At 52.2% G+C, this 136,611-nt stretch overlaps 9 protein-coding genes and 2 long non-coding RNA genes across 15 annotated transcripts; 9 read left to right on the top strand and 2 right to left on the bottom strand.

The window, feature by feature from the left end:
* The first annotated feature begins 2,142 nt into the window (after positions 1–2,142).
* Positions 2,143–7,793, top strand: Hoxc13 (homeobox C13). The gene is made up of 2 exons (XM_021643567.2): positions 2,143–2,851; positions 7,537–7,793. The coding sequence occupies exons 1-2, from the start codon at positions 2,143–2,145 to the stop codon at positions 7,791–7,793; spliced, it is 966 nt and encodes a 321-aa protein (XP_021499242.1).
* An 8,778-nt stretch (positions 7,794–16,571) lies between these two features.
* Hoxc12 (homeobox C12) lies at positions 16,572–18,258 on the top strand. The gene is made up of 2 exons (XM_021643492.2): positions 16,572–17,196; positions 17,929–18,258. The coding sequence occupies exons 1-2, from the start codon at positions 16,599–16,601 to the stop codon at positions 18,165–18,167; spliced, it is 837 nt and encodes a 278-aa protein (XP_021499167.1). The 5' UTR covers positions 16,572–16,598; the 3' UTR covers positions 18,168–18,258.
* A 15,295-nt stretch (positions 18,259–33,553) lies between these two features.
* Hoxc11 (homeobox C11) lies at positions 33,554–35,602 on the top strand. The gene is made up of 2 exons (XM_021643487.2): positions 33,554–34,235; positions 35,370–35,602. The coding sequence occupies exons 1-2, from the start codon at positions 33,554–33,556 to the stop codon at positions 35,600–35,602; spliced, it is 915 nt and encodes a 304-aa protein (XP_021499162.1).
* A 9,456-nt stretch (positions 35,603–45,058) lies between these two features.
* On the top strand, positions 45,059–50,020 carry Hoxc10 (homeobox C10). Its single transcript, XM_021643556.2, has 2 exons — positions 45,059–45,871; positions 48,917–50,020. The coding sequence occupies exons 1-2, from the start codon at positions 45,121–45,123 to the stop codon at positions 49,192–49,194; spliced, it is 1,029 nt and encodes a 342-aa protein (XP_021499231.1). The 5' UTR covers positions 45,059–45,120; the 3' UTR covers positions 49,195–50,020.
* A 9,205-nt stretch (positions 50,021–59,225) lies between these two features.
* Hoxc9 (homeobox C9) lies at positions 59,226–61,993 on the top strand. The gene is made up of 2 exons (XM_021643569.2): positions 59,226–59,792; positions 61,469–61,993. Exons 1-2 carry the CDS (start codon positions 59,255–59,257, stop codon positions 61,711–61,713), a joined length of 783 nt encoding a protein of 260 aa, XP_021499244.1. The 5' UTR covers positions 59,226–59,254; the 3' UTR covers positions 61,714–61,993.
* Positions 61,994–67,779: 5,786 nt separating this feature from the next.
* On the top strand, positions 67,780–71,461 carry Hoxc8 (homeobox C8). The gene is made up of 2 exons (XM_021643558.2): positions 67,780–68,549; positions 69,855–71,461. Exons 1-2 carry the CDS (start codon positions 68,114–68,116, stop codon positions 70,145–70,147), a joined length of 729 nt encoding a protein of 242 aa, XP_021499233.1. The 5' UTR covers positions 67,780–68,113; the 3' UTR covers positions 70,148–71,461.
* Positions 71,462–75,191: 3,730 nt separating this feature from the next.
* Hoxc6 (homeobox C6) lies at positions 75,192–88,328 on the top strand. Of its 3 annotated transcripts, XM_060388490.1 has the most exons (4): positions 75,192–75,254; positions 75,606–75,724; positions 86,273–86,498; positions 87,197–88,303. In XM_060388490.1, exons 3-4 carry the CDS (start codon positions 86,345–86,347, stop codon positions 87,502–87,504), a joined length of 462 nt encoding a protein of 153 aa, XP_060244473.1. In that variant the 5' UTR covers positions 75,192–75,254; positions 75,606–75,724; positions 86,273–86,344; the 3' UTR covers positions 87,505–88,303. The 3 variants fall into 3 exon arrangements, with proteins under 3 accessions (XP_060244473.1, XP_060244474.1, XP_021499176.1); XM_060388491.1 differs by lacking the exon at positions 75,192–75,254 and having other exon boundaries at positions 75,268–75,724; XM_021643501.2 differs by lacking the exons at positions 75,192–75,254; positions 75,606–75,724 and having other exon boundaries at positions 82,328–86,498; positions 87,197–88,328.
* Positions 88,329–90,182: 1,854 nt separating this feature from the next.
* Positions 90,183–93,069, top strand: Hoxc5 (homeobox C5). The gene is made up of 2 exons (XM_021643500.2): positions 90,183–90,826; positions 91,510–93,069. The coding sequence occupies exons 1-2, from the start codon at positions 90,376–90,378 to the stop codon at positions 91,722–91,724; spliced, it is 666 nt and encodes a 221-aa protein (XP_021499175.1). The 5' UTR covers positions 90,183–90,375; the 3' UTR covers positions 91,725–93,069.
* A 9,318-nt stretch (positions 93,070–102,387) lies between these two features.
* LOC132655722 (uncharacterized) lies at positions 102,388–107,539 on the bottom strand. Of its 2 annotated transcripts, none has more exons than XR_009593509.1 (3): positions 107,133–107,539; positions 103,733–103,868; positions 102,388–103,260 (listed from the first exon to the last, which is right to left on the bottom strand). It is a non-coding gene; the product is annotated as an uncharacterized LOC132655722 (long non-coding RNA). The 2 variants fall into 2 exon arrangements; XR_009593510.1 differs by having other exon boundaries at positions 103,733–103,834.
* A 1,092-nt stretch (positions 107,540–108,631) lies between these two features.
* Hoxc4 (homeobox C4) lies at positions 108,632–111,544 on the top strand. Its single transcript, XM_060388489.1, has 4 exons — positions 108,632–108,647; positions 108,750–108,867; positions 108,986–109,926; positions 110,394–111,544. Exons 3-4 carry the CDS (start codon positions 109,488–109,490, stop codon positions 110,747–110,749), a joined length of 795 nt encoding a protein of 264 aa, XP_060244472.1. The 5' UTR covers positions 108,632–108,647; positions 108,750–108,867; positions 108,986–109,487; the 3' UTR covers positions 110,750–111,544.
* Positions 111,545–127,755: 16,211 nt separating this feature from the next.
* On the bottom strand, positions 127,756–134,152 carry LOC132655721 (uncharacterized). 2 transcript variants are annotated; one of them, XR_009593507.1, is made up of 3 exons: positions 133,968–134,152; positions 132,969–133,084; positions 127,756–130,446 (listed from the first exon to the last, which is right to left on the bottom strand). It is a non-coding gene; the product is annotated as an uncharacterized LOC132655721 (long non-coding RNA). The 2 variants fall into 2 exon arrangements; XR_009593508.1 differs by lacking the exon at positions 127,756–130,446 and adding an exon at positions 130,483–132,239.
* Positions 134,153–136,611: the final 2,459 nt, after the last annotated feature.

Here is a 136,611-nt window from a genome sequence, read left to right as displayed (position 1 = left end):
TCAAGAGGAAACACAACCTCTCCTCTCCACTGCTAAGAACAACCTCTCCTCTCCACTGCTAAGAAAACCCACAGCCTTCTAGCCACCCACCCCTCAGCCAGCCTTAGGCTGGGGGACAAGTTCACAGGACCCGGTCTAGACTTGGCCAGGCCTTGTTTGTTCTCCTCGTTTTTACCTTGACCTTGGACTCCAGCTGCAGGGTAGCCCAGAGGATCTCAGAGAGATCCCTTGCCTTATTCTTCCCAAGGAACCTTCATTCCCCTCAACACTGGTGACCTGGCCTGCCTGGATTTCAGGCTTCTTTCTTTTGTATTCTTCTTCTTGCTGCCACGCCAGCATGCAGCCTGCTTTCAGAACTCTGAGGAGACACTTCTGAATGGAGAACACGCTGATAAAAATGTCATGTCGTTTCTTGTCCTGACTCACCAAGGCCTGGGGGCGCTCAGCCGGCAGAGACAGACCACCTTCTTCCTCGGGGATCTTGGGGCACACTCCAACATTTGCCTTGGGGTCTAGCGCGTGCTCACTGTTGACAGCCTGCTCAGATATCACCACCCAGCACCCAGCTTTTCAAACTTGTGGCGGAGGCAGGGTAGAGGGAGGCGCTGCGGCCCCTCTCTCCCTCTTTATCATTTTTTTCCTGCTCCCTCGCTCTTTATTACCTCTTCTCCTCAGGGAGGGTTGTGTGAAAGGGAGCTTGGCGCAATTCCATGGAGGTGCCCCTCTGCAAAGGGGCGACGCTACTGAGGCCCTAACCAGAGGGGGGGGGTAGAAGGAAAGCGGGTGCTATTGAAATCAGTAACCTGGTGCTAATTTGTTCTTGAACCAGAAGACAGTTTCAGATCTCCGCACTCTGCCTGACAAGAGTGGTCCTTGAAAACAAACAAAAACTGTGGGAACAAGGACAAGGCAACTTGGACTTGAGCTCTGCCTAGCTCCTTAGGGCTCATCCCCACCAGCCCAAGCTGCTGAGGGTGGAGAGAGCCTGTACTCTTAGGGTGCCCAGAAGTTCACCCATCCCTTTAAAGGGTTCTTCCCCACTCTCCGCGTCTCCTTTTGTGTACCCAGAGCCTGGCTCCTGTGAGCATCCAGAACTTTCCCTTTGCTCAGCTAAAATCCTCTTTTCTGATTCTTTGGCGGCGGCGGCTGGGGTGTGGGGGTGGGGGTGGGGAGAGGAGTGTCTCCCACTCCGGTATTTTTTTTTTTTTTCATGCTGAAATAGCAAACTGTCCCACTGGCCCCTCCGCTTCCCTCCTCAGAGCTGAGCGCACTCCGCCACTTCTCTCCTCCCCACTCGGGGACGAAGTCTGCGTTGGGAGAAGGCGCGTCTCCCAACCGCGTCTGCCGCCGCAGAGAGCCTGTTTCCAGACGAACAGCGGCTCTGGGGAAAGCGGCTGGGGTCGGAGTTTGAAACTCTGGTTTTTGCATCAAAGACTGACTGAACCTGTCTCCCGTGAGCTGGAGTGCAGCCTGCCGCAGCGGGGCCTTCCTGACTGTTTTCTAGATTTTTTGTTGCTCTTGTTGTAACTTAATATTTACTAAAATTCCAGGTTTGCCCCTATGCTCAGCTCCAAGCCCCAGCATAGACTTCGGTAGTCAAGGCCATTGGCTGGAGAACCCGAGGGTGTCTCTCCGGCCAGTACCCCGAGCCGAGGGGGAGGAGCCCAAGAATCCTCTTCTCTCCGGGTCCCTTTGCGTCGGCCAAATTCAGCCTCCTGGGCCCCTCCCCTAACAAGGCCTGCCTAGGGGGCGGTGCCAGGTCCCTTTAAATCTCCCAACTCTCCCCTCCTTTTCCTCTCCAGAGAACCAATCGACAAAGTCCTCATTTCCGTCCGCCCCGCCCCACCTCCGGGGGAGGGAACCCCAGGAGACCCAGGCCTGGCGTCACGTGCGGCGGCTGCGGTCACGTGGGAGCCGGGGGCGTGGGGAGGGGAGGCGGGCGGGAGCCGGCGGATTTCTTAATGAAGTGTGTCCGCATGCGCAGTGGGGGCGCGGCGCGGGAGGGGGCCGCCCCGCGGGGAGGAGGCGGGGAGGGGTGGCGGGCGGAGGGAGGAGGGATGGGGAGGGAAAAGGGAGCGAGGTGTCTCCCCAGCTCGCTGCCTCTGGCAAGTGGAGTTTTTAAAAAGCTGGGCAGATCATGTCATGACGACTTCGCTGCTCCTGCACCCGCGCTGGCCGGAGAGCCTTATGTACGTCTATGAGGACAGCGCGGCGGAGGGCGGCGGCGGCGCGGGCGCGGGCGGCGCGGGGGGCGGCGGCGCGAGCCCCGGCAAGGCGCCGGGCATGGACGGGCTGGGCGGCGGCTGCCCGGCCAGCCACTGCCGCGACCTGCTCCCGCACCCCGTGCTCGGGCGCCCGCCGGCTCCGCTGGGCGCCCCGCAGGGCGCCGTCTACACGGACATCCCGGCCCCCGAGGCCGCGCGCCAGTGCGCCCCGCCGCCGGCGCCCCCCACCTCGTCCAGCGCCACCCTGGGCTACGGCTACCCGTTCGGGGGCAGCTACTACGGCTGCCGCCTGTCGCACAACGTGAACCTGCAGCAGAAGCCCTGCGCCTACCACCCGGGTGACAAATACCCGGAGCCGTCGGGCGCCCTCCCTGGCGACGACCTGTCCTCCAGGGCCAAAGAGTTCGCCTTCTACCCCAGCTTCGCCAGCTCCTACCAGGCGGTGCCCGGCTACCTGGACGTGTCGGTGGTGCCCGGGATCAGCGGGCACCCGGAGCCGCGTCACGACGCGCTCATCCCCGTGGAAGGCTACCAGCACTGGGCGCTCTCCAACGGCTGGGACAGTCAGGTGTACTGCTCCAAGGAGCAGGCTCAGTCCGCCCACCTCTGGAAGTCTCCCTTCCCAGGTAAGGACGGGGCCGCCGGCACCCGGACCCTCCCCGCCCCGCCTGCCCCGCGGCTCCGCGCCCCAGCCACCCCCGCCGTCTGGCCCCGGCGCGCCGGCTCGGCTGGGCTGCGGATGGAGCCGGCCGGGCGAGCTGTGTTGAGGAATGCGTCGGGGATAGAAATCTGCTCCGACACGTTCCCCGGAGCTGCCGACTGGAGAGTGAAGCAATCAGAGGCGCCCGAGCGCCGGCTCCGGTCGGGAGTTCGCCGCCTCCTCCCCAGCCCGCTCCAGCCTCGCGCAGGGATCCCGGACCTTAAACCCGCTTCCGGCCAGGAGTGGGTTGGGGTTGGGCCTCTCGTGCCTTGAAACCGAGTACAGAACCCTCAGCGAAGTGGATAATTGGGGCTGGGGGGGGCTTCACCTTGCCGGGGTTTCAGGAGCTGTCAGCCACCAGGTACTGTAGCGTTAAAATAGGGATCTAATTCGCCAAAGCCTAAGAAATGCACAATCGGTCTCTTTTCTTTTGAATTTGACATGGGTGTTCTTGAAGGGCTCAGGCTCTGTAGAGGGAGTCTAAGAATTGCACCCTCTCCTGGAATGCAAAGGTCTCTTTGCCGCTCTGGTATGCAGTTTTGAGCCTGTGGACCTACTGCCAACCGAGAGTTAGTTGCCCGCACCCCAGACAGAAAAAAGGGGGTCCCAGCGGAGAGCTGGGAGAGGCAGGCCATGGCCGGAATCCCTGGCTCTACCGGCTGTGTGTGCCTGTTCCTCCGAGGCTGTCTCTGACCAGGAAAGGACTCTATAACTCCCCCTCACTCCCCAGAGGAGAAAGACCAGCCCAGACTTCCCCAAACTGTACCGGGACCTTTGGGTTCCACTCTGGTTGAGAGATAGAGTTGGGGTCAAGAGAAGCCAGCCTGTGCTCGCCCATCACTGGGCTCAGTGGGAGAGTCCTCTCTTCCGGTGGCTCCGAAGATCCTTGGGAGTACAGGGAGGCCTAAGATGTCTCCCAGGAGGAGCCCCCCCCCCCCCATGCCAGGCTTTTGATCAGAAAGGATCAACCCAAAGTCGTCTTAAGGTGGGCCTGAAATTCCGCTGTACCTGGGAGCGGGTGCGGAGGTGAAGGGAGAAGAACCATTACTGAATGGTGTTACAGAATGCAGCAGAACATTCTGACACACACTTGGGGGTCAGTACCAGAGCTAGACCAACACAAGGCACCCCATTTCGGCGGCCAGACTGAGGGCATGGTTGTGGTGCAATGGCATCCTACATCGCTTTCTCTGTATCGACCCTAAGACTTTATACAATGCACCTTAGCGATTAATGTGAAGCACAGACCGGCACATTTCTTTAAGATAGGCTTGATATGCAGACATTCTGTAATACATTTGTAAAGAGTGGGCTGCCCTTCCATTCTCTAGCCCAGGAAATGGAAAGCTTCTTGGCTGAGGGTCCTACAGAAATCCTTGTGGTGGTGGAACTGATGGGCCACACCAAGAGGGCCAGTGAGCTGAGAATCTGGTGCCCACCTTGCTCACTTTGTTCCCAACCTAGAGCAAAAAGCAACATTTTCAGAATGAAGAGGTGTACCTCCCTGGGATAGGCATGTGAGCTGCGTAGTGGGTTGGAGGGGCCTCAGAATTATCTTTGAGCAAATAAACATCTTAAAGATTCCCAGGAACAAGAGCAGAAAAAGGCTAAAAACAAATGCTCTTATATCACAGCATCCTAGAGAAAGATATCCTTGAAGTTAAAAGAAAACAAAACAGCACGATTGAGATTTGATACACTTGCAAATTACAATGGGGAAATGGATGTGAAACCCAGTGTGGCTCTGCTCCTCTGAACTCACACTCCACATGTAGAAATAGACGATTCCGGCTGGTGTAGCTCAGTGCCTGGAGAGGTCCAGGAGAGACCAGATGAAAAAGAAATTCTCTTCAGACACCCTCCATCTCCCTACCCACACAGGGCTTTTAGATGTAGTGAGATTTTCAGATAACCCTGTCTATGCAATTGTGGTTCATTCGGCAACATCTAGCCATAAACACCACTGTCTCTCTTCACTGCCTCTGGCTCTGAGAAACCTCACCTATGGTAGTCTGGGCTGGCATGGAAGATGCAGGCAATTGTTCAGAAGGATCTAGCTAATTAGAGCCGAGGAGTTGTGGCTTCTCTCTCCCAATTACACAGACCCTGCTCCACTCTTCCTCCTGCCCCCACACACAAACACACAAACACTGAGGAGTGTAGATACCTATCTTTTTTCATCAAGAAAGGCAGAAATCTCAGGAAAGAATCAGATGGGGGAAAAGAAGAGAGTCCATTTTGAGAGAGAGAGGTAGGTAGATGACAGAACAAAAACAAACAAACAAAAACAGTGGGGGTTTTAGAGCCCATACTAAAAGTCTGTATTGACAAAAATCTTTGGCGTTGGATTGAAAATAGCTGAACAGGACAGTCCTCAAGTCTCAGAGTCTACTGGTGAGGTGGGCAAGCTCAGCTGCTTCCTACACAAAAGCCTCTCAGCCCCCAAACACAACACTGTTTTCATTCTTATTTGCTTCTCATAGGTGCTGATTAGATTCCCAGGTACAAATTGGTTCATCTAGCTGACCAGAGGGACATTAGGGATGGGAACATTGGGACACTAATAGCCAAGTTCCTACCCTAGACAGTGCAGACACATCTCAAAGTCTAAGCTGTAGAGCCCACATCCTTTCTGACCAAACAGCAGACAATGGAAGGCGCTCCCTTGAAAAGGAAAGACAGGAGCTATTTCCCAGGAGGCCAAAACAACCTGTTTTTCAGTTTGACCCAAGAAAAACTTGGTGAAGTCAATCCTTGACATCCAATAGAGAGGAAAAAAATAATAATAACCACTTTAGAGTAGTTATATACCTTTTAATCAGATTTATTTTTTAGGGTTGGTTGATTAAATTTCATCAGAAATTTAGATTTAATGTGTAGGGAGCTACAGTAAGTGGAGTTTTTAAAATATTGGGACCATTAACTGGTCCATTTAAAAACGGAAACCCACCTATATCGTATTTTGCCCAGCGTGTGCACCATTGCTGTCTGATCCTTACTGGGGTTTATGTGAAGAGTCAAGTTAGTCTAGATCCTAGTTTGGTCCCTTAGAGTCATTTTCCCTGCTCTGAGCCTCTGATTTCTGACATTGTAAAGTGTGTTTGATAAAATACAGCTGAGGAATGTTTGAGGTGTGGGGAACTCTCACTACTCATCCTCTTCATTTTTATTCTTGCTCCAGAATCATCAGATGGAATCATCAGGTTCCATCCATAAGAGTAAAACAAATTGAAGAGAAGTTCTTTAAAATTTTGTGCTATACTAAAATTTTGCATTATACCTTTTTTAACTTGACAGATCATATCTGCTAAACTAAAGTTGCTTTTTTTTTTTTTTTTTCCAAATTGAAAAAAGAAAATCTTGCTTACTTACACAGTGGCAGAGAAGCATTGTCACCATGAAAGCGGTCAAAACAGGCCACTGGAACCATTTCCCCATTTTCCTCCTGGCACTTCATTTCTCTCTGCATTCAGTTGTCCCCCCCCCCCACTTTCCCTCCCTGTATAGGACCATGAGTCTCTGAGAGAGAGCCAGGCTCACTAGAAATGGCGGTGCAGGGAGGGCAGATGCTCTCTGCCTTCATGCTGGGGCCCTGTCTAACAATTCCAAAGGAACACCGCAGATACTCAGTCCTTCTCAGAGTCTACCTGAAGTCCCACATGACATAGAAGCAATGAGGGCCAGTCACCTAACCTCCCTCCTCTGTCTTGCCACTGTGGCCTTGCACTGCAGGTGGAGAGTGGGGTTATTCTTGTGAAATGCTCCAAGCCTGAAGAAAATGAACAAGCTATTCTACAGTGAGAGAAGAGCTTAGGGTAGCTGGGATATGGGTTTCCCCCATCCTTGGCCAGAAAAGGGAAGGTTGGAACAGAACTTGCTCCTTTTGGGGAAACCTGGTTACGGAGCTCCTCTTGGGACTGACTCCCTGTGCTGAAGCCCTTCCTCCTCGGATGGTCTTCAAGGACTCACAAGCCATCTAGCTTGTTTCTTCTCTAGATTGGTGAATCAGATCCATAGTGCAAGGCTAGACTTTCAGGCCCGAGGAACCACTTCTGGTCTGTGCCCCTGTAGCCTGGCTATGCACTTCTCAAACAAGTAATGGAAGTCCTTCCCCGACAAAGGGGAGAGAGTGGGGACCCTGCTGTGCGAACTGCAGGATGGGGGAGTTTCTCTAAACACCGGCAGTGCGGCAAGCAGGACGCGGAGCCACCCATCTAAGGTGCCAGGGTTTATAATAAAGGTGTTATGCAGAGCCACGAGACAGGTGAAGGAAACATTAACAATACAGATCTTCTGCTTAATCTTTAGTGGCATTTATCATGAATTGTTTGCATTTGTTTTCTGTTTTTAAACAAATGCCTTATAATATTATCTTGATTGCTGGGTTTTTTAGGTTTTGTTTTGTTTGTTTGTTTGTTTGTTGAGTCCCTTCCCTTAAAGTTTGTGCCCAAAAGGAGCCTGGTACCCTACTGGCCTCACCTTCTTCGGGGCCCTACTAACAACGGTGGTACTTAGAAAGGATTAGCTGCCCAGCCCAGGCCGCCTCCTCGCAGTCCTGCGGCGCTTAGCCGTCCACCTCACACGCTCCTGCCTGCCCTCTCTTTCCCCCAGACGTGGTGCCCCTGCAACCTGAAGTGAGCAGCTACCGGCGCGGGCGCAAGAAGCGCGTGCCCTACACGAAGGTGCAGCTGAAGGAGCTGGAGAAGGAGTACGCAGCCAGCAAGTTCATCACCAAAGAGAAGCGCCGGCGCATCTCAGCCACCACGAACCTCTCGGAGCGCCAGGTCACCATCTGGTTCCAGAACCGGCGGGTGAAAGAGAAGAAAGTGGTCAGCAAATCGAAAGCCCCTCATCTCCACTCCACCTGACCGCCCGCCCGCCCGCCCGTCTATTTATGTCGTCGCTTTGTACCATAACGGAACCGCCCGAAGAACGCTGCGCCAGCGCAGACCACTATTTAATCCTGCGGAGAAAGAGGAACAGCGCGCCGCCGCGCTCTGCCTTACCCTACCCCGCCCGCCCCCAATCTCAACCCCCGCCCGCCGGCACCCGCTCAGCATTGCAGCGGTAGAGGAGGCTTCGGATGGGGTGCAGGAGGAAAACTGTCTGTCGGCCTCTGCACCCCTGGCCTTCGCGGCTTGTCCCACTGGAAAGCTGAGTGGTCGGGAGAGCCGTCATTCCTACCAAAGCAGGACTGGGGGTGCCTCAGCCTGAGCACGGCACAGGATCTGGGGAGCGCTTCCTTTCTTCCTGTCCCCCCTCTCCTGCCACCCCTGCACTGCATAGGCAAGGGTTCCTAGTTATGATTTTCTGTGCATCTTTTAAAAATCGTGTTAATATTGATGATAATCCTTAGGGCCTGGCAGTGTGATTCAAGTTGAAATGATGCTTGGAGCTTGTAGATTTTCTCTTCTTTCTCTCTTTCTTTTTCTGTCTGTCTGTCTGTCTGTCTTTCTGTCTCAACAAAAGCTGGAATTGGTGCAGCCCCTAGCCACATCCTGCCCCAGAAGTGATTTCCTGGGAGGTAATCCCCACTACCTCCCCTGCTTTGCACTCTCAGTCCTGTGGAAATCCAAGAAGGACAAAAACTCCAGACACAGTGCTTCTGTCTCTCTTTCTCTGGTGAGGTTGAGAACTAGACCAGGCTTATAATCAGGACTTTTTGTAAACTCTTTAAAGGAGATGGGGCGGGGCGGTCCCCAGGTCTCCACCATGTCTCCACATAAGCAATAGCAGAGAGTGGAAAGACCACACACTTTCATTCCTACTGATTTCCTCAAGAGTAGCTTGAGAAGCTGATCAAGGAGGCTGAAATCACTGGCCCTGGACGAATCAGCCAAGTGTAGGCGCCGCCTAATTTCTCCCTCCTGAAAAGCCAACTTGGTGCTGTGGGGGCCCTCCCCTCCTCCCTTCCTACTGCTCATTACAAAACAGTGTTCTTTTGAAATGCCCATCTAAAATAGTCTCTTTTTTTAATGTTGTGTACCTGTATATAGTGTTGTGATTCTGAATGACAATGTATTGAATGCAAAGAAAAAAAAATCCGCAAACTTGTTTTTAAAATAAAGTATCTTTTTGGTTTTGGCCTTGATTTTATTGCTCAGATTCCTTCTGAAGCCCTTCTCTCTGGCTCTTCTTGATAGACTACAATGGTGCAACCCAGTCAGACAGGGCCAGGGCAGAATGTAAGCACTACAGTAGATACCCAACTTCTAGTTCTCTTGGTTCTCTCCAGTAAAGTGTTGGAGCCATTTGGACTATTTATTCTATTTAGATAATACCTAACTTAGATGAATTGTCTATTTAGATAATACCCAACTTAGATGGATTTATGTTGGGAGAGGGAAAGATGCTGCTGCTGAAAAAGCCTAGAAGTGGGTAAATGAGAAAAGCTCATTGCCTAATCATTTGTAAGTAGGTTGGTGATAGAGCTCTTACCTAGCATGCTCAAGTCTCTGGGTTTGCTCGCTAACAATTGCAGGGCTGGGGGAGTGGGGGTGTCCTGGTTCTCGGATGTTAGGAGATGACCGGACCAATGATAGAAACTGCACACAGCCAGCCTATAGCCAGGAGGCAGCTCATCTTAGGATACTGGGCTCCTGCTTCCCAGGGGCTCCGCAGCCTCCACAGCCGGTCCAGGCCTGGGCTGGGGCAGTCTGCACACTTTGAGAGAGGCAGCTTGGAGCTCAGCTCACCCAGGCTGTTCTCTTTCCTTTGTCCCATCCATCTAAGCGGAGATATCTGCCAGGATCCCCTGAGCCTCTAGTTTGTCAGGCCAGCTCCATTTTCATTCTCTAGCGTTTCTAAGAACCCATGTCTTCCAGGAGGCCTGGAGCCTGTGTAGATGCTGCCACTAATTTGTTTTCCTTGTCGCGTCTGCGCCTATCTCCCTATCTGGTTGAGTTAATGAGATCGTTAAGTTGTCAGGTTAAGAGACTTTTAAAAAGCAATATAGCCTAAAACAATGTTATCTCAGATTAAATCTTTACTGCAGCAATTTTTATTTATATATGATTTTTTTTCTCTCCTGAGACACAGAAAGACTGGCGGCATCAGGTTGGAAATCAGTTCTCCTGGCTCCATTTTCTTGATAGAGCTGAAGAATTTACATTTTAATGTAAATAAATGGTTTTTTGGGGGGGAATGATGCACACAAAGAACCCGAGGACTTCGCCTTTCATGGAATCCATGCTCCGGAAGCAACTGCCAGTTCTATGCTTTGCTCACCTCTGGGCTGACTACAGAGAGCCCTGGGCAGTGGAGGTTTGAAAGAGAATAGGTGAATCTCTCAGAAAAAAAAGAAAAGTCACTATTAATTTTATTTCCCTATCTCTCTGGCCTCAATTTTGCTTCAAAAGCCCTCAGACCTCTCCTAAAACAAAAAGAGTTGTTTAGATGGAGAAAGGAAGCAATTGGAGAAGAAACTTGAAACTTTTCTAGTATGGGTCCTCGGAGCTCTTTGTCATTTTGGTCATCTGGACCCTCCCCCACCCCCACAAACACCTATAAGACTTTGTAGACACAATGAAAGCCTGGACTTTGTGGTTAAAGATAACTTTAGAGTTCTCCCAGGGAGCCCTCCACTTGTGCACACAAACCCACAAAACTTAGCTGCTGAAGTCTAGCTCTATCTTGGGCTTGAGATGGAAGGACTAATTGAGCTAGGAGTTCAGGGTCCAGCTGGGCAGCATAACCAGAGGACACTTTCCCTTGGAAAAATAAAGTCTTCTCATGAGGAAGGAACCATCCTAAGCTCCCAGAAGCAAATGAAAAGAGGAGAAGCTTGCTGTGGGTTCCTGGGGACACACTAGGGCACTGCAAAGGCGTGCATTCTGTGTGTCTGTGTGGTCAGTGTACCCCCCCCCCGTGTGCCCAGGGTTCTTCATGTTTTCAAGCACTCAACCAAATATAGCAGGTTGACTTTTGAGGATTATAATCCCTGGATTAATTTTGAAGATGCACCTCAAAGTAAATAAATGTATAAAGCTGCGTGACCTTGTGTTCTAGGCATGGGTTGGAAAGCCTGGTTAAACTGCTCTTTCCTTCTTTCAAGAGCTAACACTGTCATTGGGGATCATGAGCAGTGGACTGTCCTGCTTGCATGCATGTGGGTGCTGTTGCCACCCTCATCTCAAGCTGTAGATGAATTTCGTCTTTATTAAGACCTTTCAAAGCAAGTCTTCCTCTTCAAAGACAGTCTCCTAAGATTTGGCTGGAGTAAGGTTGGGGTAGGGCACCAGTGCGTGGCAGCAAAGGGCTGTGAACACAGAGGTTTCCACCTTGGAAAGAGAGACTCCAGTTCTCATAATTCCACAGCACCCTCAGCTTCTCCAAGCCCCAAGGCTCTAGGACTACTGGGGTTTCATGGTGCTCTCCTCTGAGGGTCACTTTGCCACGGGGCCAGGCAAGACTTGGCTTAAGCCTTTTGGTGTTCTCTGCCCACATCATTCCCATCTAGGACTGGAAAGATGGGCCTCCCCTGGCCAAAGTCCCAGAGTCAGGAACCCACCTGAGAGAACAAGGCCAGCAACTCTCTCAGCAGATCCCTCCAGGACAGCTTGGAAGACCATCTTCTCCCGAGTTTGATCCACAGCCCTCTAGGTCAGCAGTGGGGAGGAGGAGGACAACCCACCGAGATGCACAGCACTTCTGTCTCCTTGAAAGGCCCTCACTGGAGCCGGTTGTCCCTGTGGCAGCCCCATCTGCGCATCCATCACGCTCACGTGCGAATTCTCCCACACAGAACCCGCCTGAGTCCACCTTCGAGAAAACTCCAGGAGCAGATGTGTGTCTATGAGCTGTAAGGTGCTGAAGAGTTGAGGGGCCCTGGAGAGAGGGGCTTCTGGGAGGAGGAGGGGGCCAGAGCTTTTCCACAACCAACCAGACTCTTCCTCTCTTAGCCTTGACCGTGACTAGGTCTTTCTGACCTTGACATCACAAGATCACCGGGAAAGGGGTGGGGGTGGGGTGGAAAAGGCCTTGATCTTCCGGTGGCCAGAAAGGGAGGGCCGCTGGCCCCCTAACGCGCCCCCTCTTCCCGCCGGAGCCCTCCGCCTCTGTTTACACACAGAGGAGGTGCGTCTCCAGTCTAGACAGGGCGCTAACAACGCCCATAAAAGGCGGCCTCTCCAGAGCGGCTCCGGCAACCCAGCTCCGCGCCCCGCCCCTCAGATACCTTGGCTGAGCCCGCGGGCAGCCTTGCGGTGGGGGCTGGGGGGCGTTCAGAGGCTTCTAGAGGCTGATAACCCCTATCCCTGGCCCTTCTGAGCCTCTTCAGTCTCCAAAGGTAAGTGGACCCCTGCGCTCCCAGCCAGCGAGTCCGGGGGGGGGGGGGTTAAGAGGGGAGGGGTATCACGGAACAGTCTCTAACCACCCAAAACCTCCCAGGCTCATTCTCCAACCAGAACCCTCCCCGACCCTCAGGACTCTGGGATTTTGGGACAACTGAGTAACTGTGTCTGGCAGAAGCTAAGCATATCTCGGCGCTCTCCAGGGCTGGGCCTAACTGGGGACAGGATGAAGGACAAAGGGCCGGGCTGGGGAAAGAGGGTGCTCGGAGGTGCATCCTCACCCCTTCCCCAGCCCGGCTTTGAGGTGCACCAGACCAGGCCCTAGGCTCGGCGCTGGTTACGGTAGCAGTGGGTGTGGCGTTTCTAAGCGTTTTTTTAAAGCTCAGTCCCCACACCTTTCCTGACAGTCGGTAATTCATTAGTCGAGGAGATCCTCTGCTGGCGGAGGGGGAAAGTGTCAGAGCCGACAGTTCTGTTAGCACTACAGGAAGACCACGGAGAGAAGGGGGCGGCTCCCACAGAGGCGCTCCTGGTGGGGAGCCCCGCCGCGCAGTGAAGAGTGAGCTTGGACATGTTGATGGACAGAGACCCAAAGCAGCTTGAGCCCGACAGCCTGCTCGAGCTTCCAGGGTCAGCCCGAGCCTATTTCAGGCCTTTAGACCCCTAGAAGGCGGCCTGGAGCAGGCAAGCTCCCAGCTTGATGCTTTGGTTTGGGGCACTTGCAGGAATGGTGGAGGCCAGATGGACTCCGTCCCCTAGGGGAACCGGTGAAGAGACCAATTAGGGGAGAAAGAGCCCTCCCTCTACCCTATCCCATAGCCTTGTCTGAATGTGGAAAAGTCCATCCCAAGCCTGAACGGTCCCAAAGGGACCAGACTTGGGGGAGGGGCCGTGTGTAGAGAAAGCCCTCTCCAGCCATCATTTTTTTTTCTCCTAAACAGAGCTCCCGCCTCTGTCCGTACAGGCCCCCCACCCCACCCCGGAGCCCTGCCTCATTTACATATGCACTGAGCCCCCTTCGGGAAAGGAGGCAGTGACCTTGAACTGGGTCTCACGGCCTCAGCTCACCAGAGTGGTCAAAAGCTAGCCAAATAATTCTCAGGTTAGGATTAGCAGGAGAGCACAAATGCAGCCTCATCACCATCGCTTTGCCTGGGCTACCGGAGCCTGCGGAGATTTTATGTGAATTTCCTTTGGCCCGACCGCCGAAGAGGCCCAAGCTGCTGGAGGGATGGAGGCGCAGAGGAGGTTAGGGAGGGAGAGGGGTGTCCTGCTGGCGAGCGAGCCTGAAGGGAAGTAGCTGCCTTTCTTGGGTCTTCAGGGGCAACCTTGCCCTGTACCCTTGCCTTCAGCTTTCATTAACCCCTGAGTTAATGAGCAGCTGTGGGGGAAGCCAGTGGCCTAGCAGACACGCCGCCCCTTTGAGCCTCGGGATTTGATGAATGTGAGAGAGAGTTCCGAAGCATCAATTGCTCGCTGTTGGCCAAAGATGATTGTGCGAGCGGCGGCAGAGTGCCTACGGCGGGCTAGACCAGACTGAACAGCAGCAGCCTAAAGCCTTGGGGTGCCAGAACCCTCAGGTCCCTCCCGTAGCCCCAACCGGCTCTCGGGAAATAGCTCTTGATGAGATGATTTAGAGTTGCAGCTTCGCACCCTAGCCTCCCGCCGGTCCCGGGCATCCAGGTCGGGAGCGGTGTTTTTGCCCGAGCCTGGTTCAAAAACCCAGCGGCCAAGCTGCAGCTGCCAGTTTACCTGTAGGCATACAGGGCCATCCTGACGCTGGACGCTTAGGTGGCCTGGGTCCTCAGAGGGGCCCTCAAAACCCTGGTTTACCCTGAGTCTTGGAGAGAGGGATTTTGCTAAGGGCAGTGGCCATGGGGTGCTGTCCTTGATAGAAATTAGTATGTGTTACGCAGAAGGAAAAGGGGTTTGTGCGTGAGTTTGTGTGCCAAGTGTGGAACTTGGGGGAAATGGTTTTGTCAGGGGCAAACCGGGCTGGAGAAATGCGTGTCCCGTTCTCACTCCTGCCGGCTTTGCCTCCCTGCCACGGCTGCTGAGGGCTCCGTCCGGGGAGGGAGCCAGAGAAGCCCGGCCTGAGATTTTTAAGCCGTGGAGAGGTGGGGGAAGCGAAGGCCTGCCTTGGGGTCTTCTCGTGGATTAGCACTGTCTGAAGGGAAACTGCAATGGGGAGAAGACTCCACTCAACAAAGCCGGCCAAGGCAGCTCACATCCCTCACAGCAACAATAGCGGCGGACTGCCGAGGCCTGGAGAGCTGGGCTAGACCCACCGCCAAGCCTGGTGCTCTGACTGAAATCCATAATAGTGGGGTCACAGCCCCTTTTTCTTTATGATCAAAATGACCCCCAGATAATTTTTTAAACTAGATGTTCTGTGCAATCAATGAGTCTTGAAAACGGAGAAATAAATGAAATTCGGAGATGTAGTGACGCGCTATCTGCAGCTAAGGGTTACTCTGCAGCCTTACAGCCCTGTAATCAATTATGCACACGCACACACCACACAAGCACACACCACAGACGCACACACCACAGACGCGCGCGCACACACACACACACACACACACACACACACACAAAGGCCACCGCAGGCGGGGTCTCTCTCTGGTTCTGAGTGAAGACTGCAGAGGCTGGCATCCCAGCGGCTGTACCTCGGCGGTTCCAGCGTGGGTCAGGCGCTGGGCGAGCTCCTGGGGGCGGGTGGGACTAAGCACGCTGCCAAGAAGCCTGGGGGGGGGGGGGACGCGGCCAACTGGGGCCGGGGCGGGCGCCAGGCTGCGGCGGCTCGCTGCGCGGGGCAGGGCGGCGCCCGCGGGGACACATTTCTGTCAGAGCAAACAGCTATGGTTTGGGATATGAAATCGCTCCGGGAGCGGTGGAATTTGAAGAATCTGTGTATCTTTCGCCGGCCTGTAGAGGAGAGAGGGACGGGAGGGAGAAAAGAGGGAGATGAGAACCTTTAGCGATTGTTTTGTAGCTTGGGCTAGTTCCCATTATTTAACTTCCACCTCCATTCCTTCATATTCTCTCTCTCTCTCTCTCTCTCTGTCTCCAGTTCTCTGAAAATAAAAAAATGGCATGATCTTTTTAACATGTATACATTGTCTAACTATTAATTCATCCTTGCACAATTAAAACTCAAAATAAGCAAGACATGGGAGTGTTTCCTCTGCTACAACCCTAATCAAATGCATCCGAGCTGGTTTTCTCTGGACGAAGGGCTTGGCGCCTCAGCTGAGATCCTGAGGGTCCTGCGGATGTTCATTATCCGGCTCTGGGTTCCCAGCCTGCTCTGGAAGGAGCGCCAGAAATAAAATTTTGAATCCTCAGCAGGATAGTTCTCCGGGGCTTTCCCTCCCGCCTGTCCTGTCTCAGCAGACAATCTATCCCTGGCCTCTGTGATGGCTCCGCAGCCAGCCTGCAGGTTGCGGGCTGACACCCTTTGCTGGAGGAATATGCAGTGTTTCAGGCCAGCCAGTTTCTGCCGGTGGCTGACAAGCTCTGTCACAAAGACCAGTCCCCTAGAAGTCACCGAGGAAGAGCAGTTCAAGCCAGCCCCAGATTCTCAAGAGCAGCGAAGAGGTCCGCCCTGAGCTCAGCACTCTTCGCCTTCGGTCCTTCCTCTAGCGCTGAGTGGAGCTGTTAGGGGACCGGCAGAGACAGCGTTATCAGCCCCCCAAGCCTTCCTGGAGTGAAAGAACCCCAAACACCTTCTCCCGTCCTAAGCAGAAGACGCTGAGAGCGCCAGCAGCGCTGGCGAGGCTGAGAGATAGCTGCTGGAAACCTGTTCTCACCCCCAGCGCCTCTACTGTAAATAAACCCCGAGCCAAAGGGCTCATCCGTCTCCTTAAACAGCCAGTAAACTTTATATGACACAATATCTAATAGTAATTTATTGGGGAGATATTGTAAATTCCAACGGTTTTAGTTAATAAAGGAGCTAATTAAAGAGGGACGGACTGCACTTGGCCAGCTGTTGGTGATAATACGTGGGGGGGAGTGCGGGGTGCAGAGGTGTGTGTGCGCGGGTATTTTGGGTGACACTTTTTTTTGTTGTTGTTTCGCCCCGCGTCGGGCGATCGCTTCCCCGTCTGCGTTAAGGTTTTATATGATTTTTTTTAAAAACCAGAACCCAACGAATAAATCTGTTCCTTCCTTTCGCTTCCCCTGCCCCCTCCCAGGATTGGGGAAGGGGGAAGTTTGAGTTGCTGCGGGGAATGTGCGTGGGGGGGCGGCTGTCCCCACCCCTCCCCCTGGTGGTAGCGCCCACGTGAGCGAGTCGGCCAATGGGTGGCTGGCGCAGGTTTAACTATGTTTAATGTCAGATAGCAATAAAGTAGAAGCTGCCGGCCGGGCCCCGCGGAAATGGGCGAGCATAACCTCCTGAATCCCGGGTTTGTGGGGCCGCTGGTGAACATCCACACGGGAGACACCTTCTACTTCCCCAACTTCCGCGCGTCGGGCGCGCAGCTCCCGGGGCTGCCTTCGCTGTCCTACCCGCGCCGCGACAACGTGTGCTCGCTGCCCTGGCCGTCGGCCGAGCCCTGCAATGGCTACCCGCAGCCCTACCTCGGCAGCCCGGTGTCCCTCAACCCGCCCTTCGGCCGCACGTGCGAGCTGGCCCGCGTGGAGGAGAGCAAGGGCTACTACCGCGAGCCCTGCGCGGAGGGCGGCGGGGCCCTGAAGCGCGAGGAGCGCGGGCGCGAGCCCGGAGCGGGGCCCGGGGCCGCGCTGCTGCAGCTCGAGCCGTCGGGGCCGCCCGCGCTGGGCTTCAAGTACGACTACGCGGCGGGCGGCGGCGGCGACGGCGGCACCGGGCCCCCGCACGACCCGCCCTCGTGCCAGTCGCTGGAATCCGACTCCAGCTCGTCCCTGCTCAACGAGGGCAGCAAGGGCGCGGGCGCGGGCGACCCTGGCGCTCTGGTGTCGCCGCTCAACCCCGGCGGCGGGCTCTCGGCCAGCGGTAAGGACCCCGGCTCCCGCGTGAGGCTCACTGACTGGACGTCTTGCTGGTGTGGGCAGGGGAGGCCGGAGCTGGGGCTGCTGGGGTGACAGAATGTGCGGTGAGCTAGCGCCTCTTTTTAAAGAAGGGGGGGCTCTATAAACATGTAAATATACCCATAAAAGAACTGGAGAGATCTCCTTCTGCGCTCCCGGTGGCTGTAGGGGGCAGGGACTCCGGAGAGCGGGGATCCCGGCCGGGACTTCCCCAAGTCGGGGGAGGGGGGTGGAGAAGGAGGTTTCATTCCTACTTTCCTGGGCGCCCTTACTTCTGCTTAGACACAGGCCTCCGTTACGCACCTTTCTTATTTTAAGAAATACAACAGGATTTCCTTTCCACCGCCCGCCCATGTCTTCTCTAAGTGATGAGATCCGCTGGTCCCAGAAGTTGCGAGGGGATCAGGCCAGGGAATTTTCATGATGACGGTGGTGGTGGCGGTGGAATGGAGAAGAGTTTGGAAGGAGTAAGGAGGTGGAGTACTGACGCCACTGTGGGAGGTAGGATGAGGCACAGAGCTAAAGGGAAATTGGCGAGGTGGCGAGGTGGCAAAGGCTTTCAGGACACCTAGGAATGAGGAGAGAAGGGAATGGTCCGGTCTAGGTGCGGGGCCGGGGGAAGGTCTGGAAAAGGCCGAGGCCACTGAGCTAGCCATCCCTGACCCTCTGGCCAACGCTGCGCTTCGTCTCCACCCAGGCGCGCCCTGGTACCCGATCCACAGCCGCTCCCGAAAGAAGCGCAAGCCCTACTCGAAGCTGCAGCTGGCCGAGCTGGAAGGCGAGTTTCTGGTCAACGAGTTCATCACGCGCCAGCGTCGGAGGGAACTCTCGGACCGCTTGAATCTTAGTGACCAGCAGGTCAAGATCTGGTTCCAGAACCGGAGAATGAAAAAGAAAAGACTTCTGCTGAGGGAGCAAGCTCTCTCCTTCTTCTAGGGGCCAGGACATGCGTGCCAGCCCCAGACTGAGCTTGCCTTGATGGAGCAAGAGGGGCACAGCCCGGGACAGAGTCCCGCTTGCAGCGCCAGGCCTTCTGGCAGGCCCTCCCTGGACGTCTCTTGTCTGTTTTGTTCGTGGTTCCCTCCCACACACCCCCTCAGCAGGTCCTGCGGGTCCCGGAGAGAAGGGAATAAACCTAGCCGGAGGAGGCGGGAGCCCGGGAGAGACAAGGGCAGGCTAGGGCACTGTGCAGGGATGGTTCAGTCGAGGCAGGACTGGAGCTGCTGCGCCTCCCACCGAGGTTGCCGGAAAGCAGAGGCAGCGTAGACAAACCTCCCGCCACTCCCCTTTCCGGTCTTAAGTCTCTACTCTCAAGACGAAGGTTGACCGAGTGGAACCCAGGTGCCCAAACTCAGATCAATAGAGTTGTGAGTTGAGAGGTAGAGGCTGCAACGGAGAGGAACGGTGGTGAGGGCGAGGTTGGAGAGCTGGGGCAGGCGTGGAGGAAGCAGGGAGCAGGAGGCCGTGTGGTCGGGTCTCCTCGCCTAGTCCTCCAGCACCCGCTGGGCTGAAGGGCCTGCCTTTGACAGACTACCCCGCAGGCTGATCAGCTTCGATTCTCCGGGACGGGACGGAGCTAGAAAGTCTTCAGCCGCCGCTAAGCCCCCAGCACGCTCAGCCCACAGGTGTGCCGGCCACTTCACTCACGCAGGGGCAGACTGGAAGCGGCGAGGGGGGCGACTGAGATCCGAACTCACACAAACAGGTTCATCTAGCCCCCCAGGCCCCCACTGGCCCTCGGGGAAGCCCACAGAGGTGGTGGAGGTTGCCGGGAGAGCAGCCTTGATTGGCAGGGAGCGTTTCCGGCACCTACAGCAGCCGACCGGCTGGTTTTCTCTTCCCGCTGGCGTTCACGGTCACGGCCGGCCGGAGGCTGGACCAGCGTAATTTACGAGGCGGGAGGAGAATCTGCCCTTAAAGGGGCTACGGGAAGCAGGGGCCCAGCTCAACCCGTTTCCCAGGCCTGGTGACAATGAAGAAGGGGGCGCTGCAGCTTCCCACTCAGCTCCTTTCTCTCTATTCCCCACCCGCCCCCCAACATCGCCCTTTGTCTCGGGATCTGCTGCCTCCGCCTCCAGGCCACAGAGTGTTGGGGCCTCAGCTGAGGAGGGAGGGGCTCATCCCCAGTTCCAGTTGGAGGCTGAAGAGGAAGGCCCTACGCTTTCAGCCTCCAGTCCCAGGCCCAGGCTGGCCAGCTCTGGAAAGAACGATCCAGACAGCTCCCTAGCCACCCTGCTCCCTGTTTTCACTCTTTGCCACCAGCTTGCCGTCTGCCTCACCGCTGTGGAAACACAGGGTTGAGAAGGGGAGCCTGACAGAGCTTAGTGCAGTCTGGGCGGCGTGAACCTGCCCGCTGAGGTGAGGAGTCTTCTGACCCCTCAAGGGCCAGCCACAGAGTATTGGGTTCTCCCAGTAGCACATGGCTGCAAGTTTGTTTACAGGGTTGTGCGTGGAGACACAAGCAAATGTACATACACATAGCTGAGCCCACCAAACTATTGGTCCAAGCCCGCTTCCTGCCACACTTGCCAGCTTCCTGGTCTCTCCGGTTGGCTCAACAGAGAGGAGATACAATCACTCGCCTTGATCCTCCATTGGGCACCTAACACATACTGTCCCCTCACATGTTCACCCATGTTCAAGTTCCCGGAAAGCACCTTGGCCAGCTTGTCCGCAGTCTCCCGCGGGCTGGTCACGGGAGCTGAGGGCCACCCTCCCCGTTTGTACCCTGGGTGCAGCTCTTCCAGTGACTGGGGGCTCTGGACTCAAGCTCTGCCACTCGGACTTGATCCCTGGTAGAAAAGAGACTACCACACTCCAAAAGGAAGGGGACAAAGTTATGCAATACTCTCTTTCCTTTGCTTTAAGCTTGACTTCTGTGAGCTTCCTTGTCGATACCTGTCTTGTTGATTGTGTCTGTGTCTAGTACCGACTGTAGCTCTGTGGTAGCCAGCACCCTGCCCTCCCTTCCCAGATCTGTGGCGTGTACTCCCCTCTTCAAGCCTCTGTCTTTAGCACGTTTTCTCTTTATATAGTCTTTGTACAGAGCTGCTCCATCGTATTAATATTAGTAATTAAAACATGGATGTATGATGACGTGATGTTTTGAGAACCATTTCTAAAACTGAATCCCCCACCCCATCTGCATATAGTCTCCTCTTTCCAGAAAGAACAGGAGCCCCTGGCCCTTAGCTATATTTTATTTTCTCCAGCAGGTGAATGATAAAAATAATAAATGTATAATAATAAAGAAAGAGCACTTGCATGGGTAACAAAAATATATGGCCAACCAGGATCTGTTGATGATCTGCCATATCTAGTCCCAAGCAATTACTGGCAGAGAGAAAACTGGGGGGTGGTAGAGGGGGAAAGAGAGGGAGCTCTGAAGAGTCACCAGGCTGTAAAAAATAATGTGGGCAGCCTAGAGCAGGGGGAAGTGGCTTGGGAGAGAGGGCTGAATGTGTCGCTGCGTTGCAGGAGCAGAAGGAGGCGGAGCTGGGACAAGGGGGAGCAGAGTGTGGTGGAGGCTGGGTTCTGGAGGCTGCTGTTGGTGGACCTAGAGCAACACTGTGGCCCAAGTGTGGTAGCTTCCCTCTGAGAAGGTTGTTTTGTAAACTTGAAACAACTAGGTAGCGGACAAAAGACCCCTGGAGCTGGTGAACCGTCTCCAGTTCTTGAAGCCAGCAGCCCTCTCAGGCCTCTCCAGAGCCAGGCTCTGGGTGGGACACACTGTTTCCCTGCAGCAGCCTCTACCTTCCTTTCCTCTGCCCAGACACTTGAATCTGCCTCTTGCTCTCCCCTCAATTATCCTTTCTTAGTTGTCTGCTCCAGTCTGGGGAGTCTTCTCCAAGTTCTTCCATCTTCTTCCCAGACCTGGGAGAGCAGGGACTCCCAGTGAAGTCAATGCCTCCAGCCCTGAAATCTCTCCCGTCTCTCCTTACGACCCTCACCAGGGAGAGCAGCACATTTAAACAACTCCCTTTCTCTCTTTACTCCCTCGCACAGCCCTGGTACAGGTGGAGACAGACCTTGGGGTACTGGTACCCCCCCCAGTTCAGGTGGTCAGCTCCTGGCACGCTGGAGCTGGGGGAAGGACTGGGGTTACTTTGGGGTCTGAATAAAGGGGAGTGGATCTGAAGCCCAGTAAAGCCAGGCAAATGACTCTCCATTTCTTTTGATATATCTTATCTACACAGGAAGGGCCAAGAGTGGACGAATTTCTGGCTTAAAATCAGAGGTAGGGGTGCTGAGGAGACAATGTAGTGAGTGGTCTTCCTTGACCTCTTCCCAGATGCCTCCGATATGAAACAGAGGGCACCTTTCTGAACGGTGTCCGTCCCCGATTCAATAAACCGAGAAAGTTAGGGAAGGAAAACACGACAGCCCCCCTCTCAAACTGAGAAGCACTGCCTGAGTGCCCGCAGAGCTGGGCATTGCTAAAGACCAATTCACTCCAGTTTTAAGACAAGGCAACTTGTGCCTGTAACTAGGTCTTTAAAAGCGCAAGAAAACAGAATTACTTGAGCGATCTAGGTAGGAAAATAATTGGTCCACAGTGTGTATGTAATCCCAAATCACGTCTGTATCAGACTTGATTATTCACCAAATCCTGCACTCTGGTACGCACTGCCCAGCCACTTTCTAGCCGGCAGGAGATGAGCTGGGCAGTAGGGCTTCCGCGGATGCTAACGCCGGAAACCCAGCTCTTCAGATCGATGGCTCCAACTCCGAGTTAAGCGGGGACCACCGGCCCGGATCCGCAAACAAAGCAAAACCCCAAGACCAAGTCTTCCGCCACCCCCCTACCCCCGCCCGCCTTCCTTCTGTGTCGGGAAAGCAGAGAAGGGTTTGCGGGGTCCCTGGAGTCGCCGAACCTCTGCTCGGTGGGCGCCTGAGGGCACGGAGGATGGTGCGGGGCCGAGGGCTCGGCCACCCGCCCGAGGCTGCCACTCCATCCCGCCTCGGTCCAGAGCGGGCAGTGGGCGTCCAGAGGGCTACCGACTTTCCGCGCAGAGGCTGTGGCCCGCGCCTCTCCCGCTGGCCCGCTGGGGCGGCTGGGCGCTGCTGGCCAGCTCTGTGGCTGCCTCTCCCGAGGAGGCCTGAGACAAAGGCTCAGAGCCGGGGCTGGAGGACCAGGCGCCCCCGACCCAGGCTTCCTCAGTGGCCTGCGCAGGGCACCGGCCAGCCGGGTGGGGTGCATGTGGGAAGGGGCCCCAACCTTGTTCCGGATCCACTAGTGCGCCCAGAGCACCGGCAGCCCCGCGCCTGACCGGGCCGCAGCCCTCGCCGCAGCCCAGGGCTGCCGGCCCCCGCGAAGGACGGGATGACCCCTGCTGGCCAGAGTGGTGGAGGCCATCTCTCTGGACCTGGGACCGCCCCACCTCCAGGCCCTGGAGTTTGCAGGGGCCGCTGGAGAACAGTCTCTGTCTGCGGTTCTGCCTTGGGCTGCTGAAACTAGGTTCTTAACAAGTTTCCTCTGCCAAGCTCTCTCCTAAGGCCTGTTCCCAAGCGGAAGCCTGGCACGGGAGTCAGCAAACTGGGCCTCAAGGAGGCTCAGCCCTCAGCTGCTGCCAATGTGCATTTCCCCGCTTCACGTCAAAGCCTTCTTGCTGAGGAGTTGGAAACCAGTCTTCACATGCCTGTCTCCATTATCCCGAATGGAGAGCTTCCTTCGAGGACCTGTCTGTGTGGCTGTGGGAGCAGACAGTCCACTGGGGGAGGGGAGCATGGAAAGATGTTCCATACAGTACACGCTTAGCTCTACTGCGGCCGTAACTGATATATGAAAAGAGCCTAAAATGCACAGACAAGAAGTTTCCTTATTCCGTATACACACAGAGGCGTGGCAAAGTGATATACCAGAGGGAAAAAAAAAAGGAATAGCCCTTATATTCATAAGCAAAAATTTATTTGCATATGTAAACAAGACATTCATATATCCTACATAGAGAATGTGCTATTTCTATTCTGAGATCATTTAGTTACATGCTTCTACGTTTTTACAACATGTAGAACTATTGCATGAAAATGCATCCAGATATTAATATAGCAGTAAGAACTCAGTGAAAATTGTATCGTATTCTTACACATACAAAGTGAATACCTACCCAGCATATAAAAATCTGTACGTTATATTGGCACATTCTTTGGACTCATATTTTATTTCCAATATACGTTTCTCCAGAGATTTTAAAAATAAATATTAGAATCAGAGCTAAGGGCCTGGGAAGGCAGGAAGTCCCTCTGCCATGCTGAGTGTAAAGACAGCCAGATTTAGGAGACAAAGGGCAGAAGGAAGCGCTGGCATTGTGAAGACCATCTCCACAGGCCGAACTGTTTTCTCTGTGTGTTTTTGTCTAGTATCTGTGTCTTTGAAAAAGTCATCTATGTCAACCAGCACGCCTCTATAAGGCCCTTATTTCCCTGTTGTGTCTCTTGTCTGAAGCTGGTGTCAGTTGATAATATATTAATTCCTACTTGCAGCAGGATTCAGTGAGGCATTGTGCCTATATAGAATTGTTAGAGCTGTCTAATTATGTCACAAGCTGCTCTCCTCTAGGCCTCACAAGCATGGCATGGCGATACTCTATGGAAAGGGTGATCTAGGGAGCTGTGCGACGGTGCGCATGGGCGTATGTGGTTAAGATTCATAACTTCAAAAATTTATAATCCTGAGCCCAGACAGCACCATGAAGCAAGGCCTGAACTTGGGCCCATTTTCCTGTTCCCAGGCTGGGCAGAGGCTTCAGGCCCTCAGCTGGGCTTTGATTTTGATCCTAACACTTAGTCAGTCAGAAGCCAATCCTTGGGTTTACACCAGCAGGAAAAAAAAAAAAATCTGATCCCAAAACTCAAGCTTTTGCAGAAGCATTTCCCAGCATTGAACTGTGTTGTGGCTTGTGAAAAAGCCATCTTATTTAAATATTTCAAATGTGGCACTCTAATACAAATACCTATAGAAAATTCTTTAAGAGGGGATTCTAATACATACACCTATAGAAACATCCCTTAAGAGTATATATATATATATATATATACTTATAGACAAACTCTTGAAGAGGGGACTCTAATACATACACCTATAGAAACATCCTTTAAGAGTATATATATATATATATATATATACTTATAGAAAAACTCTTGAAGAGGGGACAGTACACTCACACTCAGCAGAGACAGTGTTTATGAGTCCGCAGGTTCCTTGTAGATGCGGCCATATTTTACAGTCCAAAGGAATCAATTAATTAGAGCCTCCCGGTCTCTCCACCGGCCGCTGCTCGGCTGAGCAGGCATGTGGTGGAGATAGATGAGCGTGGCCAGCTCGCTGGTCATGTTAACAAGCCTCGTCATAAAGATGGGGATGGTATGGGGAGCAACGCAGCTCAGGAGGGCTTGAGGGCCCAGCCCCCAGCCTTCCGGACAGCGCCTGCTCTTCCAGAGGTCCTTCCACACTGTGAGATGGAGCCCAGACAACTCTTCTCCCCATCCTCTGGTCTGAATTTTGCCTTTTCTTCATTGAGTTTCAAATCAAAATTTTAAAAACAAAAGCGCAACAACAACAACAAAACATAAACCTTTGTCTGTGCATGTCTTCCGTCCTTCTGTCGCTGTTGGGGGCCTCCTTTTCCTACATCTCTGGGTGGTTCCTTTTGGTCTAAGCCTGGCGTGCTTTCCTCCTTCGCTCTTGCATTCTCTGCTTTAGCAGTTGCTTCTGTGCCGGACTGGTGGTGGCTCAGGCTCCAATGAGCTTGTGAGAAATATAAATGTACAGCCATGCCTGGCTTGTCTTGCACCAAAATGAGCCAGATAAGCCAGACCATGAAAGGAAGGGAAAACACCTTGGGTAATTGCTGGTTTGGGTTGCAGCACTTAATTCTGTTTATTCTCGCTGATGTGCATGCTTAACAGAGAGATAGTGATATTAAAGGGCAAGGGGGAATTAATTTTACTTTTATAGTCATCTATTAAGAGCAGAAGATGATCTGAGTCTCCTTTAAAGGGACCGAAAAAGAGGGGGAGGGAGAGAGAAAGGGAGGGGGAAGGGAGAAATATGACTGAAAGGGAACAAAGATCTTTGCCTGGAGAAACAATGTAACACTAGACAGAACTATAAAGTCTGGGAATGTAAGAACACGGGATGTCTCAGCTCTCCCTCCCCGTGCGGAATCCTGTCCCCTCCACTTCCGGCTGAAACCCCTACCCTGACCACACAGTGGTATTCAAGGAAGAATTCATGCAATTATCTGGATAATTGTAGGGAGAAAGTGGAAGAGAGAGGGAGAGAGGGAAAGAGGGAAAGAGAGAGTATTTCCTAGGTATTGTCTGCACAGAGGAGGAGGAGAGGGCAGGTGGTGTGTGGGCAATAGAGGAAAAGGAGGAGGTAGAGTCTCTCAATATACCCTAAGTCCTGCAATCAAGTTACTCTTAAATCCAGGAGGTCCCACGCAAGGGCTTGCTGATTTGAAACCGCCGTGGAGAGATGCCGATCTCTGTTGAAGTAACTCATTCACTTTCATTTTCATTTTGGATACTAGCTTGGATTCACTTTGTCTGCAAAGGTCTGCCTCCTCTAATATTGTAATCATCACAAGTAAGTAGATAATAGATAATTATAGGGTGTCAATAATATTATTTTATAACCACACAAGATATGATTAAGGTGGATGTTGGAGGCTTTGTTGCATGCTAGAGGCAAGGTAGGGAGGCCCTAGGAACCTTTCTCTTTCCTAGTTTTACATGTGTGAGAATCTCCAGAAATCCGAAGACTTTAAATTCTTGCCTTGGATGTGTTAAGGGAAATCTCTAGGATTTAGGGATATAAAGTCCGAAGACCAAAATGAGGAAAGAATAATTTGATACTCAGCCCCTCTTAGCCTGGGGGCAATGGGTACAACGCTCACTTCGGTAGGAGGCTTAGTTTTTAGAACAAGGCCACTAGGGTTCTGGAGATTGGTTGGAGAAGGCCATGAGAGCAAGACAGGAGCTTATCAAAATCAAGTTCATTGTCAACCCCAAATGGAACTGGGCCCTCTTTTCTCTCCAATCTGTCTTTCCTGGAGTCTACTCCTCAATGCCACTGGAGTCAGGGCAAACACCCAGGTGGAGCTAGGGAGGTTGGTTTAAGGCAGGGATCAGGGGAAAAATCTTATTTTATTATTATCATTGTTGTTTTGGAGAGTTGAGAGAGCTGAAGACTGTGGAAGAGAGGAAGAGGTTACCACAGAAGCAGAGGCAGAGAGTGATATAAAAGAGAGTTGAGGAAAACTGTGAGGCCATGAGCAAGGTAAGTATGAACAAAAGGAGCAACAAAAGGAACCAGGAAATAAAACGCGAGGGAAGAAATAAAAGGAAAAGGTAGAAAATGGAAAGAAAAGGACTGAAAGAGAAAGGAGTAGAGGAAGGCAGAGGAAGGGTCAAGAGTCCGGCGGTGCCTGGCGGGCTTGGGCTTCGGGGTGGGCGGGGGTACCATGACAAAGTGAAGGTCAAGTTAGCATCAGCATCGTACCTTATAAGGAAGGCGTCGGTCCTCCATTTCAGCCTTCTCTCTGGAAGGACTTACAACTGGCATTTCTGGTCTTATAGACACAGAACTGGAAGAAAAATAACGCCCCCTTCTTCCTTTATTGGCGGTGAATTCAGCAGCCCCCCCGGAAGCTGTGCAGGGAAATGAACTCATGAAGACTCCCAGGAAACTTTTCTCTCCTTTCCGCCTCTGGCTCCACTCCCTGCCAGCCTCCACCTCTTTCATCCTCTGTATCCTTCACCATTGTCTCCAGCTCTGGCCTGGATTTCTTTACTCCCCATTTTCCCTGCAGACTTGTAAATCCCTTCCATTCCCCAGCAGTGAAGTGGAGAAGGACTTTAAGAATTGGAGAGAAAATTAAGCATCATAAAGAAAACTTCATTTACAGCTTAACTGTCTGTCTGAGTATTTCGGTTTTCTTCTGAAAACAAAGCGATACATTAGGTAAGGAGGTGTGAGGTCACAGGGGTGGGGAGGGCTGGTTTAGGGTAGGTTTGGATTTATAGATTTTTCAGATCCTGAGAAGGAGAGCGCGAGAAGGAGGGGAGAGAAGCATGTAACCAGGCAGCTACCGAAAAAGGAGGGTGCAGCTGGTGAGCAAGGTTCTAGCTGCAAGGACCTGGTGCTCCCCCCAGTCTGGGCCTTGGGTATGGAGAAGCTAGCGTGTTAGGTCTTTCTTGGTTTCAGAGTTAGGCAGGAGAAATGGAGGAAGGCCAGGCGGGCACAGGCGGAGCTGGAGACAGGCTGTGAGATGCTGAGCAGTAGCCTTCCCATCGGTCACAGCTGGGAGGAAGGAGCCTAGAGCTGGGAGATTAGGAGCACTGTGAAATTAGGAGGGGGCTTCTTGGTGTGGGACCTGTGGAGAACCCACCTCCTCTCCCTCAATCTCACCGCTTCTTTTTGGCTTGTTTTTGGCTCACGGAGCCATCTTAAGGCCTAACCACTTCTTTCAAATTTGGAATTCTATGATAGGGAGAGGGAAGGCAGTTGGATGCTTAAAGAGTGAAATGGGTCATTCTGGCTAAACTAACCCCTATTCTCTAAGCCAGCCACCCGCCATTAATTGTCACCTCTACCTTGCTGACTGGAAAACTTACCTCCAGAAGCCACTCCAACCCACCCTACCTACCTACCTGGTGGGGACTCCAGCCTATTAGGTACCTGAAGTGGGACAGAGGCCTGGTGGCAGCAGCCAGTGATGGAGACAGGGCCAGTTGAGAGAGCAATTGGGCCTCCTATCTTGATGTCTTCCTGCCCAGTGTCCCCTATGAAAAACAAAAGAACTTGGTCTCATTATTTCTGGTGGTGTTAAGGGTCCCTGATTTTTCCACACAGTGTGTGACCCTGGGGTCTGAAGAGACAAGTGTTTTGCCCATAGTGATTTAATCTGGGCAGAGTGCCACTGTGTCTCGAATGCCTGGGTCCTTTGCACAGAACAGCGAGGGGGGAGGGCCGTCAGGAATCCCGTGGAGGGGTGGCAAGCCTTCCTAGAATTCTGCTCAAAATATTCCACATGGTTGAAATGGCCGGAGAAGATCCATTTTGATGGCCCTTCAGCTTGTGAGAGGGGTCCAGGAAGTCAAGGGGAGTTACTAGCCGGCCAGGGTGCTTCCTCCTAGTGTGGGGGACGCAGCCATATTCAGACCTCACCCTTCAGCAGCTAGGCTCCTTGGAGCTCTGGGGGACTGAAAAAAAATGGAGGCAGCAGACACCCCGTGAAGGCCCAGGCTGTGACTGTGTGGGAAGGAGGACCTGAGGGGGAAGGGGATGAGCACCCCAACCAGTTCCCCAGAGAAGCCAAACACCCACAGGCTCGGATACTGAAAAACACCAGATGATCTGCTTGGGAGGGACATAAACCGACCGAGCGGATGCAGGTTAATAAAACCCGAAAAAGCCCAGACAGGAACACTTAAAATGCCCAGAACAAAGCACACCATGACAAATCCTCACCAACACACAAGTACACGCGCCAGAGTATTCCCAGGCAGAGAGAGAAACAATCCTTCCCACCTCGGGCCTCCACCGCGGATACTTAGGTTTACCTGCACAGCTCCAAGAACAAATTTGTCCATGCTTCTAAACTGCCCCAAACAAATCCCCAGTGATCTCCTGCAGGCACCGGCTGCACTGCGCCCACCGCGGAGACAGTCCGTATCCCCTGAGCCTCACTAATGCGAGACCCAGATCCATACCCGGAGATAAAAGTCTAGACAATAGACGGCTGTTTATGACAACGCGGCTCTCCAAGTTTGGGGCCAGGCGATAAATCTCTGGCGAATCTTCCTGTAACTCAACTTCTGTAGTGAAGAAAGAACCACGGAGACGCCGAGGAGAGCAGCAAGAGGGGGCGGCCTAAAGCGCCTGGGAAGGCGGCCTCCTCCTGCAGTCCTAGGCCACTGTAAGGCGAGCCCACGCAAGGCCGCCCACTGTGGAAGCTTCGCAATGGAGTCTCCTAGCACAGACTGGTCAGGGCTCCTCTCTGCCCGCCTTGGCATTAAGGCTCGGAAGTCGGGCTAATGCGTAGGCAGAAGGCCTGGACGCTGGGCAGACCCTGCAACCATTGCTGGGGGCGATCAGGATCTTCTGTGTCACCTTAGTCTCTCCTCTCTCTCCTCTCTCTCTCTCTCTCTCTCTCTCTCTCTCTCTCTCTCTCTCTCTCTCCCCTCTCCCTCTCTCTCTCCTTTTCCATTTTGGAATGACGAGCTGTTCCCTTTTGCATTTTCGACCCGGGCATCTGATTACAAGTAAGGAGCCACTGAGGTTGATCTCATAAAAATGCCGCTAGCTCACTTTGATCAGCGGGGACTGAGTCCGGGGAATGGCGGCACCGGCCAACCGGCTCCGCAGCGAGGTGGGCGACCTCGGTGGCCCAAGGGAACACTCTCCCCCAGAAAAGGTACTTTCTGTGGAGCCGCAGCTAGCTTCGGAAACTAAGGGCCCATGGCAGCGGCTCCATCTCCAGACTGCTCTTAAGACATGTCCTTCATTTTAGAGCGTGTTTTTGGGGGTGGTGAAACTGGCTCATAAAATGGGCTTTTATGGGAGAAAAGGGGTCGCATTGCTAGCCTCCGGGGACAGCCCTCCGCGGAGGAAGCTGGTGGGGCGGCGGGGCGGGGAGGCCCCGGCTCTGCTCTTTGCTCCCCTACCTTGCTCCATAGGCCCTGGGTGGCAGCAGTAGATCCCCCCTTTTCCGTGGCCCAACCTGAAGCCTTGGGCTTGCAGCGCTGATCAGCGCTGAGGCGAAACGGGCGGCCCCACGCATTCCAGATCTCTAAGGACAGGGTGAGGTTTGGACGTCCTCTAGCTTGAAAATCCCAAAGCACGCTGAAGGCTTTCTTCAATGCCTCCACATTGCTGCTAAGGGAAAGATGCGCAGGAAGATTGGCGCTGTTCTAATTGAGAGCCCTTCTTCATCAGGCCAGCCCGGGAACGGGTGTAGGACTTCCTTCTTTTTATTGACTCCAAAAGAGGCTGAATTTAAGGCCTCCTTCTCCCCCCCCCCGTGTTTTCTTCCCAGCTCACAGACTGTGGGGTGCTCTCTTTCTCTTCTCAAGAACTCTCTCTAGAATTGAGGAAAGGATAAGGAGGAAAAGGATCCATAGGGTGCCTGAGCTCTGCAGGAGTCTCTAGGACCGGCCCAGGACAGGGTTCAGTGGACAGTGCCCCCTTCTGAATCCGGCCCTGTCATCCCTGTGTGGGAGGGAAGGCCTCTGGAGTCCGGCCTAGCTCCAGCCAGACCACCGAGGCAGCAGCAGCCCAGACCGAAGAGGCCTGCTACAAGCCAAGCTAGCAAGCAGGGAGTGAGGCCACCAAACCGGCCAGCGGTTGGATGACTATCACAGGAAGTATTTAGGTGAAAGCTGGAACTCTAGGCAGATGGAGAAATGGCACAAACCAGGTGAGGAATATCATAGAATACAACAACAACAACAACAACAATAATAATAATAATAGTGACAGCTGCCTTCAGCAGCCCCTGCGAGGGATGGGACTGGGGGCACAGATGTGTCCTTCTGCACAACTGTGAAAAACGCTGCGACCAGAAGCCGCAGACAGCGACTCCCAGGTGGTCTGAACCCAAAGCCAGTCAGGCCAGCCAGTTCTCCACCCCTTCCTCCCCCAGCATTTTTACTAATCAACAGCTAATGACCTCAGAACCAGGGCTTTCTCTCCGTGACCCCAGCAGCAATTACCAGTTGCTGAGGTGTTTTTTTTTTTTTAAGTTGTTTTTAAAATTTTGAAAGATCAATGCTAGAAAAAAAATTTTTCAAGCTTTGCTTTTATGGAGATTTTATGGAGAATATTCCTTCCTACAAGTTTCTGTTGGAGGGCCCTGACCGTTCCTAGACAGCATGTCCTCTCCTTTGCCTCCCTTCTTTCAGTTTCGAGAAAATCAACTGCTCTCTGCAGCTGCCGGCCTCACTTTTATGGTGGCCCAGGACTAAACTCTGGTGGTCAAATTCAAGTGCTCAGGCCCACAGCTGTCTTCTCACAGGAAGCAGACACCCCCACCCCCACTCCCTCCCAGGCTGTGCAAAGCAGGACTTAGGGGACTGGGCCCCACACTGCTCAGGAGATCAAGAGGAAGAAGGAAGAAGAACCTAATGGGAACTGGGGAAAACGGGAGCTTTGGACCACTCTCATCTCAGCAAGAGATGGGGTACCTCTGGCCTTCCGATTGCTGGCTTCTGTCACTGTTTGGGGAGCATTTTGCCTCCAGTAAATGAACGGTTAATGAGGTCAGTGCAAACCCATAAAGACACAGTCCATAGTTCCCCACTATTATAATTAAAAATGCTGCCCCCAGCTCCTCCTCTAAAAAACAGACTAAAGAAAAGGGAAAGTGCAACAGATTCTTCTGTTTTTGGTTCCTTCTCCACAGAGATGCCCCAATCTGGTTATTTGCCTTCCGTTAAGATCTGACCAGAACTTAGGAGCACAGAAGGAATGCCTCACACTTGTGCACTTGCGTACATAGAGAGGCACTGGAACTCTCCTTTGCAGTATCACACACACACACACACACACACACACACACACACACCACGCCAGAATGCATGGTGGAGGCAGAGTCCACCGAGAAGTGTTGATCTACAGGCTGAGTAGATTTGGACAGGTAGAAGAGTCGGGAGGAATGGCTTTGGGATGCTATATTTGGAGGTAAGCTACCCATTCTGTGCCCTCCGTGTCTGATTGAGGGTTTCAGAGCTTCTCCCTTCAACAAAGAAAATCAAATCAAACAGACTTGAGAGAGGAAAACCATTCTGAAGGCAGCCTGAAGGGTGGGAAGACAGTTTGGGCTGCTGAGTTGTTGGAGGCTTCATTCTTCTCTAACACCTTATGTTCTGACAACTCCTTGGGACCAAGGCTCCTGTTACTTTCTGCTCCTGCCAGTTGTTCTGGCCCCATGGACTCAGCCCAGAACCTTTCCATAAAATTATTTTCAGCTGCCCAGATGTATGCTGTAATGGGCAAAGGGAGCACCCCCTCTGGACCGGCAGCCCGGGAAGGAGGCTCACAGACTTGGAGCAGGGAAGGGCTGGGCTGAGTAGTGGGGGTGCAGGACAGGCAGTGAGGGGGGCGGCAAGCTCGCCCTGCCCACTTGGTGGTGACCACGGTTGCATTCCACCTTCTTCTTGAGTGATGTTAGAGATAAGTGCCTGCCTTCCCTACCCACCTAAGCTCCCCAAATCATTTTTAAAATAGGACCCCCAAATTTAGTTCCCTTAGCATATCCTTCCTGGACTTCCTTTCAGCCTATCAGCTGAAGCTGAGCTCCCAACCCGAAGGGCCCCAGATAGAGAAGACAGATGACTCTCATTCTAATCTTTTTCTTTGGGGTTTGGGGTTTTAAAATCCACAGTGGATGTAGCTTTCTGCACATTGATTGACAATAAAGGCAGGCATGAAATATTCACCCAGGGCCACTCTCTCATACTAAATATTTAACACAACATTAGAGGAGGTTTTTCCCAGACTTCACCAGGCACCGGCTGGGCGGCTGGCGCATTGCTCACCACTGGTTTATGACTAATTGGAGTCCCTAGCCAGCGGCAGCACAGTGAGCCACGCAAAGTTGGGACACTGGCTCAGAGCTGGGCTGCTCACCTTTGGGAAACTTCAGATACTCTTCCTGGGAGCCTGTCTGGTAAAGGCACTCCCGCTCTGGCCAGGAAAATAATGTAAAGTACTTCTTCCAACTCCTGTAAACGAGCTGATTCTTCAGCTAGAGGGGTGAGAGTCCCTGAGACTTGAGGGGAAGGATCCAATATTCCTGGGGAAATCAGGTAGGAAAAAGTCCTTCCTCTTATCCTCAGCCTATCGCTGACCATAAGGAAGAGACCAGACCCCTAAACGGAAAACCGTCTCCTTCCCCCAATCCTAGGGGGAAAAGAGCAGCTAGGAAAAAAATATACAATTACCCCCTCCCAGCCCCCGCCCCCGCCCATCTCACCGCCCACCCCACCCCAAGCTCTCTTCCCTCCTTTGCTCGCTCTGTGGAAGGGAGAGGAGGGGAGTGACGAGAGAAAAACGAATACAAATCTGCAATTGATTTTCATAATGTTTCTGCGGTGTTTGCAAACCAATCGCCTGAACGTCCCCGACCTTACCTAGGAAAGAACCCCTCCTACGTCTGCGAAGTGCTCCGGACTGATATATGACAATATCTACTTTGGATCACGTGCTCGGGGAGAGAGACTAAGACGGATAACGCGTCACCTCGCCTTCCCAAAATTTCCCCCCTCACTAGACCGGGTCTAAAACCTCCAGCCGGAGGAGGCAGGAGCGGAGAACGATGTTTAACTCGGTCAACCTGGGCAACTTCTGCTCGCCTTCCCGCAAGGAGAGGGGCGCTGACTTTGGCGAGCGAGGGAGCTGTGCCTCCAACCTCTATCTGCCCAGTTGCACTTACTACGTGCCCGAGTTCTCCACCGTCTCCTCCTTCCTGCCCCAGGCCCCCTCTCGCCAAATCTCCTACCCCTACTCAGCCCAAGTGCCCCCGGTCCGGGAGGTCTCCTACGGCCTGGAGCCGTCCGGCAAGTGGCACCACCGGAACAGCTACTCCTCCTGCTATGCGGCAGCCGACGAGCTCATGCACCGCGAGTGCCTGCCTCCTTCCACAGTCACTGAGATCCTCATGAAAAACGAAGGCTCCTACGGCGGCCACCACCACCCCAACGCCCCGCACGCGGCCCCCGCCGGCTTCTACTCCTCCGTCAACAAGAACAGCGTCCTGCCCCAAGCCTTCGACCGCTTCTTCGACAACGCCTACTGCGGCGGCGGGGACGCGCCTGCCGAGGCCCCCTGCTCCGGCAAGGGCGAGGCCAAGGGGGAGCCCGAGGCGCCCCCGGCCTCGGGACTCGCGTCCCGGGCAGAGGCCGGCGCCGAGGCCGAGGCCGAGGAGGAGAACACCAACCCCAGCTCGTCTGGCTCGGCGCACTCGGCGGCCAAGGAGCCGGCCAAGGGAGCCGCCCCCAGTAGGTAGCGGCGGCGGGGAACCCGAGGGCAGCGAGGGAGGGCGCGCGGAGGGAGGGCTGCAGTAGGGAGGGAGGCCAGGGGAGCGCGGACAGCCTCGTGTTTTGGGTCAGTCCGATTTTATGTGGAGTTTTATAAGCATTCAAAGGATTTTATTATAACCTACAAAGCCCTCTCTCCCGACGACTCGACTTTTTACGATGGAGAAGGGTGGGAGGGAGGGAAAGGGGCTCTTTGGAAAAGCCGGGCGAGCCCCCCTTCTCCGCTATCTCCCTCGGTCTGTGAAATTTTTAAAAGTGCCACCATTGCGGGCGATATTAACTTTGATCGTGAACTTAGAGGAGCGTTTAAGAAAGGATGGGGAGAAGGGCTGCCGGGGGGTTGGGAGGGAGGGGAGGGGTGGAGGGGGAGGAAGGGGAGGGCGAGGGACAGACCGGGAGAGCTCCAGAGAGGGGGAGAGGTAAGGGGCAGAGGGGCGCGGCGGACTGGGGAGAGGCGCTCCCAGGCCGCCCCACTTCTTTTTAAAACCACTTTGTTGTTGTTGTTGGTTTTTTTAATGTTCAGATTACGCGTCCGCGGGTCTTTGGGGAGAGCTCCGGCCAGCCGGGAGTGGCGGGGCCGGGGGAGTGCGGGACGGTCGGGCCGCCCCCGCTCGCGGCCGGCCGTGCGGCGCCTGCGGCCTCGGGCAGCCGGGCCGGCCGGGGCAGCGCGCGAGGGGGCGCCCCGGGCCGGCCCGCGGGGGCTGGGGAGCCCGGCGCCTCTGACCGGCCCCGCGGTCGCCCGCTCTCACTCCGTCGCGCCGATTCCCCGCGGTCCCTTCCCGGTTCTGGAGGAGAGGGCTGGCGGAGTCGCAGACGCGGGGAGGGCCGGGAGCGCGGAGGGGCCGCGAGCCCCGGGAAGCACGTGGCGCGGCAGGCCTCCCGGCCGGCGGGGCGCCGGGCCCTCGGGGAGCCGGCAGCGGGTCGCAGCTCGGCCCTGCGCAGAGGCCGCGGAAGAGCCGCCGGCCCGGAGGGAGGGCTGCCCGGCGGGGCTGGGAGCTGCGCGGCCGAGCGGCCAGCGGCCGGGCCGGCCAGGGTCGCCCGGGGTCTCACGTGTCTCTCTCCCCTCTCCTCGCACTTGCCCCTTCCCCCCTCCAGACGCCCCCCGCACTCGCAAGAAGCGCTGCCCTTATTCGAAATTCCAGATCCGGGAGCTGGAGCGGGAGTTTTTCTTCAATGTGTACATCAACAAAGAGAAGCGGCTGCAGCTGTCCCGGATGCTGAACCTGACGGACCGACAAGTGAAAATTTGGTTTCAGAACAGAAGGATGAAAGAAAAAAAACTGAGCAGAGACAGGCTGCAGTATTTTTCAGGAAATCCGCTGCTGTAACTGCAGACCCGGCCCTTTGGGTTGCGGGAGAAGGAAAGGGGGAAATTTATTTTATTTTATTTTTTATTTTCTAACTCGTCTTTTTTTCCGCGGGTGGAAAACTGGACTGTGGCCAGGGCTGGCCCCCCACTGCCGTTGCTGGCACCTCCTTCCAGAACCTCCTTTGCCTAGGGTCTAGCTCACTGTAGGCGCAGAGACCCGGACTGGAAAAAGGGGGAAGAGGATGTCTGACCCGTTAGTGGACCCCGTTGGCGCCAAGGCCCCGAGACTGTTTATTTAAAAGAAAATACACCTTGCAACAAAGTCTTGCTGCTCCGATTGGGTGAGGGGAGGGGCGGGCTCAGTGGGCGCCAGAGCTGAACAATCCTTGAACTCAAGCCTTCCCCAGCCCAAGTGAACCGAGCCACTGAGCCACCTGGTCTGCGAGACCTCCCGGTCCCCGCCCCCGGCCCACCTTGCCCCTTGCTTAGGGGGCAGCTAAATGTGATCCTGCCTTGCTGTGAAATCCTGTACCTTTGACCTGGTGTTAGGTGTGCTAAGTCCAGATCCTACCTCCGTCTGCGCCTGGCCCCGCCTGAGCCTCGTTACTGTTCTCACCCTAAACGTGTAGAGCCCTCCTTGGAAAACTCCTAACTGCTGCGTTCAGTTGTCCTGACCTTTCCCAGGCAGTGCCCCACCTCCTCCGCGGAGTCCGCGCTAGTCTGTGCGCCTCTCACCTCTTTAAAAGAAACAGGATTGGGGTGGGGGGCGCGGGAAGGCGGGTGGGCACCTCCCCCAGCTGGGGCTGAAGTTTTGTAAATATGTTTCATAAGCCTCCCTAGCAGGAGAGGAAGCGGGATCCTCATCTCCCACCTCTATCCATGTGAGTGAGAGCGTGCGTGTATGCGCAATTCCCGCCCTGCCCCTGTCTTAGAGGGATTGCTGTGATTTTTTTTTTTTTTTTGTGGCAAATAAAGATATTTCATTCTGTTCGATATTATGATTTTATCTGACCTGTTTATTAACCCTTTAAAACCTCCCGTGCTCCCAAGACAGCAGAGGGGGTGGTGGAGGGACAAGAGGAGGAGGGGGAAGAGGAGGAAGAGGAGGAGGAAGAGGTGGTGGCAGTGGAGGCAACTGTGACATTGGAGAAGCCCACTGTTGAGAAAGGCCTTCCGAGGTGATCCCAGCCCCACTGGCTGGAGCAGGAGGCAGCCGAAGACTGCTTCAGCTTTGGGGCAGGGGACCGTCTATGCTTACTTCTAAGTTGTTTTTTTTTTTTTTTTTTTTTTTTTTTTTTTTTTTTTTTTTCTCACATGCGACTCGAGCTGCGTCCAAATGCCCAGCAACGCTTTCTGTTTAAGTGCACGTTTGTTGTGGAGTTAATTGTAACCATCATCAAATTTAAATTTATAGGAATTTTCTTGGCTCCACCACCCTCCCGCCAGATGTCTGTGTCTGTCACAGTCAAGTATGTGGAGCTGCAGGCTCTCCTCTCTCTCTCCCTCCCTCCCTCTCATTGGAATTTTAATACACAGTTTTAAAGAAGGAGGTGAGAAGAAGACAAACCAGCCCCCTCCATGTCTTCTTCACGGCCTCTAGCGGTGGGAAGATGGGCCCATTTCCTTCCCCTTTAGCCCAAATGGTCAGGCTCCCCCAGACAGAACTAGACACCTAGGCTGGAGACAGCCTGACTTTTATATATTTGATGTCCTAGAATGAAAAGCCTCAGAGATGTGTTTTATAGGGATTAGCGAGGAGAGGGGCACTGGGAAAGGAGGTGGCCTGTGGGGACAGTCTTCACACCAGTCTATAGTTGTGGCTTTTGTCTCTTCCGTGGAAAGTTGACTAACCCTTTCAGTTCTCTCAGGAAGGACACTCACCTGTCTCTTCTAAATTTGTTATTTGAGGTAAGAGGTTCAGAACCGACGATCTCATCTTCTCTCTTTCTGTTTTTATGGATTTCCAAGAAAATGTTTTCACCCGTGCGTCTTTGTTAAATGAAAGGAAGAAGTAGCTGGGTCCCAAATATGGATATTGCTCTGTTTTGATGACAGCTATTCCTGAGGCTTCGTATCTGAAGCTCTAGTTTGAAAGTGTGGCTCTTTGATAGTTGCCAGCTCGGGTGTACGGTGGCTCACAAGCTTTCATGTGCTCACAAACATTTTATTATTCAAGGCAGTGTCCGTATGTGTGCACTTTTGTCTGCGTGGAACAAATGTGACCTGATACACACAGCTGATGTCCTCCTTGGTGTGTGAACACTGTCAGTATTTAATGAACGTAGTAGAGATACAACTGAGGACCTTCTGTTTGTGTACGAGGGGGAGGGGTTTTGAGATATGATGTTTATCCACTATATACAGCTATATCATGGACTGTTATCACGCCAGCCGTATTTTCTACACAACAATAGATAACCACAGGACAACAACCCTACTTAAAAAAAAAAAAAACTGTTAGCCTCCAAAGGACTCCTGATTTTAGAGAAAGATATTTAAAACTTGTGGTTAACACTTTCCCCACAAATATACAGTCCAGAAAATAATCTCTCTTTCAGAAACTATTTCTGAAGGATGAGAAGACAGTTATCACTAAAGAAAAACAAAGGCTGTGTGACCCGAGTTCAAAAACCTGCCAGTCCGTGGTGACCTAGAGAGAGAAAGAGGAAGGAGGGAGGGGTTTCTGGCCCCCAAGCAAACCCACCTTCAAGCTCTGGGGACGTCCCACCCCCCTTGCTAGCAGGAGCACTCTGGGCTCAACTCCTTGGGGTAATCCCCTCCAGCCACAACGCTGCCCTGGAACAAAAGATCGCAGTCTAGACGCCGCCATAAAGCGTCCCGAGCCTCTAAACCCAGTTTCATTTCGCCCTTAACGACCCAGTCTGGCCTGTGTTAGAAAACGCTTCCGTCCTAAACAGTAAACAAACCCACAGTGGATGGCCTCAGCTCCCCCAACACCCCCCAGGCGCCCCCACCTCCTCATCCCTTTGCCCCACATTTTCCCTCTTTTCCTCCAACCTTTCTAAGCTCTCAGCTCCCCACCCCCAAGTAAATAAACCAGAGGCCGAGTTCAAAGTTTCCTGGAGCTAAGGAGGAATGTTGGTTGTAAAAATCCAAGTTTATAGCGCACGTGGGAGTTTACAAGGATATTAAGTGGTGTGGGCTGAGAGAGCTCTCTGGGCCCACCTCCTTTCCACTATGCGCTTTGGGGGTGCAGGGGGAGTCAGGGGCCCTTGAAATGAGAAATTGCCTGGAAATAGCCTTGGATTTCAAGTTTCTTTGTCACTCAGACCCTAGGTGGCTGGGGAGACGCAAAGCCTTGAAGGCGGGCCTGTGGCAGCCACCCTGAGAAAGGCCCTGGGTTCTATGTTTCCCCAATAGAGAGACTGGAAAGCTCTCCTAGGAGGGGGAGGGGGGGAAAGCGGGAAAAGTGCAGCCCAGGTGCCTGAAAGCGGAGAGAGCTGAAGTAACCCACCACCAGTTAACCAGAAGGGAAGGAGCTACCTTGAGCTCATTTCTTGAGAAGAGGGGCCGGTCCTCAAAAAGGCAAAGCAGAACTTTGAACTTCAAGGGAGTCAAGGGCACTGCCCCTTCCTCTCTCACCCGAGCCCTCCCGCCCCTTGTAGGAATCTGTAGAGCAGTATTCCCTGAAGCGAGTAAGGCTGTTTACTAAACTCTTCCTGTTCCGAGAAGCCCAGAGTGGTGTGCACGCGACTGCACTCTTTATTATTCGTATAAACCTCTAGAGAAGGCGACACCCTGGAAGTTTTTATAACTTTGTTTGGCATAAAACTTTTACAAGATTCTCCCTCCCTAAAGAAAAAAAAAAAAAAAAAGCTTAGTTTAGGTCTTGCCACAGGATGGAATTTTAGAGAAGAGAAAGGTGAGCCCCAAGGCTTCCTCATCTGGGTAAGGGGGTGTTTTCCTTTGCTGGAGGAAGAAAGGGGGGCTTGAGAGCCACCAGTCCTTCTTGAGGTCTACCTGGGTTTGGGACTGCCAGCTAACAGAAGCTGCAGGCCTTCAGGAGAGCTATCTACTATGTATTCAAGATGCACTCTGCAGATCCACAGACTTCGTAAAATGCCAGCTGTGTAACAGACCTTCACAACCACACCCTGTTTTCTTGCAGGCTCTATTCTCTCTGGGTGTCTGTCTGTCTGTCTTCTCTCTATCTCTCTCACATGCACACACACCTTCCACCCACGTTTGGAATAGTGAGGTTCTATAATCCTGGATCAAACCCCTAATTTGGGGGTGGGCGCTTCTGCACACACAGCCCTATCCCTGTTGCCTGCAGGGTTTAATTAAAAAAAAAATCCAAATGACAGGAAATTCTTGCATAGCGGTTGAAGTTGCTGCAGAATCAGGGTGGCCTAGGCCAGCCGGGCCACTGTCCTCCTGCTTCCTTTACAGAGAACAAGAGTACTTATGTAGGGACATGGCCTTGAAAAGCCAACTTCCACATGACCCCTTGAACCTGCTTTCTACCTGAAACTTACAAATCCTCAGTCTTTCACTTCTCTACCTCCACTGCTGAGAGCATAAATGAGTTCATCTTTAGTCTATTTAGTGTCCAGTTCCAGAATCAGAACAGGTAGAAGAGAAGTTTTCTCTAATTGTGGCTCTGGTGGACCGAGAGTCTTTAGTAAGATGGAAATGAAGACGTGGGCCTCCTCGAGCCTGGCATTCCAAGGATTTTGGCACAGATGGAGGGGCGCCTTTGAATTCCCTACCCTCCAATGGCGACTCTGAGGCCTGGCCACCTCGGCTGGCCGACTGTGGCTCACTTAGCTTTTCAAGCAGCTGAGCTGAGGCTGAACGCAGAAGGTCACCTCCAAGCCGAGCAACTGGCATAAGGAGGCTTGGAACCAGCTTGCCATTTCCTCCCATAACCCAGCACAACACAGAGGAAAAAAAAAAAAGCCTTGGAAGGGGGAAGGATTAAAAGTCGGTGGGAAGCAAGGAGTTGAAGAAAGCAAGAATAAAGTTTATAATAAAGAAAGAAGAAAGGAGGAAAGGAGGAAACAAAACAATTTAAAGTATTGAGGGAAAGAAAAGAAAATTACAGAGAAAAAAAGAAAGACAGAAGAGAAAGGAAAGAAGAAAAAGAAAAGGGAAGAAAAAACAAAACAATCCTTTAAAAAGAAATTTAGCTAGTGAAGGAGGATCCTGCTTTTTACCCTTAGGAGTGAGGGAGCCCAACCGCAGCCAACACTGACTGGAAATCTGACCTATTGGGGCAACACAAACCATTACAGTGGGGATCAGGGCCTCCCCACCCCCCCCCAAGACAGCCTCGCTTTGGGCTCCTCCTCCCCACGCTTCTTTCTGAGGTGTGTGCCGTCTGGTTTCTATTCCATAGGCAAAGTTAAGTAACTGGTCCTGGTCGGTTTCCAGAGGGCCTGGAAGCAGTCGGACTGACTCCGGATAGCGAACTTTGAAATTCAAGGACCACAGAAAGCGCTTTGGGTAGAAGTGAATATTCAAAGCAGTTAATTAGGTGCAAGCTGGACATGTGGATGGACGCTATCCCACAGCCTCTGGGCGCAAGTGTGGACAGAGTCTAGATGCGAGCAAGTTCGCTGCCCGCCGTCTGCAGAGTCCGAAGCAGAAGCGAAGCCCTTCAGCACCTCTTTACCTGTTTGACCCTCTCGCCCCCGACCTCCGAGCAGTCCACACTTTGCTTGGAGTTTCTCTGCTCTCAATCCAAGTGGGGCCGAGCGTGGTGGTCTGGAAGAAAAAAGAATTGTTCCTTCAAGATTTGAGAAGAGAACGACTAAATCTCGGCCTCCCAAACAAGGAGAAAATCCCGAACCGTCAATGGTGTAATTTTGTTTTCCATTTTTGCTTGAAGAAATCTCAGTATGCACATTTTTAAAACTGTGTTTAATTATTTGTTATTCCACAAGGAGAGACACTCTTCATCTTTCTCCTCATCTTCAGATTTTCCCAGATCATCCTTAACCTCTCAGGGAAACTCCGACAATTTTCAGTGAAGAAAACAGGGTTCTGGGGAGATGTGAGGGCTTCGGCTGGAAAAACCGCACTTTTTTCCTATCCATTCGCGGGAACCCTTAGGGCATCTGCCACTGAAGAGCTGCGGGCCCTTCTGGAGCCAGCCAGGAACCCCTGAACCCTCTTCTGCTCCCTTGCTCACCGGCCCAAAGCCAGCAGGAGGCCCAGGCTGCCCAGTCGGTGTCTGGACACAGGGCGGGAAGAGGGAAGCAGCCGGGGCCTTCTTCTTGGGGGGGAGGGATTCACTCAGACGTGGGCACAGCCCGAGCCCCACTTTGGCCTGCAGCCCCCGGAATTTTCCTTCCTCGAGCTGAGGTAAGAAGGGAGTCCCAGAGTGAGCGCAAGTGCAGAGCTGTTCGCGCTGGGGAAGTTGAGGAGATACTAAAACCGACAAAAAACAAGCAAACAAACAAACCAAAAAAACGAACGGATCGGGTGAGCTTAGAAATATAGACTTCCCCTGAGCCCCAATTTAGTTGCCAAGGGTGCCCTTTGGGTGAGGCCAGTGGGCGCCCAGCCGCGGCGGCAGACGGGGTAGCCGGGCGGCACGGTTGCCTTTGAACGCCAGGCCCGGACAATAGGACGGAAACTGCCTCTGCTCAAGGCCTCGGGAAAGGCGAGCCCAAGGGGGCAGGGCTTGAGACCCTAGCTAAACAGCACTTTCCTCGACCCCCACAAAAGCTCCCTCTCAGGGCCGTCACTTTCACTTCGCTCCTTTTACCTCCGTTAGCACAGAGCCCAAAGTCTTGGAAAAGCTAAGTTATTCGCGTCTTCGTCCTAGCAAGCCGGCGGCTCTTGCTTAACAGCTCTGGGTTTTCGTTTATCTTGAGTAATTAGAGGCAAACATTTGTCCCAACGGGGGTCCCACTTAGGCTGATGAATTTGATTTCTTGTTTCATTAATGGGCCGTGTTTATCATAGTTCTAATTATTTCAACCTTAAACACTATTCGTTCTTGTGAGGTGGGAGTTGAAGCAGGAGGCTTCCCCCTGAGGGTGTTATTTTCACTAATAATGGTAAGAACCCTGAAGCAAGTCTATTCTCTCCCATGACCGAGGCTGGAACTGGGCTAAGCGATGGGAGGCTGTGGGAGAGACAGGCCCGGGTCTGAGTAACTTTGCTCCTCTCCTGATAACTAGCCAGTTTCTCCCCAGGAGCCTGTTGTTGGAGGACTACCCTAGAACGTATTGATTTCACCCCTTTCTTACCCTCACCATCTTCCCTCACACTGGGTTCCAATCCGACTATCCTGCAAATCTCTTCCCTTAAAACCTTCTATCCCGACAGCACGGCGTGGCCCAGATGGAGACACTGTCCCTTCCCTGGCTTCTATGGCTCCTGTCACTGAGATGAAAGCCGGGAAGAGCTGAGGTTGGAGAAAGGGCCCTATTCCACTCCAGAACAGGGGACAAGGGCAGGATTTTGGGAGGACAGACTCCAGGAACAGGCACACTATAGAGAAAAATAAAGAGATATGAAAGAGGGGGGGGGAAGAGATCCCCCAAAAGCCATATAATTCTGAATTGCTTTGGTCTTTAATTTCATCGTCCCATAAATGAGGAAATATCAGTTCCCATACTAAATTTTTATCCCCAGCTGATAAATATGACGGGAAATTTTCTTTGGGTCCTCGTAAAAGGAGCCGGTTTCGATCAAGCTCATGGGGAAAGACTTATGCAGATAATACAAACAGAGTGGTCGTAAAGTCTCGGCTGTTTCCCGAGGGATGGACAAATGGCTCCCTAGATTGACTGCTGCTGGACTGTCCCAAGTCTGGTCTGGGGCCTAACCAACATAACCTTGCCCTGAGTAACCCCCAGGCTGAAGCCAGGGCGACCTCTGCAAATGAAAACACAAAACTATTTCAAATCTCCCCTGCCTGCAAGCCAGCCGCACACGGCAGGACCTTTTGATCCCCCACACCCGGAATTAAGGGACCCCTGGGTCTTCTTCTCCACCCCTGGTTGAGGAAATTGGGGCAATTCTTTCCTTAGTCCTCTTCGGTCCTAGCTGGCTAGGGCCTCCAAGAATCGGTCCAGCTTCTTCGCTCATCCCCGCCAGGGCGCCCGGCCCTGGAGTCCTTTCCCAGACAGGCTCTGGTCCTTCGGAAAATGAAAAGCCCACAGCCTCTGCCTAGAGAAAAATGTGGGGCTACCGGAAAGACAAGTTATTCTTTGGACTCCGTTTCCTGAGGAAGGGGTGGAGAGCTTAGTTCGCTTTGGAAGAAAGGTGCTGTAGAAACCGAACGAACTATTTCAAACACATCCCTGCCCGCTCCGTACTTCCCCTCTTTAGTAAATACACAAAAAATAGACCGCCCCCTCTTCTTTAAAAAATATTCCCAGCCCAGTCGCTTAAAAAGGACCCTTCTCAGATGGAGTTTAATTGCGTCTTGTGCGCCTTTCCGTGTGGATACGCCGCGCCTTCGACCCAATCAAGGCCTGCAAGTTAGGGCTTTCTCTCCAGGAATATTCCTTGTTTTAGTAAGGGCAGGGTCAAGCGAAAACGGGAGCCTCCGGAACATGGAGCAAAGCGGCCTCCCGAACCGGGGCCAGGAGCAAGGCCCGTAGACCGCAGCTGCTCGTCCAGCAGGGCCCGGACTGCAACTCCAGGCTGCGGAGTATGAACCTCTAATCCCCAGCTTCCTGCGGCCACTGGGACGGTCCTTTGCCCAGGGTCCCTGGCCATGACCCATTTCCGGACTCTGAAGGCTCGCAGTTAGTTCCCACATGGAACTTGCAACTCCACCAACCTCCAAAACCAGCCGTCAGGAGCTCCCAGGCCCCAGCACCAAGCCGAAGGAACCAGGAGGCAGGAGAGCGGAAACTTTAGCCTGCTTTTGATTCTTTAACTTTTTCTTCTCCTTAAGCCCACCCTAATCCCTCCCGTCTCTTCCAAAACATTACCCAGCTCCGAACCCAAGGGAAGAAGCGGGAGTGAGTACGGGGTGAGGAAAGCGGAAGGTGAGGCCGGGGGAGAGAGTACCTGAGTCTTGTCTTGACCTTTTAATTTGAGTTTGACTGTTTTGAGCCCAGGTTGCCTTACTCTGCCCCGATTTTCCCCCTCTCCACCCTCCTCTCCCCAGGAGCTACAGGCTGATGCGCTAGTAAACAAGTCCCACTCTTTCCAGAACAGCCCCATATCCCTCCACCCACGCTACCGCCACCCCACCGCCCCTGCAGCCCGGGGGCGCTTCCTTTGTTCGCCAGGAAGGGCTCCGCTGCCCCTACCCCCCGGCAGCTGCTAGGTGGCGCTGTTACTCCACGCTGCGCGCTCCGCCTGCCGACAACTTGACCCCGCTGACGTCACGGCCGTCTGAATCATCAAGGCCATTTTCAAATCCCATTGGTCTAGCCGTCACATGGTGAGGCCCGAATGCGCGGATAATTATGGAGCTGATATTTCCCCCCTCCCCTTCTTTTTCCTCCCGCCCCTCCAGCCGCCCCCCCTTTCCCGGATGGGGGAAAAAGATGTCAGCTCCTCCGCTGTAGTATTGCTCCTTAAAAACCCCTCTCTCCGAAAATGACATGCCCTCGCAATGTAACTCCGAACTCGTACGCGGAGCCCTTGGCCGCGCCGGGAGGAGGAGAGCGCTATAACCGTGGCGCAGGAATGTATATGCAATCTGGGAGTGACTTCAGCTGCGGGGTGATGAGAGGCTGCGGGCTCGCGCCCTCGCTCTCCAAGAGGGACGAGGGAGGCAGCCCCAACCTGGCCCTCAGCACCTACCCGTCCTACCTCTCGCAGCTAGACTCCTGGGGCGACCCCAAGGCCGCCTACCGCCTGGAGCAACCTGTTGGCAGGCCTCTGTCCTCCTGCTCCTACCCACCTAGTGTCAAGGAAGAGAATGTCTGCTGCATGTACAGTGCAGAGAAGCGGGCGAAAAGTGGCCCCGAGGCAGCGCTCTACTCCCACCCCCTGCCGGAGTCCTGCCTCGGGGAGCACGAGGTCCCTGTGCCCAGCTACTACCGCGCCAGCCCAGGCTACGCAGCGCTGGACAAAACGCCCCACTGCGCCGGGGCCAACGAGTTCGAAGCCCCTTTCGAGCAGCGGGCCAATCTCAACCCGCGCGCCGAACATCTGGAGTCGCCTCAGCTCGGGGGCAAAGTGAGTTTTCCTGAGACCCCCAAGTCCGACAGCCAGACCCCGAGTCCTAACGAGATCAAGACGGAGCAGAGCCTGGCGGGCCCGAAAGGCAGCCCCTCGGAGAGCGAGAAGGAAAGGGCCAAGACCGCAGACTCCAGCCCAGACACCTCGGACAACGAAGCTAAAGGTAAGGCCTCCTGGGCCGCGGGCCGGCTGGGGCGCTGGGGCTCCGGGCTTCGCGGTCAGGGTTTGGGGCAGGAAGAGGAGGGAGGGCTGAGCAGAGGCCTGGGGAACTGGAAGGTTCTGCGCTGAGCCGGGCTTGAGGCTCCTGTTTGCTGAGCACCAGGCTGGTGGCATGTCACTCAGCGGGGACGGACGAGGCGACGTGAAGGTGCAGGCCGGCCCTTGGGTGCATAAACGGAGGAGGAGGGCGCGTTACAGGCGGCCTGAGGGCGCCCTGTGCTGCACCGGACCGGTGGCGGTCCGGGCGCGGGATGGTTTTGGTTGGCTTTTTCGGTGAAGATGTCCTGGGGGCTCGTGTCCCCAGCTCAGGTCAAAGCTCTGAAAAGGCTTAAAATGGCGATCCTTAGGCCAGCGACCAGTGGAGGCTTAGAAATGAGTAATTTCTCTTTCGTGCATTTTCCTAGTTGGAAACATGTTTCCTACGAAACCCAATTTGTTGATTGTGGGTCCGTTTTGTGCGTTCAGTTTGTGGCCTGGGAGTTGTGTGTCGGCTGGGCCTTGGGCAGCCAGGCTGAGGCCGGAAGAGGTGGAGGTGAAGGGCTATCCGCCACAGTCCTCCCTCCTCCAGATGCTTGGCTTGAAGGTGGCTTTGGGTCAGGGCTTTGGAAACGTTTCTTTCCTTTCTTTCTTCCCTCCCCCTCTTATTATTATTATTATTATTTTAAGTTAAATTATGTTTTTCCCTCGTTGTTTTTCAAAAGCAGCTTATAAATGAGTGGTTGGAAAATTTCTGTGTGCGTGGCAAGCGGTTTACTTCCAAAAAGGAGTGAGGCATTGGTTGGATTTCTTTGTGATTTTGGTTCAAGAGAGAATGCTCAGCCAGAGCTCAAGCCCAGGGTTCAAGATTCATTTCTTCTGTGCCTGGAAAGCTTTCAGGACCGTTTTCTATTATCTGGAAAAAGAATGCAGAGTTTGAAACAGGAGCAGGATTGGAATGCTCAGAAGAACGACTTTCCCTGAGAAGTTGGAGCAAAAAGCACCTGAAAAGGCCCAATGGAGGGGACTAACCCTGCTCCCCAAGACGCTAGCTTCCAGTGGTGGTGTGTGAGGCCCATTGGTGTAGAGCACACGGAGTAGTGAGGGTGGGTGAGGCGGGGTGGCCTGAACCTTGTGTGTGCGCTCTGTACATGGGTGCAGCTGCACAGTCATGCCTGACGGTGATCTCTCCCTGCACACAGACACATCCTTGTGGTCCCCACACACTCACACATGTACACACACTCTTTTGGCGTGCCCTCTTGAGTCTGCTCTTCAAAGATAGCCTTGGTAAATCAGTCCTCAGAGAGTTTGACCAGCAGATGCAGCGGCTGTGCCTGTGAAGATGAGGGGGTGAGGCACCCACATCACAGTGTTAGGGCACATGTGTGAAGCAAAGGTTTCGTTTATCCCCTCATCGTCAACCCTAGGCTGACCTGGAGGGCTAGGGGAGAAAAAACTTTGTCCTAGCCATACCAAAAAGCAAAGTCAAGGTTAACAAGTCCACCTCTTCAACCTAAACTACAACCACTTTGATAGATTCTCCTTTCTCTCCTTGCTGCCCCCCCCCCAACAATCTGAGCCCTCCTGTCCCGAACTAACACCTAGAAATTGCACTTTGTCTTCTCCTTTTCCTCCGCCCCTTTTTGGTGTTTCTACAGGCCAGAGGCAAAGAGCTTTTGGCTAAGGTCCATTTGTAATTCCTTCCCTCCTCTTAAAACCCAACAACCCCAATAAAAAATAAACAGGATAGAGTTGGATGTAGGGAGCCTGTAAACAGTTTGGCAAGAAGCTGCAGGTGCAGAGATTGGAGGATAATTAAAGATGGTGACGTTTTCTAGACTATAGCCTCAAGTTTTTGTATTTTTTTCATGCTGTTTCCTGGTTGCCCTATAGAGCTTTTTTAAACCACTAATCGAGGACAAAATCTAGGACTCAGAAGGCTAATTTGGCATAAAGAAGAGAGAATGCAGGGTGCACACAGAGCTACCAGCAAAGTTATCTGTTAGGTATCCACTCCCTAGTCTTTGGACTCTAGATTTCCCCCTTTAAAGGGTAGCCATGTTCTCTTCTCTTACCTGAAGAGCAAGGCTGGTCCATTTCAGCAAGAATACATACTAGAAAGGGAATAAGACAATAGAAACACGCATTATGGTGTCTCCTCATATATGTTTATATGTTTACATGTTTAATACCTTCTCGTAGATGTTTATCCAATGATATCCTGTGATATCCTTCCAGATGTGTGTGTGTGTGTGTGTGTGTGTGTGTGCCCGTGCATGTTGGAACGCATTTACATCTACCTACACATTGACTGTAGGGGACAGCAAGACCTCAGGATGTCTCCCTTTTTTGACCTTAAGTCCTCTGGTAAGGGAGAGTTGTCTGAGCATCCCTTGGCATGCCTCAGAGCTGTTGTTCCTGGTCCCTGCTGTCCAGACAGGTTTTTCTGCCTCAGTTATACCTGAAGCAGACAGGCAAGAGAGAAGGAGAAAGCAAGGGTGCTGGGACATGACAGTAATCTGGTGGCAATTCAGGTGGAATAAGAGTTGGGGGGTGTCTAGTGCAGGGACTCCTGAGGTGCAGAGCCAGGGATGGAACCCTTCCACAGAGTTGAAAGGGCTTAAATCTCTCCGGAAAATGACTCTGCATATAAAATGCTTTTTCTGGCTGGCTGGATTTTTCCAGAGCAGAACAGAGTTGAGGGAAAACCTGGAGAGGTTTAAAGCAACCACCAGGAACAGGAAAGGCATTCAGAATTTGTTAGGATAAGGTGGGCTTGACTAATTTAAGCGTACCAAGCACTTTGATTATAAAATCCTCCTTGATTTCTTCCCTGTAAGTCTGGACCCCTAAGAAATTCCAAAAGCCCCAAGAGCACCAGCCCCAGGCCTGTGAGGCTAGAGTTCCCCGTGCCTCTTCAGCTGCTCTCTCCCAAAGTAGGCTTCCAAAAGCTGCGCCAGGGGCTTGCTTCTTCCAGGGATACTTATGTAAATAATGTTATTTTTAACAGAGGAGATAAAGGCAGAAAACACCACAGGAAATTGGCTGACAGCAAAGAGCGGAAGGAAGAAGAGGTGCCCCTATACTAAACACCAGACGCTGGAATTGGAGAAAGAATTTCTGTTCAATATGTATTTGACGCGCGAGCGCCGCCTGGAGATTAGCAAGACCATTAACCTCACAGACAGACAAGTCAAAATCTGGTTTCAAAATCGCAGAATGAAACTCAAGAAAATGAACCGAGAGAATCGGATCCGGGAACTGACCTCCAATTTTAATTTCACCTGAGCCAGCGTCATCTCCTCCCCCTCCCTGTCTCTCCTTTCCCCGCCCCTCCTCCCTTTGTGCCTGGTGATATTTTTTTTCCCTCCCTGAGTATAAATGCAACGCGCCTGCAAGAAAAAAAAAAAAAAGGCAAAGACCTCAGACTCTCCTTCCGAGGGACCTATGGTTCGCGCTTCGAGGACGCTTCCACCTAAAGCATGAAAAATGGGGTGCTGGTTTTCGGGGTGTTGTGTGTGCCCTCACAAATGGGGTGGTAGTGTGGCCGGTGTGTGTGTCAAACCCCTCACTCACCCACGCACTCGAATGCAGCATTCTGTTCTCCGTGCAAAGTTGAGAGCAAATCCACCTGATTCTGGGGGGAAAGGGGGGGATTTGAACAGAGAGGGTCTGTAACCTCGGAGAGCACAGTTAGAACTGCTCTCTCCTTGCTGCATTTGCCCCTTAGAAAAATAGACAGTCTTGAAAGTTCAGCTAGTATTTGTGTGTTTGTCATAGCAGCGTCTAGTCCAAGCCTTCCCATGTCTTTCCCTCCCAGTGGCTCTAAGAATCTGCTTGAAGTATTTGTGCTGCTTTCTGCTTTTCTTCCACCCTCCCCAGCACCCTGTATCTCCCATCCACTAACGTCTCAGAAATTCCATCCAGAAGAAAAAAAAAATTAAAAATAGAACATAGCAAAGTAAAAACTAAAATCCACCCCCCCCCCGACTGTCTTGCCCCTGTCTGGGAGTTGTGTTATTTAAAGACATTCTGTATGTTGTATCTTTTGCATGTAGCTTCCTTAATGGAGAAAAAAATATCCTAATAAATTTCCGGAATCTTAATCCTCAAATGGTTGGTTTTTTGTTTGTTTGTTTTTGTTTTTAGTAGCTTTTTTTTTAGACACTCCCTCCCCAAAACACTGAGTGTGTGGATTTGTGTGTGTGTGTTGTGTCTGACTCATCTCCTACAGCCTTTGCAGAATGTCTCTTGGCGGGTTTAATGTAAGTGAGAGACCATAACGTTGATTTAAATATTATCCAGGTGACCACAATAAGTCAAGGTCATAAAACAGTAATGTCAGGACGGTCTTGGTGCGCGCGAGAGGTGGATTTTATGATCTGCAAATATAATGTGGTACTGCAGTAAAAGATGCATTTAAAGGTGACTGGAGGAGGGAAAGAGGCAGAGAGCAAACTGCAATCTTCAAGAGCAGACGGATCTGGTTGCCTTCGGCACTGGGGCTGGGTGCACCCCACCACCGCTGGGGGTACTTCAGGAACCCCCACCCATCTAAACAGAGGAATAAACTTAACCGGAGGCGCAGGAGGAGCCACCCCCACCCCTCCACAGCAGCTAACAGAAGCGCCAGCGGCAGCGAGAAGAGAAGGCGGCGACAAGGTAAGAGAATCGGTTTCTTGTTCTTCTCTTGGCGGTGGGCTGAGGACTAGCAGCGTCTCCAGGTGCCTGGCGAGCGGCGGGCAGTGCACCGAGGAAGGTGTTTCTGGCGTCTGTGTTTGCTGAGAGCCCTGGGTTTGCCTTGTGGCCGCCGGCAGTGGAGGGCAGAGGCTATGAGCTTTCTCTCTTCCCCTCCCTGGCCCACTGCCGCCCTGGGGTTCGGTGGTTAAAGGGGTAAATTGGTGGTTTTGGCTTCTTTATCTTGGAAGGCATTTAGGAGCACCGGGAGATCCACCCATCAGTTTAGGTGTCTCTGGCTGTCTGTTGAGGAAGGTGGAGGGGTTGGAGCTTGAAGCTTAGGTTTTCTTGTGTTTTGCTGGTGTGGGTGTGAGCCTTGTCCATGTTCTTGGTCCTAGCGTTCCTTGGCTGCAGGGACAAGTGGCCTGCCTGAGAGTGGCTCCAGAGCACAGACACTGTGGTCCAGACACCAGTGTTTGTTGAGAAGCCTGAGACAGAGAGAGTCTGGGAGGAGAGTACAGGAGAGCCAGATGGACAAGACAGGGGACCCAGCTCAAGAGTGGAAGAACACCCGTGCACACCCCCCAGGGCCAGGGCCAGGGCCAGATGCAGAGGGCAGCTCTGCTGCAGTACTGGGGGGGGGATTTGGTGGCTAGAGGTCCCATTTCACCAGCTTTTCCTAATGCAGTTTGCCTATACCAGAAACCAATGGAGGCAATCAAACCTTCAATCCCCCCAGCTACCCAAGGTCCACTCTCTAGTCCTTAGGGAGGCTGTAGGGTGGAAAGGGGATGGGGCTGAATTTCTTCCTTCCCCAAGCCCCTTCTCTTCTCCTTTTTGAATAGATGCAAAGCCTAAACTCCGGCCCTGCTTGCTCAGCTGATCTGTGGCTTAGGTAGTTTCATGTTGTTGGGATTGAGTTTTGAACTCGGCAACAAGAAACTGCCTGAGTTACATCAGTCGGTTTTCGTCGAGGGCCCCAGTCCCCCTTCCCTACCCTTCCCTCCCTTGTGGGACTGCCCCACCACCCCATCCCAGACAGGGCAAAGTGGGTGCAGACCGAGGGGGTCAGGCTTTACAGCCTCTCCTCAGCCTGTCCCAATCTCTGTAACTGAGGGAGATCTCCCCACACCCCACCCCTATTGTCTCCTGAGCCCAGCTGATGGAGACAGACAAAGAAGGTCCAGCCAATTCCAAGGAAATGCAGGAGTTTGAGTTTGGCCTGGTGGGCCAGTTCGGTTGGGCATCAGGGTGGGGCAGAGTCACTGAGGAAAGGCTCCCAGAAAGATGAGAGTGTCTGAAACAGTGAGCTCCCTCCCTGCCACCTCCAGAGAGAGGGAGCAGTGCTCCTCTGGAAAGTGGAGGTGTTGCAGGAGTCGGGGACCCTGAGGACAGTGGCCTCTACCCTCCCTAGCTCCAGGGAAAGGACTCACGGGGGAAGGAAGTAGCTTAGTGAAGAAACACCAAGTCCAAGTGGAAACCTTCCTAAACACCCTGTTAAGGGCCAAAACTCAGCTGTGGTCTGTCTGGCTGTTGCCGGTAGGTGCTGTCTGTTACCGGTAGGTGCTGTGGGCCGGCTAGTCTGTGGCTGCTGGGCGGTTGCCCGTCCTTACATTCTGTGAAGATATCTGGGTAAACAGAAGCCACCAGCACTCTGCTACACATTGTTGAGAAGGCTGTTGGCTGAGGCTAGGGGCAGAGGGGAGAAGAAAGGGGCAGAGGGAGATCCGAGCCATGAGAAACTTTGCAGACCTCCTTTCCTTCACTCTGTTGCCTTTGGCTTTCTCAATTCTGGACTTGGTTTCTACAGACAAGGATCTCAAAAAAGGTCTCTTGGTCTTCAGAAGAAAAAAAAATGGGTTATATTGGATGAGGAGATCTGGGGGGAAAGTGAGCCAAGCGCCTCTGGTCTCAGAGATATTGGAAAGGACCAAAGAAGGCCAGGTTCTTGGGGCTCTTTTCGTAATTGTGATTCTAAAAGCAGGAAATACAGTCATGTCTCTAACAAACTCTCATGGAGAATTATGTATTCTCAACCTGGTGTCGTGGGAGAAGAGGATGGGACTTTAGGTTGAACTGTGCTTGTGGGTCTCTGTGTGTCCCCCACAGGCTTTCTGCCCTCTCTCTCTCTCTCTCTGTGTGTGTGTGTGTCTGTGTGAAATTTATTTTGACTTCTGTGGATATTGGAGGGCAAGCCAGGAAGAGACTCTTCCCTTTTCCAGCTGAATTGTCGGCTTGTGTGTTCTCCATTCCTTTGTGGGAGGAAAAGTGTTCAAATGTCTGTGGCGCCCAGGGAAATGCGGAGGTTTCCAGAAAGCCCAGTTAGTGGTGGGAGACCAGGGAATTCCCTAGTTTGGGAGTCTATTCAGTCTCTAACTTCAGAGCCCCCCTCCCCAGAGGCACACAGCCAGCCCGGGCATGAGAGAGCCTCAGGCTGGACAAGGTGTTTAAAAGCTCTTGGCTTAAAGAAATCTCCCCGTGGGCTGGAGTTTATCAATGTAGGACTCCTGTGCCTTGAGTTCCTCTGCCCCTATTTCCATTTCAAAGATGATGGGCTTAAAGGAGGTGGCCACAGAGTCAGGGGTCAGGGCAGTCTCCTCCCTAGACCTGGAGAAACGGAGTGAGGTCTCCTAGGGCCAAGGTGAGGGCCAGTCTGATGGTCAGAGTCCGCCCCGGGGCCCTGGGACTCTGGCTCATGGCTAAGGCGATTGTAATTATTTATTCGCTTCGCTGGAAGGGAGTCTTCAGAAGGAACAGCGTGAAGAGGAGGGAAAAATTATCTCTCTCGTCTGAGGATATTAAGATGGATTTTTATTTCTTAAAGGACCCTCCCCGCCGAGAGCACATAGCGTAAACTTAATATATGCTCGGCAGCCCAACTCTAGAAACCGCAATAAAAGTTAAAACCTCCCCTACTGGTTTTTTTTAATTATGATATGGGAAAGGGGAGCAGGATTTATAGAGCTGAACTCTCGGCGTGTGTTTGAGACTTGAGGGAGAAGGAGAAAAAGGCGAGAGCTCGCCTCGCCGAGAGGTCTCGCCGGCAGCAGGGGCTCAGGCTCGGCCCGGCTCATCCCCCGCGGCCTCCCGAGGACCTGGCCCGGCGGTCGGCCTGGCCTCGGCCCCCTCGCTGGAAGATGCAGCTCTTCTTGGGAACAGGTGACGGGGAGTGTGACTGGGAAGCCGAGCTTCGTGTGGGTCCCTGGCCGGGGCTGAGGTTTGCCCCGGTGTGGCCCCGCAGACGGCTGGGTTCGGAGAGGTGTTCCGCAGGGCGGGGAGCAGGGACAAGGTGGGCCGGTGTGGACCTGTGACTGGGCAGAGCGGACTGGTGGGCTGCGGTCAGCGGCGGGCCGCCACCCGGATGTTGAGTCTGGAGGAAGGACCTTGAGGTCTGCTGGACGTGTGGGGCGCACCGGGGCGCGGCGGGGGCGCGGGGCGCGGCGGGCGGTGGGCCCGCTCACCTCTGCGGCGGCCGGGCCGGGCCCCGTGGCTGCACGGAGGTCGGGCCGTGACCAGGCGTGGAGAAAGGTGCGGCTGCGGGTCTCCCCTCTCCGTGGGAGCGGGCCCGTCCTTTTCTTCCGGAGCTACCTGGACCTGGTCCAGAGCAGGTTGCCCGCGGGAGGGCCCCGCGAGCGGCAGCGTGCAGGGAGGGAGGGAGGCAGGAGGGAGGGAGGGCCGAGGGCGGCGGCGGGGCTCCCCTCCCCGGGCGGGAGGCGGCGGCCCCGGCTCCGGGGAAGCCGCGGAGCAGGTAGCCAAGGCTCCGAGGCCGAGCTGGACCGAGCCCCGCGCCCCGAGTCTTCCGGCCCTGCCCAGCCCTGGCGGGAGAGAAGGTAGGGAGAGGCGCCCGCCGGGCCTGGCACGGAGGCCCGGGACCCGCGCGTGGCCTCAGCTCGCGCTTGTGCTCTGCCCTGGCCACGCCGCGTGCCGCCTGGACGCCCCGACCCGAGCGCCTGCCAGAGGCCCGTGAAAGTCGTGGTCGGGACGTGCGCTTTCGTTCCCTGCGGCTCGGTGGCCGAGCCCGGGGTGGAGGGCGCAGAGTCTTCTGCACGCGGGGTCCTCTGGCGTCCTCGCCACGCGCCGTTCGCCGGTTCTAGGCTCGCGAGCCGCCTGAGGGTTGGGCTAGACCGCTCGGGTCTAGCCTAAGGAGGGCGGGGAGTCCGCGCCTGCCCCGGAACTGCGCTTCGAGCCCGTATTGTCTCTCCCTTCGCCACCTCCGTTTCCTCAGTCTGGGCTCCAAAGTCACTGCAAATTTCCTTGCGGTGCGTACACCACACAAAAGATCAGGTAACAAGGCGTCAGGGGCAGTGAGAGCCAGAGCGGGGCAGCCCTCTTCTGGGACGCCCCCACCCCGCCCAGCCTGGAAACCCGGGCTGCGCTGGGGGAGCCGGAAATAACCCCGTTTGCTTCGGCTGGGCGGGGGCGCCCGCGAAGGCAGGCCGGCAGGCCGTGGCGTTGAGGGGGCCACGTTCACAGGCCCGGGGCTCTGGTGCTTGCTGAGCTGGGGGGCCTGCTCCTGGCGTGGTGGCGGGGACCCCGGATACCCACCTCGGGTGGGGGTAGCACGCGGGCCTCCTCGCGGCAGGCAGGGGAGCTCAGTTTCTGCTTCCAGCTCAGGCCTTAGCTAGGAGGAGTTGTGTGTGGGTGTGTTTTTCCCAACAAAGAGGGATTAGGAGAGATGGGGGGGAAAGTAGAAGAGAACCAGGGAGGGGGTGGGGAAGGAGAGAGGGCAGCGGAGGGTCGGAATGAGCCCATTTCAGGGGAAGGAGGAAAATGAAAGCAAGCGGAGCGGGTCTGCTGGTTCAGGGCGTGTGCTGGGGCGCAGAGGGCCAGCTCCCGGCCCGCAGCGGCCCGGATGGCCCGCTGGGGGCTCCGGGGAAAGCCTGTTTTAAATTTAATCCGAACTTGACGGTGTGGATTGAACCGGAGGGAATTTAAATCATGAAAAGGGAGACACCCGGCGGGGGGAGGGGGTGGTGACTCTAACCTATCCGTTTGTCTGTCCTTCCCACGGTGCTAGCTTGATTGTGGTCTCGATGGCCCAGATTTGAGGTGATAGAGGAAGTGCGCCCCTCCCCCTCCAGGGGGCTCCTCTCCCGTGCCCACCGAGATCTGCTGGGGTATAGGGTGAAGGCTAAGAACAGGACAGTCAGCAAGGACCGGGCTTTCCCCTCTACCCCCAGCAGTGACCCCCAGCCTCCTCGGGACTCTCGGTTTGCCCCAGGGGTGCTAAGAAAAATTGAAAGAAGAGGTGTAGCTGAGAGGAGTCTTAGAACAGAACAGGCATTTCAGCAAGAGTAACTGAACTCCAAGATGAGACGCTTCTCCTTGGCATCCCTACCTCTCTGCCCCCCACATCTACCTGCCAGATTTAGGGGGACCCTCAGAGCCCACTTCCCAACCCTGACCTGCTGGCTTCTAAATATAAGCATGGGAGTCACAACCCTCATGCAAGACCTGGGCCTAGGGGCTCTGGACCCCAGGCTCCAGCAGACCCTTCCTTAAGGCTACCAGAGTGGGACACTGGTGTGCAGGGCCTGTGGGCGAGGCCTCTTCCGATTGGGGAGGGTCTGGAGTTCTTGCTCCCAAAAGCAAAGGCAACAGTCTCTCTTCTGCTTCCTGGGGGATTTGACAGGCAGCAGGGATCCCTGGCCGGTACCCTGACTGCCCAGCCGCAGCAGCCGCTGCAGGGGAGGCAGGCTGGGTGTGCAGGCTGCTCAGTTGAAAAGAAGGCGGTGTTCAAAGGGAGCAGGAGAGAAGGGAGGTCTCGTTACAGACAAGACGTCTGTAAGAGGGGCTCTTCCAAATAGAAGAGGGCGATGGAAAAGGTTCTTAGGCACTACTGTTTAGGAATGCTGAGGTAGAGACAGACCAGCCCTGTGCCCCGGGAAGATGCAGAGGGAGAGCAGGCATGCTGTCTCTTTCCTCTTCTGTTTCTCCCTCTTTATTAGAACGTAGCTCAGCCCTCAGCACCTAGAGTGACTGACTGCAGGGCTACCACCAGATTCTGTCCCCGAGGCCTAGCATACCCACCAGAGCAGGTCTCCCAGAGGAGCAGGAAAGGAGGCCTCTTACTCCTTTGTGTCCAGACAGAAGTGGCCGACGCGCCCCGAGCAGTCCCGCGGCAAAGCCCCAGCAAGCAAGAGAACTGCACAATGCCACGGCTGCTGGCTGCTCCGCCAGCCTGAGCCCTGCCCCATCCTGCCTGCGCCTCATTGCCCTTCCCTCCCTTGCTTTTTGAAAGCCTTCCTCTCCTTGCTTTTAGGTCTCTTTATCTTACCTTCTTTCCCTTATTCTTATTTTTTTTTCTCCCTCTTATCGTAACCCTCCTTTTCTATTTTTCCTCCCTTCTGCCTGGTGACCTATTAAATTGGTCTGTCTCAGGCTCTGACTCTCTTAGGCTCTGTCCCTTGATGTCCTGTTGGTCGAATTCTGGCCAGGGCCCCACTGAAGACTAACGTGTCTGTGCTCAAAGCAGCCAGCAGCCGACCAAGAGCCAGGCAGCCCTAGTCAGCCATGGCTGGGGGGCGTGGGCTGTGCTGGGGATGTGGAGGAAGCCTCTGCACAGGGACTGGAACCTCCTGTCTCTTCCTTGAAATAACTAGTGAAAGAGATTTTTTGATTGACACCCAACATGGCTACATCAGGGCCAAAGAGATACTCTGTTTCTTACTGTAATTTGGATTTCCAGCCACTCCACCCCCAAAGAGAAGACAGACAGAGCTGAGGCTCTGAGTACCTCTCCCCAACTAGACACACATACCCATGCCTCAAACAACCCAGCCCTGATATACCGAAAGTGAAGGCCAGAGGCTGGGGCTCACAGGGACTGGGGAGGGCCCCTGTGGTTCTTGAGTCTCTCTCCCCAAATTTCTTGCCCCCAAACATACATACCATCCTCTCTAGCACTTCCTCACCTTGGAGGAGATAGAGGAAGAGAAAACCAGCCTCCATTTCCACACTTAGAGCTTGGTCTGGCCCTGAGGACTGGAGAGAGGAGGAAAGGCAGATGTGGCTGGGTCTGGGAAGCCCCCCCAGAGCTTGCATCTCAGCCTCAGCTCCTTCTGATTTCCCCCTCACAGACTCTTCCCTTTGACTCCGAGACTGTACCCTTCCTTTAGGTTCTCTCTGCTCTGCCTGGGTGTTTGTGTCTGAAGGTATCACCTGTCCCTCCATCCCCACAACCAACCTCTTTTCCCCCTGTCCTGCACCCATACCGAGGACTTTTCTGCCTGCCTAAAGCCCACCATGGGAGATACTGAAAGCCTGTGTGTGCAACTGACCCCAGATTGTGGGGGGGAGGAGCAGTCAACTTATTAGGAGGTGACATCCAAGTTGTCTGATATTTCCTTGAATCACACTACCACCTCCTGAATTCTTCCATCCGACCCCAAAGAAATTGCCTTCTTCCATCCCTCCGTTGCCTTTTTCCGTTCCAAAAACAGCCTACAATTTTATTTAATGAAAGACACATTTATGAACAATCAAATGATCCTCATAAAAATTTTATTGAAGGACGTAAAAACAAGCTACTTGCCCACGACCGAGGTCGCTCTCTTGATTTGCCCGTTCTCACCCTGGCTCTCTGCAGACAGAACCTCTGAGTGACTTCTTTTTTGGGGAGTGGGGGACGTGTCGCAGAGATGAAGCTGGGGGGATAGGAAAGCGAGCAGGCGAGATGGGAATGCTTCACTTAAGTTGTGGGGTTCTCTCCTCCACTTCAAGCTGGCAAAGACACAGAGACAATAAATTTTAAATAAAGGCTTGTATATCTGTGCCAAAGCAAGAGAAGACTTGAGGGGCTCACGTTGAAGGTGTGAGGCTCCCAAGCTCTCCTCCCCCCCCCAGAGCACGCCACCTTTCCCAAGCTTCCTACACCCCAGATTTGGGGAGCTGAGCTGGCCAGTGGCAGGACTCTCTCCCCTTTCCCTCTGTCCCTCCCTCCATCCCAGCTAGTTCAGTCCCCTCCCACCCTCCCTCCCTCGTTGCTGTTCTGAAAGAAATACATACATACACAGTATTTAAAAACGCATTTTTAAAAGCCACGTTCCCAACTGACAATCGCTGATCTCCGCTCACTCAGAGACCGCAGGAGCGTCCGGGCCGACAGAGACAGATTACGTCAAGAAATAGTTCCTCCACCTACCTCGTCCGGCCTCCCCGCCCCGTGGGGCTGCAGAGCCTGCTCGGCCCTGGGGGTCCAGGAACCCTGGCTTCTGGGACTGGCATTTTCACCTTGTTTTGTTTTTTGGTTTTTTTGGTTTTTTTTTTTTTTTTTTTTTAATCCTCATGTAGGGGGAGCCATCTGCTTTTGGCTGCACATGTCAAGGGGTGTGGGTTCCCTGAAGAGCTATGATTCGTCCTGGTGTGTGCTGAGGGAGGGGGGCTGTCCGGCTCCCTGGGTCCAGAGTTGCAGATCGTCAGGAAAACGCAGGTCGCTGGGATCAGCAGAGAGAAGCGGGTGGTAAAGGGGGGAAAAGCAAGGGGAAAAAAGCCCCTGCGCATTGATCCGCGCCGTATTTTTGGGTAAATACGATCACGTGGGGGCTGGGGAGCCAATGGGCTGCCGGGAAAAGGCTGGAAAAATAATTACCTGCCTTGATTGTTCTGTGAGCAGATAAAAAGTACATATACAGTTCATACAATAATCTTATGTATGTAAAACCCTGTTACGATGTCGGCGACGGGGCCCATCAGTAACTATTACGTGGACTCGCTCATCTCTCACGACAATGAAGACCTCCTAGCGTCCAGGTTTCCGGCCACCGGGGCTCACCCGGCCGCCGCCAGACCCAGCGGCTTGGTGCCGGACTGTAGCGACTTTCCGTCCTGTAGCTTCGCGCCCAAGCCGGCCGTGTTCAGCACGTCGTGGGCGCCCGTGCCCTCCCAGTCGTCCGTGGTCTATCACCCCTACGGCCCCCAGCCCCACCTCGGCGCCGACGCGCGCTACATGCGGACTTGGCTCGAGCCGCTGTCCGGCGCCGTCTCCTTCCCCAGCTTCCCGGCCGGGGGCCGGCACTACGCCCTCAAGCCCGACGCCTACCCCGGGCGCCGCGCCGACTGCGGCCCGGGTGACGGCCGCAGCTACCCGGACTACATGTACGGCTCGCCCGGGGAGCTGCGCGACCGCGCCCCGCAGGCGCTGCCCTCGCCCGAGGCGGACGCGCTGGCCGGCAGCAAGCACAAAGAGGAGAAGGCCGACCTGGACCCTAGTAAGTTGAGAGCAATTTTCCTTTACAACCGGCGTGGGAGGGGAGGGGAGGCCAGGCGGGGCGGCCGGATCACAGCCCCTCCGAGCGGCACAGGCAGAGCGGAGAGGGTGAGGGGGCGAGACTCAATAAAAGCGAATTACCTTGGGGAGCTCTCAGGGCAGGAAGGTCTGAGAAGGGGGCCCGGGTTAGGAGAGAGCCGGTTAGAAGGGCTTCTCCCCTAGAGGCTGCCTCTGAAGGAAGACCCCTGGGTGTCCCTCTTAACTCAGGTTTTTTTGGCTCAGTGGTCACTTTCTGGGAAAAAAAAAATGCAAACAGACACAGGGGCTGGCCTGAGGGGCTGGGGTTCATTTTGTGGTTTGAGAAAGGACAAGGCAGAGGTGAGGAGGGCGCTTGGAGCAAAGGGAGAGAAATTACCTCCAAGCCTGCCTGTGGGTCTTCATCCCAGCAGGGGTTTCTACCACAGAAGGTCCACCGACTTCTCCCCAGGGGAAGAATCTGGGGGGCACTCCCTAGGAACTTAGGTTAGGACTTTCAGTCATAAGTGGAGAAGTAAGGTCCTAGTTTTCTTAAACTTGAAAACCCACTTTTAAGTGTCCACTGGAGAAAGAGTTGTGAATAGGGATTAGGACTATGGAACAGGGAAGGAATCTTCAGATTAAAGAAACACAGACTCACAGAGAGAGAGAGACAGAGAGAAACAGAGAGACTCACACACACACACACAGAGAAACAGAGAGACAGAGACAGAAAGGGGGTGACTGAGACTCCAATTAGGGAGATAGGAGCATTCTGAGTATTGCACAGAAGGTGAAGAGGCGTGGGGCAGGTGTAAGCTGTAGGCTCAGAGAAAGGGGGAGGGAATAAGGAGAAACAGCAGGGGAGGGTGCAGCCCCCTGGGTGTGAGGAAGTGTCTGGGGGAACCCTCAGGAGGAAACTTCAGGAAATCTTTTCCTCTAGCTCCATAAGGGGCCAGGGCCTAATTACACCCCTCTGAGGCTTCACTCCCTGCCCTCACTAGTCCCATAAACCTGAAATTGGAGGATTGTCTTCTGCAGAGCCTGTCCTGGGCTGGCCTGGGGGGGGGACACTAGAGGGGAACAGATATGGGGGAGCCTTTCTCCAAGGCCAGCAGCTCTCTGAGGAGAGAATGCTCCCCATTCTAACATCACCCTGATAATTCGCCTCAGCAGGGCTGAATTCTGAGCCGGAGATAGGTTCTGGAAAGAGGTGAGGGTTTAGGGACTCTCAGGGTCAGGAAACAGAACAACAACATTTCAGGACTTGGTTGTGGGCTGCGAGGATGGGAGGGACAGAGGAAGAGGGAGGTGGGGAGGAGAGGGATCCTTGCTATAAAAATAAAAAACAAGAGAGAGAAGTGTTTATGGGCCTATGAAGCGGTTGGGAATTTGGACTTTTTATGAGGATGTTCTCAAATCACTGCTCTTGAAGGGGGGGGTAGCTTTGGGGGCTTCACATTTACTACAGTTTTAGGTGCCGGAAACTGAGCAGGGAGGGGGCAGAATGCAAAAGAGAAAGGAGAAAATGCCTAAAGGAAACGTGTCCAAATTCAGGTTCAGTTGTTGAATTTGGGGAGCTTGGCGAATCCCAGGGGTGGGATGACAGAGGCCCTAGGCTGGAAGGACCCTACTGACCCTTGCCTGTGTTTGGCCTTCCAGGCAACCCCGTGGCCAACTGGATCCACGCCCGCTCCACAAGGAAGAAACGCTGCCCCTACACCAAGTACCAGACGCTGGAACTGGAGAAGGAATTTCTCTTCAATATGTATTTAACCAGGGACCGTCGGTACGAGGTGGCCCGTGTTCTCAATCTCACTGAGCGGCAGGTCAAAATCTGGTTTCAGAACCGGAGGATGAAGATGAAAAAGATGAATAAAGAGAAAACCGACAAGGAGCAATCCTAAGCCCTGCCCCAGCCTCCTGCCTCCGCACAGCCAAGGAAAACACAAAAACCCCTCAAAAATGTCCCAACCCAGGTGGGAGAGAGCACGAAAAGAAAAGGAAAGAGCAAGATAGAGAAAAGCCCACCGTCTTAAAAAAGAAAAACAGAGAGGGGAAAATGCAAACTCTGGCAATGTGGGAGGGTTAAGTGTTGAGAAATTGGTGTTTAGAGTTAGTTCTATCCAGCGAGGAGGAGGCAGGAGAGAAACGGCGTCTCTTCCCCCAGCGAAACTGAAATAAATGACACACACAAATGTGATTATTTTCCTTCTTTCTTCAGAGAAGCCAGTATTTAAATTGCTCTCTCTCTCTCTCTCTCTCTCTCTCTCTCTCTCCCTCTCCCTCTCTCTCCCTCCCTCCTCTCAATCGTTTGGCCTGGGCCATTCCTTCATGGGCCTTGGGTGCTCTGCGGGCAGATTTCTTACAAAAAGACACACACAATGATGATTCCCAGCCCAGAGCTGAGGGCCGAGGGCTGAGGGCCGGAGTGCACTGCACAGGCAGGCTGGTGCCTGAGGCGCGTCCAGAGCAAAGCCGTCACCCGTGTCTGTCCTGTACCGGTGCTTCTGTTTGTTACAGCACAACAACTCTGTTAATATAGCAGAGTCACTTAAAGAGCCAGAGACCCAACTGCACCTAGCTCTCACCAGCTTTCTTCCCCTGGTTCTGTCGAAGAGGCAAGTGCTTAAATTCTCTAAGGGAAACTGGAGCCAGAGCAGGGACTCCCTCCACCTCAGAAGGGCAAATGCCTATAGCTTCTCTCTAGACAGGACAGAATGGGGGTGGGTGTTCCAGGGGAGGGGTAGAGGCCTAGCCTGCGCCTGCTCTGGCTGGCTGGCTGTGAGTTTCCAGTGGCTTGATGGAGCGTGTGGGGAGCACTGCTTGAATGGTTTTGCTGGCTGTAATTAATTGTAATAATTTATGAGTACATGAGATTGAAGAGAACAGATAGGTGAAGATAAAAGTGGGGTGCTGGGTGAAGGCCCAGACCAGCTCCTTGCCTGGTTGTTTTGGTGCTGTGGTGCTTTCAGGTTGGCTGAGAAAGAAGGGGAGTGGATGGTCAGCCATCAGGAGAGGCCGCGCAGGCCTCAAGGAACGCTGGGGGGCAGGCGCTGAGTATTAAATGAGAAGAGTGGCGAATGAGGAAGAGGAAGGGAGAAATGAAAATACAAGAAAAAAAGAGAGAAGGGGAAGAAGGGGGGACGACGGCAGAGGAAAGAACGAAGAGGAAAGGGAAGTGAACAGTAAAGTCAGAATAAACAAGATTAGTTTCTGCTCAAAGAGTTTATCCTTAGCTCTCCCCTTCCATTTCTCCCTTTCTTCTCTCCTCCCTCCCTCTCCCTTTCTCCCCCCTCTGAAGTCCGAATGTTGATCAGGGTGAGTAAGGTCAGCTAGGCTGTACTCCTAGGGGTGGTGAGACTCCAAGGAGCTGGCAATAGCCAGGAGTGGGGTGCTGTCTGGTGCATGACCCCAAGCAAAGAGGTGTTGATCTGTATCTACCAGCCTAGCCAGGCGGGGTGACTGCTGCACCCTCTCTAGAACCCTTCCTCTCTGGAGCAGTTTTCAGGGGCTAATCAGAAGCAGACAGAGCTGCTGGGTCTGCCTCAGCTCAGCGCCCCTTTTCTCGGAAATCCCCCAATCTGGAAACCATTAAATTAGAATGTTTGAAATATAGCCCTTTAATATCTTCGGCTGTCCACTCTGCCAAGGACACAGGGTGTCGCTCTGAATGCTCGGAGGACACCACCTAAGAGAATTGGGAGGTCCCCTGGCTAACTCCCCCCACATCACCCGGTCAGGACTGCTGGGCCCTTGTGGGGATAGCCCTTGCCCTGTTGTTTGAATCTCCTACTCTCTTCTTCCCATTTGGAGGACTGGAGGAGGATGAGAAGGGTTGAAATGTTGTTTCTTTCGTATTGGGAGTCGACAATCAAGTGGCAGCGGGTGATTTAGCTGTCTGTGGTGCGTTCACTCTTTCCTGGTTGGTAGAAGCATTGGTTCCTTGGTCTTTGGAAATGTACTGGATTTTCTCACTACTTCATTCTTCCCTTTTTGGCCTTTTCGCTCTTCTGTAACCCTGATCTCAGTTTGCATTTGATGGGAACCAAGATCCCCTCCTCTCCCTTAGTCTGGACCAGCAGGGTCCGGCTTTGGGCGTCTTTCTCTGCCTGAGCTCAGCGCTGTTTCCCGGCTTCAGTCTCGCCCCTGCTCCAAGGCCCTGAAGCCTTCTCTCTGCCTGCATCCCTCAGCGTGGCCTGCTTCCTGAAGCCTGCCCTCTGGAGTAGGCCTGGCTGCCGGCAGAAAAGAGAGCCCCAGAGCTTGTAGGACCCCAGGAAATGGTGGGATTTAGAGTAGGTCCACTCTTTAATCTGACCTCGAGGATTTCCAGCCCCAGGTCAGAATTAGAGTCGATCTTATTCATTACCGTTTATTAATTAAAACAACACGACACACATCTGGGCAGAGAAATGAAAGCAGGCTTGAAGCGAGGGGCTAGCAAACAGCCTCCTCCCTTCATCTTCCCTCCCACCTCTCCTCTGCTCCTTTGTAGAATCACAAAACCCTAAAGGTTGTCCCACTTGGGAAGGCAGCAGATAGGTACATTTCCGTAGCCCAGAAACGCCACTTTTATGGCCCTGTTTGTCTCCCTGCTCTGGGTTCTGAATGGGGCTGAACAAAACAGCAGTGCGGAGCTGGCTAGACGTCTGGCCTTAATTGTTTTATGGTTTAAAGAAGGTGGACACTCTTTCCTTTGAAATCGGATTATAGGAATGTTTTGTCTATGGCCCACGGAGATCAGGATCTCTCTGGCTGAGAGGGAGAGGTGAAGAGCGGGTGCGCGTTCAAGGGAGGACAAACCAGGGGGTGGGGGTGGCCTGGAGCACAGTCCTGCAGCCTACGCGGCAGGGCAAGAGGGGCTGGAGGTTAGGGTGCATGCTGGGAGCAGAAGGCCGGGGAGCTTCAGACAGAGTGGTGCATTGCCTGCGCAGAGGGCTTTCTAGACTGGAAAACGCCCGAGTGGAGGGGGTTCCAGCCGCTCTTTTGCGTTGTCTCTTTATTCCAGAAGAGAGGGTAACAAGAAGACAGTGTGGAACCTTTCATAAGGTTTATTTCAAGAATTTAGAAAACCAAAGAACAGAGACAAACACCTGCCTGGGAATTCCTCTCCTTCGCACCGGTTAGAGAGGCTTTTTCCTCCTAACTTGCCACCTTTCAGCTCGAGCTGGGACCTTTGCTGGTTTTCCCTTAGCCAGATTGCATTGGAGCAAGTGGACGCGAGGTGGCGCTGTTGCTCAATGTTAGAGATGGAGGTCCGGTGTTCCCCCCCCCCCCCAACTGGCTTGGCCTGCTGACATTTCAGGCCAGGCTGGAAGCTTCAGCCAGAAAGCCCCTGCTTCTGCTAGCTTAGGTCCCACTGCCTCTGAACAAATAAACCCTCTCACCTGCGAGGAGTAAATAACTCGTGAGTGGCAGCGGGAGATGAGCCCTCGCTCTACCAGAGAACTCAGGAGGCGAAAGAGGGCAGGCATCAAAAATAATCGCTGGTGGAGATAAGTGGGGAGCAAGTAATTAACACAAAAAGGAGGAATGACCCGAACAAACGAACATAAGAACATAAATCCATGTACCTAAGAGGGCGGTGCCGTCCTCGGGCAGAGGGAGAGAGCGGCCGGCGAGAAAGGCTGCCTGCAGTTCCTTTATTTCCAGACTCAGAGAGCAAAATAAACCAGATACACGTGAAAGAAAATAATCATACAAATAAATCCACAAAGGCTGGGAGAATCCTCCAAAGGGGAAACCGAGTCTGACCAACGCTTACAGGACTCATGAGATCCCAGACAGGCAGAGGTTCGGACGACTCAGGATGGTCGCATTCCAAGACACAAAGGCCCAGAAGAATAGCTCTGTAGCAGGGGGTTTTGCTGGACCATAAAATCTGGAAATAGATCCCCACCCCCTAAAAGATAAGGCACAGGCCGCAGAGAGGATCCGGACGCTCCGAGCCTCCTCTTTCCAGTCAAAGAGGACAAAGTATTTATGACAGCCCCGGGTGCTAGAAACTCGGATCCACCCTGCTCGGCTCTGTATGGAGCAGACTGCTCAGATCGACAAGGCTGGCGCAGCAGGCTCTGGTCGGGCAAGCTGCTCTGCGATGCCCCCCACTGTTCTGGACCCTGGGGAGACTTGCAGCCCTGACCTGGACGCTGCTGCTGCAAAGCTAGAGTTCTGTGTCCAAGAGTTTGGGCAGTTGCTAAGTTCAATAGTGGTGAGTTCCCTAAATGCAAAAGACCCGATGGGCTCTCCTGCCAGGACATCAGGGAGTCTCCTTTAGGAATCTGACTGAGAGTCCCATTTCCCCAACAATTATTTAAATAAAGAGGACCGGGAGAGCTGCTCTTTCATCCTGTCTTGCCCTGCTAGTCTTATGCCCAGGGTTGGCTCGGTATGGGCTGGGAAAGGAAAGGGTCTGTTTTTCTAACCACTTCCTTCCTCGCCCAACTCAGAAACCCCAGGGTGTGGAAGAAAAAAAAGTCCTTGATGCAAAAACCTACAAATGTATATGTTCATCAAGCATTATGTGGCTGGTGAGCACACGGGTGTGCAGAGCTGTGAGTCGGGGCGTGTGTGGCCAGTGTGAAATAAACACACGTACTTGATGTATTTCTGGACAAGAGGGTAGTGCAGTACCTGCAGGGTGTGAGTGTGTGTGTGTGTGTGTGTGTGTGTGTGTGTGTGTCTTCTGAGTGTGCTCCAGGGTGGCTCACACACTGTACAGGAAGAAGACAGGAAAAATCATTCTTATTCATCTTCATTCATGAGCACAATAGCACACAGGCACACAGCACACACACTGCCCTCGCGCTTTCTTCTTTTCCTCCCTGAATTAAGCCCACATAACTGTAGACACTATGGCCAGGAAGGCTGTTGATAGACCAAGGTTATTTTTTTTCCATTAGAATTATCTTGAATTTGTCTGGTCTTGGGCATGGGGATGCTCCCCCCCATGCCCAAGAGTGTGGGTAAATATTTAGAGAGTGTCTGTTGACAGTTCCCATCCACATCCCGGCCTGGGCAGGCTGCCTGGAGAAGTCTGAGGGCCCCTCCAGGCTGAGCCAGCATTTCCTATGGGGTGGTGCTTTATGAGAGGCACCAGAGGACCACACTCACCCTTCAGCCCCCACTGAGAGAGAGGACCACGCTCACCCTTCAGCCCCCACTGAGAGAGAGGACCAGGCACACCCTTCAGCCCCCACTGAGAGAGAGGACCACACTCACCCTTCAGCCCCCACTGAGAGGACCACGCTCACCCTTCAGCCCAGTGACAGTCTCTAAAAAAAGAAATCTCTTGAGTTAGGCTAGGCAGAAGCCTGGGCACACAAGCTATTCCTTTCAGTCCCCCCAAACAGCTTTGCTCTCAGATTCTCCAGGGCAGCTTGGGTTTCCTGCTCCTTGAAGGGGCTGCTTTCTGAAGGGCAGTGTGGGCCTTCTTGGGGTGTGTGGAGACTACTCCCTCCCCAGAGTGGCCAAGGGACAAGAGTCTCCAGGATGTAAAGAAGACAGGGCAGCTTCAGACCCTGGAGGGGCCAGAGGCTGGAGATTCTGCAGGCTGAAAGGCCTGGGGTACATAATCAGCATGCTGGGTTTCTGCTCAGAGTACCCAGACTTTAGGAACCCCAGGGAGCTCATCTTTTGGGTTAAAGGCTCAGCTCTGACTTACTGATGTCACCCGCTGGGGTCTTCTACCTGTTGAGGTAACCTGAGGTGACCTGATGCTCAGGTATCTCTCAGAAAGGAAAAGGGGGGGCACCTTCAAATTGTAGTGCACACCTTAGAAAAGCTGGCCTTGGCCATTAGCTGGGCTGGCTCGCCACCCCCTTCACACACCACACCCCCGGCTCTCCCATCTCCTCCTCCCTCCTCTACTCCAGGTCCCCCCAGCCCTGAACCCCTCAACCCTCCCCTACTCTCTCTCTCTCTCTCTCTCTCTCTCTCTCTCTCTCTCTCTCTCTCTCCCTCTCTCCCTCTCTCCCTCTCCCTCGCTCGCTCGCCTGTCTTCATGTCGTGGATTGATGAACGCGAATCGCGTGTAAGCGCCGCCACCGCCGGGAGTCTGAGGAATTCGCTGGGCTGTTAGAGGAAAGCTAAGTGAGAGCGCGCTCTACCTACCGACAGTGAGCAGAGCCGCCGCCGCCGAGCCGCAGCCGGCACCGCGCCCCCACCTGCCCAGCCCCCAGCCCAGCAGTCCAGCCCGGGGGAGCCGGCCAGCTTGGGGTTCGGTCCCGGGGGGAGGGGAGTTTCGGGGATACCGGGCGGGGGAGCGTGAACCAAGGGGAGGGGGCCGCGGGTTTTCATGTACCCAGCATGAGCTCCTACTTCGTCAACCCCCTGTTCTCCAAATACAAAGGCGGCGAGTCCCTGGAACCGGCCTATTACGACTGCCGGTTCCCTCAGAGCGTGGGCAGGAGCCATGCGCTGGTGTACGGGCCAGGCGGCTCCGCGCCCGGCTTCCAGCACGCCTCGCACCACGTCCAAGACTTCTTCCACCATGGCACCTCCGGCATCTCCAACTCGGGCTACCAGCAGAACCCCTGCTCGCTGAGCTGCCACGGAGACGCCTCCAAATTCTATGGCTACGAGGCGCTCCCCAGACAGTCCCTTTATGGGGCTCAGCAAGAGGCGAGCGTGGTGCAATATCCCGACTGTAAATCCTCCGCCAACACTAACAGTAGCGAAGGACAAGGCCACTTAAATCAGAACTCGTCTCCCAGCCTCATGTTTCCATGGATGAGACCCCACGGTGAGAAGCCTTTTCTTTTTCCCCCTTGGTCTCCCGCGCTTCGGGGTCTCCCCCTCCCTTGCCTCCTTTTTGTCTGCCCTCGCTCTCCCTCCTGGCTTTGGGGACCTCTCCCCCTCCACGCCCGTGCCTGGGTGGGTTCCTGGAGTTTGAAAGGCTTGGCTGGGGCCGGGGGAGGGGGGGCGGTGCTGAGACATTGTGAGTGTTGGGGTGAAGGTGGAAGAAAGGTGGTGTGTGGGTGCAAAGGGTTAAAAATTGTCTTCTTCTTCCTTCTGTCTCTCCTTCTCCCCATCTCTAAAGTCAAAGTGGGGAGATGGCTGGCAAGGGCACCCGGAGTAAACTGAGGTTATCTGTCTTTGGGGCTGGTAGCCAGTTTTCCCAAAGCCAGCCAGCCATTCCAAGACAGTGGCCAGACTTCTGGGTCTCCCCTAGCTAGAGAGACGGGAAAGACCCAAGGAAGAGCAGTCTGGCTGTCTGAGGTCTCTTCCTCTTCCTCTCAGAGAAGCAGCTTGAAGGCCACCACCCAACTTTTCTGTACTTCCTCCAGTTGGAGGGAAGGCTGAAAGCCTGAGACGAGGAAAACCAGTGCTCAGGAAGAGACAGGGGGCAATACAGAGTAGGGGCCTCTGAGGTCCGGGGGCCTCTGTCAGGCCACCCTCCAGTCAAGAACCATGGGTCCCGGAGAGCGCTCGGGTCACGAGCCCCAGGACGGCCTCACACAGCCCGGTTTCGAAGCACAGGGGAAGCGCTGACGACAAGTTCCGGCAGGGATGGCCCGTGATTTATTTGTTAGTCTCCAGTTAGCACTCAGGCAGAGCTGTGATACATTCCAGGAGATCAATTATTTTTCTTATTGGAAAAGCATTAGGCAAAGATCGGCAAGGAGGGGACAGCGGACGAGCCCCCTCCCGCTCTCCTTTAACCCCAGCCCTTTCCCTTTCTTTTGGAAACAGATTGTATCCCCAGGCCGGCTCACCACTCTGCACTTGTAAACAAAGCTGTAAGCGCCAGGTTGTAGGCCTGACGGACCCTGCCAGGCTTCCCTATCCCTCCTCAAGCCCTCACTTTTTAGACAGCCACATTCCTGCCCCCCTCCCACCTCCCAAGGTGAAGGGAGTCAAACCAAAACATCTATGGAAACTTTTCCTGCCCTTGCTTGTCTTCTGCTGTTGGCCTTATCGGCAGGAGGGAGGGAGAGCTGGGAAGAGCGGAGGGAGCGGAGGGGGCACCTTGTGGAGGCAGAGTAGCTGTGCCGGGTGGACAGAGCCCCCACCAAACGTAACCAGCCTGGGGTTCTGTTCTGTCCAGCTCCTGGGAGGCGCAGCGGACGACAAACTTACAGCCGGTACCAGACCTTGGAATTAGAGAAGGAGTTTCTCTTTAATCCTTATTTGACACGAAAGCGCCGGATTGAAGTCTCTCACGCCCTGGGACTGACCGAAAGACAAGTGAAGATTTGGTTCCAGAATCGAAGGATGAAGTGGAAAAAGGAGAACAACAAGGATAAACTGCCTGGGGCCCGAGACGAAGAGAAGGTGGAGGAAGAAGGGAATGAGGAAGAGGAGAAAGAAGAAGAGGAAAAGGAAGAAAATAAGGACTAGGAAAAGAGAAAATCCCCCCCCCTTAGCAACTCCCTTGAAGTTTCGTTTTATGGTAGCAGATAAATTGAGAAGTTTACGACTGTCATTTGCTTTTATAGAGAATAGAATGACACTCACAACTCTAACTACCTGTCAGATAGTTGCAGCTCCGTTTTTATTACCTTTGGACTTCCCCCGCTCTTTATGTGTCTGGGGTGGGGGGGCCTGAGACACAGGGAAAAGTTCTGTTCCACTCCACGCTCAGCCCACACTCAGTCCCTGCTGCACTTCTGAGCCCTTCCTGCATTTCAAGGTCTGCATCTCCTCACACACCCCCACTGCACTGCTTCTCTGACATTTATCTTCCCCTGAAGATGTAGAAGATGATTCCTGGCTTTGCTTGCATGCTAGGAATTAGAGTACTGGATTAAAAAAAATTAATGAAAGGAAAGAAGAAAAAAAAAACAGGAAAAGGGGGAAATGAAAGAAAAAAAGGAATAAAAGACAGCAAAGAAGATGCCCTCCCCCACCCCCAGGCTTCTTTCTTAGAAAACCCCCTTGACTTTCTCCAGGAACCTGATGAAAATGAAGGAGATGTGGGGTTCTCTATCCACCCCCTTCCTGAGGGGTCAACAGGGGCCGGCAATGGTCTCTAAAATCCTATCCACCCATCCCACGGTCACTTGGGCCCATGCCTTCCTTGCCTTGCCTTTGCTGTTTGATTTCTGTTCTTCTGGGCCCAGTTTCATCTGAGCTGTGTTAGTGTTTGTGCTCAGAAATCACCATAATCATGAAAATAATATACTGATAATAAATCTTAAACATACTACCTAAAGGGAACCTGCAATAATCTTGGGGAAAAAGAGAGAGAAAAAAAATCCTAATACAGGAAAAAAAAAAAAAGAAAGAAAGAAAGAAAAAAGAAAAAAAAGAAAGAAACCTCCAATGTATTTTATCACTACCTATAGAGAGAAATTCTGCTTTGAGAGCATTTGTAATGCGGTTTTGTTGTCGTTTGTTGCTGCTTATTTCACTAAGGAAAAACCCCAACAACTGAGACTGCCTAGCCCGCCCGTCTCGTGGCTTTTCTTGTGCTTCTAACCCAGTAGAGTAGGAGTGAGCTGCACTGAATGTATAGTTACTCTGTCTTGAATTCTCTGTTTATGCAATGTGCTCGAAAGGAAACAAATGTTAAAATATATCTATAATAATAATTTTTGGTCATTTGTCTTTATGTCCAGCTATGAATGTAGATTTTGTGTCTTGAAAGCCCTGTTCCTGGTCCAAGTGCTTTGTATTGTACACGTGAGTCATAATAAAAAAATGAAAGAAGAAAAAAACCCACTAAAGCTGGCATGACTTGCTGTTTCTCTACAACTCTCCCCCATTTTCTACTCCTCCCCTCTCTATTCCCTTTCCTAGCTCTGCAAATGGCCTAGCTGACCGGGCTTTGGGTGGTGGGACTTGGAACTCATGTAGAGAGAAGCTTGGAAGTGGAGTGGGGAAGGCAGACAGGGCTGGGAGGAGGAGGAAGGGGAAGCCTCCCGGAGGGAGAAGCGGCTACTTACATGAGTACTAAAGTTAGACAAGGTGTGTAGGTGCTGGGACCCCAGGGGAAGCTGGGACTCATGCTGTAGCACCTCCATCTCTGCTGGGCAAACATAAAGAGTCTATCCCATGCTCCTCCTGTGCCTATGCCCTTTCTTCCAGGGGTCTGGCCGAAGCGTGAGATGGTGGGATTCTTTTATGATCTTTATGTGTCTTCTGCTTGTGGTCCCCCCTTAGCACCTAGTACATCATCCTGAAATAGTGGAGATGATGGGGTGGGGGGAGTGTGGAGCTAAAGATAGCTGAATAGTCAGTAATAATAGTCCCAAAGCATGGGGATGAGGAAGCTTCTGCCTGGGACAGAGGATAAAGGAAGGGCAGAAGAGAGTACCTGGTGGACCAGCTAGGGAGGGTCTGCATCCTGAAATTCAAATTCAACCAGCGCAAGGCTGTCACTGCCCCTCGGCCCCCATGTGTCCACTTAGCCTCTGTTCTGGCTGCTTCAAGCCGGCTCCTGGCTGGCTTCACTTTGACAACTGGGCAGCTTGCCTGGCCGCCACAGCAGAGACCACTGGTTTGGGAGGTGGGCCTAAGCAGGACAGTCCCCAGCCCCAGCTGCAGTGGGGCAAAGGGCTCGGGAACCCAGGTAGTAAAGGGATGATCTGGAGGGTCCCAGGCAGACAAATCTGTTTATGCCAATAAAATTATGCTCAACCCATTCCAGATTCCAGAGATATAAGCAGCCTGGCTCAGCCAGTCTGCGAACGAGGGAAGGGAGGCCTTCAAAAACAGACTCCCAAAGACAGACATTTTTGAGACCAGATTTCTGGGTCAATGATTTTTAACCTAGGCCCAGGCCGAGTGTTTCATCAGGGTCCCGATCTCTGTCTCCTATAAAAGGGGTTTAAGATTTGTCAGGCAATTTTCCTAGGGCTCCCCCCACCACCACCACAGCCCGCCTTGAGAGGCTGTGGTGTGGAAGTAGGAGCTGCAGGGGAAATTTGAAGAATTTGGGGTCCCTGCTGGCAACCAAGTGATCAGGTTTGATTTGGGAGGCATAGGTTATTGGCCAGGGAGGCCTGGAAACATTTCATTTCCCCCTAGACTCTGGGACCACCGAGGAAGAGCCCTTTCGTTTTTTAATAGTGAGATTATGGTTGCCATTGATAAAAAAAAATATGCTGCCCTGAAGCAGAGCCAGATGAACCCCTTGTCAAATGGCTCTGAAGAGCCTCGCCGCCCTCCCTAACACCAATCCCCTATTCATCCCAGGCCCGGCTCAGCAATGTCCGTGGCCCTAAGCGGTCGCGTCGGAGGGCGGGGTGCGTCTGGCGCCCGGCTTCTCTGGAAACGTTGCGCGGCCGGCCGAGGGTCAGACCTCAGGAACCTCAGCACCCCCTCGTAAGACACCCACTCCCCACTTCCCCAGCCCTCCGCTCCTGTTTTCTGGTTTGGAAAGAAAAGGAGGTTAAAACCCCGTTTTATGGGGGAATGTAATTTCGAGAGCGGGATGCGCTCTTTAGAAATGCGAGCTCCTAAATGCCGTGCGTCCCATTACCGAAATGGGTACCATTCGGCTGCTGAAGAAACGACTTTCTCCCATTCTTTACTTTTTTTATTAGCCAATCAAAGTGGCTTCCGAAAGCTATTTGTGATTTGTGAAAAATAGTATCTTCCAAAATGCTGAGTTGAAGCATCTCGCTCATTCCGCCTTGGATTTATTAGTCTAATCTCAACCGTAGAGACAGGGTGATGTAGCTATTAAGATGGGGGCAAATTCGTTTCTTGGGATTAAAAAAAAAATTAGCTCCGCGTTTTCTCTTCCCAGTCTTTCACCGAATGCTCAAAGAGGATGCAGGTCCTGGAGAAATCTGGGGTGCCAAGGCAAGAGCGTGCCTCAGGGGCTCCCAGAGCCCTCCCTGAAGGACAGAGAGGGTCGGCCTCCCCCCTCTCACAGGAGTGTCCCCAGAGAGTCCCTGAAAGTTGAAAAGTCACCCCAGCCCCAGTTAAAGAGGCTTCAGGACAGGTTGTGCGTGCCCCAATCTGGAAGTAAAATTTCCGGTGAGTGGTCGGCAGGGCCGGCCCAGGTCTCTCGGCCGCCCATTGTGAAGAGCTGGCCAGCGCTTCCTCGTCGTAATTTTTAACTACCTGTTATAAAATTTATGGGTGGGTTTGTAAAAGAAACGAGGTCTCTGTATCCGGCTGAGGCAACTGCTTTACTTGCTTGGGAGGAAGTTTGGGGAGGGGTAAAGGGTCTTCCTTTGGCTGGGCACTCAGCCCTTGAGGTTCTGTTGCCAGCTCAATGCCGACCACGGAGAAAGCTGCCCGCCTTTAGCCTCCAGCCAGCGGGGAGTGGTTGGGCTACAGCCTAGTATATAGCTTCTAATTTATCCTGCCCTCCCCACTCTGCACTTACTAGCAAAACTGGAGGTCTGGGGAAATGGGTGCATAGGCTCTCGGAGCAGACGGTAGAATTCAGGGCAGTGCTGGCTCTCTTAGGGGCCTGCGGACTCCGCAGATCCTAGCTGCCCAGACACTGAGAGGAATCTTTCCTTCTTTTCCTCTGAAGAAGACAGGTGTGTGGGCAACCTGACAGGGGGAAGGTTTCAAAGAGCCTTGCTCCTCAACAAAAAAGAAAGTCAGACCCGCACCATCCGTCTTCATGTTATCTTTAACTCTTTGGGGATCACGGGTCCATTAGAATCTAGAAAACAAGGGGACCTGAAGCGAGGAGCGGTCTTGGGTGCTGGGAGTGTCGTCCTGTCTGAGAAAGAGACCACCTGGGTGGTGAGAGTCATTTTAAGAGTCCTTGAAGCCTCTGGAAACTCTCACCAATTCTGCTGCCTCCAAAGGACTGCCAGGGCCCCGTCCAGCCCTGTCCTCTGGGCTTGGTTGGCAGGGCTGCCAGCGCCCAAGACTCGTCTTCCTTTCTGGGGTGGGGGTGGGGGCTCGCCTGGGGCCCTGCAGAGGGAAAGATGTGTTCTCTTTCTAGAAAACAAAGGTGGAAGTGAGGACGGTATCCGTGTTCAGCTCCCTCCTCTGCACAGCCTTCTTCGCCCCAGGGCTGCGGAGCCCTGCAAAGCTTTGATTTTTGTCGGGGCCAACATTATTACCTTCACTTATTAAGACAAGTATTTAAAATTCGGGCCAGCAAGAGGGGGAGGCAGTGGACCCTGCCTGTCTGAACTCCCTTTCTTCCCTCCCCGCACCCCTCTTCGGCTCTTGCCGTTAGTCTAGAACCGCCGGCCTTTGGGGAGTGGGCGGTGGGTGAGGGTGGGGTGGGAGTGGGGGGTGCTCTCTTTCTAAGAGAATTGGGTAAACATGGCGACCGGGCGCCCATTTGCACACGCTACACAAATGCAGCGCATTCCCGGTTGTTTGCAGAAAATTTACAGCTGAGTAATAAAAGTTTACGATCGACTCACAAGTTGGATTGGCCACAAGAAGTCATGTGGATTCCATCCATGAACGTGAACTTTTTATTGTGGTTTGTCCGTTCGGAGCGCTCCGCAGAACAGTCCTCCCTGTAAGAGCCTAACATTGCCAGGGAAACCTGCGCTGGGCGCTCCGTTCATTGCCAGTAATTTTTTTTTTTTTTATTGATCTGATTAATAATTATTTTTCCCTATTTAATTTTTTTCCTTCCAAGTGGAGTTGCCGGAAGCTGGGGGCACCTGGGGAGGGCAGGGTGGGGGGGAGAGGCAGGAGCTGAGAGCGCCTCACCCCTGTCTCTTCCCATACCCTACCCTCTGGCCCCAAGGGGCAGGAGGCGCGCGGGTGTGGGGCTGAGCTGCGGAGCTGCTGGCGTCTCCACCCCTCCCTCGCCAGGTTCTCCCTCCTGCCCTTCCCTGCAACTCCCCTTGATTTCATTTGGCTTTTTTTTTTTTTTTAATCAGGGCTTTTTTTTTTTTCTTTTTAAATTTCTTTAAAGTGTATATGCGTGTGTGTGTGGAGCTGAAACAGGCTCTCGGCAACCGCACAGAATGAGGACAGACAGAGAGTGGGAGAGAGAAAGGCAGAGAGGGAGAGGGAGAGAGACAGCGGCGCCCGGTAAGTGTTTCCTTATTGGTTCAAATGTGTAACTAATGGTCCGTAGCTGGGTGGCGGTTTCAGGCTCAGGACAGCAGCGGCTCGTGTGGGTTGGAGAAGAGGGGGCTGGTGAGAGGGCGAGCGCGTGGGTAACTGGGTGGGAGGACGGGCTGAGGCTGAACCCCGGCCACTGGTGGCGGGAGAGCGAGTGCGGGGTCGCTGTGCGGCGGAGTTGGGGTCCCGGGCGGGGGGGTCTCGGCCGCGGGGCGGACGCCTCCGGTGCGGGGCGTGGGGCCCGCGGGGTCTGTCCTGCCCCTTGGCGAGCCGAGCGCTCTCGGGTGGAGGAGCTGGGCCGCGGCGGCCGCGGAGGAGAGTCTGCAGTCTGCGCCGTCGCCCCCTGAGCGACGTCAGCCCCTCCAGCCCCAAACAAACTTTCCGGAGCCCCCGCCCGCGCGCAGCCCCTCCTTCGCCCAGGCCGGCTCCACACATGCGCAGTGAGGGCGCGGGGCCGGGCCGCCGAGCAGGAAGCGGCGCCCTCGGCGGGCGGCGGAGCCTGTTAATTGGCAATTAGGGGGTGGGGGAGGCTGGTGGCTGGTGCACGTCAGCCGCGGAGAGAGTCTGCCCACCCCGCCCCCGCCCCCGCCGGCGCACGGAGAGTGGGAGGCGCGGCGGGGAGGGTGGGGGCGGGGAGGCGGCGCTCAAAAGCCATCTTGTGCTCGGAGAAAGGAGGCCCGTCCGCGGCCCCCGCCCCACCCCACGCGGGACGCCGCCCCGGCCTCCCCCTGCGCCTCGCAGCGCCGCCCTCGATTAGGACCCGCCGAGTCCGGCGGACGTGGGACCGGCGGAGGCCTCGGGCCGGGCGAGGGGACCAGGCCTGGCGCGCGGGGCCCGGGCGAGGGCCCGGCGGGCCGAGGGCACTCACGCGTGGCGTGGGGGGCTCCCTCGCAGGGGAGTCTGGCCGGGGTGGCGGGGAGAGTCCCGGATCTTCCCAATAAGTGGTGCTAATGGCGTGTTGTCTAATCCTAACGTGACACACATGGCTTCATAACACGGTGGCTTAATTTCTTCCAAATGTACGTGGCCCTGACTGTTGCAGTTTGATATATGACTCCGCCCTGCTCCCGGGCCCGGGTCCGAGGAGACCCTGTAAGCGTGAGGTTGGTGTGTTCACAGAGAGCGGCGTGCACCCAAAATGCCTACACACCCAAGCAGACACACCTTAGATCTGGGAAGGCCGCAGGTTCCCGGCCGGGCCCAGACACTGGGGCACAGACTCACACCTTCAGTCTGCGTCAACCCCCCCTTCTCCCAGAGGCTCCACTGAGAGTCTTTGCCCAGCAGTGTGGGGGAGGGGACAGCTTGATTTCCTGTTAACCCCAGACCCATCGCCTGGGGGGCGGGGGGAGCGCACTGGTTAGAGAACCCGTTTTTATTAAATTGTTAAAAATGTAGTTCGACTTCATTCAAATCAAACCCCTTGAGCCCGAGCCGATAGTGAATCCTCCCTCCCCGGCCCCCACAACCACCTTCCCTTCGCCAGCCCCCCCAGATTTCCCCTTTTCCAGTCGACATAAAGGCCTCTGAGGTATTCTCCCGGGGGAAGAAATGGCATTTTCTCTCCCCTTTCCCACCCCACCCCCCAGTAGGATGGTGTGTCGGCAGAGGCGTCTGCCGAGGGGCTAATTTCGCGTTCCTTGTTTACGACCAAGAAAACGCTTGGCTCTCCCCAAATGGGCCCAGCCTGCCGCCTGCTGCTGCCGCGCTCTCCCGCCGCCGAGCCCGGCGGATGCCCGGCGGATGCCCGGGGGACCCAGGCTCCGGCGGACCCGGACGGGCGTCTGTGGGACCTGAGAGGGGCCGGGGGAGTGCGTTGGGACAGTGGACCGGCCCTGGAGGCCGAGCGGAGCCTTCTCCTGGCACACTGAGGGAACCGGCGATCGGTGAGGCCGCTATTTCTCTCTTCCGCCTGCATTTTGTTGGACCCGGTCCCTGCGGATGGCCGCAATGACGTGGGAGGGGGTGTCCTTTCGGGGGGGCATAAGTCTCCTTTGTTTCACCCGAAAAGAAAACCAGTTTTGGAGAAGCCGGTTCAGCCCAGTGTGGATTCACCTGGGATGTCAGAGGCCCCCTCCCTTCGGAGGGGCGGGCCTGGGCTAGGCCGGGATATTTCTCCAGGCCTAACTGGAGGTGCCACAGTGCCAGAGCGCCCGTCAGAAACACCAGCTGGAGGTGTTTTCCTATTTTTATTGATTTCCTGTTCTTTCCTGGCGACAGTCCTGCAGCCCCCACCCCCGCCTCATTCTGTACCCTTCGCCCTCGGACCCCTTCTTGGCAAGCGGAGAGGCAGAATGCCAGCTCTGGGTTTCCAGTCTGGGATAAATCAGCACGCAGCCAGCTCTGCGCTCGCCAGTTACTTTCGCTTTCCCTGCTCCCTGGTTCTTTCTGTCTCCGGAGCTCCAAAGGGAAGCGCAGAGGGGCCACGGGGCGATCCTCGGTCTCCTTGCAGGCCAAATTCTGTGTGGATGCGGGTCCTCGCTGCAGGAGAGCCCTTCTGGTTGTCTAATAATAGCCATGGAGGCCAAGAATAGAATTTTGCTCAAGGACTCTGCACACGCAGTGGTCACTGGGTTCTGTGGATCAGAGCTTTTGGCAACTTCCCGAGAGCCTGGGACCCAGAAGCACCCTCTGAGATCACCCTTTGGGCCCGCTCAGGCCCGCCCCTTTCGTGGTTCTGTAAGTCCTAGCAGAAATGGGCAGAACAGGCCCTTTCTTGCCTCCGTCTGACAATCGTAGACAGAACCCTACAGATTTCGACCTTGGTTGGAAAAGGCAGCTTTGCTGAGGTGACTGTTGTGTTCTGAAACCAGGCTTGGTGGAATCACATGTTTATTATATACAGTCTCAGACTCAGGGAGGGCTTTATAAGACTCACATTTCCTCATGGTTACTCGTATATTACCATGGCTGTATTCGATCAACACTGTTTAATGTGCATGCAGAATTCTGTCAGCCTTCACGGGCTGAGAGTGGGCTGAGGAGCTGTGCTCCGAAGGCCTGGGTGCGTCTCTATGGAAATGCGTGTGGCGTGCTGGAATCGCAGTATGCGGCTTCTAAAATCCAAAGAAGCTGCAAGGGCTCCCTGCTTTTGCTGTCTAAGCCAGAGAAACAACTCACCTTCTGCTGTCCCTCCTCACCTCCCTGTGGAGTCTGCCAGTGCAGGCTGTTTTCCAAGAAGAGCCCAGTCATCTTGAAAGTGAAGTCTGTGGGCTCTTTCATGGTTGTTGTGAGCCTGTGAGCAGTTCTGAGCCGCAGGGCTGGGCCTTAGAGGCTGGAAGCCTCCACTGGAATGGCAAAGGGATTGTAGTGGCTAAGGTGATTTCTGGGCATGGATCTAGGTGGCTGCAGGTCAAGGTGCTTGAAGAGGCTTGTGGAGAAGCAAACCAGGAAGGGTGAGGGTATTGTGAATAGCCCTCCTTCCCTTTGCTCCTGGCTCATGACCTCACCCTAGATTTGCCTGTCTGTAAAGCATATTGGGAGTTCTGGAAGGTCCTATAAATAGATCTGGAACCCCATGGGGTGCATTTTAACCTTGTAATCGACCTGAACCGGAGTGAGGTCCACTTGGAGAGAAGGCTGCTGGAGGCCCCGCTAGAATGCAAGCTGGGCCCTTTGGCCTGTGGGCCTGGAGCCCTGAGTACCGGCCACTGCCGAGAACTGATTGGCTTTCTTTTGCAGCTTTTCCGGGGTCACAAAAAGACAGAGCTCAAGAGGAAGTAGGAATGTCAGTGGAAGGCCCCATAAATGAAAGTGAGGGAAGACACAGGACTGGATGGGGTTTACCCAAACACTCAGGTTCCTGCCCAGACTGTGGCTCTGGTAGTCTCACAGCTTTTCTTCCTCGCTTCTTCACAAAGGTTTCAACAGAGTAACCCAGGCCTTCCTGCTCTGGCCACACCAACTTTGGGGTAGCATTACCCCAGGTTAATGCCCCTCGAGCAGCCCATGGCCTCCGCCAGGGTGCTGTCAGCCACCCCTGTTTATGCTTGTTTACTTGTTTTGTCTGCTGCCACCCTGCGTCAGAAACCCGCCAAACCAGCATATTAGCTCGGGGAGGACAAAGTCCAGGGCTCTTTCAAACCCTCTCCCCTTTCAGCACCCCTCCCTTCTACCCTTATGCGCACCCTCATTTTCCTTTTCTGAGGGGAGGAAGCAGAAATTGTCCTAAAATAGGGTCGATGTTTATGGGACAGGGGAATTATGGAGACACCATAAACCTCCTGGTGTCCTGGTGCTGGAGAGATTTCCAAACCTCTCTTCTCTTTCTACGGCTTTTCTTTCTTAGCCTTGATAACCAGTTGGGAAAGGGGACTATAGACCCCAAGGACATTTCAGCAGCCCTTCCTTCCTCTTCCTCCTTCTCCTGGCTCCTCTGTTCCTTTCTGAGTGAGCTTCTTTCATATATAGGCGGATGGATTTTCAGTCAGGGTGATGTTGGTGGATTCATAAAACTAGATGAAACATCTCACCTTTCCTCCTGTCTTCTCAGTCCCCCAAATAGCAGTGAATTTAAGCAAGTCCTACAAAATTAAATTGCTCCTTTGTAAGGGCTCTAACCCCCCCCCCAATCCTGCCAGGTGGAGACTCAGAGAAGTCAATGATTGCCTTTAATTTTGTTCCTAGTTATCAAATCTAAAACAGTATCATTGCAGTTAGTAGTATTCTTGTTTCTGAAATTAATTCACCTCTCCCCATCTCTCTCCCTCTTTCACTAGTATGAACTATATGATTCTTTCAGATCTGTTGACAATAAAGGATAAACTTATTTATAGAGAAATGACGATGGTGTTTCATTGTTGACTTATTGTTCCAGAACATAATAACATTTTATTTCTAAGTGAGAGAAGTTAGACCAGGAAAAGCTGGGGGAGGGAGGTAAGAGAAGGCTTGGTATTCATACAGTTTCCATATGACAACATACTGCGATGTCATAAATGCCAAGTTCTCCCATTTTAAATTCTCATAAACCTCCAGAATGGTCCCAAGTAATGGTCAATGTTCAGGAGCATCGGAGAAACCAAAAAGCTGGGGGCTTCTTTGGATTAGCACAGAACAGCACATTCCCTGTCACCCTCGTTCCTCACTTGACAGTCCCCCAGGCTCTATTTTGGCAACAAAAGTGCCCTAAATATTCTGGGTCTTGATTTTTATTTTCAGGTCAAGTAGGGGCCCCTGTTTTGCCTTCTTGGCATGTCCAGAGGCAGCTAACTTTCCATTCTCACTGGGTGTGAAATATTCTCCACAAGCCCCCTCCTCAGCTGATATTTCTGTTACTTTGGCTTCAAGGTGAAAGGCTTGAGGGCCTGGTCTTCAAAAGCCAGATTTTTTTTTTTTTTTCATATGAAGCCTGAAGGGGTCTCAGGGCAGATCGTGGTGGAACCCACTTTACTTCTGAACTTTAAGTCAGGGTCAGAGAAGCCAGACATGCAAGGGGGGGTTTGTGCTGGCCGATGTACTGAGGACGTGTTTGCTGGGAAAGGTCAGGCAGAGGTTTGCAGAAGCAGAGGAAGGAGGGAAGGCATGCCATCACTGAGCAGAGCCCCTCTGTGCACCTTCTCCCAAGGCTGAAGGGCAGTAAAGCTCCAGCTCATAATCTCTTCTTAGCTCAAGAGGAGCCACAGCACAGGCCTGAGAGCTATGGGTGACGATTCTCAGCAGCCTAACACGCCCCATTGGGTTCTTTTCTCCTTCCCTCCTTCCTTGCAGACACTCCAACCCCCTTCAACTGGTCAGCCGCAGCCCTGTCACCAAACATTAGCACCTGCAAACGGGTTTGTCAAATTTCACTTTCTTCCAGTGTCTCTAAGCTTGACTTTTGAAAGGAGCGATCCTCTTTGGAGCGCACTATGTGTATACAGGATGTACGTGTTAGAAAACCTTCCTACCACATCCCAGAAAACGGCCCCACCTTCGGTGAGCCGAGGTTTGGCATTCCCAAACAGACCAGACCCCCTTTTGCTCAGGTTCTCTGGCCTGATCAGCTCTCTTTACAATTCTTTTCCTGAGAGGTCCACGGAGATCAAAGGGGCTTGTTCACAAAACACCAGACACTTGGAATAGGGTTTTTGTGGTGTTTTTTTTTTTAAGTTTTTTTTTTTTTTTTTTAATTTAGTCACAAGCAGTTAGAGCTAGCTGAACTCTGGAACAGCAAAGCCTTAACCAAATAGTGCGATTGTGAGGTGAGCTGAGCAATTATTGAACTCAGCTTTCTCCCCAAGAGGGATTTCAGCTCTCGACAAGTGGCACAAAAGGGGCTGACGGGGTAACCATTCTGCATCTCTGGAAATCAAGAACTGGAGATGGTGGAGGGGCAGGGTCCCAGAGCTGCGGTGGCTTTTAGGCAGGCAGGAGCCCGGGCAGGCGAGGGGCCTTCGAGTCCAGCGGCGCCCGCTCCAGCGCTGGGGTGCACGCACAGCCAAGGGGGAAGCAGCAGAGCTGGAGCTGTAGTTGGCTTCGGAGGCCAGGAATGGAGTACAGCTGTGCATCTGTGCTGGAGTCAGTCACAAACATCCTCGAAGAGGTGGGGGATCCGGGGAGAGAGGTGATCTGCAGAACACAAAGAGTATCCCCGAATAAGAATTCCAGATCTCACCAGCTCACTTCAGACGCCTGCACACACAAAATTACTTTATTTGCCAGAGCAGAGAAGAAAGCAAAGACAAGCAAGCTTGTCCATGGCCATTCTAGAAACTGCAGTCCACTCTCCCTTCATCCTTTCCCCGGTTTAGAACCTTAGGGACCCCCGCAGCCTTCTCCTGGCTGAGATCTGACAAGACTGAGGTGGGGGAAGCCCCTAAGTACCCGAGCCTGGAGCAGCCCCGAGACTCCAGGCCAGCGATACACCCACTCAGGCCGAGAAGCAGGCAGTAAATTCCTCTCCTATAGTCAGTGCCCCTGGAAGGCATGCGTTTTGGATTGGGTGGCGGAGACTGGAGCGGCCAGTAGCAACTTTACCCCTTTATTCCTTTCCTGAGTCTTAATATTCTGTTTTTGAATCCAGTAATTGTAGCTCCCAAAGCAAAAATCTTCTCTTGACACCAAGTCCCCTCAGCATGCCTATTTCAGAAGTCCGAAGGCCCAGGGCATTACATAGGTTTTTGGACTGATGGGGAGCTTCTCTGATTTCTCTAGGCTTGTTCTGATGGAAACAAAGAACGGGAGCCTCCCTCCTTCCCAAGACTTGTGCATATTTACAGAACTGCACTGCAGTTTTAATGAAACATCTGTTCTTGCTTCTGCTGATGAGCTTCCATAATTGTTTTCAAACAAATTTAACAGGAAAATATAAATATATTTAGAAAAATTCAAGTCCCAGCCCCTTCCCCATAGACAGCCAATCTTTTGCCAAGGGAGGAGAAAGCACAAAATGGGAAAAGGAAAAAAATATATTATCCCAAGGAGGGAAGATCCAACTCCTATGACCTGCTCGCCCCCTTGGATTGAATCCTCTCAGTAAATTTCAACTGCATAATCAAAGGTCTAACTAAAAGAAACGTGGATTTTCTCCCTTTGGAAATACAGAGGAGAGTGTGTTGGAAGTTAATGTTCCCCAGAGTCTTTAGGTAGAGGGAAGGTATCTGTGTTTCTGATTCTCCTGGTATCTTCCTTCCAGAATTTCTGCCTTTCCCCCAGCAGCTGTTTTCTGTTCATTATAAATCGAGGAAACCTTTCAGGATCTGCCCTCTGTTTAGGAACGTAATAAAACACTTAACTTTTCCAGGCCTGAGACTTACTTTCTGCTCCTCAGGTCGCCCACCCCTGAGCCTACCACCTTTAGGCCCCAAAAGAGAATCTCCCCAACTTTGGCGCCCCTTTCATCTCTGGGTATGACTGAGGGTGGAGCGCCAGGAAACTCAGGCATCCTTGTTGGGAGGAGGGGAGGAAGCACCGGATTCCCTCAAAGCCCCTTCCTTCTTTTAAGGTCCCTCCCTCCCCCACACAGCAATAAAAGAGATTTGAAAATATACAAAAATCCACACACATGGAAGGCAAAACTTCATTAAGACATCCTATCTTCCATCATTCAATTTGTTTTACATTGCAACAATTTAATATCTTGAAGGAAGTACCACTGACATGATTTATCCCTCCAGCAATCTCACTCTGAAACAGGGGGAATTTTACTCTTTCTTGCCTTGGCTTCTACTTGTTACACTATTGCCCTCAGGGCAGACAGGAGGCTGAGAACTTTGAAAGAGGCTACTGGTGTCCAGGGGTGCACTGACTTGTTCCCTAGCTCACTCTCCCCTCAGCTACCTCCCCCCACACCTCTTGCCCTGTAGGGGGACCAGAGCCCCAGCCAGCTGCTGGAAACCTCTGTCCAGGCATGCCATGAATTTGAGTACAGTTGGAATAGAAAGCAAAAAGCAGTACTCTACTGTTGTGATTGGGGGTGACTGCTATGTTACCCCCAGAAGTGATTACTTTTACAATCGCTCTCTTTTTGGAAGCCTCCTTCTTTAGCCTCTTCATCTTGGAAAGAAAATAGTATAATCCAAGGGCAAAAACTTCCATAATTACAGGATCTTTCTTCTACTCTTCTAAATTCCAACCAATTTCCCTCCTTTTCCAAGGCAGAGGCTGGATTTTTAAAGCGAACACAAACTGCCTGGCAGGAAGGGTCCTCAGCCCCCTAAAGAGGTTCATGTACTAACAGTTCATCTACACCAGCTCTTATACAATGTCTGCTTTTGGGTTCAAAACTTTATCCCCCCCCCACCCCCTAGTGACACTCCAGGGAAACCTTAACGTTACAGAAGATGAATAAATGAGGTTTTTCCCCCAGCGTAGTCCCGTTTATGGCTTTATTGCTACCCATTGATTACTCCGCTTTGTTGCACAGAAGGAAAAGATCATAAAACCCAGCGACATCCGGGTTCTTGTTATAGTCAGACTAAAAAAAAAAATTAGGGAGAGAAAAATATGAGCATTCGCTGCTTCCTCCATGCACCTCATTGTCCTCTTTGTCAGCTTCGAGCGTTTTTAGCCTGTGTCGATAGCAAATTCAGTTGGATTAATCAGAGGAAAGCCCCAGCTGCATACCTTCTGCTGTTTTGGTTCACTCACTGCATCTCTCTCTCTCTCTGAAGCCTCTACAAAACTGTTCATTCCTAGTCTTCTCCTCCTTTTTCTCAGCCTCAAAGTGTGGGGGGAAAATGGAGGGAAGGGCTGCTGAGAATCCAGAGGTGACTGGCTGAAACCTGGGGTCCGCAAGTCCCACAGCTCGGGTCCAGGGGCACTCTCCTGGGCAGAGCAGTCAATCCAGAGCAGATAGGGTCTTCTGACCTGAGCAGGAGCACAGCCTGTTGGAAGGTAACTGTCCCTTGGAGTACCACCAATTTCGTCTTTCAGGCTGTGCCCTATGTGATCACATAGGACCGAGCTGTTCCAAATCATAAATTCTCACCAACATAAACAGGAGTTGATGTCTTTAGAAAGAATCCCAAAGTTCCCTCTCTCATTATTATTATTATTTTTTTATTATACATGCTATATTTAAGGCAGAAATGTTGCAAGAGTTTCCCCAAAAGCTAGGTCCTGGGGAGGAGCAGAAGGCTAGGAGGCTCACTTCCGGACCCCACTGTCCTCCGTGGTTGCACCCTCACCCGCCAGCTCTACCTGTGCCCACACATCCCCTGACACTCAGCACTCAGCCTTCCTCCGTGCTTCAGGAAATTTCCTTTTCCTTTTCTTTTTTTTAATTATTGGGAAAATATGCTGGCTAGTGATGGGAACTCAATCCATGGTTGTCAAGTCGTAATGTCTTCTAGAATTTCTGGGAACTTCCTTCCACTGGGGAGGACCTCCTCAAATGAAGCAACCAGGATGTAATTTTAGAAAAGGGGCAGACACAAAAGATGAAATTAGACTGGAAACACAAGTATTTCTCTGCCCGGTCTTTAGCCACAACACAGCAAAGTTAGCTGGGGCGGAGAGATTTCCTGGGACTAGACCTTTCCTTCCGCAGGGAACAAGGCCCTGCTCAGGGACCTGCATGCCCCGCCCCCAACCGGTTCATGTATATATGTATATATATATATATGTGTGTGTGTGTGTGTGTATACATACATACATATATATATGTATTCTTAAAAGAAATTCAAGTCTTACTTCCAAAGCACACACTTAGTCTCAACTAGGGAATCAACAGAAGCAGAAGCGATTTTTTTCCCCCTTCTTGACATCTGGCTTGTGATTGGCTGGAAGGGGGTCAGCTGACTTTGTCATTTTGTCTGTCCTGGATTGGAGCCGTCCCTATAACCATCTAGTTCCGAGTACAAACTGGAGACAGAAATAAATATTAAAGAAATCATAGCCCGACCAGGTAAAGGCAAAGGGATGAATTCCTACTTCACAAACCCTTCCTTATCCTGCCACCTCGCCGGGGGCCAGGACGTCCTCCCCAACGTCGCCCTCAATTCCACCGCCTATGATCCAGTGAGGCATTTCTCGACCTATGGAGCAGCCGTAGCTCAGAACCGGATCTACTCGACTCCCTTTTATTCGCCACAGGAGAATGTCGTGTTCAGCTCCAGCCGGGGGCCGTATGACTATGGATCTAATTCCTTTTACCAGGAGAAAGACATGCTCTCAAACTGCAGACAAAACACCTTAGGACATAACACACAGAGCTCAATCGCTCAGGATTTTAGTTCTGAGCAGGGCAGGACTGCGCCCCAGGACCAGAAAGCCAGTATCCAGATTTACCCCTGGATGCAGCGAATGAATTCGCACAGTGGTGAGTTTTACAGCTCCGAGATATAAATTAAATAAACTGAACTGGCTTTATGACCGGCTTCCCTAGAAGAACGGGCGGAGAGAGTTTTTTATGGCCCCATAAAAACAATCACGCTCGTCTCCTCGCCGACACCGAGACAGGGCCCCCTCTTCAGCCCCCTCTGCTCGCCTCCCGCGCTGGCGCGGAGGGGCCTGGCCCCCTCGGTCCCTGACGGATTGGAGGGTTCCAAGAAGAGCTAAGGGGGCAGGAACAGGGCAGGGAATGAGGGGAGGGGACAGAAGGTGAGGGAGCCCCCCAAGTCTAGTTAGGCCGGAGAGAAGGGAGGGAGTTAGGAGACGACAGAAAAGTGGGGAGAACTTTCCAGGAAGCTGGGCTGTTGGGGAAGGTGGGGGAGCCCAGGCCCTGAGAGAAGGGACCTTAACCCCAGTAGTTGGGATGTATATCTTTATATATATTTTTAATCAGCTTTTAGACAGCCAGCTTTCTGTCTGATTTTTTTGCCCCGCCCCCAGCTTTCTTTGGGACACATCTCCCACCTTGTGGGATAACTGAATGAAGTTGGGGTTCTGGCTGTACCCCCAGTGGGGGTGGGGCAGAGCGAAAGGAAAGAAGGCTCGAGCGCGAAGTTGAGAGGGTCTGGACTTTGCGAGACAGATGTTGCTGATTGTTTTTAGTGTGTTTTGTGCCTGGATCTCTAGGGGTCGGTTACGGAGCGGACCGGAGGCGCGGCCGCCAGATCTACTCTCGCTACCAGACCCTGGAGCTGGAGAAGGAATTTCACTTCAACCGCTACCTAACTCGGCGCCGGCGCATCGAAATCGCCAATGCTCTGTGCCTCACCGAGCGACAGATCAAAATCTGGTTCCAGAACCGCCGGATGAAGTGGAAAAAAGAATCTAATCTCACGTCCACGCTCTCGGGGGGCGGCGGAGGGGCAGCGGCCGACAGCCTGGGAGGGAAGGAGGAAAAGCGGGAAGAGACAGAAGAGGAGAAGCAGAAAGAGTGACCAGGACTGCCCTTGCACCCCTCTCTCCGCCCTTACTCACCCCAGCTCCCCGAATCACACACTCTGTATTTATCACTGGCACAAATTGATGTGTTGTGACTTCCTAGAAGAAAATAGGGATCAGACCTGAGAGTCAGCTCTGGACCCTCCCTCACTGCACAACTCTAGCTCGCTTTGCTATCTCCTTCCTGGCTTGTCTGCAGGCCCCTTCCCTCCACCAGGCCTTGGGGACCAGGTCCCTGAACCTCGCTTCAGGCTCCACTGATGTCCCTCCAAGTGAGCCCTCGGCTCTCTCCCCACCCCTCCGTCGCCTTTCACCCACCCCGCTCCTCCCCCCTGCGCGGAGAGCAGGCTCCGGGCCTGGGGCCTCCACTCTGGGGCCTCAGGGCCCTGCCTGGCAGCCGCGGGCGGGAGGCCTCAGGAGGACGCGCTTTGGCCCCCGCAGCAACCCCTAGGGCCTCTCCCCAGACCCTACCCGGCCCCTCTGCCCCAGCAAACGCCCAGTCCAGGCAAAGTGTATTTAAAGATTCCTAGGGGTCATTATGGCATATTACGAGCTGTGACCGTTTCTGTGTGAATATTTCTAGCTGTATTTGTGGTCTCTGTATTTATATTTATGTTAGCACCGTCAGTGTTCCGATCTCATTTTAAAAAGGATTTAAAAAAAGAGGGAAAATAACATAAAGAAAAAAGTGAATGACGTTTGTTTAGTCAGTAGGAGAAAGTAAATAAAGAAATAACCCCCTCGTGTTATCCTCCTGTGTAAATCCGACCTCTGGATCCGTTCTCGAATATTTAATAAAACTGATATTATTTTTAAAAGTTTATAATCCGCCTGCCTGTTCATTCTCCCTGTGGCGGGCCAGCCAGCAGGGCTCCCCGCGGCCTGGCCCTCGCTCGCCCGGCAGCACGGCGCCGAGCCTCAGGCCGGTGCTCTCCGGGCCGCGGCGGGGCTCTGGGAGGCCTCCGACCCTCCCTCCGCGGAGCAACACACACCCGGGAAAGAAGGAAAAGAATCGCCAGAGAGGCGGCCGCCTGGGCTCTCTCGGGGGCGGGGAAGCTGCAGCGAGCCCTGCTGGGCTCCAAGCCCCACGCGGGCCTTTCTTCCTGCCTGGAGCCTGGGAGCTTCGGCTTCTGAGCCCTGAGCCCAAAATTGGAGCAAAGGAGCCTGATGCGAGCACCTGGGCCGCCCTACGCCACTGCCAGCAGCTCGGGGAGAAAGAGGACCAGCGAGCAAGGCCCCAGCTCGCCAGGCCGGCCGCTGCGAAACGTGGCTGAGGCGCCCTGGCAACCGGAGGACGGCGGGATTCAGTCCGCAGAAACTGAGCGATCCAAGGACGTCTCGAAAGAGAAAGACTGGAAACTGAGTTCTGGCCTGTACTGGGACTCCTGGTCCGCCAGACAAAATAATTTCTTCCTTACAGCCCCAGCTTGTGGGTTCCTGTCTCTTCTCTCCTCCAACCTGGTGCAGGAAGGGCTCAATAGGACCCTAGCCGGTTCCTTGACTCCAGCCTACTTCCCCCAAGCCTCGGCAGAGAAACCTGAGTGGGTCTAGGGGAGAGGAGGGGTGGGAGGTCTCCCGGAGGGAAAAATCGCCAGAGTTTTTCGAACTCTCCAGGTCCCTGCCCTCCCCCCCGCCAGCCTCCGCCAGCGGAGAGGGGGCTCTGGCAGAGGCGGAGAGGTCTTGGGGAAAAGCAGGCAGCCAAGAGTAGGATTTGGGACTAAGAAAGCAAGGGGGAATCCCAAAAGTTGAAGAGACCCTTGCCAAAGACTGTCTGGGTTGCCCAGGCGCCTGGCCTGCCCAGCCCCCTCCCCGTGGACCTTCTAGCTTGAGGGGAAGCCCTGACTAAGGGCCTACCCCCAAAGAGTGCAGGCAGGCCTTTATCTCTGCCTCGCACATCATGTTTGTGGGGGCTTCAGTGTTGCCCCTCCACGCTCTTGGGCGTCAGCTCTTTGCAGCCTGAAATATCTGGCCTCTGAACCCCGGAGCGAGGGTCACCCACAGCCCACTGTCTGCTTCCGCACGTGTGAGCGCTGCCTCCCGCTGCTCTGGTGTTCCTAACATCCCGAAGTCTGCCCAGGCCTGCCTGGCCCCTTCTTCAGTCACATCCCAGGGAGCCCCTAGGACTCAGCCTGGGGACCCCTCCGCTTGCTTCTGCTCACTCGGGGACCTCCTGTCTCCCCTCCCAGAGCGTGCGTTAATTTTCCCAAGCTCCTCTTCGGCGGAACTGGGTCCAGTGCTCCCAAGCAAGAGGCTTTGACCTTTAGTTTAGGGAAGCAAGACAAGCCCTCTCAGTTCTCTACCCTGGGCTTGGGCGGCCTCGACCTCAGTCATCTCCGAGGTTTGGAAAGATCTGGAACTGCGCGTGCGCACCTTAACAAGACCTCATCTTTTCAAAGACCAGCTCAAGGGGCTCAGTCTGTCCAACAAGCAACTTCTCCACCATCCAGCGGCCACAAGGCCAAGCGACGCCTCGGGATGCAATTCTGCCAAGTCGGCACCAGATGTCGCTGTGAGCTCGTCGTCCCGACTACCCCCCATTCCGAACCATTTTTTTTCTCCCCCTTGCTTCTCTGTCTCACCACCACCACCCCCTCCGCGTTGGGCTTTGCCAACATATCAAGATGCGTTTCGCCGGCTTCCATCACTAACCTCCCGGAGGTCATCAAGCCAAATTTATGAGTGGCCGCTCCAGTCACGTGACTCTATTTAAGGCTCCCTTATTTGGGAAGAGCGCATAGGATAAAGAAAGAGATATCTCCACCTATAAATTGTGCACTTTGGAGAACAAAAAACCCCTCAACTTCAAAGAGTCACAAATCACCCTTAATCAAAAAGGGTGCAGAAATTTTTTTTGGGCCCTCCCCGCCATGAGCTCCTACGTAGCCAATTCATTCTATAAGCAGAGCCCCAATATCCCTGCCTATAACATGCAAACTTGTGGGAACTATGGATCGGCCTCAGAGGTGCAGGCGTCCAGGTACTGCTACGGCGGATTGGACCTAAGCGTCACTTTCCCACCGCCGGCGCCTTCCAACTCTCTCCACGGGGTAGACATGGCTGCCAACCCCCGGGCTCACCCCGACCGCCCCGCCTGCAGCGCCGCGGCCGCTCCGGGACACGCTCTGGGCAGAGATGAAGCAGCTCCCCTGAACCCCGGGATGCACAGTCAGAAGGCGGCTCGCCCGGCGCTGGAGGAGCGAGCTAAGAGCAGTGGGGAGATCAAAGAGGAGTCGCAGACAGGGCAGCCCGCCGGACTCAGCCAGCCACCGGCCCCGCCACAGATTTATCCGTGGATGACCAAACTGCACATGAGCCACGGTAAACTTTAGGACTTCATTTTGCGCGCTCGGGTCCGCCTGGGTTTTATAGGCCATGCGGGGCAAATAAAGAAAAAAAACCTGCGGCCATAAATTTTACGATCCAGGCATCAATGGCTCGTAAAACTGTCCACTAAAAGGCTTAGAGGCTGTGTGCGCCCAAATTTACGACGACATAATTGGATCATAGGAACAAAACGTGTATAAAAGGCAATATTCAATTTTTGGGGGAGAGGGAGGGAGTTAAAAAAATAGAGGGATCTGAAGGGTGAGGAGCGAGGGGCTCCAGAGTGGGGTCCCCCGCGGGCCCTCCCTCCCTGCGGAGCCGGCTCGGCCGGGATCGCGGCTCCGGAGGATTCCAGCGACTCGGGAGGGGCGGGAGGGGGGTCCCCGGTGCTCGGATCTCGAGGGTGCTTATTGTTCGGTCCGAGCCTGGGTCTCCCTCTTCCCCCCATCCCCCCTCAGCCCCTCCGGCCGCAGAGTGAAGGCGGCGGTGGAAAGTTTACTGCCCGGGCGGAGGCGCTTCACCGGGGCCAGGCCTGCCCGCCTGGCGGCCCCTCTGGCCTGTCCCACCGCGCTCACCTCCACTCCCTCCGACCACGGGTGGGGGCTGGGACTGGGGTGGGACGCTGGGGCGCTGCACGCTATTCACCCCTCCCTGGCTTGGGGGGATTTATGTTCCAGAAACGGATGGCAAGCGGTCCCGAACCAGTTACACGCGCTACCAGACCCTGGAGCTCGAGAAAGAATTCCACTTTAACCGCTACCTCACCCGCCGCAGGCGCATAGAGATTGCCAACAACTTGTGTCTCAACGAGAGACAGATCAAGATCTGGTTCCAGAACCGCAGGATGAAGTGGAAGAAAGATTCCAAAATGAAGAGCAAAGAGGCTCTTTAGAGGCAGCAGGGAGCGCGCGGAAAGCACCCCAGCCGGCTTTGGTCCCTGCGCCCTTCCTTTTCGGTTTTCCTTGTTCTAGATTTTGGGGCGGAGGCTGGAGCGCTGGCTCCCGGCCTCCCAGACAAAAGCGCATTTCCTTGGCATTCCGAATCCCCGTCGACCCAGGGTTCCGCAGGGCCGCCTGAGCAGCCTGTCTCGCCTCAACTCAGCTGAGCACCAGGCCCGGGCACACCCTTGCAGGCTTTGGCCGCAGGGCCGCAGCGCACTACTGGCCCTCGGAGCCGGCTATGTCTCGTCCTGGGCCGCGCCTCCAGCCCTAGCTCGGCCAGCCTGAGTTAAGGTGAGACAGCCCGGCCCTAACCCCTTCGTCACACCTCTTCACCCTCTTCTTTGTTCCTGCCTAGGCCGGCCAGGCCGCTGAAGGCTGTCTGTGCCGGGCAGTGGCTATGAGCAGACTTGGGGTGCTTTCCTATAGCAACTAACCTTTATAGCTTCTAAACTCATCTTTACTTATTAATGATTTGCATATGAAAGACGGAGCCGAAAGTGGGCCCGTGGCCCTCCCAACCTTCTAACCTCCTCCCCACAGCCCGGAACCTCCCCAGCCTGGCCTGCTGCATGCACTCTCAGGTTCATGGTCCCAGCCTGCTAGCTAGCTCAACTATTGGGTCTCTTGCCTTTGGACCCTAGCAAACGGTTCTTGAGGCTTTTTCCTGTATCTTGCCACATTCTCACTTTCCTGCCCCATTGCAGCCGCCCCACTATTTATTGACTCCAGGTCCTTCCTGAAACTATATTTTGTCATATCAAATAAAGATGAAGAAAGAGCAGGACTAAAGATGCAGTGACTTCTGTCTGTCTAGGGCACGCGTTGAGCAGGGATGTGTCTAAGTAGGCTCCAAGGTGTTGGCGAGGCCCACTTAAGCCTTCCCTTTGAAAACATCTTAAATACGCCTAGGAGCATCGAGAAGGGGGGACTGTAACTGAATTCCTTTCTCGATTTATGGTTCCAAGAAGGGGCTCTGGGATGAAGGGGAGAAGACTTGAGGGCCCCTGTACTGGCGTTTCCCATGCCCTGATTGTCTAAGGCACCCAGACTTTTCTAGGCTTGAGGCTGCTGGACTGAATTTGTAGTCTGTGGTTATTCCAGGAATGGGAACCCATGGCTCCACTGGCTTGTCTCAGGCCCCTCTGGCTCTCAAGGGCTCTACTGAGTCTTGGTCACCCCTGAGGGTCGCTTCTGGACAAAGAAGAAAGGCTGAGTCCTCAGTCTACGGTTGTGTTTGACTCCCAGAAGGACCTCCAGAAATAGTAGGTGCTACTAAGTAAAGAGGTGTGGGGTAAGGGGAGGGGGCCAGGTTTGAGCTTTGCTTCAGCTTTCCTAGCTGTGGGATAGGGCAAGGAGGGCTGGAGAGGCGAGGGCGTACTGCAGTGTGTGCTGGCCTTAGAGAAAACACAGGCTGCTCCCCGGCTCCTAGGGTCCAAGTAAAGGACAGTTAACTGGAATAAGAGCTGCCTAGACCAGTGCGGGAGTCATGTCTGTTTGCCATCATTTATCACAGTCTCTGAGATTTTGTATGAAGGGGGAGGGTGGCCTACCAGGGAGGGGGCACAGCTAACTCGGGCGGCCTGGGCACATGCTCTGCTCGGCTCCCCTCTGTCCTGGGATGCCCTAGAGGAGGAAGTACTTTACAAGAGAAATAAATGTGGGAAGGCTCCATAAAACTTTACTGCATTTCCACTCCAGCCTCCTACAATGGGGTGATTTCCTGGAGTCAAGCCTAAATCTCCCCAACCCCCAACCCCCATATACTGTGCAGATCTGCAATTGAGCTAAGGGCTGCTTTTCACTGGAACACAGTGGCTCTGGGGAGGGGCAGGGAGATTTCTTTTTATGTTTATCAATGCTTATGCTCCGTGGATTTATTAAAGGACACTGCATCTCAGTGTCTAAGCTGCTGGGTCTGTCATTTTTAGAAGACCCCAGAGCTTGTCCTCATCCCGTGCTTATCGTGTAGAAGGCCTCAGCAAGTGTTTGTGGACCTGTGTCTCTCACCACCCTTCCCTTCCCCCTGTGCTCAGGCAGGCAAGGGCACCGCTGAAGTTGCCCTCAACACCATCCTTCAGGCTAACCAACTCTAACCAACTCTAACCCAGTCCTAACCAACTCTCTCCCTCCCTCCTTCTTCCTTCCCTCCCTACACACACACACACACACACACACTGAAATAAAAGATGTGATTTTCTTCTTCAGGGAGTTATTTTAATCTTTTTACATGCTGAGTAAAACTATTGTGTGAGCACTGAGGCATGAAGGAGCCCAGGCAGCTTGGATGGGTAACAGTTAAGTAAGGAAGCAGCTATGGCACCCACACTCCGCCTCCCTGGCTTCAGGAGGCACTGGGCGTCCTCCCCAGGGGGACACACCAGGGCTTGGTGAACCAAAGACTTGATGGGGAGTGACTAGGGGTGATATTGATCAGACCCACCTGGCAAGGTTCACCAGCCCTCTGGGAATTGTTTGCCTCCTCCCGCAGGCCTGAACCTCCTTTACCCTGGAGGAGCAGCTGAAGGAGTGCCTTAGCTTGCCCAGGCTTGGGGGGGCTGTCTACCAGCTCTCTTTTCTATCACAGCCTTGAGCCCTTGTCCAGCCACAGCTGCAGCGGTGCCTACAGTGGCGACAGAAGCAGGAGACACAAAGCCAGAGGCTTCAGACCTTCCTGCACTGGGGGCTGGTGAGGCCTAGACGGTCACTTCCTTTCTGACTGGAAACTTCTGCTCAGGATTTGCCCCACCAAGCTGCCCCTGGACCGGCTTTCAAGTTCCAGGGCTTAGCATTTCTCTGGGAAGAGTAGGTGGAAGGACTCCTGGGTCCCAAACCGTGATGGTAGAGCCAGCCGAGCTCGTCCCCCCTGATGCCCTCGACCCACCCACTCTGGCAGCAGGAAAAAGGGGGAAGAATCATGACTTACCTTCCGGGGGAGTGGGAAGAGGGGACACGGCCCACTCTGAGCAATTAGAGGAGAAAAATAGGAAGAAAAATATCAACACGACCTCGAAGTCATCAGGTTCTTATAGAAATAAGTAAGTAAATAAATAAGGATCCACCTTGTCCCCCCTCCCCACCCTGCAAGGGGGTGTGAGAGGGGCAAGGGAGCAGCTTTTTAGTGTAACTGAGCATTAGAGAAATAGGAAAAGGTTCTATGTGAATTTAGAAGTTTGAAACTTTTGGAGGTTATTTATGTGAATGGCCTGAAGGCAAGCCCGTGAGTGGCTCTTGGGGGACCACGTGATGTCATTAAACCAAGTTTTATGGTGTAGGGAGAGCTGACAAACCCACAATGTATTTACATCATATATAATCTTAACTGTCCAGCCACGCAGCTGCTGGTGAGGTTTAACGCTAGGACAGAGGGCCTGGCAGTTAGAGGGGATTACGGCGCTGGGGATGGTGGTGAGAGAGGTTACATCTTCGCAAATGAATCCCAGGCGATCGCTGTAAGTTAATTCTCTACCCCCTTCTCTCCTTCAGACCTTTTCTCCCATTTACTTAACTCCCTCCCTTGAAAGAAGACGATTCTCACTCATTAAGGGGAAAAAGAGAAAGGCCTCCCCAGACTTCCTCAGGCCGGGGTGGGAGAAGAAGGGAGGCTCCTGAGAAGTAGGAAGATGGAGGACCTTATCTGCCTAGATCAGGCCTCCTCTCTGCAGCCTTCCTTTCACCTGGTTGCTGCTCAGCTGGGCTAGAAAGAGGTCTCGCATCTCCAGAGTTCTGCAAGGTCCCCCTGACCCTCTATGGGTTGAGAAGAATGGCAGAGCCAGAACCGAGCCTGTTTAGTTGTGGGAGTCTACGAACCCTAAACACAAGGGCAAAGTGCCTCTGGAGTCCCGTTTCCCAGAGGCCACTAGCCAAGTACCTGAGAGTGGGAAGCTGGGAGGAAGGCAGGGGAGACAGCTCTGTGCTTTCTGAACTCAGACTGATGCTTAGACTGAGCTCAAAACCTCATCACCAGGCCTGGAGTGGGCAGCTACCTGAGCTTCCCAGAAGTAACTCCTCAGTCCCTCAGGGCTGCTCCAGCCTTGCCTAGAAAAAGCTAGGGTCCTCCCCCCACCCCCACCCCGTAGAGGTGTCTGCTCGCTGTGCAGCAAATGTGTGTTGGATTTGGGTAAGCACAGAGGCTCTGGGAAGCCCTCTTATGTGGGGGGGGGGGAAGGATGTGACTCCCTAGGGATGGAACTAGCGGGACCCAGATTGTGCAAGGGGTTGCCTTCAGGTTTCTATCAGGGAGCAGTAAAGGCATCGGAGGCAGGAGGCCATCACACTCGTGTTTATGATGCTAACTCAGAAAAGTGGTTTGTGCACTGGCTGGAAAGAGGGTTTGAGGAAATGGGGAAGGGGAGCAGGGTGCAACCTCCCAGAAGATAGGACTGCTCTGTGCACCTGCTTTTGGAAAGAGGCAGTTGTGGGGAAGGGTGGCCTGCTGCTCGAAGCTCAGGTGCCCCACTACAGGCAACACAGCAAAAACCATGAGGAGATTAACAAGGGGTACATGTGGGGAGGGCAGAGGCCCAAGGCGGGGGCGGTAGCCAAGCCCCAGGGTTGTCTACACCCCAACTGCTTAAACTCTCAAGCACCAAAAGCTCAGGCCCCAGGATGGAGGGCTCCTCTGACACCCTCCCCTAAAACCCCCGAGCATGCTCTCTCCACCCCCTCTTCAGCTTTTATGTCCTGCTGAGGAGCTTCCTCCTGCTGCTCTTGGCCTACTCTTTCCACTCTGTTCCCCACCGCTCTGTGTGCTGAGGGTTTCTGGAAACTTTCTGATTTAAGCTTCAGGAAGATGGGAGTTTCTCTCTGGACTCCTTTTCTTCCCTCAGGCGGACTTCAAGGGTCTTTAACCAAGGATTTAGTCTGAGCAGATGCACCACTCCCTGGCCACTCCAGGGAGTCCTTTCTTTCTCTCAGAGGAGGGGGGGAGGTGAGGGTGTGTTTTATGGATTTACACAGCGTCTCTTCGAGGCAGCCAGGACTTCTCCCCTTTTAATCTTCAAGCTCAAAAGTTCCATTTCAATATCTTTTCCTCCTTCTTTAACAAGCTTTCCGCTCTCCCTTCCAATGCTTTGTTTTGGTCAAGTCGATACATGCATGTGTGTGTATTTATATTGTGTGTATTATATATAAATGTGTACACTCATTTATATACATAGTTGTATATGGATGAATTTGTATATATATTTGATGTTTTACCCGGTCTCACCTGGAAATGAGCAAATACAAAAGGAAGTTGATATTCCTAGTTTTCCCACCCTCTTCTCTGGACGAATTTGAGGTGGGGAGGGTAACAGTCGGATGCCAGAGAAACCCCAGCCAACCCAGAGAGCTTTTAATTTTGTTCCTCGGTCTTTAACCTCAGAAGAAGCAAAGAACCAATCAGGAAAGTGTTTAGGGGAGTCACATGCCCCCACCAACCAATCAGCAAAAAAGTGCTTGGCTCAGTGTCTGGAGCGGGCCACCTTCGTCTCTCCTCTCTTCCCCCCCCCCCTTCCTTAACACAGGATTAGGGACCTGGGTCAGCCCTAGCCAGCGCAAAAGCGCAGGGAAGAGCTATATTAACCAGATTACAGGCCCCGACCTCAGTGTTAGGAGCTGTTCGAGGAGTTTCTAGTTTCTAACAAAATTGTTTGTGGCGTTAACGGTGGTCCAGTTTTTCCTGGGGAACTGCAGTTGTCCGGGCATCTAGAGCTAGCCTAATTTGATGGCTTGACCTTTTCCGATTTGGCTTTCTTGAGATGACTCGGAATTAGGCTACAGAGCAAACACCGGGGGAACTACAGCCCCAAATTAAAAATTCTGAGTTGCTCCCTACACACTTGCCTTTTTCTTTTTCTTTTTCTTTCTTTTTTTTAGCTTTTGGAGTTTTCCTTTGCCTGCAGTCCTCCTCTTAAGGATCCTAGGAATATTAAAGAAATTAACTTTCCAGAAACACTCCAAGAGCAATTAGCTCTAGCAGACTGCCTCAAGCAAGGTTGGACAAGGCGGCAGAAGTGGAGATGGTTTTTGAAAATTATGCTTGATACCTCTAGTTGTCAAATGACTTTAGGCCAGTTAGGGAGAGTCTAAAAAACAATGAGTGGACTCAAATAATCTTCTGCTTCTACATTCCACAGTTGATGGGTTTGTTTAAGCACTTTCCTCTCCTTTCTTTTAACAAGATATAATGAAATTGGCTGGAGAGTGCAGCTCAGTGGTAGGCCATGTGTTTAGCACGCTCAAAACCCTGGTTAAAATATACATATATTGGTACACATAATGGTAGCTTAGATAACAATCCTGTCTTTATACCGCAGGAGACCCAGTCAGTCGTCAAAGGTGTGTGTATTTTGACACCGCGTTTATGTGGATCAAAATAGAACAAGCAAATCAATAACTTCTGACCAACACAGCATGCACAAAGGGAGTGGATTTGTTCGTGTGCACTTGGACACTGGGTGCCGAGCCTAGGCTTTCCCTTCACATCACCAGGTTCTTTCTGGGGATTACCTTCTAATGGAATTCCTCTGCCTGTGCCTTCAGTTCTAAACTTCTGCACCCCATGAACTAAAGTGTAGGTGCTCTCCCTGGCCCTCCTCTGCGAGTAGTATGGACAGAGAGAAATGCCCTGACTGGTTGTCTTCTGGGTGAGGCTGATTTGGGACTAATGCCATGGGTTGTGTGGGGAGGTTAGGGTAGAAGGCAAAACCAGGGCCCTCTCCTAAAGGGCAGGGCTCCATTTGCCTCTTTTATGAGAGACAACTTATTATCAGCTCCCCTGATAGGTGAGGAAAGATGGAAGAATTGCTCTGTCCCCACCAGAAGAAAGATTTCTCAGAGTGATCCATCCTCTCTTCATGTCCCAGTACATGTCTCTCCTAATCCTGTTAGGTGCTTTGGGTTGTTTTTGAAGGGGAAGGATCTTTGCTGTAGCTCTGTGTCATTTTATTGGGAGGCCAGCACCATGAGTCTGAGCCTCCTCCAAAGCACAGCTAGAGCAAAAGCAGCACTTAGAGCGTGAAAAGTATGGATTTATGATGCCAGGCTAGGGTTTTTGGCTTAGGGGTCTAATAGAAGAGAGGACTATAGAAGCCTGAGAAGTCAAATCCCTGCCCCCTGTTCTACTTTTGTTGGGTCTTTGTAAGTCCTAGGGTGTACTTGTTCTGCTAAGGTCTCCCTGGGCTGCTTTAATGGAGTTCTAGGAGTCTCCCCCAAATTGCAGGTTGTGTGGGGACCACTACAGTGATATCTTTGTTCCTGAATCTCACAAAATCCTGCCAATCTTGTCCCTCTCTTACTCCTAAGGGTAAAGGAATGAAAAGCTAAGGATATTCTGTCTGTCTGTCTGTCTGTCTCTCTCCCCCCCCCCCGTGTGTGTGTGTGTGTGTGTGTGTGTGTGTGTGTGTGTAAACAATTTGAAACTTGGGAAAGTTGGACCAGAACATTTGTCTAGGATCTTGCCCTGCCTCTGATTGACCACCATTAGAAGTTATGTGAACTCGTGTAAAAGGTTCCAGACACCCTGCAAGGCAGTGCAGGAAGGAGGCCTCTCTCTAGTTCTGCCCTGACCTGTAGTCCCATAGGAGAATGTGTAGGCTCACTTCCCTTGGATACTTTTCCATTGCTCCATGGGTCTCAGAGAGCAGGCTAGCTCTGCCCTCCAGGGATCCCTAGTTCTCTCCCTGAACACTAGGACCCAATACTGAGTATATATATATATATATATATATATATATATATATATGCCTAAATTATGATTTGATAGAAGTGGGAAGCCTGGCTGGACACAGTAAACCAGCCTCCAAACAATTTTCTAGCCCTCCCTCCGTTTCCCTTCTTTCCACTGGCCCAGGATGGAAACCATTTGTTCACCCCACCCCCACTCCTTAAGCCTTCAATCTTTGAGTTTCTTCTTCCACCTCTGAAGAATTCAAACTTTGGAATAGCCCCTAATGGGTAGAAGCCATGCTCTTGATCCTGCTGCCTAGAGTTTGAAGTATGTGGAGCTGCAGGGCATGGGAGGGGGTTAAAATAAACGGGACTCTTTTGTAATAGAATACCTTTGCTTTTCTTCTCCAGGCTCAAAAGTTTCTTTGCTCAGGCAGTAAAAAAAAAAAAAAAAAAAAAAAAAAAAAATTAAAGAAAATACTTCTTTAACTTTCAAAAGTCAACTTTTTAGTTGGAAAACTCTCTGTCTCTCTTTTTCTCTCTCTCTGTCTCTCTGTCTCTCTCTCTCTCTCTGTGTGTGTGTGTGTGTGTGTGTGTGTGTATGTGTGTGTGTGAGATAAGGGGTCAGGTCCTTCACATCATATTGTGTTTGTATCCCCTCCCCTGTGAAGGATGGGGGTGGCTAAGGTTTTATTGAGGGAGCTTTTCCTGTCCTGAGCAGAGCTGGGCCATAAACACCTAAGGAGGCTGTTTTGATCTGGTCACTTCTCCGGAAGCAGCATCTAAGGTTTTGCTTTGTAAATCACTCTGCTCACACGAGCTGGCTGTTAGATTGGATTGTACTTCCCCAAGCCCATCTAAGGCCTCTTCGTTACCTCCCTTCTCCAGTAAACCAAAGAAAAATAAAAGGACTTTCAGAGTTCCCCAAATCATCTGCCTCCAATAAGAAAGAGGCCAGTTGGTGACTCCCCTTTGCCCCCAAGACACTCAGTGTTCCAACTTTAAGAGTCAAAACCTTCATTTCCTCCCCCTTCCCCCCCGCAAGCCTAGTCATCAAACACCTTAATCACAAAGGAAGAAATTCTGAAGACAAACAGCTTCAGAGCCTGAAAGGGGGAGATCCCACGACTCCCTGGTCTCTCTTGGATCTTTGTGAGCCCTTCCAGAGAAACTCTGGGGTAGAAGAAACAGAGGCAGAGGGGAGTGAGATGCATGGGGAGGTCACCTGGTGCTGTAACACGCTGGCTGCGACTGGGTGACTGCAGGGCTGTGTGGAAAGCCCACAGCCCTCAGAGAGATCTATCAGACCGAGTACATCTTACTGTGATGATACACACACACACACACACACACACACACACACACTGTCTTTCGATATTCTCTGTGTAGCCCTGGCTGTTCTGAGATATGCGATATGCTTTGCAGACCAGTCTGGCCTTGAACTCAGATCAGCTGGTCTCTGCCTCCCAAGTGCTGGGATTAAAGGTGTTCACCAGTACACTGAGCTTCTGAGCAGATAAGTGTCTTATCTGGGCACTTTCAGACTATAGGCATCCACTGCCCATGAAATTCCCTTATGCACAGGAAATAGAGCCCCACACTGTAGAAATCCTTGAAGTCTTTCAATAGTGGAAAGCGAGTTTACCTCATCCATCTCTCAGAAATGGTGGGACACAGGCGCCCGAAAAACCTCCTCATTCTTAGAACAGATACAGTGCAATACTTGTGTCTCAGAGAGTGCGGGTAAGAAGCCCTGCCAGAATCTCAGGATGTGATTACCCTCCTCTGCTCCACAGTTATATGCAGATTTACAGATCTTTAGATTGATGGATCCACAGTGAGCCTAACAACCCTCTGTGTGTGCACATGACCAATCTTTCTCAGTAATGGTTGGAGGGTGTTCTGGGATCTCTCAACACCTAAATGAATATTTGGAGTTCTTCCTCCTTAGAAAAAGCTGTGCATGAAGGACTCAGTTTCTATTTTGAAATTTTTATCTAGATTTATTCAAGGTTCTTAGCCCATAAAATAGCTACACATTGAAGCTATTTATATGGAGATGTTTATAGGTATTGCAGTTTTTCTGCAGACTTAAAATATTTAAACATATGTTTAGAGATAGTTTCCACATCGCATCTGGGTGTAGGAGCGTGGATTCCCCCTATTTTCTTTTTAACTTTCTGCAGTTGCCTGTTCCACCCAAAGCCCCTTCTGCCCTATAAAGCTGTCTGGTGAGTGCGGAAGTGGACGGGTGTCACTTGAATGTGTTGCCTATTAAAGCAGATTATTTCGTCCACTCCCTCCAAGATCATCTCCAACTGTAGTCCAGCTGACTTACGTGGCTTGTGGAAACCCTCCATGGGGGATCCCAGCTCCTTCTGGGATGTAGCTGAGACCTAACACACACACACACACACACACACACACACACACACACACACACACGAACACGAACAAGCTCACACACGAACACACACACATATGCACACACAGGGGCTTTTTTTGAAACTATGAGGAAAATGTGTTTAAGTCCTAAATATTTTTGTGGGTGCCCAAATGGTGCCAGGGTCACTGTGCACCCTAAGCTCCCCTCCCGTGTTGTTCCCGGTGCCCAGGGCCCAATTAAGCTGGCCGCCTGCTCGCGGCAGCCGCCTCTTATCGGCGGGATTGATGCTGCCTCAGCTCCTGTATATCATTTCCAAGATTTTTTCTGTCCAACTCCTCGGCTGCTTTGGCTTCTGCGGCTTTGACTAATGATTGCTACAGATGCCCACGTTCCCAGAATCCTAATAGCCAGGCAGAAGGGCTCTCAGTTACCCGGTGACGGTACTGCGCACACGGGTTAGGGCTGGAGGAACTGGCGTGCTGCAGGTCACAGGGCAGGTTGTGACCAAACCTGAACTTCTGCAGGAGAGAAGCCCCCTCTCTCTCCCTGTGGAAAAATCGTACAGTATCACTTCAAAAGAAACAAACAAACCCGTTACTAGTGACTCATCAGTGATGGGAGCGGAGGCATTTATTATTAATTGTAAATAAAGAGACTGAGCAGGGGCCCAGGGTCAAAGTTTCTTTTCCAGATGGGGAAAAAGAAGCAAGAGGCCAGTGGTCTTCTCTCCGGAGAGGCCTGTTCTTGCCCGTCCTCCACCTCTGTCTCTGCCTTAATCCACTCCGGTCAGGTTTAACACCCCTGCCCCTGTGCCTTCCTTGCCTCACCTGCAGCGTTCACCATAGAGGGGGCTGGACGGCGGGGTCCCGGGGCGTGGGTGACGGAAGCCCCGGGAAAGGCCGCTGCCCGCTGCCCAGGCGGCCAAGTTGAGGGGCCTCCTGGATGCGGTGTAGCCTTTGGACCCCGATCGCCTCGCGCGCGTTGGGGTCTGCAGTCAGGGCCTCATGCCTGCGGCGAAGGGCGCGTGGGCGCGTGGAGTTGTAGCGGGGTACGTTGTCCCGGGTTGCCGGTTCCCCGCCAGCGCGAGCTCAGGTGTTCCCCAAAGTCCAAGCCCGCGTCTTGCTGCTTTCGGTCTCAATCCAGACTTCCTCACACTTTTGGGGGATAGACAGAAACACAAACCCGCAGACCCCAGCTCGCAGACCAGGCGCCACGCGACAGCTCCAATGGGGAGGGCCGCGCAGCACCAAGTGCCTCGGAGGCGGGTGGGCAGGACCAGCTCTCGCAGCCTCGGCGCGCCCAGAACGGTGGAGCTTGGGCGAGGCGGTCTAGGAACCCCGAACCACGCCGGCCGCCTGCACATCTCACATCTCGGGGGGGGAGGGGGACTCGGAAATACAAAAAAAGGGGCCGAAAATTTTAAAAATCGGAGACGCGGGCGTCTGGAAGCAGCCCTAGAGAAAATCAATCACGTAATTAAAACAGGGAGGGCTCAGGCTTGGGCTGGGGTCCGGGTTCTGTGGCCTAAGCGCAGGGCGGGAAGGGGGGCAGAGGTGGCAAGGCTGTGGGTGTGACTGCCCTGCCCGCCCAGCCGCGCCCGCTGCGGGAAGTTCAGAGCCCCTGGATGCCAGTCCCCGTGGGTCGGGAGAACAGTCTGCGAACCCTCCCAGGCCGTTCTGGCGGCTGCCACAATCCTTTCCTGGGCTTCCCTGTTTTCACGGGGTCAAGACGCCCATTGGCAGGCAGTGGAGGCTTCTCCCTGAGCCCAGCGGTACCGTGGATCTGCCCAGGCAAGTTTGACAGAGAACGGGGTAGCACCTAAGTTCTCCGGGTTTAAGCCAAGGTGGGGAGGTAGCACCTCAGTTTTTTAGGCACTTACTCATCTCCTTTGGCCTTGTTTTCCCCAACCCAAGATCCAAGGCATACCTTTTGGATGACTCCGGTAATAGACTGAGGCTTGGAAGGAGGCCACAGGGCTTATTACAGGCGAGATTTGGGGCTTGAACAGGGTAAGACAAGGAAAGGCACCTGGGGGAGAGAATAAGGCGCCAGGAGTGTCATTCTGTAAAAAGAAGATGCACGGTTTTATTGAGGTTAACAATGGTGATCTGTGTGACTGAGTCATGCCAAGCTGTGTGGGGCAGCCCCTTCTCACAGAGGCGACAGGGACTCCCCACTTTGGCTGTGGTTGCAAAGAGTAAAATGAAGACCTATCACATCTTACTGTGACCTTTCTTCTCCCACTAGAGGAAAAGGAACTCTTACAGTCCTCACTCCTTCATCCCGCCCCTCTCCAGTTCTCCAGCCCTTGTCTTTGGTCTTTCTTGGAGGAGCACTCTTCTTGTGAGGGAGTAGAGTTCTTTGAGCTGTTACACAACCAAGTCCTGCTGTGACCCTGGAGGAGACCCAGGATTCCCTTGCTCCTCCTGAAATATTCCCTCTATCCCTAATCTTTGCTTGTCTTCTTGTCTTGGTCCTATGTGCCTAATCTCTCCTGTGGCTGGAAACTCCAAGGCTAGGAATACCTCAGAGCACCTTGAAACTCCCTTTCAACACCAAAAAGAGTTTCCAATTTCCTCAACTGTGAGTGCCTAGGAGCTTTCCCTAAACCATGGCCATCCTAATCTGAACATTTTTTTTTTTCAAGACATAGTCTCTTTTGAAAGTTCTCTCAACAAAAAAGTTCAGGTTTCAAGCCTCTAACAAAGCAAGCTTCCTTCATTGTGAATCACAGTTTACAACAGGGTTCATAAGATTTGCATCAGAGAGAAAGGGACACCTCAAACAAGCCGTAATGGGTGATATAATCCAGCAGCTCTGAATGGAACTGGGGTCCACCCAAGCTGGGGTGAACAGAGAGTGGGGACCCAATCTCTAACTAACATTTCTCCAGCATGAAAATGAAGCATCAACTTCGTTAGCCCTGGGCCTTCATTTTTCCCCTTCCACATTATAACTAGTTATTGAACTCGCTGGAAGATCTAAAGGCCATTTGCGAAGAGACAAATTTCAATGGAGTTTCCCCATCAATAACCCCATGGCAGTGACCTATTGGAGCAAGTCAAACACCCGAGGTGAAATGCAGGTCACCCTGTCTAACCAATATTAAAATGTGGCCACTTTTTAAAAAGCCACTTTAAACGAGATTTGAGGAAAATTGAATTCCGAGGAAGGCAAGGCAGGGGAGAGCCACAAGAGGACCTTGCTTATGGTCTCTGAACAAACAAGAGAAATTCATCTTTAATATTTTAAAGGGGGCAAATTAACATTCTGTCATTGCGGGTTCCTTTCCTTTCCTTTCTTTTTCTTTCTTTTCTTTTCTTTTTTTTTTTTTTTGAGACTATAAGCAATTCCAGGAAGGGAAAAAAAGGTTGAGTATTTTCTAGTGGCACAACCAGGTTATTAAAATCATTTTAGGCCAATTTATTACTTTTACTGACAAGATATTTTAAAAAAATCAATTAAGCATTTGCATATTCTTTTGCATACATTAGTCCTGCCTGCTGGCATTAGGAAAGGACAAAAACATACATGTGCCCATGTACACACAGAAAGATACACAAAGAAAAAAAATGGTACAAGACTCTTGTTTTAGTTTGGGGTTTTCAAGTTGCCTGGGGGAGAAGAAAATCAAAATGGAATGAATTGCCTGATTGCATACCATCTAAAAGTCAATTTATTTGAGGAAAAGGAAAGAAGCATGCTTTAATTTTTAATCCCTAAAACAATAACAAAGCACATGCATTAAAAAAGAAAGAAAGAAAGAAAACCAAGCCCTGTACTTCAGAGAGTGGGGAAAAGAGACCTTAATTTTCCTTTTACAGTCTCAATCATGACTTGTTTCTTTCATTTATTTTATTTGCTCCTCAGAAAATCCAGGGAGTGTAAGGCGGGGTTTTCCTGCAGCACAGCATCGTAGAGCCGCTGAGGCATCTCAGCCAACATCTTGTTAGTGGGGAGGGAGGAATACGGGTTAACCAACGGTCGGTATGGTAATCCGGGCACAATAAGGCCTCTGCAACAATGGACACATATTTTTCTTCAGTGGTGTCAGAAGGGAAGTGCTTTGTACTGAAACATGTTTCCGAAAGAGAAACCAGATCGAGATTTAGAAAGGAGATGGGGTGTGGGGCAGCATGCAGAGAGCATTTGGATGCTGGCGAGAGGTGGTCAGAAAACAGAAAGAATAAAACTGGGACCAAGCAAAGTCGAGGGCAGAACCTTTGGGCTGGCGAGGCAGGAGGCAGGAGAGGAAAGCACAATGGGAGACAAGACCAAATACAAGCATTCTTCACTGAGGAGGGGCCCTCTCCCACACCCGTTAAGCCCCTGCTAAATGTAAGAGCCCTCCACAGGAAAACAGTTCCCTGTATGTACCAATGTTCAGGTAAACACGGTCTGTGGGTACTAGCTCATGTGACAGGGAGCTCCCTTCTCTTAGTTACAGGAGCCCCCAAAGGATTTTTTGTTTATTATTTGGTTTTATTTTTATTATTTTTTAGATGATGTAGATGAGAGTGGACATATTTGGGGAAATTTCATAGATTTTACTTTCTGGTTACTCATGCTGAATTAGCTGTGCAAACCTGGAATGGGGACTCTATTTATTAATGGCTGCATAAAAGGCATTTAATATTTTAACAAATATTAATAGCATATATGGGTATGTATTTGTTAACCATATTAATCAAAGACAGACTGGGCATTCTGTGTGAGCCATCTGAACCTGTGTCTATTCATTCACACTGGACTCACCTGCAGAAGCTGAGCAGTCTAGGAGGTTAGGGGCGTGTGCACTGACAGGCGATCTTGGGAAAGGCACCTTAGTAAGTTCAAGAAGCTTAAAGCTGAAGGCTGAGGTGGGAGGCAGGGCTGGGGTAGGGGACAGGAATGGGGCTGGGAGAAAGGCAGGCAAGCGGAAGCTCACCTTTGCAGGTGGGAAAGGGAATATTCACAGCTGGAGCAGAGCGAGGCCACAGACAGGTACAGGCCTGAAAGGGGGTTATGCTGAAGGGCTGAAGGAGATCTATTTTTCCTCACTCCTCCTACCCTACCACTGCTCTCTGGGGCTTTGGATTCCCCATGAGACAATTTGGGGCTGTTGCTCAGATCTCTGCAGAGTGGGGATTTAGTAATAGCTTCCCTTTACCCACCTTCAGCAACTTGTAGTTCACCCTCACCAGCAACAACCGAGAGACAGAGAGACAAACAGAGCAGAGACAGACAGACAGACAGACAGACAGACACACACACACACACACACACACACGCACACACAGAATAAAAGAAATTCTGCACACAGCTCCCAGGCAGCCACAGCTTGTACCTGCTCTCTCTCACAGCTGTAGCTCCTCTTCAAACACACAGCCAGTCTCCACACTCAGGATTCAGCTCCAAGCGAGCAAGGATTCTCCAAAAGCTTTGGGAGTTTGGGAGTCTCCTGTAAGAGATGGTTGACCTCCAAGGAATTTCTGTTCCCTCACCCAGCTGATGGGGGGATATCTCCTGGGGAGAGGGTATCTAGGACTTTGAAGCACCAAGTCATGGGGGTCAAGCTCTAGTGAACCTGGGCTGGGGCCCTGAGTATTGGAGCAGAGAAGGCAGCCAGGGGCCCAGGCCCAATCAGTGTCTTTGGGATTTGCTTGTGGTTCCCTCCCCATTCCAGCCCTCCAAATGAGCACTGATTTGGAAGTGGGGACCCTCTCCCACATCCCAAAGGTGGTGAAAAGGAATGTTGGGAGTCTCCTGTTTTCAGTATCTCTCTCAAGGGGCTTTATTTATTTTTCTCTTTCCCCTCCTCATTCTCTTAATTGCAGATGTTCTAATTAAACCCTCAAATAGTTGCTATGCTGTTTTAAAAGGTACTTATTCAAGTGTCAACCAGGCTGGGCTGGGAGGAAGCAGCACAGGGCGGCGAATTAAAGGTAGATTGACTAATCACGGCGGCGATCATAATAATAAAATCAGAGGGAAAAAAATCACATTACGACTTTTGGTGGAAAGGAGGGAGCAGGCAGCCAGCGGCCGCCAGCACAAAGAGTGCGGGCGATTCAGAGAGACTGATTTATGACGTTTTACAGCCCTATAAAAGCTGTAGCGACGAGGCAAGCGCTCCTACCACCGCTGGCAGATTTAGTCTAATAAATAAAACATAAACAGTTAACTTTATGTGTCACTTTTATTGTTATCAAGTAAAATATAGCCGAGTCCCGGCAAGCTATGATTTTAAACTATAATTGTTATCAAGTACAACAAGGGGACCTGGCTCCCTCCCTGGGCTTCCCCTCTGCCGCCCCCCACCAACTCTGAGTTATAGAAGATCAGTTAATTGGTGTCCGATGAAGAGGCCACCCCTAGCTGTAGAACCAACGGCTAGAAAACTATCCTCCCCCTTTGCCCCCCTTCTCTTCCCTGGCGTCCCACCTCCCCTGGGGGTATTCTGTGGAGGGGTGTCAGGGGGGGGGGGGAGGGATGCTGTGAGAATAGGCCATGGACCCTGCCCTGTCTCCAGAGCTTAGTTCTCTCACCTCTGCTTTTGGAAGGCAGCCTGGAGCTGGCCCTGGGGAATATGTGTTTACATGTAAACACACGTGTTACAGGGGAAACAGTTTGGGAATCAAACAGGCTCTACCCAAACAGGCCTCCCTTGAGGGTAAGACTTGCAGAAAAAACTCTCAGAGCCTCGGTTGATCCCCACTTCAGGACACTGTTGGAAGAGACCTCTCTCTCCTTCTCTCTCTCCTTCTCTCTCTCCCGAGCAGCTGGGAGTGGTGGGGGCAGCCTGTTGTGAGAAGTCAGCCGGCCAGGGGGCCAGGAGTCACACAGGAGCCACCGGGAGGAGGTACCCTCTGTTCTGGAGCCTGGGCCGGGAAGGACAGTGGGTAGCAGGGAGGTCAAGGTTTCTGAAATCCGCTTTTGCCAACCACTTCCTGTCTCTCTTCAGCGGGGGCTCAAGCCCTAGACCTCCAGAAATGACGTCAGGATCGTTTGCATCCCGCTGCCTCAACCTGCCTAGTACTGCTGGGACCCTGTCTCCAAGGCCCCTTGGCCAAGAGGGTTGGGTGAGTGTGTATGGGGGAGGGAGCCGGACTTGAGGATCCTTGGATGGGGTAGGGCACCCCACGCTCTCCAGCCTCGTAAGCTCAGCCTGGGCCCCTCCCCATCCAACCTCCACTGAAGCTCCCGTGGACCGTCCTCTTCCTGCGAAAGAGGGGCGCTGCCCCGTGACCTGCGCGGACTGCAACACGATTGCCATAATGGAGCCCACTGGAAGGGCGCTGGAGCCGAGCGCACGGGGCGCTGGAGGCCGGAGAGGAGCCCCTGGGCGGGGGCCGAATCGCAGCCTCCCCACAGCCCCCAGTGCCCAGGCTTTGAAGCCGGGAGCCTCCACCGCCCTTTGCAGGGAAGGATCGTCAGTCTGGTGGGGAGTGAAGTGGCGGGCACCCCAGTTCAGCCAGCCACCCCCACCCCGCCCCCCAGCAGCAGCACCACACACACAAAAAATTGGATACATTTTGAATAAAGCGATTCGGTTCCTTATCCGGGGACTGGGTCGCTCGGTGTGATTGGCCGGCGGAGTCACATGGTGAAAGTAACTTTACAGGGTCGCTAGCTAGTAGGAGGGCTTTATGGAGCAGAAAAACGACAAAGCGAGAAAAATTATTTTCCACTCCAGAAATTAATGATCATGAGCTCGTATTTGATGGACTCTAACTACATCGATCCGAAATTTCCTCCATGCGAAGAATATTCGCAAAATAGCTACATCCCTGAACACAGTCCGGAATATTACGGCCGGACCAGGGAGCCCGGATTCCAGCACCACCACCAGGAGCTGTACCCACCACCGCCTCCGCGCCCTAGCTACCCTGAGCGTCAGTATAGCTGCACCAGTCTCCAGGGGCCCGGCAATTCGCGAGCCCACGGGCCGGCCCAGGCGGGCCACCACCACCCCGAGAAAGCGCAGCCGCTCTGCGAGCCGGCGCCTCTCTCAGGCGCCTCCGCCTCCCCGTCCCCAGCCCCGCCAGCCTGCAGCCAGCCAGCCCCCGACCATCCCTCCAGCGCCGCCAGCAAGCAGCCCATAGTCTACCCTTGGATGAAAAAAATCCACGTTAGCACGGGTAGGCAACTTTGCTTTTCGCCCCCTCCCCTCTTCCCGGCGCTCCCCACCCTCCCCGGCCCCCTCTGGCCCGGTCCTCCTTTCTCTCCTTCCCCCTCTCTCTCCAGGAGCGACTCTGGGTTAGCACAATTGAACTGGATTTACGAGCGAGAATGGGTAATTACATCCCCCATAAATTTTATGGCTTAGCTACTCTGGGCAGTCCGAGCCATGTGCTACGATCTGTTATGTATGTGTGAAAACTATGCTCGCTTTCTAAGGGCGCATAAATAATTCAGTGTCGTTACAATGAGGATTCCCCTCTTGTTACACAAAGTCTGCAGCTCCCTTCAACTTCTTTATAACCCATTTAGCCTGATGACTTTATTTTCACCACTCCCTCCTGCTCCTCCAAGCCGAGGTTGGGGTGAGGGTGGGGGCAGGGAGCCTGCCGCCTCTGAACCCCACTATTCACTTCCCCTCCCCCAGTGAACCCCAATTATAACGGAGGGGAGCCCAAGCGCTCGAGGACAGCCTACACTCGGCAGCAGGTCCTGGAATTAGAGAAAGAATTTCATTACAACCGCTACCTGACCCGAAGGCGGAGGATCGAGATCGCCCACTCGCTGTGCCTCTCTGAGAGGCAGATCAAAATCTGGTTCCAGAACCGGCGCATGAAATGGAAGAAGGACCACCGGCTCCCCAACACCAAAGTGAGGTCAGCGCCCCCGGCCGGCGCCGCGCCCAGCGCCCTCTCGGCAGCCACCCCCGGCACTTCTGAAGACCACTCCCAGAGCACCACGCCGCCAGAGCAGCCCCGGGCAGAGGACATCACCAGGTTATAAGACATAACTTACACCCCTGCCCCCGCCCCGCGCTCCCTCACACACAAATTGACTCTTATTTATAGAATTTAATATATATATATTTTTTGGTTCTTTTTTCTCTCTTCCTCCTGCCTCCTCCCTTGTCGGCTCCAAACAGACGAAACAGATAAACAAACAAGCCCGTGCCCCTTTCCCTTCGCTGTTAAGGACCCCTTTAAGCATGTGGTGTTGTCTTAGCATGGTACCTGCTGGGTTTTGTTTTTTGTTTTTGTTTTTCAAGGCCATTGTGGGGGGGTATTTATTTTTTAAGGAAAAAAAAAGCTGCAAAAATTATATATTGCAAGGTGTGATGGTCTGGTTTGGGTGAATTTCAGGGGGAATGAGGGGAAGAAAAAGGAAAGGGAGATTTTTAAGAGGATTCTCATGCCTCTCCTCCGCCTTCCCCCATCTTTCCTTAGGCCTTTTGCATTGAAAATGCACCAGAGGAGGTTAGTGAGGGGGAAGTCATTTTAAGGAGAACAAAGCTATGAAGTTCTTTTGTATTCTCGTGGGGGGGTGGGGGAGGGGGGAGGACAACAGACAAAGCTGACTGGAGAGCCTCTGGGAGCTGTGCAGTTTGAGGAGCCAAAAGGAAATCAAAATGAACTTTCAGTTCAGAGGGCAATCCATAGGTAGACGCTCCTACCCCATCGTGCTTATTGTGTTTTCGGACTGAATTTACTTGATTATTGTAAAACTTGCAATAAAGACTTTTAGTGTTGCTGTGAAATGCCCCGTGATCAACAATAAACCAGTGGCTGTGAATCAGTTTCACGTCAGCGTCTGATGGTCTCTCTTTACTCCCCCTGCCTCTGGCCTGCTAGCATCCACATAGTTCCCTAAGTTTACTCTGAACAAGCACACAAAGCTTAACATTTGACTTCAGGTGCTCAGTGCTTAGTGAAACACCAACGAAGAGTCTGGGGTGAGGGACGAGGCAGACTCTGGAGGACTTCTCAGAGGAACCAGACCTGGGGTTCAGTGAGGCTCAACATGGGGTGTGGGGCACCACACTTTTCCTTAGCCAGTCCGTTTTTGACAACTTCTTCGCGTCCCAGCCTCTCTGTCCTTTAGGCTAAATCTGCAGACTAGAAGGCAGGCTAGGAAAAGAAGGAAAAAAGTTTTCCTCTTTCAGGACTTCTTGGAGTAAGACCTCAAGGAAGACTGTCGGTCCTTCCTCAGTTTCCTTCTCCTAAAAGGATGAAGGGTTTGCAGCTGGTTCTGCAGCGGCAAGGTGAACTGTCAGGGTGGCACATCTGTTTGTTTAGCCTTGGGGGAAATGGTGAAGTGGAGGCCAGAGGCCTGTACCCTCTTGCATGGGTAGACCTCAAAGGCTGAGGCCTGGAGTAGCTAGCAATGAAAGGACTTTTACGTTTCTCTGGAGCTTTTGATCATGATCTGCCAGGTGTTAAGGGAAAATGTTATGAAATTCAAGGACTACCCTCTTTCTACAATCTCCCATGTCCTGGCAGAGCTTGGGGACATTCTGAGCAAGGTTCTATGGTTCTAAGATATATAAATATAAATATAAATAGACTTTTCTTAGGGGAGGGGAGGTGCACCACCAGGAAAAAAAAAAAGAAAAGAAAGAAAGAAAACTGTCTTGGCTTATCCAAAGGACCCCAGTTGAGACTGTCAGCCTCTAGAGACCAGGCCCTAAGCTAAGCTTGCCAATTTTTTTTTTTTTTTTTTTAAGGAAAGGTTGGGAGAGCAGTTGGGAGCTTTCCCCTAGACGATTTATCTAAGCTTCAGGATGGAGGGCTCTCAGGAGTGGGAGAGGGAGTGGGGTCTGGGCTGGCTTCTACTCTGCATTCTGGAGAGAAAGGCAGCAAGCAGAGGAGACACCAAGTTATGAAGATGTATTTGATGTGTTTCAAAGTTCTTTTCTCTTGAACTACTTGGGAAGTGGTCTTTGGAACAGCATCTGTGTGTGTCTCTGGAGTTTGGCTGTGTGTTGGGGGGGCGTCACAGTCCTTGAGGTCTCTTTTCTCTTCCCTCAGTAGTAACAGCAAAACACACTGTCCACAGTGTGAGGAAGCAGAGGCAATAATTATCTGGAGTTATTTTATTTAATCGGGCAAATTAGAGACCTGATCTGACTGCAGCCCCAATCATCTTGAGGCCATTGCCTTTGGGTTGGAGTGAGGAGAGGTTTGAAAAGAGAGAGGAAAGGCCTGAGGAGTTGGCCAGGGTGTCTTTAGCCTGGAAGGAAGGTAAGATGGAAAGGATGGGGTGTCTTTAGATCCTGCCTGGCTTTGAGCTTTGGGGTGTTACCTTGAGAGCCACTACTGCTTGTTATTCCTGAAGGTTCCCGGCACTTCCAGAGAGACTCCAGAACTCAGGGAAAGCAGCTTGTAAGGTCAGGGGCAGTTCCTTCCCTCTGCAGGCTTCTGCTTCTTTCTTCTTGGGGCACACATAGTCATTATCTGTTTGTGTGTCTGTCCTTTTTGATCTGGAAAGGGGGGAACATCCCAAATCCACACAATCTTGACAAGTGTAATAAAATCTTTACGCTAGGATTTTTGAGAAGTTGGGTTTCTGACCTCCAGGGATCTCTTCTCCTTTTTCCAAAGCTCTCCTGTGGCTGGGCCCTGACTACCCAGAGAGCCTTCCGTATCTGGGCAGGGTGGGGCATGTGGCTAACCTGGCCTGGGCCCCAAGACTTCGTCGCAGTCCTGGTCTCAATGCTCCTCAAACTTCCTGGCCTCACTGGGAAGTGGAGGGCAAGGCTTTTATTGAAGTTGAGTAGAGCAGTGGGGAAAGGCTGGGGGGAGGACTCGGCCCAGGTTCACGGGAAGGCCACAGTGTTTTCTCTCCCATTGCCTTTATATTCAGCAGAGCCTCTGGCCTCTCCCCACCCCCATCCCCCACCCTCCTAAGCCCAGTCCTTGCTCAGCCCGTGGCCTCCAGATAGGGTGCCCCAGCTTTTGTAGAACTGAGGATTTCTTGCCCAGACTCATGGGAGAGGAAGCTGCTCAAATGCGTGCTAGCCCAGCATTGTACCATCTTCAATAGATAAGTAAAATGAAGACCTGTGAACTGGGACACCAATCTTCTAAGGTCCTTCTTACCAAGCAGCGGGAGATGTCCACCAGTCCCAAACCCCTTCACTGTGTAAGTAACTAGCACTCAATCTTCTCCGGGGCTACAGGCACAGGTCTAAACTCTGTCTTTCACTAAATTTTTGTTTCAACACCAGTTGTTTGAGAGGGAGGCAAATGGGAGCGTGTGCCACAGAAAGCAAGGCTGGGGCAAAGTCCTGGGCCACTTTGTTTCTCTGGGATCTCCTGCAGTTTGTATGAAGTTTCCTACAGTTCTGAATGTCTCGGTTTTCTTCTGTGGGCTTGCACATTGAAATCCAAAGTGTGTGTGTGTGTGTGTGTGTGTGTGTGTGTGTGTGTGTGTGTGTGTGTGTGTGAAGTTTGCCAAAGTGTGGGCTAGGGTGCTCTCTGCTAGGGAGGGTTTTTCTGTTTTCGGAAGATTGGGGACCAGCTCAGAAAGGGCCCCATGACAAGGAGGCACAGTATGCTGGGCACTTCCATGATTTTCTCGGCTTTTTGCCAGGTCCTGGGGCAGCCTGGTCCTGTGTTCACAAAGCCACTTCTCTAGGCTTTCCTCAGCTTTTATCTGACACCCCACCTTTGGACAGCTAATTACAATTAAAATGCCTTTTTTCCTAGAGGCCTCTCCTAGGCTTAGTAAAAGAGATGGAAGATCCCCTAACTCCAGAGGCCACCAAAGCAGATGGAATATTTATCGCCTCTCTGGATGTCATTACCTAAGAACACAATTTTATGAACCTCCTAATCTGTTAGCTTGATTTATCTGGATGGGCAGACGCCCAAAATAAACATTTGCAGAATTTAGGTGGGAAAAAAATGTCTTTGACTCTGACCAAGCTCCTCATAGAACTGACTACCCCCCTCAGACTGCTTTTTCTGTTCCTGGCATCTCTAATTCCATTTTAATCTTTTTTCTGTGGTGTGTGGTGGCTCTTTTGGGTGTGCCTCTTGAGAATTAAGAATGGTGAGATGCACTATTTTAACTAGCGACTGGAAGCCATGCACACCCTACAACCTCCTGGGGGGACTGTTCCCTTCGGGGCTTGCAAGCTGGCAGAAACCAAGGCCAAAGGCAAAAAGGGTTGTCCATAGCCTTCCCAAGCCCGGGGTCCTATCACCCTCCTGTCACTTCTCAGGCCAACCCTTCCCCTCAACCCCAGCTTCACCCTGCTCTTTGGTGTCAGCTCAGCATCTTCTCAGAAATCCGAATCCCTGCAAGCTGGGGGAAAGGCCCAGCTGCCCCTCTTCCCTTCGTTGGGGAAAGGATCAGGAGGGAGAGAGGGTTACAGAGTCCAGTAAAGGGTGCGTTAATTTTAAATGTCCCTCTGTGATTGCAGGATCCTCTAATTTGTTCCATTCTCTGGGTTCTGCTTTTTCTGCCCCAGGGGTGAGGGTGAAGCAGAGGCAGTGCCATCACGTCTCGCCTCCTTTTCCCAGTCCAAGTTAGAGGTTGGGAGAGGAAAATAGATTTGAATTTGCTGCTGCTGCTGGGGTGGGAGGGGTTAGATACCCTGAAACTTAGTGTGCGGGCACTGCCAAGAAACCAGCCAGGCCCTAGCGTTCCCAGCCTCTGGCTACCTGGGAAGTCCCGCGCAAAAGAAGGGGGGGTGGGGAGGGGAGAAGCGACTGTTCCACTTGGGGATGGCAGGAGAGGGCAGTTCCTTTTCTTCGGACCGCCCGAGGGCTGGAGCTGCGGCGACGGGGGCGACGGGGGTAGGGGTGTCTCGGGGAGGAAACAGGGCCAAGCCGGCAAGGTCTGCTCTGGGCTCCAGGCCGCGTCCGCCCGCCCGAGGTGCAGCGCCTTCGCCTAGGTCACGACCCCCACCCCCTGGCTCTAGCTGCAGACAATAGGGAGCAGGGTAGGGGGCGAGGGCTGCGGGCCACCTAGGAGGGGTCAGTGCGAGAACTCCCGAAGTCTATGGGTCTCACCCTGTGGAACCCGTTCTCCTTTCTCTGCCCTGTTAAACCTTCTTTCCCAGCCTCTCCTCTACCTTACGGAAAACGGAGCGGACTCTCAATTACTCCTCTACCAATATGCCAAATAACTACTGCCAAATAAGGAGATTTGATTTTTTTTTTTCTTTAAAAACGGTAGTTTTCACTGAGCAGGAAATAAGACCCCTTGGAGCTCTCTGAGGGCGGAAAGGCTCATTTGAGCAGCCATAAAGGATCACAGGCCTTAATACCAACCATCATCAGAACCGCAGGCCGGAAAGCCACTTCCTGCAAGAGGTGGCTGCATAGAGGCCGGGCCTTTGTCTCTGTGCCCGGTTAGGATTTGGCCTTCTATTAAAAAGAAAAGCGTTCTCAAACCCAATGGGCTGTTGATAAGGGACTGGGAGGTGAGTCACTTAGCAGTCCCCCAAACCAGTTTGTTCTTGTTGGGGTGGTGTCGACCCGACCATAATAGCCAAGCTCTTAGCGTGACTCTGCTCCTTTGGGCAACATTGTGTCTGAAGTTTGTACAGGTGGAGACTTTCCACTCAGATGAAACAGCTTTCGGGTAGTGAGGAGCACAGGTTGGGGTTCTGGTTCTAGCTGGAGGAACGGAGTCAGCTCCTTTGGGATCGGGGACGTGGGGGTGCACTAGGGCCTCCTTTGCTGTCAGCTGCACCTGGCTCAGGTGTGGTGAGGGTGTCTTCCTCTTCCTGGGAACCTCCTAGAGGGTGGGTGTGGGCAGCTCGGCGTCAGAGGGTTTCAGACCGCCTCCTGCTGCCTCCAGCTCCGCCGTGACTGCCACCGGCGCTGCCTTCCCTTGTGCTCTAAGGTTCCCTGCGTGTTTACTCTTCTTTTCCACTAACCTGAGATAAAGCCAGCCCCAGCTTCCTTCCTAGGAACCCTGCCCCCAACTGTAAAAGCAGAGGAAGAAGAGCCAAAAGGTGACAATTTTGGAGTAACAGCTGAGGTTCAAAGGTTCCTGCATAGGCCTCCAGGCCTGGCCACCTCAGACCGGATCTGACCACTGCAGAGTTGTCCCTGGGCCAGCAGCAAAGAGAACAAGGTTTTACAGCAGGGCAGATGTTGGCTCAGCCATCTCGCCAGATCCCCCTTTATCTCTTCTCCAAGGCAGAGCCACTGTACCTTTGTTCTTCTCTCCTTTCTCTCTCCCCCTCCTCTTCTTCTGTTTGATCCTCTCCACCCCCTCCCCAAATTGTTTCTTTAGATCTGGAAGCATCTGTTTCTGTCTGCCCCTCCCCCTCCTTCCTCCTCCCCCTCCACCTCAAGCAGTTACAAAAGGCTCTGATACACCATCATCCAGATATCTTGAGACCAGAACTTGTGCTTCCATTTTTCCAGCTCAAGAGGGTCCAGGGTGTGTACAGTTTAAGTCTTGATTGTCAGGACCCAATCTTCTTCCTCCTGAAACAACGATCCATTAAATTAAGGTAGAAACTAGGAATCTTGGGTGGAGGGGTGTGGCCCTGAGTTATTATTAGATAACTGACCTATCTTCTGTTGGGCTTCTGTGAGCTCAGCCTTGGGCACTCCTTCACATTCTGGCCCTAGACCACAGGAACATGGCCTTTCTAGCCTCTCTACCTGGCCATGTATTCCTTTCTGTTTTTCTTCAAGTCACAATTTTTTCTTTCTTCTAATTACTTCCTCTTCATCCCTTCCTTTTGCCACAAAGTAATTTTCTTAGAAATTAGAAGGTCCCCAGTCCCACTCAGAATTCTCCAATCTAGAGTCAAGAGGCTGAGGCATTGCCCTCAGTCTGCTCATTGCTGGGTGTTTTCTGTCTTCTAGAGCAATAAAAAGTGTTTTTAAGTGGCTCCTTACGGCCCCCTTCCTGACATGCAGAGAATATCTGGTCTGGGAAGCTTGGAGGAGATCATGGTTGCCCCAGTCAGATGGGCAATAGCTAGTCTCTCCTTCCTAGATAAGTCAGGGGCAAGCTCTTGAACACTACTGGATAGACCTGCCGCTAGTAAATCAACTTTATGGCCCCAGGGCACTAAACAGAATAATCCCAGGTCCTGATCCTGATGCCTAAAGAAAAAAGAGCAACTCTCTTCCTGCCCTCCTCTCAGCTCCTCTCAGCTCTGCCCTGAGGGCCAGTCCTGCTGGGGTCTTGTCTCCTTTATCCTAGCAGAGTAGCAGTTGGTCAAGAGCCTCAGATTTGTGCTCCTAGCATATTCTCCCTCAGTTTCCATGGTGACAAAGGCAGCTGAACTACCTACCAAGATAGATACACACACACACACACACACATACACACACAGGGTAGACCTTGATGGCAAAAGTGTCTTTGCTATTCTGGAGGGACAACAGTGGGGAGAGTCTTGTCTGATTAATTATTCCATAGTTTTTTCTCCCAGCACACATTTATGTATAGGCACACCGTCAAACATGTGATACATACATGCAAAACCCAAAATATGTTTATATCTCTGTTCATATATGCATGAGTAGGTAACTCTGCTGAAAGCAGCATATGTCTGTATATATGTGTGTGTGCAGAAGCCATGAATTACAGAGGTAGTGTCTAAACCAGGCACCTAGGAAGTGAATTCTTTCTCCTACTGCCAATGTGCACAGTACAGAGGCTTGTGCTGCCTGTGTCTGTGGACCTCGAGGCCTGAGGATTCTGCTGTGTGTCCATCTTGACTCCTTAGGCCTAGGGTGGCTAAAAGGAAGGAGGCAGCTATCAAAGGAGCATCTAGGTTAGGATCCTTATCTACCTCCCTTACGTCAACGTTAAAATTAAATTTAAAAAACCAAATGCTCATTTAGCTCTCCCATCTACACATCACACGCTTGGCGCAGGCCTTAAAGACAGTCGCCACCAAGCAGCCCAGGGGCAGATAACTGCACCAGGTTAGCTCTTCCTATGCTGTTGTAGGGAATCAACACATAAAAGCTCGAGGAACATTCGGATCTATCCTTGGGGTATGGTACCTGTTCAAGAATGTTACCCGCTATTCCTAGTAACAAGCAGCTGCCGGGGACTAGGTTCTGGGTTAGATCATCATCTCGCTTAAGCCTTAACATGATAAGAAAGTTATTACGTTAACTAAAGATACGCTGAAACTGGCCTTGGTGGGCACGCCTTTCATCTCAGCACTTGGACTGCAGAGGCAGGCGGAGCTCTATGGTTTGAAACCAGCCTGGTCTACATAGTGAGCTCAGGGGCAGGTTGGGGAGCAGAAGCCTACCCCCAGGAGTCCAAGAATGTGACACTGGGAGAGCCCAGAGTCAACTTGGATTTGCCTGACCTCTCACTGGATGCTCAGAACTGTTCCCTTTATTTGCTTTTGATAAATATAGAGTCTGGTTGCTAAAATGAGACAGTTTGGCAAGAGGCCATGGTGAGGCAAGGGAACTCAACTGGAGGCAAGGGGAACCTGAATAGTCTGGGCTTTGCCTTCTGCTCTGGCTTGATGAGCCATCATCCTCATTGGCTGGTAGTTCTTGATGTCTGATGTCAATATTTGGTGCAGCCTTACAAATCAGGAGGCATTCAGGCTGGGGCTGCAGCTCAGTTCTGGTAGAGTGCTTACTGAGCATGCATGGGGCCTTGGATTCAATCCCTAGCACCACATAAAACAGGCATGGTAGTGCAGACCTAGAGACCCAGCACTTAGGAGGCGGAGGCAGGGAGATCAGAAGTTCAAGGTCAGCACCTTCTCAGTTACATAGTGAACTTGAGACCAGCCTGGGCTAAAGAGACCATCTCTACAAAAAAAGTGTGTGTGTGTGTGTGTGTTTAAAGAATTCCAAAGACCACTAAGCACACTCCTTAAATCCCAGCACTTAGAAGCAGAGGCAGGGCTCTCTGAGGTCCCAGCTGTGAGTCTCAGGACAGCCAGTGCTACACAAGGAAACTCTGTCTCAAAAAAAAAAAAAGAATTTTACACAGCATATTATTAATATAGATTATTTTTTGTAAAATAATATTTACATCCAAGAAACTTTTTAAAAATTAACTTTTTTATTAATTGCAAGAAACTTTTAATGGAAAATGAACATTTTCTAAAAGAGAAACAAGGTACTGCAAATAATGTTGCCCTTTCACATTTTTGCACGTCCCTTTGGTTGAAGTGTATGAGGTGCACAGCCTGGCACAGATAGGAAAGTGAATGCTGCAGAGCCCCAGGCAGAGCCCTGAACCCTCAGGGGCTCTTGTACAACCCGCAGAGCCCACACTAGAGTAATTATGTTGGATGTCTTTGTTAGCTCTTTAGGGATGCTTCTAACCTTCTAACTCAACACTATTTCACTATACTACATGCTATTCCATTTGAGCTATTTTAAGCAAGTTTCTAAAATTTCCTATTTCATAGAATTACCCAAGTAGATGCAGAGATGCATAGATGGTAATATACTATGCAGGCCACAATGCACTTTTTATTATTTTTAATAGAACTACGTAGAGTATAAATTAAGGGGTGATGTAGCTTTCACACACGTGGGCTTGTTCAAGATAGTGGCTCAGCGATCATCATTAATCTTGTTTTTCAGAAGGAGAAACTGAGCCAAAGGAGAGCAATGTGACTTGATGCCTGCATGGTCAACAGATGCTGACGTAGATTAGAACTTCCATTCTCTGGCCCTAGATCCGTGCTCTCCTCACCTCAGCCCTTCTCTCGAGAAACGGTTGTTTAGAATGTCTCAGAAAGGCAGATGGGCGCAGCGTGCAAACCATTTGTGAAAGTCTGTGGTGTTTGCACTTTTTAATACATCTACAAAAAGAGAAGAATATGTCTCTTACCCCTGCATGCTAAGTTACAGCTCTGCCAAGAGTCACAGGGCACCAGTCTTCAAATATTTCTTCATCCTGACCAAGGTCCCAGCCTGATATGTCTGATCTCAGGGCTACTTCTCTCTCCCAGGCTCACTGCTGGCATATTCTTAACAACATTACACAGAAAGCCCAGCTTTTCACATACGCACACAGAACAAGCTCACTTGGGGATAGCAATCTGATTTCCATTCTTTATTGTGTCCATCATGTTTGAGATACCTCTTCTTCTTAAATGGCCTACAAGTGTGGCACTAAGGCAACCATATCTGTGTGAACAGAACCCCTAGAAGTCTGTGTCCTTGCTTAGGTAAGCCCCAGCCATATGCTTGAGCGACTAGAGCCTCAGTCCTTCCTGGAGATCTGATAGGTGTTTATACTGTTTACTTTGTGATTGGATGAGGCTCAGAATCTCATGTTTATGTAGGATACAATGAGAAGATCCCTCAATAGAGGTCAGTCCTGAATTCAGCCAAGCTTTTTGCTTTCAGTTGCCTTGAGCAAGTTTCTTTCCAGGTAACCGTCTTCACTTCTTTATCAACCTAAGGGGGTAAGGGCAATTATAGTTTTCATAGCACCTCAAGATATGAGTGAATATGATTCATTTCTCTTACATAAAAGTCCAAACAAAATTGTAGAGAGAATATATAACCCGACACTTGTACCCAGCTCATCATTTCAACAATTAGCTATGCAAACCAACCTAGCTCTGTCCCTGTTCTTCACAGTACTACATATATTTTGAAGCAAATCACAGATAATCGTTTCTTTTGAAAGTAGTTCTAATCTTAAAAAAGAAAGTACATCTACTGACTGCTGTAAAAGGTTTTTTGTTTTGTCTTGCAACAGGACTACAATATGATTATAATACCTATCAAATTTTTATAAGAAAATTATTTGGCTTTAAAGAGTAAAAAGGGTCTAAGAAATGCAAAGCAGCTCATTCCCCTCTGTCTCATGCTCAGAGTTGATAAATGTCAATAAAAGAAAATGAAAACAGTGGGGAAAGGATGACATTTCCATGTTTATCTCATCTTTAACTCCCAAGCAATTGCCAGCTCCTCCCCTTTCCTCACTGGGTCTATTAAAAATGGGCTGAGAGGAGACCCTGGAGGTTCAGATATGGGGGCAGCCAAAAGAGGTTCTTGGAGGATAGTGCAGATCTTAAACTGGAAGAAAACAGGAGCCAAGAGGAATCTGAGCAAAGGGCTTGCCCAGACATCCTTCAGCATCAGATTTCTCCCTCGGCTTGCCAGAAGCTTGAGAGATGTCTTAAGTCACCTTGGTGTTAATGGCCCCTACATGTAACAGCGTCTTCACACCAATACCCAAAAGAAGAGATTGATACAAACATACAAGCACCCAGCAGCAACCTCAGTGAGCTACAAACCCAAGCCTGCAGGCACACATGTGTATGTGAGGCTGTAAGCACAGGAGTCCTGGGACTGGATGTGCTTACAGCGACATGCGCTGGAGCCAAGCTCTGTTCTCCACCGTATCATCAAGTGGGCCAATTGTTTACCAAATCTACATTCTGGAGCAGATGTGTGTGTGTGTGTGTGTGTGTGTGTGTGTGTAAGAACATTCTTTTAACATTCCCAACAGCATAAAGGTTTCTACTCTTTGTAATACAGAGTAATACAAATTGACTCTCCCTGACCATAAGAGAATGTCGCTTCTTTATGTCTCTAAGTCTTTTGAATTTGCTCTTCTGTTATTCATGTTCCCCGTTGCCTTCCCTCTACCCTTGATGGTGTGTGTTCTTTATCCCTCAGGCTGCTCTCTGGAGGCAGAGATGTGTGGTATGGTGTGCCATGAGTGTGTGAATGTGGTATCCGGCTAACTGCAGAGTCAGCTAGGTGAAGGGGAGGAACTACCTCTCCTGCATCCAGCCTTGTTTTCTTTACTGTGGGTTAGACCGACTCTTCACTGAACTGGCTGACCCAGGATGGCATTTTGCCATCTTATAGAGGCTCTGTCAGTTGTCTGGGGCCAATTTTTCTGAATGCACGTACCAATCAATTAAAAGAATGCAGGTAATGGACTGGCTGGACGGATGGCACACACACAGGCCTCGCACAGCCTGAGTAAAGTTAGACAAAATCTGACAGTACTGAAAACAACATCCACAGACTGGAGATGAACCAGTAAGACAGGTTCGCACTGTGCTGGGCATCAGACAACTAGAGGGTTTCTTTTCCACCAGTTTTTGTGTTTTGTGTGTATGAGTGTGGGTGTGCGTGTGTATGAGGAGCTTTGAGGACAATTTGTAGAGGTTGGTTCTGTCCTTCCTTGGTGTGGTTTCTGGGCCAGCCTCAGATGACCAGGCTTGGCAGCCCCTCTTGACTCACTGGGCCCTCTCACCAGCCTTCAAACCCACTTTTGAGAGATGCAGTAACACCTGCCGGTTTCAGGACAGAAACGCATTTGGATGCTGAGCCTCCACTGGGAAAGGAACAGGTTGTACATGACTTGTGTTTGGAAGGACAAGACAGTGGCCTAGGCTGTGTCTGCGATCACGCAGCCTAACTGAGGCTAACATCGCAGGATAGACCATGTGCAAGAACCTTGGAGACCATGTGGAAGCTGAACTTGGAGAGTTTTAAGTGGCTCTTTCAAGCTCACAGAGCAAGCACGTGGCTCAGACACAGTTGAGACTGTATCTGTCTGCTAGCGTTGCTCTAACAGGCAACAGGAACATGGCTTCTCAAGTCCTGGAGGCTTGAAGGCCGAGATCAAGGTGTCAGCTGTACTGGTTTCTCCCAAGGCCCCTTTGCTTGGATTAGAGGTGAGGGCTTGTTCTTCAGACAGCAGTCAGTCTGTGTATGTAAGCTCGTCTCTTCTAATAAGGACATAGTCCTTGCTGGGTGGAAGGGTCTACATTCAGGATTTTATTGAAAATCAGGGACCTCATTACAAACCACAGTCACACTAGAAACACTAGCAATTGGGAATTCAACCTGTGAATTTTGAAGGGATAGAGTTGAGTCTGTACCTGACACCATGGCCTTGGACTTCCAGGCACGGTGCCCGTGCCCACCTCACGCTGAACAATGAGGTGAATTTGACCTCTGCATTAGTCGATTCTTATTTGTTTCGTAGTGCTGGGAAGGTTGTTCCTTGTGTGCGCCTTTAATCCCAGGACTTGGGAGGCAGAGGCGGGTGGATCTCTATGAATCTGAGGCCAGCCTGGTCTATAGCCTGAGCTCAACAACAGCCAGAGCTGCATAATAGAGATTCCATGCCTTAAAAAGAAACAAAAATAATTGTTTAAAATTTACTTTTCTTTGCAGTGTTAGGCATTGGACCTAGGGCCTAGAGCATGCCCAGCAAGTGTACTCACCTGTACTCCACACTTCTGTTTACGATTTGAAATGGGGGTGGGAGAACTGTTGAACTAAGTTGCCCAGGCTGGGTTTGAACTCACCCTAATGGAGGTAATCCAGGCAAACTGAACTTTCATTCCTCCTGTTTCAGACTTTCAAATAGCTTTCCAGATAGGAAGTCCAAATAGGATTCCAGATACATTTACAGTCAACAGAGACTAAAAGCATTTCTTGGTGTCAGGGCCTAACAGAGCAAACCCAGAGGAGAGTCCTGTGGCTCTACAGAAATCTTCCTTCCTTCCTTCCTTCCTTCCTTCCTTCCTTCCTTCCTTCCTTTCTTCCTTCTTCCTTCCTTCCTTTATTTTGTTTTTTTTTTCTTTTGTGGGGGGGCATTCTCTGTGTAGCCTTGGCTGTCCTAGACTCGCTTTGTAGACCGGGCTGGCCTTGAACTCACGGAGATCCACCTGCCTCTGCTTCCTGAGTGCTGGGATCACAGGCGTGTGACACTGAGCCTGGCTGACATAAAGGAATTTTTAGAACTATTTAATTGTTTATGTGCGTGTTTTGCCTGCAAGTATGTGAGGGCACTCTGTACCCACCTGTGCCCACAGAGTTCAGAAGAGGTAGTTGGTTCCCCTGAACTGGAGTTAAGAAATCTGTGAATCGGCACAAGGATGCCGGAAAATGAAGTTGGGCTCTTCCATAATTCCAACAAGAGCTGTTAACACTAAGCCTTCTCTCCAGCTCATACACAGGCATTTAAACCAGACTCGTCTGACTAAACAAACTCAGTGAGAACCTACCTGAGATGCTCAGAGAAGTCAGGTGTCTGGCAGCTGTCAAATCTCTCTAGAATGTCACCAGAAATCCCCATGCTGAGCTCAATCCTAGCACTTGCTCCCAGGATGCTGGACAGGTTGGCTGCATCTAGAGTCAGGCCAGACAGCTGTTTGTGTCCTGTTCTTTCTTCTCAATCTGGGAGTGGGGACTTCAGATGTAAAAGAGCTGCCCTCACTTCCCTGCCCTGGAACCCTAAGCCGGTGCTAGGAAAGGGACTGTGGAAAGTGGTGCAGACACAGTGAGAGAGTGGCCTTCCAATGCCACAGAAACCATAGGTGGGCTCTGTTGGGATTATGGGGAATTGTGTATGATGTAGCACGTGCCCTAAAATGGACACATCCAGGAATGGGGCCCCATTGACTTAGGACGTGCCGGTCCCTCAGCCATGGAAACCAGGCTCCTGTTTTGGGGCTGGGTGGGAACAGGTCCAGAAGCATCAGGCTGAAGAACAAAGAAAACCGTGGTCAAGGGAGGGCTTCAGAGAATGCTTCCTGCAATCAGGGCACCTGAACTGTGGTCTCAGTCTGAGCCTCAGTTTCCCTTCCTTTGAAGGTGGCTTGATTAGGCATCACAGAGCTCCTCCCAGCTCTGAGATTTCAGCAAAGACTGGAGGATGCTGGGGGCAGGGAGAAGGAATACTCTTTGTAGCAAATCAAATGATGGACTATGTGTCTCTGTGAACCAAACCAGGCACAGAAAACTCTCCATCTTCATTCCAGAGTTGGTGGGGGTGGGGGAGAAGGGTGTTTGCTCTCGTGTCTCCTCATTTGACGACTCAACCTTTTCCACAGGGCTCCTGCAAACACATCATGGGGAGCTGTTTTCCCTAGGATCCTGCTCACTGGGGAGAGAGGATAGGACGGTGGGGTGGGCAGCTGGGGGTCTGTGTGATGCTAGCGGTCGGGTGAAAGCAGAAAAAGCAGCTCACTATCTGCTTAGCTTCAAATAGGAGAATAAAGGGATCCAATTTTGTTGCTTTCATCTGAAGTTTGTGGATAATGAGATACAGGATCAGCCTTCTGAGTGATGCAGTTTTAGCCTCTGGGAAAGCTCTGTCTCCCCATCCCCAGTTTCCCTGCCACTGAAATGCCTCACAGTCCACCACTAGAACACATGGAGGGCTGTGGTAAGCACAGCCCTCCGCAGATCACATCTTTAAAACACAACTGCACCTCCGGGATAGTTTATCAAACAAGGAGAGTCAGGAGAGCAGTGCGGGGGACTTCTGGGGGGGGGCGGTGCTGCAGATCAATCGCCAGCTCCTCCGATTCACCAGCTGACCCTCGTGGAGAAGTTGAGCTTAGAGGAAGTGAGAATTCAGGGACTCCCTTGGAAAACAGATGCCTGCAATTATGGGTCTATTCCGTGTCTGAGGAAGGAGTGGGTTCAAAGTGGTTGCGGTAGTGATCAGGCTCAAAATGACAGGGGCTGTGGTAAAAACTGAAGTCGGGGAGTAGAGTGCCACAGTTCGCAGGTGCCTGAGGCCACCCCCGGAGAGGCACAGAAACACCTCCTAAAGCCAAGCGGTGGTGGCACACACCTTTAACCCCAGCATTCAGGAGGCAAAGGCAGGAGAGTCTGAGTTCAAGGCCAGCCTGGTCTACAAAGGGGGGGAGGGGAGGTCCAGGACAGCCAGGGATACATAGAGAAACCCTGACTCAAAAGACAAAGAAAGAAAAACCTCTCAGCTGCCCATAGAATGTGAAACTATTTTGGATAAAAAGAATAATTTTTGCCATTTTATGAACTCTGTGTGGCCTGATTTGGAAGCATTGAAGCACAGTAGATAGGGAAGCTGCCACCATGTGACCTAGGTGGTCTGACCTAGGATTACAGTCCTTCATCAAGTACAACAGGAGACATCGTGTATGGCAGTCTTTGTAAATGGATATTACTGCAGTCACAAATGTTGAGGGAGCTGTAGGACACTCTCTGTAATTCGGAACTAAATCACAGAATAAATGACCTCTGTGGTCCAGTAAAGCAGAAACCCTGATCAAGTAATGTGTAGTCTTCTTACCTGAATGAGTTTAGGCAACTTAACCTTTTGAGATCTGGTAATGAAAGAGACAGAAAGTTCTGTACCTTTCTATGTAACTTGGGAACCTCAGAGTTGAGGGAATGTTGGCTTAGGCCACAGACAAGACGGTGATTTAAGGAAAATCATAAGCTATCTTCACTTAGATTTGTATCATGGAGAATATAGTATATGAAAATTTATTTTCAGTTAAAGAATTGTATTATGGCTTCTGCCACATGGGTATGAAATTCCATCATTATAGCCATCTCCTTCTTCCTGTGCAATGGCTTCTGAGGACTCAGCCACACACATACACACACACACACACACACACACACACACACACACACACACAATGCCTAGAAGAATGCGTGTCAACAGATTTGTGAAGTTTCCTAATCTGGGTGCTAATCAGTGGAGAAGAGGAGGCTGGGACTCAGGACAGATTAAGTTTGGGTAGAACTGGGGTTCTTAAAGGCCCAGTGCCCAGGCTTCTGCTCTCCGGGGAGTGTACAGTGGACTCATGGACAACAGAGAGTCTAGGAAATAAGAAGGAAAAAAGACACCAAAAGAGAGGGAGACCCACCGAGAATGCCGGGCAGCCGTTCCCCTGAGGTTTAGGGGGTGTGGATTTGATTCCAGCGTGATGCTGAGCCTGCCTGGTTCTGGTGCTCTCCAGCCTGCTCCTGCTTCTGTCCAGGGTGTGCCTGTGTTTCTGGGCATGCTGGAAGGAGTGGATCCTAGGGACCAGGGACACTCAGAGGCACCCAGGAGCTCAGCAGCAGAGCTAGGCAGCCCTGCTTCTGCAAGAAAATGAGTAACAAAGGGTGTCCTTTGCGAATCAGTGGGACCCCAGGGGTTCCTTAGCTGGCCCAGAAGTCCAGCCAGAATCCAGTACCCCAAAGCATGTGTCTGTTCTCTGTCTTCATTATAATCTCTCTCACACAAAAAAACAACAAATTTATACTTTTCAATGCAAATAAATTAATGCTTTATTGTGGGAGGGCATTGCTGAGACAAGGTCCCGCTTTGTAGCCATGCTGGCCTTAAACCTTGATGGTCCTCCTGCCTCAGCCTTCTGAGTGCCAGGATTAGAAATATGAGCCACCACCATACCCTGAAGAAAGTAATATTCTAAAAGTATAACCAGGAGGCAGAGCCCAGTGGAAAAGTACTTGTCTAGCACATATGAGAAGCTGGGTTTGGTCCTCAGCATCATGAGAGGAGAGCCATTTTTGTGATTATCTAGTCAGGAAAAATATTTATGTTATATTCATAGCAAGGAAATACACCACACACACACACACACACACATTCTCTCTCTTCCCTCCCTCCTGCTTTCTTCTTCCCTCTCCTCTTTCCTTCCTTCCCAGAAGAGACCAAAAGGTGTGCGGGCTCTGGCAGGTCTGAGATCTGACTTGAACTCCTGGAATGTTCTTAGTGGCCGTTTCCTTTGCAGGACTAGCTGTAGCTCCTACCTTCCCCTTCACATCATAACAGCACAAGCCTTCCCTCCCAAAGGAGCAGCCAGAGGCGTACGGAATTACTTTTTCTCCCAAACACTGTCTCAATAACAGAAAGAAAGACAAAAAAAAAAAAAAAAAAAGCAGAGTGGACGTCTCTGGGCCTGGCCATTCTCCTTCCTCACCCTGTCTCCAGACTTGTGGGATGACTCCAGGAATAGGAGAGAGGAAATGGGAACAGGAGAGAATGTGTTAGGCAGGTATACAACACAAGAGGGAGTTCTGTAAATGCTCTGGGAGGGAAACTTTGTGGATGGAATGGGAAGGAGCTGAAGGGTGGTAATTAGCTTATTATTGGTTCCCCTGGGTGTTGTGAGAATTCCTTAGGAGACACTTGTGAAAAAGCAGAGGGAAAACAGTAAATACACATCTAATGATATGCTAAATAAATTATTATTGTTATTATTATGACTATTATTATAGCAATTGAGACTTGCCCCTGGCATCGGAGTTTCCACTAGAGATGGGAATTGGTTTCCCTACAGCTAGGCCTCCACTACTGCCAATCCCCCAAGGCGCTCCTCCACCTCAGGAATCAGTTGAGTAATTGGACCATGTAGGCCAGTCCTCGGCTCCACAGAAACCTGCAAGGCCTCTGCCAGGCGCCTGCTCTGGTGAAAACTATGACAGGCTACACTCAGGGAAGGACTTGTTGACACCCCCTACACATACACACAAGCAGAGGCAGGCAGTGGAGGAGTTACAGAAAGGAAGAAAACCTTACTAACTAGGGAGCATTCCCAACCCAGAGGTTTCAGCTCCTAAGATGCAAAGATGCTGTGTGCATGTGCATTTACTAGTGGGAAAGACAATTTAGTCAGTTTCCTAAAGAGTTCTGGGACCCAGAAACAGTTAATAGCCACTTCAACCCAGGTAGAGGGACCCAGGACTCTCTGGATTCAATAATAGGACCACTGTTTCTTGGCATCTGGCCTTGAGGCTGGGGCAATCCTTATTGACAACCCTTATCAGATCCTCAGGGTTCTGCTGTGTGCAGTGAGCTCACACTCACTCTAACGTTTGCACTGCTCCATCCTGGGAGCCCAGACAAACGTGGCAGCCCTCATCCTCCCTCCCCACACTCCTTTAGGAGAAGCTAGCCTTCCACAGGACTCTAGCAACCCAGGGTTGAGGGTTGGGTTGAGAGAGGCTTGCAGCTTTGAAATGGGATCCAGGACCATTCCAGGCGGCGCTCAGCACATGACTTTAGTCACTTTAGCTTAAAGTAGGTGACTTTAAGGAGCTTTAAGAAAAAAAGGGAAGTCACAGAGAGCCCTCCCCTACTCTGAGCTTTGGTGGGAGAGGGGAAGGCTGGCCCTTTACTAATGGGTAAACACTAAATCTACCCATCTCTTTCCATTCATTGATAATGGCTGAGAACAACCTATTTTGCAGAACCAAAAAGGAAAAAAAAATTACACCCTTAAAAAATTAAATGTATGAAACAATACAATTAGAAGACATTTCTGCAACAAAAGTGAGCTTTTTATCTAAAAAAAAAAAAAGCATGTTTTAACTATTAATGTTTTTGAACAACACACCTGATCTTGAAGCAGGGCTAAGGCATAAAGCCTTCCCTCCAGCCGGCCTGTCTTGCGCTGATGGATTTAACTGTATTTCCTAATGGATCAGTGGTGGTTCCCCATTGCGACCCTCAGGACAGGCAGTTCCACCCCAGCCTGTGCCTTGCTTCATCGGATTTATATTCTATGCATCTGGGCATCAGGGGAGCCAGGGGACTGGAGTTTAGGGAGAAGGAGCACCAGAGAGACAGTACCTGATGCTGGGTGCCTCATCCCTGCTCCCAGGCATGGCCCCCTCTCGGAAGCTACCGGCCGACTCCTCACTGAGGCAGCCTAACTCTGTTGCCTCCAGCCTTGGTGGTGGTTGCAGGCCAAGCCAGCATGGCCACAGTGGCGTGCAGAGCAACGGTGGGCTGTTGCGTGGATCTCACGTTTTGAGCAAGAACTCTGCCAGCAACAGACAATGGGTTTGCCTTGGACCAGTTCCCAGTCCTGTGGGCAGAGTTGTGCTGAGGTTGTCCACAGTGCTTAACCCCAGTCCAGGGAGTTCCACACCCTCCCAGCATCCTGGAGATTTCTGGAGGCAAGATTTTAGTTCAGGAAGACTCCTTTCACACCTTTGGGGAAGATATCTGTAACTCTGTGATAAAAAAAAAAAAAAAAAGAATCAGGGTGTATTTGCCTTTTCCCCCTGGGATAGCTGGTAGCAGGAGAAGAGTTGTGGAATCTTTACTCAGTGGTGCCGAGAAGGAGGTGGGCAGGAAAGCAGGGTCCATGTGACCCTGTGAATGAAAAAAGGTGAGGTCTAGAGGCTTATTTCAATGTCCTTAGTCTTCAAGCCAAATTCTTCCCCAAAAGGGCCAACACAAGGCTGTTAGGGAGCTGGAGACCCCCCTGTCCCCAGAGGAGAGGAGTGGCCAAGCAGAATTAGTCAGCTGAAGCCAGGATGGGGAGCAGGATGTGGAGGGCCCATTCAGAGCCATCGGAGCAGGCCACCCCTGGAAAGCTCATTCTAGAACCATGGGAGCTCCCAGCCCCAACCACACAGCCTGAGCTCAGGAGACCCAGGTAAAAGCAGAATGTTATCATTCACTAGGCTTTTCTAGACCTCTGGTTTTGTGTTTATAAATCAGGGCTGTATGGTGGGGACTTCCTTCTGATACCTTCCCACATTTCTCAAGGCCATGCTTTGAGACCCAAAAATTACTATTCAAAAGGAAAGCTCTAAAGCAGAGAGGCAAGGCAGTGGCCCGCCATTAGTGTACCAGCAACAGAGCCAAAGGGTTCACTGCTCCTTTGTAGGGAGTAGGATGTTCGCTGCCCCTCTCCTAAGCCCTAGGCCACATCTGTCTGTGACAGCTCCTCACCATGCAGCTTCCGCCTTCTGGAGGGTGTTCTGTGCTTGCCCCTTTTCTCTCAGACCGGTTTAACCAAGCCCCTACCACCTTCAGTTCCCTCCTCTCCTTGGCACTTCTAGGCTGTTGACCCTTTTATAACTCCAACCTCCCTCAGGAAAGAACTCTGCTAGCTAGTTTCTTGGCTTCCTAGCCAGCCTCTCAGCAAACAAGTCTTTCCAACCTACGCATAAATATGCCTGTTCGGAGATAGACTGGCCTACGTCCCAACGCACACACATCACGAGATAATTACGTCTTATATACATACACATATCTCTACAGAGTTATATTCAAAAATCGCCTATAACTCTAGAGTCTAGGCAGAGATAGCAGCATGTACATATAGGACTATAATTACTTATGTCTATTTTTATAACTATGTGGTTATAAATAGATATGCCTATATATAGTGTTAATAATATAGAAATATCCCCATAGCCATATATGGCTCTAAGTGAATGCTCTAACTACTCTGTATCACAATCAATAAGTATATATCTCCTGATACATAATTCTAACAATATACATTTATCTATATAGCTGCTTAGAGATATAAATCTGTCAGGGTATCAAATGTCCATAAAGCTGGATGGCTATAAAGAGTCATATATTTTTCCGTATATAAATCTGCTTCTGTAACTGTTGTATATGCACAAATACAATGGAAATAATTATATTTTCCTCAAGCATAAATCTGTAAATACAACTACAACACATTTAGGTATGGTTAGAGATAGAGCAATATTTTGTAGACACCCGTCTGTCAATACAGCCACCGGTGCCTGCAAACAGAGAGAGTTATTGAGGGAGTTATAAATAAACTCTCCAGATGTGAATGGAGCCGAAGAACTCGCTATAAACATGGCTCCAAGCTGTTCTTTCTTCTTCAGAAGACATTGCTAGTTCCACCCCAAGGGAAGGGGGCTAAAGTGCTGGGGTAACCCACGGAGCTGGACTTTGGGGAGCCAAACAAGAGTGGGTGGGAGTCCGTGGCGGCTCCCTTCGCGGAACCGAGCCCATGGGCAGGTGGAGAGGCCTAGGAGGAAAACAAAACAAAACAAAAAGCTGGCTCGTATCCTTCAGGCACCCCTTGCACCCCAAACCCTTTCATCAGGGAATTCCCAATCGGCCTGGTAGCTCGCTGAGCCAAGGGCGGCCTGAGCTGAGGTCTGAGCAATCCCGGCTCCATCCTCGCCTGGGAGCCCGCACCTCGGCGGCCGCCGCCTGCGAACTGAGATCTGGGCCTTTCTCTGAGCTCGGCGCGCGGCTCTGGCGTCGACTGTTTGTTTTATTTTGCTCCATTGCTGTCTTATCGGCTTGATTATCTCAGGGCCCTCCGCCCTGTGTTGCCCACATTCCAGGGAGCCAGGGATAATTCTTCAGTCATTCCGTGTGACTCGGCGCATCGCGTCTCTCGGGTTCCTTCCAAACCAACGGGCTCACCGGCTGTTGAAGAATCCGAAGCTCTGGGAAGGCTTGTGGATCCAGCGTAGGAAAAGTTCTCCTGCTCGCTGGTTAAGGCCTTTCCCCCGCCCCCTTTTTTAATTATTTTTTTTTCTCTTTTAAAAGTTGGCTAGTGTCTTTTGTTATATTTTTTCCTTTTTGATTTTTTTTTTTTCTTTTTCCTCAGCACAGTTGTTTTTCGTTAGACCCGAAACTGTGGGGCGGCTTTTTCTCCCCCGAAAAATTTCGTATCCCTATACCTCTGACTCTCACTTCCCTCTACTTAATTAATTAGTTACTAAAAACGATCAGAAAGCTGTACCTGGTGAGAAGGAGGTAGACACAGCAGGAATCCAGGCCGGTCTTCGCTTGTTTTTATGGATATCGCTTGGCTCGAAGTTCGAAAAAGAAAAATTCAGGGCGCCTCAGCTCTCCCTACTTTAAAAAAAAAGCCTGTAGTAAGGGAACTTTCCGGAGGAGCTGCCTGCGGGAGCTCAGCGTCACGCCGCGGCTCTTCCCAGGCCCCGGCGGCCATAAATATTTTTTTCTGTTTCCCTCTCGGCTGCTCTTCCCCGGCCCCTCTGCGTCCAGCGCCCCACCGACTCGGCTAACGCCTCATCCATCTCTGCCCCTCAGACTGACCCGCGTATTGAGCCCCCTCTTTAAAGCAGGGGCTCCCTGAGAACCCCAAAGCCACAAACCACCCACACGTGTGTGAGGGTCCCCTTCCTGCGCGCACAAAGCAAGCTAGAGCGGGGAAAGCAGAAACGAGCGGTCTCCAGATAGAACTTCCTCCCTTTCTCGGGCAAGACTGCCTGGAGAGAGGGGTCCCAGCCCCAGGCCCTCCAGAGCGCTTCAAGAAACTAACTTCCTGCCTTCCTGGTCTTCCCCTTCAGACTCTGTGATGCTGATTTCTCCCTTCCCCTGCCCCCTCCTCAAAGTATCCCCTTTGGTATTTTATTGCACTCCTGCTAGAGAGGAGCTGTTAATTACTGTTTTTATTATGTTATTTATTGTTATTATGATTGTTAGAGGTTTGTTCACTGGGGTTAGGGAACTGCAGCCTGGCCCTGAGAGAGTGGGCCCGCGTGCACAGACACACACACACACACACACACACACACACACACACACACACACGTATGCATCCACCAAAGCCTGCTACCTTTAAGCGCCTGCATAACAATTCAAAGGAGTCAGGCCTCCTCCTACAGCAAAACAACACACCGCCCGCCCACGCACACAGCGCTCAGGCCGACGCCATCCCCAGACCGAAGCCCAATTCCACGAGCACCGAGCTTGCAAAGCAGAGGAAAAATACCTAAGAGTCCCTTCTCTCCCACAGTGTGGAGGGGCGAGTCAGGCCTCGCTCTCTTTCCTCTAGTCTCTCTCGCTTTCTCTTTTTTTTCTCCTTGTTTACAGCTTCGGAGAGCTCAAGGCCCATAAATCTTGAGGGGCCTACGGAGCGCGGAGCACATTTGTATGCATCGTTAGGACTCGCTAATACCTAAGCCCATTAACGAGCGTGTGTGCGCGCGGTTTCCGGTGTGTGTTAACTTACAGTTAAATTCTGGAGGAAAGGGCATTGTGGATTAACATATACCAAATCCATCACGGGCGTTTGTCATATCAGATCAGTCAGCCCGGACTTTGGGGAGCAAGGTGCCTGGTCAGGACGTGCCCACCTCCAGACTCTGTGAGCCAACCCGGAGCCCTGCCCGGGCCGGGGTGGCTCTGAGTCCGGCCAGCCTGCTGCCCGCCCGCGCACAGCGGCCTTGGCGAGCGCCGAGGGAGGCGAGCGGGGCGCTCAGCCGTCATCCCCGGGCCGTCCGGTTTCCGATTTCTGGAAGAAATTCGAGAAGCCAGTGGAGTTGCTGAACTTTAATTAAACCAAAGCGAGGACAGTGGGAGAAGGAGGTCGGGAGGCTGGGTGTGGGAAGGAGGTCCCTGAGTGTCTTTTCCAGGGGGTGGGCGCTTTTCCTTCTCCTCCCCGGCTACTCCGCCCAGCCGGGCGGCTAACCGCTGCCCTCTTTAAAATAGACAAATAAACAAATGATAAGAAGAAAGACGCAAAGCAGCAAGGAAACCTATTTGCATGATTCAGCCAGGTGTCCTAGTTCCAGTGCCTCGGGCTGTCTTGGAACCCCAAGGATCTGGATAATTGGGCCTGCATAGACAGAGATGGAGGATGCCGGTTCTAGAGGGAGGACGGGGAGTGAGGAGCGGAAGGTCCATCTTTTGGGCTCCTGCAAAAAACACCAAAGACAAAACATGCTAAATTGTTGTGTTGGCGTGGATCGGTTTAAATGCGGCAGCGCAGGCGGGGACGCGGGCGGGTAGGTCTCCCCTGCCGCCGCCAGGGACGCCTAGGGGTGCGGGCCCGGCGGGCTGCTGGGGGAGGGGGTGAGGCGGGCCCTCCCCAGGCGCTGTGAACTTTAGCTGGGCCGCCGGCTGTCAGCCCCAGAAAGCGTTAAAGGTGCAGCAGCCCGCGCCGGCCTCAGCCGCCTTTGTACGCGTGATTTATGACTTCAATCTTGGTTCACCGAGAGTTCACTCGGCTTTCGCTGCTGTTGAAGGTTAAAAGATGGTCTTCGGTTGACAAGTGGGACTATTGAAAATTCCTTCTTCTTCGTTTTTTTTTTTTTTTTTCTTTTTTTTAAAGAATCGAAAAGCTGAGGCTCAGGAGAGAAAAAAATGGGGGGGGGTGAGGGGGAACAAGGGTTTCAGGTGGAGCAAAATGCAAAATGATAGGTTAGGGAGGTTCGTCTTCATACATTTAAATTTGCTTTTGTAGCCAACATTTGAGTGTGTTTGTGAAGGGGGTGGAGGGAGAATGAGTAGGGGTCTGGGAATGAGTTTAAAGTTCTCATATTTAGAGGCCAAAGGCACAGACACACGGGAGGGGGCAATTTCGCGTAAATTATTTATTAGCTTGGGTTAGCATCCCTAAGTCATTCTCCTCTAGAGACCAAAGCGGGTCAGCTAAGGGGAAAGCCAGCAAGGCTGCCTGTTGCCCAGCGATGGTAGATGCCCCAATGAGACCTTACCTGGGAAGCTGGACATGAAACACACTCTTTACTCACCGATGTAGGCAAAGAAGTTTTTGGATCCCTTGTTCCAAATGATTTCATCCCGCTGAAGGCTCAGCCTGAGACATACATTTGATACAAATTCAGGAGAACTGATATTTCACTAGGGAGGTGGAAGGAGGCAAGAGCATTGGCAGTTCAACAGCAGTTGAGGCCACTAAAGACCCTGACTCAAAAGATGAGAATAATTTTGAACCCCCTGGCATGGAATTTTGGAGCAGCGCTGCACACTCGGTGTTTTCTGTGACTGGGGGGGACTGGGAATGGACGCGTCCCCCATGTTTCTATGTCTTGGGCTGGCCTACAACTCCTCATGCAGCCATGGATGATCCTGAGTTTCAAAGCCTCGTGTTTTCACTTCTTGCGTGCTGGGATTACAGGTGTGGTCCACCAGCTTGGTGTTGTGTGTACTGGGAACTGAGCCCAGGCCTTCCTGAAGGCAGGCACCAGGCTGGCTGCAGTAGCTCCTGGTCTGCTGTCCTGGAACGGCAGGGACCTTCCTCCCCTGAGGGCGAAGGCCCTCTGCCCCAGGCTCCAGATGCTCTTCAGAAATTGTGCTAAACACACCTGTCTATTGATGGAGCTATCTAGTGTGTGTGTCCATACGTGTCTGCACGTGTGTGTGCACATGTGTGGGGATGTATGTGTGTGTGTGTGTGCGCATGTGTGGGGATGTATGTGTGTGTGTGTGTGCGCATGTGGAGGCAAGAGGTCAACAGAAATGTGCAGGTCTCCACTTCCACCACGGGGTTCTCGGGTCATGAGCCTTGGCGGTGCACCCAGATCCCAGCGCTTGAGAAACAGAAGCAGGAGCATCAGGAGTTGAAGGCCCGCCATCCACAGTCTTGTGTGTTGAGTCTCCTGGTGAGGGAGTTT

Source organism: Meriones unguiculatus, chromosome 8 (assembly GCF_030254825.1).
Source record: "Meriones unguiculatus strain TT.TT164.6M chromosome 8, Bangor_MerUng_6.1, whole genome shotgun sequence".
NCBI classification, from domain to species: domain Eukaryota; kingdom Metazoa; phylum Chordata; class Mammalia; order Rodentia; family Muridae; genus Meriones; species Meriones unguiculatus.
The sequence above is the reverse complement of the archived record's forward strand: the minus strand, read 5'-3'. Positions and strand labels throughout refer to the sequence as shown.

What these genes read in the sequence shown, in the direction of transcription:
- Hoxc9 (XM_021643569.2), top strand. Translation starts at nt 59,255, where the DNA reads ATGTCGGCGACGGGGCCCATCAGTAACTATTACGTGGACTCGCTCATC. An exon ending in GAAGGCCGACCTGGACCCTA is followed by an intron (nt 59,793 to 61,468) that starts GTAAGTTGAGAG and finishes TTGGCCTTCCAG; the next exon opens with GCAACCCCGTGGCCAACTGG.
- Hoxc4 (XM_060388489.1), top strand. Translation starts at nt 109,488, where the DNA reads ATGATCATGAGCTCGTATTTGATGGACTCTAACTACATCGATCCGAAA. An exon ending in AAAAATCCACGTTAGCACGG is followed by an intron (nt 109,927 to 110,393) that starts GTAGGCAACTTT and finishes CCCCTCCCCCAG; the next exon opens with TGAACCCCAATTATAACGGA.
- Hoxc8 (XM_021643558.2), top strand. Translation starts at nt 68,114, where the DNA reads ATGAGCTCCTACTTCGTCAACCCCCTGTTCTCCAAATACAAAGGCGGC. An exon ending in TCCATGGATGAGACCCCACG is followed by an intron (nt 68,550 to 69,854) that starts GTGAGAAGCCTT and finishes TGTTCTGTCCAG; the next exon opens with CTCCTGGGAGGCGCAGCGGA.
- Hoxc5 (XM_021643500.2), top strand. Translation starts at nt 90,376, where the DNA reads ATGAGCTCCTACGTAGCCAATTCATTCTATAAGCAGAGCCCCAATATC. An exon ending in CAAACTGCACATGAGCCACG is followed by an intron (nt 90,827 to 91,509) that starts GTAAACTTTAGG and finishes TTTATGTTCCAG; the next exon opens with AAACGGATGGCAAGCGGTCC.
- Hoxc11 (XM_021643487.2), top strand. Translation starts at nt 33,554, where the DNA reads ATGTTTAACTCGGTCAACCTGGGCAACTTCTGCTCGCCTTCCCGCAAG. An exon ending in GGCCAAGGGAGCCGCCCCCA is followed by an intron (nt 34,236 to 35,369) that starts GTAGGTAGCGGC and finishes TCCCCCCTCCAG; the next exon opens with ACGCCCCCCGCACTCGCAAG.
- Hoxc6 (XM_021643501.2), top strand. Translation starts at nt 86,099, where the DNA reads ATGAATTCCTACTTCACAAACCCTTCCTTATCCTGCCACCTCGCCGGG. An exon ending in GCGAATGAATTCGCACAGTG is followed by an intron (nt 86,499 to 87,196) that starts GTGAGTTTTACA and finishes CTGGATCTCTAG; the next exon opens with GGGTCGGTTACGGAGCGGAC.
- Hoxc13 (XM_021643567.2), top strand. Translation starts at nt 2,143, where the DNA reads ATGACGACTTCGCTGCTCCTGCACCCGCGCTGGCCGGAGAGCCTTATG. An exon ending in CTGGAAGTCTCCCTTCCCAG is followed by an intron (nt 2,852 to 7,536) that starts GTAAGGACGGGG and finishes TCTTTCCCCCAG; the next exon opens with ACGTGGTGCCCCTGCAACCT.
- Hoxc12 (XM_021643492.2), top strand. Translation starts at nt 16,599, where the DNA reads ATGGGCGAGCATAACCTCCTGAATCCCGGGTTTGTGGGGCCGCTGGTG. An exon ending in CGGCGGGCTCTCGGCCAGCG is followed by an intron (nt 17,197 to 17,928) that starts GTAAGGACCCCG and finishes GTCTCCACCCAG; the next exon opens with GCGCGCCCTGGTACCCGATC.
- Hoxc10 (XM_021643556.2), top strand. Translation starts at nt 45,121, where the DNA reads ATGACATGCCCTCGCAATGTAACTCCGAACTCGTACGCGGAGCCCTTG. An exon ending in CTCGGACAACGAAGCTAAAG is followed by an intron (nt 45,872 to 48,916) that starts GTAAGGCCTCCT and finishes TATTTTTAACAG; the next exon opens with AGGAGATAAAGGCAGAAAAC.